This window comes from Pseudorasbora parva, chromosome 21, assembly GCF_024679245.1.
Source record: "Pseudorasbora parva isolate DD20220531a chromosome 21, ASM2467924v1, whole genome shotgun sequence".
Lineage (NCBI taxonomy): Eukaryota > Metazoa > Chordata > Actinopteri > Cypriniformes > Gobionidae > Pseudorasbora > Pseudorasbora parva.
In genome coordinates this window covers 32,454,263-32,598,441 of record NC_090192.1, presented here as the reverse complement: position 1 = coordinate 32,598,441, position 144,179 = coordinate 32,454,263, and the positions used below count along the sequence as shown (strand labels likewise).

At 38.3% G+C, this 144,179-nt stretch overlaps 5 protein-coding genes across 9 annotated transcripts; 1 reads left to right on the top strand and 4 right to left on the bottom strand.

The window, feature by feature from the left end:
- Nucleotides 1–39,525: 39,525 nt before the first annotated feature.
- Nucleotides 39,526–51,056, bottom strand: fbxw10 (F-box and WD repeat domain containing 10). 2 transcript variants are annotated; one of them, XM_067429693.1, is made up of 14 exons: nt 50,028–51,056; nt 49,420–49,575; nt 48,770–48,997; nt 47,803–47,930; nt 47,401–47,517; nt 46,793–46,905; nt 46,437–46,640; nt 46,224–46,345; nt 43,857–44,011; nt 43,182–43,324; nt 42,911–43,069; nt 42,582–42,796; nt 41,452–41,649; nt 39,526–41,266 (listed from the first exon to the last, which is right to left on the bottom strand). In XM_067429693.1, exons 1-14 carry the CDS (start codon nt 50,566–50,568, stop codon nt 40,578–40,580), a joined length of 3,168 nt encoding a protein of 1,055 aa, XP_067285794.1. In that variant the 5' UTR covers nt 50,569–51,056; the 3' UTR covers nt 39,526–40,577. The 2 variants fall into 2 exon arrangements, with proteins under 2 accessions (XP_067285794.1, XP_067285795.1); XM_067429694.1 differs by having other exon boundaries at nt 41,094–41,261.
- Nucleotides 51,057–52,733: 1,677 nt separating this feature from the next.
- unc13d (unc-13 homolog D (C. elegans)) lies at nt 52,734–72,555 on the top strand. 2 transcript variants are annotated; one of them, XM_067429146.1, is made up of 35 exons: nt 52,734–52,845; nt 53,808–53,990; nt 55,577–55,621; nt 55,702–55,749; nt 55,880–55,936; nt 56,017–56,124; nt 56,522–56,581; nt 56,832–56,898; nt 57,062–57,239; nt 57,333–57,377; nt 57,759–57,830; nt 57,965–58,034; nt 58,384–58,488; nt 59,560–59,652; nt 59,832–59,932; nt 60,127–60,244; nt 61,503–61,624; nt 61,737–61,827; nt 62,058–62,114; nt 62,219–62,316; nt 62,704–62,755; nt 62,863–62,993; nt 63,311–63,431; nt 63,837–63,989; nt 64,098–64,193; nt 64,713–64,919; nt 66,033–66,107; nt 66,205–66,284; nt 66,376–66,481; nt 66,676–66,747; nt 67,843–67,926; nt 68,003–68,123; nt 68,580–68,703; nt 72,042–72,238; nt 72,375–72,555. In XM_067429146.1, the coding sequence occupies exons 2-35, from the start codon at nt 53,928–53,930 to the stop codon at nt 72,476–72,478; spliced, it is 3,321 nt and encodes a 1,106-aa protein (XP_067285247.1). In that variant the 5' UTR covers nt 52,734–52,845; nt 53,808–53,927; the 3' UTR covers nt 72,479–72,555. The 2 variants fall into 2 exon arrangements, with proteins under 2 accessions (XP_067285247.1, XP_067285248.1); XM_067429147.1 differs by lacking the exon at nt 52,734–52,845 and adding an exon at nt 53,457–53,684.
- A 44-nt stretch (nt 72,556–72,599) lies between these two features.
- On the bottom strand, nt 72,600–88,198 carry unk (unk zinc finger). Its single transcript, XM_067429148.1, has 15 exons — nt 87,571–88,198; nt 85,936–86,145; nt 85,679–85,855; nt 85,394–85,524; nt 85,138–85,273; nt 83,355–83,472; nt 80,406–80,490; nt 80,036–80,259; nt 78,250–78,315; nt 77,991–78,159; nt 76,404–76,502; nt 76,104–76,289; nt 75,809–75,993; nt 74,673–74,933; nt 72,600–74,108 (listed from the first exon to the last, which is right to left on the bottom strand). The coding sequence occupies exons 1-15, from the start codon at nt 87,720–87,722 to the stop codon at nt 73,971–73,973; spliced, it is 2,337 nt and encodes a 778-aa protein (XP_067285249.1). The 5' UTR covers nt 87,723–88,198; the 3' UTR covers nt 72,600–73,970.
- Nucleotides 88,199–88,513: 315 nt separating this feature from the next.
- On the bottom strand, nt 88,514–102,622 carry si:ch211-250n8.1 (uncharacterized). Of its 3 annotated transcripts, none has more exons than XM_067429609.1 (16): nt 102,404–102,622; nt 98,486–98,590; nt 97,942–98,017; nt 96,800–96,956; nt 96,678–96,723; nt 96,533–96,591; nt 96,391–96,426; nt 96,244–96,296; nt 95,935–96,067; nt 94,615–94,832; nt 94,481–94,526; nt 94,275–94,340; nt 92,161–92,220; nt 91,998–92,086; nt 88,852–88,946; nt 88,514–88,773 (listed from the first exon to the last, which is right to left on the bottom strand). In XM_067429609.1, the coding sequence occupies exons 1-16, from the start codon at nt 102,438–102,440 to the stop codon at nt 88,697–88,699; spliced, it is 1,353 nt and encodes a 450-aa protein (XP_067285710.1). In that variant the 5' UTR covers nt 102,441–102,622; the 3' UTR covers nt 88,514–88,696. The 3 variants fall into 3 exon arrangements, with proteins under 3 accessions (XP_067285710.1, XP_067285711.1, XP_067285712.1); XM_067429610.1 differs by having other exon boundaries at nt 88,514–88,747; XM_067429611.1 differs by lacking the exons at nt 88,514–88,773; nt 88,852–88,946 and having other exon boundaries at nt 94,255–94,340.
- Nucleotides 102,623–109,167: 6,545 nt separating this feature from the next.
- LOC137055550 (galanin receptor 2a) lies at nt 109,168–112,639 on the bottom strand. Its single transcript, XM_067429376.1, has 2 exons — nt 112,293–112,639; nt 109,168–110,389 (listed from the first exon to the last, which is right to left on the bottom strand). The coding sequence occupies exons 1-2, from the start codon at nt 112,637–112,639 to the stop codon at nt 109,648–109,650; spliced, it is 1,089 nt and encodes a 362-aa protein (XP_067285477.1). The 3' UTR covers nt 109,168–109,647.
- Nucleotides 112,640–144,179: the final 31,540 nt, after the last annotated feature.

Here is a 144,179-nt window from a genome sequence, read left to right as displayed (position 1 = left end):
TGAGGGCGGTCCGCCTTGCTCTGACGTCATGCTGACGTATGTCAAAAATCTCTTGCGAGCGAAAGGCGGATGTGTCGGATTCTGCAGTCGAACGCAGCTGCTCTTCACCGACTGCGCTGACCAAAAGCATGATGGGAAACGACTTGCTGACGACACAGCTCAATGCTTTTTGATTTAAACAACTGTGATGTAAGGTCGTTTTTTAAAATATTTGATTTTAAAACTCTGATATCATGTTTTTATGTGTATAAATTATGTGTGCATATTCTCAAACTCTCGGACAGTGCGATCTTTCTGTGGGTTATGTGATTGTTGTCATATTAATAAAATAATATAAAAACATGTATGTAATTAAAGTAAAAATGATTGATAAACAGGCCTTTAGAAAAAAAAATAACAAAAACTTTGGGTGTCTTGTTCATAATATTTATTTTCATATAAAAGCAACAGAACTTAAATTACATCCAGTTTATCAGCAACAGAGCGCACGAGTGTGAATCCCGCGATATCCGCAGCTGATCTCGCAGGTGTCTGATCCACTACGAGAGGAGAGAACGGTCCGGCTTGCCTCAACTTTTTTTACTCCTCCCCTCACTGCAGCCGCCTAGTCTCGCCTTTATTTCAGGCGAGGAAAGGCGCATCTCAAACAAGGCTAAGATCTTCCCCTCTGGGGAATCCCCGCCGCCATTTTGAAATGCATTCCACTTCTTGAAGTGGACAAGGGAATTTTATATGGATAGACATTTTTTTTTACGGTCTATGGGACAGACCCTTGCTCCCTTGATTTTGAATGAGGGAGCGAGTCTACTTCATATGTACACTTCCGGCAGCTTCATATACCACAATGCAACACGATTGTGACGTCACATATGCGGTTTAATTTACCCCACCACAAACAACTCTGTGATATATATACATATAGAATGCTGCATTATACAATTTTGTAAATGAAAAAAATATATAATAAATCAACTCCATAGTGGATTCCCAGTGATTAGGGCGTTCCAGTTCAGTCCTTTGCAAAGATTCTGCCAGTAATGGGCACTCATAGCCTAGAAATCTAGACGCACCCTAGCGGCAGCAAATTTAATCTGCCCGCAAGTGTCGTCTAGGAACTCTCAATACCCTTCTGAGCTGTATTCCTCAAAATCTGGACGGGCCAATCACATCGTGTATAGAGTCGGCGTGCAGGGCCATAATGACGACGGCCGAGTTGCGTTTGCGTGCTTCTAGTAAACACAGAAACAGCTTTGACTGCGATTCTGGAAGACTTAGAGTTAAGCTTTTCTCTGAGAAAAGAACAAAGAACGGCACTGAAGTCATTCTTAAAAAGGGAAGATGTGTTCGGAGTTTAGCCGACCGGATACGGTGAATGTTTAATCTATCAACAAGCTCTGCTTCACCTTCGTTGCTCTGGTTGGTGTAGCGCTATCCTATCGCGTGCAGAGGGAGTTTGAAAGACAACCGTTTATCCCGCCCCTCGGATTGAGCCCTGTCAATGGTGAGTTTCCAGACCAAACATCTTGATGTGGGTCTGGCTTGTCAGGCTAGGGCACTCATGCAGCATAAGCAATGACGCACATCCGAGTAAAGAGGGAAAGACGAACTGCAAAAACAAACTGCAACGCAGAACAGGTACTCACCATTATATATTTGATCTAAAACGCAACTGCTGTCATGTTTTGCCACAGAACAGCAATTGCATGTCATCTTTGCAGGACTGATATGAAGAGTGTGCAAAGTAACATATTTTCTACATAGCATATCACAGGCACAATAAAATAGAGGCACATAATAAAATATAAACATGAATACCTATTGGTACAATATGCGTCACATGACTAAAAATGCGTCATTGTTTTCAATCACCTCCGTTTTCACAGTCAACACTATACGTAAAGACGCCGTTTTCAAATGTATCCCTTTGGAAAGCGTTTTCAAAAAGCTACATTTTTGTTGTGTTGGGTGTAACTACTTACAAGTAACAGTAATTAGTTAGTAATTAGTGTAATTTAATACTTTTCCCATGAAAAAGTAAAGTAATGGATTACTCATTTTTTTCTGTAATTTAAGTACAGTTACTTCTGATGTAATTGAACTAAATACTGTAATACACTATAATAGAATAGTGGAATTCACATAAATATGTAAAGTCTAACTTTAAAATGCATGCTTTATGTATCATTTGCATCCTGTAGCATTTGTAATACTTTGGTCAGTTAATAAGTATAATTTATGCAGTTTTTATATTATTTATTTGAATGAATTAAAAGAGGTATTTCATGTCTAACCTTGAATCACTTAACTAGTCGAGGTTGATGTAGGATTTGGAAAGTAATTAGTCATAGGTAATGAATTACTTTTTGGAGAGGGTAATTTGTACAGTAATCTAATTATACTATTGAAGATGTAATTAGTAACTAGTAATTCATTACTTTTTTAGAGTAACTTACCCAACACTGTTAAAATGGCATCTCAGTGGCCAAAACAGAGTAAAAAAAAATACTTTTTCAAACGAAAACATATAAGTGTGGACATACCCTTATACTACTAATACTGATATACTTTTAAGTGTATCATATATTATGCAAAAAAATAAAAAAAAATTTATGTGCATATTAAGTCATCATTTATTATATGCTTGACAGATAATTAACATCATTTAAATAAAAATAATTTCACACACACATATACACAGTAACTTTGTTGACTGCTTTAAGATTGAATTTTGAGATGTTGTCCCAGATTTTTATGGAATCATTGCTTTCAAACCTAAAATAAAATCTGGTTCATTTGAGGTACAGTTGAGAGCTGAAATGACCATTCATAAGTCACTTGTGGTTTGATAATGTTTGGTTTTCAAATTGATTTTTGATGGATGTACATTTAAATACCCTTAAGAGACCTTCTTATTACATTCACCACGCAAGCCCACCACCAAAAGGCCAAGACATACAACAGGCCTTTAAGGTTGGAAGCCTACATAGTAATTTACACCTTTATTAAAAACATGCCTTCACTTTACTACCAGCGATCCCCTCTCCATCCCTCTTTCGGCGTATCGAAGATATCAACACAGCAATCTCCAACACTTTTCCTATCTATTGCTCTCTATGCATTAGGCAATGTGAAGTGTATTCCTTATAACTCACTGTTTGGCTCTTCTGTGCTCATCAAAACTGTTATCCGTCCTCACTCTCTGTCTCCGTTCACCCTGTGATCACAGCACGTCTTTTCTGGATTGCAGCCAAACAGGCCAGCCTTAAAAGGTTTCCTGCTTACCGACATGGATGCTGAAAAAAGGGGTGAAGTTTGAAATGCTCATCTTGTTATCTCTTTTAAGCCAGCAACAGTCTGGTGGCTTCAACACTATTATCACTTGTCTGACCATGTATGAGTAGGCTGCATGGGGAAATATTGTGCTTGGCAGTGCACCAGGTATTTTACTGTGGCCAGGAAAAGCGCCTCATGCGGCCATGCCTGTTTTCTTTCTTTTTCAAAGGCTGTGTGAGTGTGTGTGAGAGAGAGAGAGAGAGAGAGAGAGAGAGAGAGAGAGAGAGAGAGAGAGAGAGAGAGAGAGAGAGAGAGAGAGAGAGAAAGATGAAGAAGAGTCAGTCAAGTCAGATAGTGTTTATCGTAAACTTCCATCATCTAACAATCTCTACCATTGAAAAGCTGGAGCTCTGCAAAAAATGTTATGTTTATATATATATATATATATATATATATATATATATATATATATATATATATATATATATATATATATATATATATATATATATATATATATATATATATATGCACAACCATTTCTAGGGTTTACAAAGAATGGTGTGAAAAGGGAAAAACATCCATTATGCGGCCGTCCTGTGGGCGAAAATGCCTTGTTGATGCTAGAGGTCAGAGGAGAATGGGCCGACTGATTCAAGCTGATAGAAGAGCAACTTTTTTTTTTTGGGGGGGGGGGGGGGGGGGGGAGATTTTTGGCTTGTTTTGCAACCGCTTGACATGACCTGACCAATATGGGTCATGCAACAGGACAATGATCCCTAGCAGTAAGCTTTGAAAAGTGAAAGTTATTATAAACGAGTCAATAAATCATTAATTCGATTTGCTCAAAAACAGTGATTTACTCAGAAATAAAACACAAAACAAGTGACTGTCCTCGAGTGACTCTTTGAATCATTCACTTAGACAATTATTTCAAAAGCACAGTCTCATTTGAAAACAAGTGACTGTCCTATAAGTCATTGAGTCATTCATTTAAATGATTTTTTCAACAACAGTGATTCATTCACGAATGGAACAAATTAGTGACTCACTGAGACACTCTCTCAACTGATTTGTTCAGAATCATTCATTCATTTAGGATCATGACTGCTGTCAGTTGCTCGGTGATGCAGTATATGTATATTTCATATACACTGTGTGCCGAATTATTAGGCACGTTGTTTTTCTAATCATATTTTGTTTCATGCACATTTTGCTAATTGCAAACCAAAGTAATCTTGATAACTACCATTCATTTTGTATTTAATTATTTATAAGTAATATATAATTGTTCATGAAGGCTGAAAATGAAAAACGACTTCTATTCAGGTGTACAGATTTATTAGGTATGTTTTCTTTTACAGATAAAGTGAGCCAAAAAGAGATTTAACTCAAAATTATTAAATGCCCATGAGAAGGAATTAACAATTAACATTGCAGTTAAGGCATTACCATTGGACTGTGAAATGCTCATTGTGTCAGCAGCAAGGTCAGATAAAAGCAGGTACTGAAAAAAAGACATGTTAACTGCAAAAGAATTAAGAATTAAGGTGAAGAATTAAGTGGGAAACCTTCAGGAACCCTTTAGTCTCCAGCGCCACCATTTTCTAGAACTGCAACCTACCTGGAGTCTCCAGAAGTGCAAGTGTATTTTACAACACTTCTGTTTGTGATTCTTATTAAAGGGATAGTTCACCAAAAATGAAAATTCCATCATCATTTACTCACCCTCATGTTGTTATGGTTGCTCTATCTGCTTGGTTACAAACATTCTTCCAAATATCTTCTTTTGTGTTCAGCAGAACAAAGAAACTCATACAGGTTTAAAGGGTCATGAAACCCCAAAACACTTTTTTTGAGATGTAAACAGATATGTATAGGCTGCACATCATTGAAAACACTAAGGGTACTCATTAATGGTATGCATATGTGAAAATAGTTATTTTTGCATTTTTCAGAGCGATTTCTGTCTTCCGGTTTGAAAAGTTTAGTCGGAGCAACGTCACAAATGCTGACGTCGGCACGGCCTTTTCGGCCCAAGTATGGGCAGCTGGGCACATGCTGACGTCGACCGCTCTGAGCAATTCTCGATATATATTCATGACATAAAGCTCATTCAGTCCAATCCCTGCGCTGTAGTATGCATACAAGATAATTTAGTTAATATGCATGAGACAGTCACTTCTGTCAGGCTCGTCTTACATCATTATTGTAGAGATATGGTGGGGAAGTTTTGGAAGCAGCGTGCGGAAAAGTCACGGAGGAAAGCTAGGCGTTGTGCTGATACGAAGTAACGTAAAGGGCGCCGAGCGAGCTGTAACCGGCGCCGTCTGTGGAAGCCTTTGCTACAAAGGCTCGGTAAAGTAAAATTCACCTGAGGAATCGCACGCCGAACCTGCAAGCGTTGACTATCTATGTCAGGAGTGCAAAATAACCAATCTGTAATCTGTAGGCTAATGAACAAAAGCCACGTCCTCTCCGTTTTATTTGTCGTCACAGCCATGCACTAAACCGCATGTGTTCGGGCTCTTAGTGAAACAGTGTGATGCATATTTGGACAAATATAGATTTAGCTGCCGAGTGATAGACAGCGCGGATAGTCACGGCAATGCGCGGTCGAGACTAGCCTCAAACCTCTTCGCTTTTACCCCGATCTAGAATTACACATCTCTTATCACATCGCATGTTGGGTGGTTCACGTTCTCTTATCAAGTCGGCGCGTTGTTCATCTTGCCAAACAGCGTGCATATTTGGACAAATATAGTTTTATCACGTTTGCAAAATATTTCGTCATGCAGAATAACATTTATTTTCATTTCTCACTGAATTATGCTGGTTTGAACTTTGAAGAGCTGAATGATTTGCGATCTCTGCTGCACGCCACTCATAGCTCTCTCATTCGCTGTACTCATCCCTCATTTAATCTCTCTGTGGTAAACAATGCCAACGTGAACCAAGAACATGTCTCAGAACCGCTCAGCACCTACTGACAGACACTCCCCTATTTATGCAAACATTCCCTCTTTCCACACAATACCATCCCACCTTTTCACAGTCGACCACTCCCCTTTTAACAAGCTTTTTCAAATCGAAGGTGTGAAAAAACACCGCTGCAGCAGGGGGGTTTCATGACCCTTTAAAACAACATGAAGGTGAGTAAATGATGACAGAATTTTCATTTTTGGGTGAACTATCCCTTTAAGCAGGGGTCATTTTATAGGATTCTTTACCATGGCTCTGAGATCCTGACACCTCTTGGATTTCTAGAGACCTACCTGAAGTCATGTGTCAGGATCTCAGAGACTAAAGTTAGCAAAAGATTCCTAAAAAAATTATAAAAAATTAATTCTTCACCTTAATTCATTTCCAGCCTTCATGAACAATTATGTGTCACTTATTAATGAGTTATTAAGATTGTAATTGGTAAAATGTGCCTGTAATCCATCTGAGAAGGGTTATACGGCCATTTCCAAACTATTTTAAATGTCTATTAATCTACACAGTGAGGGAGATTATTCACATGTGAAGAACATTCAAGTCACCTTCCAGCCTTCCAAGGAGTGGACCAAGGTCAGACCATGCAATGCTCAGAGAAATCGCAAAACACCCAAGAACTACACCTCAGACTGGCTTCAGTTAACATGTTAAATGTTAAAGTTCATGGCAATACTATTAGAAATTGTAAGGGGACATGTATGGCTTGTTTGGAAGACTTCTCTCTAAAACGTGCATGGCAGCATGGCTTAGGTTTGCAAAGTTGCATCTGAACAAACCACAAAACTTCTGGAACAATGTCCTATAGATAGACAAGACCAAAGTGGAGATGTTTGGCGATAATGCACAGCACCAAGTTAGGTGAAAACTAAACACAGGATATCAGCACAAACTCCTCATACCAACTGAAGGGATGATGATTTTTGGCTTGTTTTGCAACCGCTTGACATGACCTGACCAATATGGGTCATGCAACAGTACAATGATCCCAAGTACACCAGCAAATCTACAACAGAATGGCTGAAAAAGTAAGGACTGGCCCAATCAAAGTCCAGACCTCAACCCGACTGAAATGTTCCAGTGGGACCTTAAAGGGTTAGTTCACCAAAAATGAAATGTATGTCATTAATGACTAATGTCGTTCCATACCCGACAAACCTCCGTTCATCTTCGGAACACAGTTTAAGATATTTATATTTAGTCCGAGAGCTTTTCTGTTCCTTCAATGCAAGTGAATGCACACTTTACTGTCCATGTCCAGAAAGTTAATAAAAACATCATCAAAGTAGTCCATATGTGACAACAGTTAGTTCATTAGAATCTCTTGAAGCATCGGAAAAAAAACATTTGTCCAAAAATAACTATGCTTTATTTAGCATTGTCTTCTCTTCGGGGTTTGTTGTCATTCCTCAAATAAGGATACAAACGGTTATGAATCGGCGTATTGATTCAAAATTCAGATCGCGTGTCAAATTCAAACTGCTGAAATCACGGGACATTATCTGAATTCTGAATCAATACTCTGATTTATAACCGTTTGCAGCTTTATTTGAGGATTGAAAACAAACGCGGAAGAGAAGACAATGCTGAATAAAGTCGTAGTTTTTGTTATTTTTGGATTAAAAGGTATTTTCGATGCTTCAAGAGATATTAAATAACCAACTGATGTCACATATGGACTATTGGGTGATGTTTTTATTACCTTTTTGGACATGGACAGTATAGTGTGCATACACTTGCATTGAAGGAACAGAAAAGCTCTCTGACTAAATATAAATATCTTAAACTGGGTCTGAAGAAGAACAGAGGTCTTACGGGTGTGGAACGACATTAGGGCGAGTCATTAATGGACATCAATTTCATTTTTGGGTGAACTAACCCTTTAAGAGACCTTTGCATAAACAAATGCCCACAAACCTCATTGAAATAAAGCAATGTTGTAAAGAAGAGCAGCTAGGAAACGATTCCTTCAATTTATTACTAAAAGTAAAAAGTGCTAAAAGTGTCTCTACAAGCAATTGAATCATAAGGTGTACTTACTTTTTCACTCATTGCTTTTTATTTTGTTGACCATTCGATTCTAAAGGGTGTCCTTTCTTTTTCATATGACTATATGTTAAATAGGCACAGACCTAAAACTACAGTACAACACCACACCCCTTCAGCAAATAGCTGTGTAAGAGGCTGTACAGGTTCATGAAAGCCACACATATGAAAATACCTTAATTAGCTTTCCTTTTCTTTTCAAATGTCCTTTTACCTCCTCAGGGACTCACAAAGGTACCCAGCATCACCTGAATAATGGGCTGCTCACTGAGAAGAATGGAACAGAACAAAAGACTTTTGGATATTAATGATATCATCAGCCCTCTAAAGCAGAACCAAAAAACAGACACCCTGAAATTTCCATGTTGGCAGGAGGATGTGGATAAGTGTGTGATATTTCACACTCTCCCACTAATCGCATCGCAAACTAATACGAAGGACTCCTCCATGGTCATATGAGAGTGCTGCAACTGATAGAAAGAGGATGGCACGCTACTTTGAACCACATCTGCACAGGATTCAGCAATATCTAGATGGGACAGCGCACCAGAAATCCCTTTGGAAATCTGTCGGTAATTAGCCATTTCAGACAGACCTAAGGTGGGTTTAAGTTAAGCCTATAAGGTTTATGGGTTATACCTGTTATTCATAATTCCTCCAAATCTGCCAGAATTCTCTCCTCATTATTTAGGATAGGCATTATTCCCTTTGCAAAGATTCCCAGATGCTGCAGATGCACAGCTGGAAAAATGAGCTCATGGTTCTGTCTGGGAGAGACTCATCCACCGGAAAATGTCTCACTCTATGAATGAATGAATTATTGCGCTGTCATTCAGCTCAAATACAAGGCAAATTCACCCTCACATCATTTAAACAGTAGTTTAGATCAGGGGTTTTCAAACTTTTGACACTATATGGACCCCTGAATATGAAGAGTCCCTTGTAAAAGTAAAATACAGGCAGCTACATTATAACGTTCAAAAGTTTGGTGTCAGCAAGACATTAATACTTTTATTCAGCAAGGACGCATTACATTTATCAAAAATATATTTATAAAGATCTCTGTTTCAAAATTGAATTTATATTCATCCAAGAATCCTGAAAAAAATTATTTATCATGATTTCCACCAAAATAACTGTTTTCAACATTGATAATAATATTAATTGAGCAGCAAATCAGCATATTAGAATTTTTTCTGAAGGATCATGACACTGAAGATTGGAGTAATTATGCTGAAAATTCAGCTTTGCCATCAAAGGAATACAAATAAAAGGCATTTAAAAATAAAATTATATTTCATAGTATTACTGTTTTTAGTGTATTTTTAATCGAAAAAATGCAATCTTAGCGAGACTTCAAAAATCTACACAAATCTTACCAACCTCAAAAGTTTGAACAGTAGAATTATGGCCTGGTTTCAATTGTAAAATTTTACTTTTTTTTTTTTTTTTAAGTAACTTTTCAAAAAAATCTGTCTGGGGAATCTGGGGAAGGGGAAGGGGAAGGGGAAGGGGAAGGGGAAGGGGAAGGGGAAGGGGAAGGGGAAGGGGAAGGGGAAGGGGAAGGGGAAGGGGAAGGGGGCTTGGCTTGGCTTGGCTTGGCTTCAGGAGCAGGGAAACATGAGGCAAGTTTGACGACGATCCAGCACAGGACTGCAAACACAAGGAGATTAACTGGGGAGCAAACAAACGAGGGTAATGGGAGAAGACAGGTGGGGCAAATGAACCAATAATCAGGAAACAAGGTGGGTGGGGTTAGACAATTGACATGAGAGCACATGGGACAAAGAAACACATGAACATGTGCTCACACCAAACGTGACATGAATATGCAGTTAATGAAAACTCATAAACTGCATGTTCACACAAAACATGACAACAAGAAAGCATGCAGCAAGTAAAACACCAGCTGCATGCTACACAACACAAAACACACAGACAGGACAGCGCACACACACAACGCAGAGTGCACAAGAATGAGCGAATGCTCATCCTGTGCACTCATAACAGAAGACAAAACACAAGGAGCATGAATGTCCGAATCCCAACGCAAAACCGAAACCCAACTAGACAGAAGTGCTGGGAGAAAATGACAGGGACAGAAGAGCACACAGCTCGAGCATGCTCAAAGCTGCGTGCTCAGACAAGACAAAATACAGGAGTGTTAGGACTCTGTCACCAAACCAAGAGAAAGCTAGACCGAAGTGACAGAACCCTCACAGTCATAACCTGGTGTCCATAACCTGGATTTTTTATTTTTTTTATACTGCTGTCAGAGCTCAACTAATGACGTTTGTGTGTTTTTTACATTCAAAAACATGATAACTAATAAGTAATAGGCTATTTTCTACACTGGTTTTGAGGCTCTCTCCTGGACACTGGGTTCTGATGGGCGTTACACACTGGAGACTTGGAAGTAAACGCCCATGGCTAGGATTGGATAAGATTTGCATATTTAATGAGCTTCAGCTCCCCTGTCAGTTCACATGAGGGAGGGATTGTTTTGAAAGCGGCAAACGGAATGATTCTCTCGATCACAGGACTCGTAAACCTCTTTATCAAACAAACACAATGATTTATTTCTTATCCACCTGCGATTGATTGGAATATTACTTGGCCCGCCGGTGGTTTTATCGGTGGATATAAGTGTGAACCGTACACACACACGTGCTCGCACGCACCCAGATAAAGAAAGGAATTTTATTTCACTATTTGGGATTCACTGGCCAGTCGACGGGCTTTCGTTTTGGTAGCCCGTCTGGAAAACACATAGCCCCGCGACTGCTATTACATATAAAAAAGACATTTTACTTACGTAAGTGTGTTGGACCATTCCTGTAGGATCCAATATAGAAGGCACAGCATTGTGTTGTAATCTCAAATGTTAAATTCAGCATTGACCTGAGACTTGTTTCCAAACAATTCCGCAGTGAAATGAAGCGAACAAGCGTACAATGTTTTCCCCACGTGAGCTGGAACTTCATTAAAAATAAATGAAGTATCACACATTCCTAATATTAGGATCCGAAGGAAGCTTATGCAGCGACTGTGTTCTTCCACAACCAGGAATAGAGCAATATCTTGCTATCTTCTTCTGCGTTTTATTGCTGCTGGCTAGTTTGATCCGATTAGTCAGTGGGTGGGGCTACGGAACTACATGTGCTTATTATAATGTAGAGGCGTATTTCGCAACACGATGATGTCAAGATGTGAACACGATCGTTTTTTGGGCCTGGTGTCTATAAAAACTTTTCTTTGACTAACAAGGAAGTTGGCTCTGAAACTTACAGGATATTCTTATATTACCATGACCTTTTATATATCAAAAGCTCAAGGGAAAGTTGATTTCTCAATTCATCACCCCTTTAAGTTGTAAATTCTAGTGTATATTCAAGTCAATCTGATCTTATTGCACATCACTGCACACAAAACAACGCATTTATTTAATCGGAGCTTACAGTATACACAGGCTTTTGCAAGAGCATAGGAACAAGTAGAGTTAAATTAATTAATTATAAAAACACGATGAAAGAAAACTATAGACAGACCCAATTTCAAGACCCCCCACCTCTGGAAGAAAGATAAATCACCTGAACCTGTCCTAACCCTTATCACTGTATGAACTGAAAGAGAATCACTTCATTAAGATTCCTAGCTCGTCTATCCAACTCTTCTCCTGCTGTTTATTAAGTCTAGCTCTATCGGCATGGCACTTATCTCTGTTTTCTTGTCTGCAGAATGTTTATTGTCATTTCAAGCTTGTTTTCTGTGACTACAGGGAGATTGTATTCCTTTTGCTGTCATTATTAATCATGAGAAGAGGAATGCCTGTGGAATTAGATCCACCAACACAATCACGGCAGCCATCCGTTCACAGGTCTTTCCAAGTGTATTTTAGAGTGTACTTTTGCTTTTGTAATCAGACTTGACTCATGAAACGCTTGACTTGCATGTGATTATTAACATGCTGTTCAGAAAACTATGATGTAGCACCTTTGATAGAAGTTTCACACATGAGTGAAACTGGCTCCAAACAATCTCATTTTTCGACCTCTCTCACTGTTTATCCGTGTCTGGTTTATTTTCCAGATCCATACACTGTGTGAAACCAATAATGAACTGACAAAACTGATGTCAACAGTTACACTATGCTGAACGCCTCACCTGTAGCTTACACTATGAGTACGAGACCTCATGCTAAACCCAAATATTAGGGTTGAATATTTCTCCCCCTTTCCCATGATATTATAGCCAGTGCTAACACCCTTTCCATCATTCTAGGCATGTTTGCATGTGCTATCGCAACAAGATCATCCAAAATCAGCTTGTGCATGTCAAAAATGAAAGCTTAAATCTCATTTTCTTTAAATCTTGTTTAAAGCAAAAAACATTATTTTTCTCCATAAGGTTTTTATGTTTAAATGTATAAATGTTTTAGAAAGACGTATCGGATTAAGTGGTGATAAAGTACATACGTCAGAAGAACACAAGTGAGTGTTAAACATCCCTCTATTTAGCAAATCGAGGTAACTAAATAGTCAATCGTTCGCATGATTTAGAAATGGATGGAAAATGATTTAGTATAGTGCGCACAATTTACTTGTTTTTCTGGCGTCATGCGCAAGGCTCCGTACTTTCTCAACTGTTTACATTCACTGATTGTGTTTACGTGAAGAGTCGCCAGGACCGTCCTTTTGACATTATTTTGTGTGTATTTGAATGTTTAAGCGCAATAAGAAATGAAAAAGAACTCAATTTAGTACTGAGAGGTGGCTTTATGTGTGCACACCTTGGTTGTGAGCACAACATCTGTGGGAATGAGTGAAATTATGCACAATACATGCAATCCAAAGCCAAAATTCAAGCCCTGTAACATCAACAATATTCATCTGGATAGAAAGCGCACATGGTATCATATTGGAAGCATTTCAGATATTTCAGTATAGATATGTATTGAAAAAAAAATATTTTTGACTTTCTAAATTATCACATTTTTAAAAAGACTACAATTGAAAACTGTCAATATGACATATAAAATTCAAGCTGGTAAAGTGGCTAATAAGAGTGACTGCGTTACAAGCCACTGCTGAAATACACCTGCATTTGGTCAAGCCATATATACCGTTTATATATATATATATATATACCGATCTGGCATAACATTATGACAGGTGAAGTGAATAGCTGATTATATCTTCACCACGGCACCTGTTAGTGGGTGGGATACATCAGGTAGGAAGTGAACATTTTGTCCTCAAAGTTGATGTGTCAGAAGCAAGAAAAATAGATAAGAGTAAGTTGGACAAGGGCCAAACTGTGATGGCTAGAAGACTGGATACAAAGACTGCTACAAAATGAATGAATCACATTTTCTTTTACATCACGTGGCTGGCCGGGTGCGTGTGTGTCGTTTACCTGGTGAACATATGGCACTGGGATTCACTAAGGAAAGAAGGCAACCTATGGGAACCTTGCAACTTATAGGACTTAAAGGATCTGCTGCTAATATTTGGGTGCCAGATACCACAGCACACCTTCAGGGGTCTAGTGAAGTCCATGCCTCAATGGGCCAGGGCTGTTTAAGACACAGTATTAGGAAGGTGGTCATAATGTTATGCCTGATCAGTGTCATCGTAAAATCCTAAATGAAATTATGTTTAAGCAAACGAATTGAGAAGAGAATTTGGGTAATAAACAATGGGATCTTTCCACTGCGCAACTTTGTTCTGTCCATGAAACATTTTGATAAAACTGTAATCACCAGTGTGTCGATATGGCGCTCTGCAGGTGAATGTCTATAAAATGTCTGCTATGTTGATCGTGGAATGAATAGAGGATATTGGCAGACACTACAATTCCTTCCCAAAAGCTGTACAAATAAATGCAGACCTCTAGCTAATGTCAGCAGATATGAGAGGAAGTAGACCTGGCAGGACATTCTGACACTTGTGGGGCATAAACAGAGAAAGAGCCTGAAAGGGGACTTCAGACATGCTAACCGCTAGCCCGTGGTATGTTATTGTTGCCGTGGGAGAAAAGGGCGTTAAAAAAGGTATGCAGAGTTATTTCACTTTCCAGACCAAGAAAAACAAGCATGGTTAGACCTTTACAGCTCCTGAGCGTTGGGGTATTGTTATACTTTAACAGTACTGCAGTGGGTCAGATACGTTAAAGCTACACTTGCCAAGAAACATGGATTTTGATAGATATTCTCCAGCCTGGGCTCATTTACCCAACCGTAACCATTGAAATATGAATATGAAGCATTAAAGGAAAGACAAGCGGATAGAGGAACAGCCCTTGTGAGTTCAGTTCAACTGTATCAGCTCAAATCTCTCTGGCAATGCCAGATGAGCCAGTCATGTGGAAATATGTCTTTTTGAAAGGCTCTGGATTCATTCAAACAGCATTTGCAGCTCTCTTACTGGAAAAGACCATTATTTAGAGCCCACTGACACGGCTCAATATCATCTGAGAAGGATCGGGTGAGAGTTTCCTTTTAAAGCTCACCGCTTGCCCTTGATGATGACAGATTTAATACGGCCCGAGGTAGATCTGATATCAAACGCATCTCGTTATTTTATTTGTCTCCTTTGGTGTTATTTTCAGCCGCCGATTGCAGTCACACAGGTCGCAAAATATCATTTAAATAGGCAGAAGGCAGACCTTGAAAGGCCTGGACGGGCAAAACTGCATTGTTTTTAAGTTTTTGCTACCAGAGGAGACCTGAATTGGGATGGCGAGTTGGAGCTGATTAGCCATGGAGATTATTCCCAGTTGGTTTTCATTTTCCCACCTTGTTTATAAAACATTACATTCCCCTAGAGTCCCAAAACAGCAGCTGAGGTTTCAGTAAGATTACACAGTACACTCACTGTACACGGAGGGCCGGGGTATTTGTTACTTTAGACGAGGCTTTAGAGTACAATTGGGTAAGTCAAACATCCAATTAGTTTTACTGAAACATTTGCGGCCAGCCCGTGCTGCAATGTTTTAATTGCACAGTCTGTTGCCGACTGTTTTATTCCCAAGCAGGAGTCGGCCCTCTCTGTACTTTAACTTGCTGACAATGGCCAACCAGAGAAGGTGATAAATTATAATGTAAACATGTCAGCATAAAAAAGGCTCCTCTCTCTCTTGTCTGTGTTCTAATGTTTTCCAATTTGATCATGATGTACTGATTTCATTAGCACGCTTGGTCTAAACTATAAGCACAGCTTGAAAGGTTAGTTTTGGCCCCTGGTGATGTCATTACGCACATAAGGTCTGTATTGGAAGATCTCTCTGTTATATTCTGTCTGCTAAAGGTTATGTTAACATTTCCTTAATGAGCTAAATCAAATTCATTTAACATATAACATTTTTTGAGGGTGACACATTTCTGGGAAACACATGGTGATCAGAAAAATGGTGAGATATACAATTTCATTCTTATACATCTAGTGCTATGGTGTTGTGGGTAACACATTACAAGTAATGTGAGTTAAGTAATCAGATTACTTTTTCAAGTAACTAGTGAAGTAAATTTTCTTTTAAGTTTAAAACAAAATATCTGAGTTACATATTCAAATAAGTAATGCAAGTTACTTTGTTTTCCCATTTATGGACTGAAACCTCTCCCGTTGAGAGAAATAACTTGATGGTGTGGTTTTCCTGAACAATTTCTGGGTTTGTCCATTTTTAACCTAAATTGGGTTGTTTTTAACCCAGCATTTTTTAGAGGGTGAAGGTTTGCTCCCGGCAAAAACATTCTCATAAAACAAGAGATGATATGTTAAATGATGTTGAAATATATGAATTAATTATATTAAGCAATATCTTTGCTACTGAGCTTCGATCATCCTGTTCAATTTCGGCAGTAGCTATTTGCACAAAGTGCATTTTCTTGGCAATACACCATTTACACCATGTGAAAATAATTTTATTTACACTATATAGTACACTAAAAGTAGTATTTCTTAGCAATAAGTGCAAATAAATGTTATGCTATTGATGTTCTCTTTGGGAGTGACGAGGATGGATAGGATCAGGAATGAGTACATCAGAGGAACAGCACATGTGAGATGTTTTGGAGACAAAGTTAGAGAGGCCAGGTTGAGATGGTTTGGACATGTTCAGAGAACGGAGAGTGAATATATCTGTAAAAGGATGCTGAGGTTAGAGCTGCCAGGCAGGAGGTCGAGAGGAAGACTAAAGAGGAGGTTTATGGATGTAGTGAAGGAGGACATGAAGGTAGTCGGTCTGAGAGAAGAGGATACAGAGGATAGTACAAGATGGAGGCAGATGAATCGCTGTGGCGACCCCTGAAGGGAACAGCCGAAAGAAGAATAAGAAGAAGACATTTTATGCTATTGATAATGAGGCAGATATTATGTGCACCCCACTATTGTTGTACATTAACAGGATGCAATAATAACAGAATGTAAATCATTATATGTATTAAAATTATTAAATGGATGACAACTCATCGGGACAATCTGCTCTCCCTACACCTACCCCAACTCTAATCCTACCCATAAATTGTTCACTTGTTTGGCACTTTATTTCTACTTTTCAAATATTTTCTAAATTTTTATTGAGAATAAATGCTGATATGTAATGGGAAAAGAGAGAAGATCAAGTTTGGCAAAAGGTGGAATCTAACTTGGGTCGATGGCGTTCAAAAGCTACTTTCACGTGCTATACTCCTTACAGCCTAGCCTACAACACTGCAGATGCTGAATAGTGCACATCTTTTTTAGTCTTGTGTAGCAAAACCAGATATTGGCAGGCGGAGTTGGTATAAATAGTAGGGCTGTCAATTGATTAAAAAAAAAAATCTAATTAATTAAATACTCTGTGATTAATTAATCTAAATGAAATAATGCGTTATTTATTTTGACAGCCCTAGTAAATAGACTTTGCCAACAAGAAAGCCTATTTACGCTTAGTGTAGACACTCCGTTCCTGCATCTAGAATAGCAGCACAGCTGAAAGTTTTACATGAGCTGCGCCCTGTACTGTTCAGGTATGCATTTCCTTCAGCCTGAGGCGTATTCATTTCACATTTGGTATGAAGGAGCCTTTAAGTTGGCAAAAAATATAACTTTTGCTCCTTTTTTTATTAAAAAATAAACAAGCAAGCACAACCCAGATGTGATGAAGTAATGCAAAAGTAACATAATGTAACACATTACTAAAAGTAAATAAGTAACAAAATATTGTAATGCATTACTTTTAAAAGTAATTATCCCCAACACCGAGTATTACATTACTACAGTAATATATATAGAGTGATCCCCAGTATTCCTTGATGGCATAAAAAGCTAAAATATCAAGGTGCAATCTTACAGACTAAGTTACAGAGCATTGGCACAGGATCTAAGGCACCTCAACAGGATGTGTTTTTATGATGCATCTTTAAATGTCTAACCAACTGGAGCTGTGGGTGATGGCCAGCAGTGTGCGTCACACTGTAGCCACTAGCGGTTGGACGCTTTGCACTTTCAATTGCAAGAACCCATAGCCCATTTGCTAACACTGTCCCCTTATACTTCTCTCTCATTCTGATTTCCATTTTTACTACTTGAAGAACTTGATGGTGTGGTAAAGGTTTGCTCCCGGCAAACATTCTCATAAAACAAGAGATGATACCATTATGGCTTGACACATTTATGTAGTGTAGAGGCAAAGATATTGCCTGTTTGTGATGCCATTAATATCCAAAACAAAATTGAAAAGAAGAATACAGACAGGTTATATACAATGCAAGTTGTATAATTCAAGTTTTCAAGTTGTAAAAATGCAAAACAGTATTGAGATACAAGATAGTAGCCTAGAAATCTAGACGCACCCTAGCAGCAGCAAATCTAATCTGCCGCGAGTATCCAGCAACTCTCAATACATGTCTGAGCTGTTAAAGCCAAACTCTAGTCAGGCCAATCACATTGGCCCTCATTTATCAAAAGTGCGTACACCAAATTTCCAGCGTACACCTTGCGTACACCCAAACCCACGGTGACTTTGAGATTTATCAATATGGACGTTGGCGTACGGCACGCTCAAATCCTACGCCAGCTCAGGAGGTGGTGTACGCACGTTTGAGTTAGTGGGAAAATGCGCAGAAAAACAATTCCTAACACCACAAAACGCACTGACAAGATATGCTATATGACCCACTGTTAAAAACCACAACAACAACATTCAGTGTTTATTTTTGTGCAACATGAACGTCAATGTTCAATTTTTGTGACTTTACCAAAGCGTTTGATTTTTAGGCATATGTATTCCTCCAGTCGCGAGCCTGTGCGCTTTATCTGACGTTTCAGGCCCGCCTGGCCCGGCAGCTGTGCACGAACTGGGACTAAAATAATTCAGACTGACAAAATAATAAAAATGACCTTCTTCTTTTAAATAATAATAAAATCAATAAAAACGACATTCTTCTTCTAAATAACAAGCGTCATTAAGAATAAAAATCATAATAATAAGAAAAAGAATCTTACAAATTGTCATGTAATTATTAATGTGAATGAATCTTACTCCACATCACATCATCATCACTATTGTACACCCCAATACATGTGCTGTGATACGAAATTAAATGCTAATTTTTTAAAAACGTGCTGTAAAATAATGCAGTGATGGTAATTTATCATCCAAACAGCTTTAAACAGCTGGAGTGCGCTTCTCAATCTCCACACTATTAACAGTACTCGTTATTTGTGTCCATATTTTGTTTTTGTAGGTGCCTTTAATTCCACTCTTTAAACTCCCAAATAAAACAATTTCGGGGTTTTTTTCCACTTCCCTGGTGATCTCGATGGGCGCGTCTCAATCATCTCACTAGTTCAGTAGTCAGAGCACTGATCAGGGAGTCAGCCCATTGACTGATGTCCTAATCAGTGCCCTGACTAGTGGACTAGTGAGATGACTGAGACGTGCCCGATCTCCACGTCGGAGAAGTTTCGCTTCTTTGCCGTCTTCTGTTTGTCCATGGCGTAAAATGAGGGCGTGGGGGAGGCGGAGACTTGAATATATAGGGGCGTGTTATTCTAATGACGATCGTTTTCAGCCGCCGCATTTATCAAGGGCAGGTATTGCGTACACCTGGATTGCAGAGGTACGCACAGCTTCATAAATCAGGCGGTGAGAGGAGTGTAAGCATAATCTTACGGCAACATATACACTAGTTTCTACGCAAGATTGATAAATGAGGGCCAGTGTGTATAGAGGTGGTGGGCGGGGCTTAACATAATGACAGGCCGAGTTGCGCTTGCGTGTTACTAATAAACACAGAGGCTGGCCAACGGCGGTCGAATTAGCTTTGACTGACTCTAGAAAACTTGGAGTTAAGCTTTTCTCAGAGAAAAGAACAAAGAATGGCACTGAAGTCATTCTTAAAAAGGGAAGATGTGATCAGAGTTTTGCAGACCGGATACAGCGAATGTTTAATCTATCAACGAGCTCCGCTTCACGTTGCTCTGGTTGGTTGTAGCGCTATCCAATCGCATGCAGAGGGAGTTTGAAAGACAGCCGTTTATCCCGCCTCTCGGATTGAGCCCTGTCTATGGTGAGTTTCCAGATCATCTTGATGTGAGTCTGGCTTGTCAGGCTAGCAAGATAGCATATCTACATACAATGCATCTTATTTAGATTTTAAAAAAAGCATGTTTTAAACTGCCCTTACACAATAATAATAATAATTTAAAATAATAATAATAATATTATATATATATATATATATATATATATATATATATATATATATATATATATATATATATATATATATATATATATATATATATATATATATATATATATATATATGATTAATGAATTCAAAATACAGATCTGAAATGTCATTCATAGAGAAAATATACAACTGAGAATATTCTGACCATGCAGAATTGGTCAGAAAATGTGGTTACTTTACTGAGACTGTCATTACTTGCATAGTTCAATGAATTCAAATGGAAAAAATACATATAATATGTAGGTATATTTTCCAAGATAAAGATGCAAAACCCATATATTTCATTTCACAGGTCTGGTTGGAAATCAAAAGCTTTTAACTGGTTTAAGTTGTCATCTTAATACCCCCACTCCTTCAAAAACACTTGCCATTCAAAGCCAACCAGACCAATCAGACCATCAAACCACTCTTTAAAAAAATAAGATGTAATCTTCCTTCGATATGCACAAGTCCCAAGATATCCACTCACTTGGATGAATTCTCCTGATATGGAATATTGTCTTGGGCAAAAAAATGAATTTCCAGAGATCCTTTCTGACTTCACATCACATATGCCAGCACACAAACCCCGACACATGTGGAAGCCTGACATATCTGACTTATCAAATCAGATCAGGTTACCGCTTTGGGGCACATTTTCTGAGGCTTCAACCGCACTGGGCTCTTAGCAGAATTGTCAAGATCGAGGACCCGAGCCCCCCATTACCAGCCCACTCAGCAGTTTGCAACTGATATTATTCAGCCGCTGTCGCTTTGCCCTCTATAATGTTCCACTGGCAGAACTCCGCTATTTGCACTAGTTAACTTGTAGATAGTCTCCTCTATGTCTGGCAGTAAGTACTTAGACTAACGCCAAAAAGAGTTTGGTTAACACTCCAGCTACCCATTTACATGCCGGCCCGAACACGGTCAAAATGCTGAGGGATCAATTACTTTCCAATCTTGTGCAATTATGGCTGCATAAACACTCCAAACAAAGCTGTTTATATGAGCGCAAGGTGGCCAACAATATTGTTTTATTATCTAGTTTTTTAACTCACTTCAGCCTCTTAATTAATTTCTGTGCAGCTGTTAACAGATGTTGCAAGGTGAAACTCTGAAATACGTTTCATTAGAATCGTTATAGGCGACCGGGGAGAGTCCAATAAAACAGGCACGTCAGTGCAAACTGACAGCCAAATGGATGCAGCCGCGAAAACATTTGCTCAGAGCGAGAAAATTGAGGAAAAAGTCACCAGTGACTTGTGGGTCTTGCCCACTTCATCGCTTCAAAACCAAAATAAACAATGTTAAAAGAGATATGAATCTGTGAACAAGCTTTTAAATGCACCAAGGGAGAAATTAGTGGTTTTTGTGTAAAAAAAACAAATAGTTTAAATTAGCAAAAATACTGTATATCACTTCAGGTCAAAATTGTCACTGAAATAATGTGCTATTAAATACACTAAATTGTCAAAAGTATTGGGACACCCCTCCAAATCATTGAATTCAGGGGTTTCAATCACTTCTACAGCCACACATATAAAATCAAGCACCTAAGCATACAGGCACATTGTTCTAGAAACATTGGGAACAACAGCAACTCAGCCACAAAGTGGTAGGCCACATAAAATCACAGAGCGGGGTCAGCGCATGCTGAGGTACACAGAGCGCCAAAGTCGTCAACTTTCTCAACTTTGAGTCAATTGCTACAGACCTAGAAACTTTGTGTGACCTTTAGATTAGCTCAAGAACAGTGCGTACAGAGCTTCATGTAATAGGTTCCCATGGCCAAGCAGCTGCATCCAAGCCTTACATCACCAAGCGCAATGCAAAGCGTCTTGTCCAACATCTCGCTTCTAGAAGAATGGTCAAAAATTCCCATAAACCCACTCCTAAACCTTGTAGAAAGCCTTTGCAGAAGAGTTGAAGCTGTTATAGGTGCAAAGGTTGGGCCAACTCCATATTTAAACCCTACGGATTAAGAATGGGATGTCATTAAATGTCATGTTCATGTAAAGGCAGACGTCCCAAAACTTTTAGCAATATAGTGCATGTACAATTTTAGACACATGTTGAAGCTGTTTATTAGGCAAATCCATTGCATCTGGGATAAAATATGAATACAATACATACAAATATTTTTGTATTATAATAATATTATTATTTATGTTATATAAGTGTGTCAACTTTGATTGGATTTGCTGCATTCAGAGTCAGAACTACCTAGGTTTGGTTTGAAAGCCAGATGTTCTGAACTCCTTTGAGTATATACAGCTGCTTGAGTCTTCAGCTGCAACTTTCAAAGATGTCTGAGCTTTTCCTTCATCCATGTTTTTTGAATATATTAACTGCTAATGCCTTCATACAGAGCTAGTCCATATCAATACAGAAGGCAAGCACATAACAGAGACTAGAATATGAGTTTGTCTCTGTACACACAGCAGGGGACGAGGCAGTGGAGAGTAAGAGGATTTGAGTAAAGAGAGTTCACTGATGCAAAGTATGTCCAATACACCAGCACAAACTCTCTATGAATCAGCACTCTAACTGCATCACATTAGTCTAATTCAGCCACCTTGTACAAACACAACAAAAGTTATTGGAGAAATGTCACAGAACGAAGTGTCACACTCCCAGTCTCCACCAGAACATTGCAAAATAGTGATGAAACATTTTTAAAGGCTTAGCTCACTCAAAAATGAAAATTACACCATGATTTATTCACCCTCAAATCATCCTAGGTGTATATGACATTTTTCTTTCAGATGAATAAAATTTAATTTAAAAATTCCAAGCTTTATAATGGCAGTGAATTGTTATTATAAAGAAGTCCATAAAGGTGCATCTATCCATCATATAACTGCTCCACATGGCTTCGATGGGGGGATAAAGGACTTCTGAAGTGAAGTGATGTGTTAGAAAAATATCCATATTTAAAACTTTATAGACTAAAATAACTAACTTCCAGTGGACCTCCATATGCATCAATTAACCCTTGAACCCTTGACGCATACGTACTGACCGAACACAGAAGGGCACACTTGAAAGGGTATTTCGCTCAAAATTGGATTATTATTTACTCAGCCTCATGTCAATTTAAACCTGACTTTCCTTCTTCTTTGGAAAACAAAAAGAGAAATTGTTAATAATATACTGGATATGCTCTACCATGCAATTAATATGAATGATGACAGGAGCTAGCAAGCTTCAAAAAGGATGCAAAACACCACGAAAGTACAATAAAAGTACATTTTTTACATCAATTTTGAACATCAAACTGAAAACTTGAATGCACAAAATGAACCCCCTCTTTCTCGTAGCTATAAACTAATGCCTTTTTTGCTGTTCCAGAATACAAAACGTCCTTTGACGGACCATATTTATATCTAAGAGGAGCCAACATAGAAACTGACCTCCATTTTCTTTTCCAAACTATTTGGTTAGCACTAAGAAAATCAAAGCAACCTACATTCCATGTTTACCTTCCCACAGACTCCATTAAAAGTGCATGACAAACACCCAAACACACTGACATGGGTAACGCGCACAAACTTCAGAATGAAGTGGATCTGGATGTTACCACATCAAAGACAGCTGGTTAAAAAGACTCCTCAGATGGTCAGAGATGAGTGGACTAAAGCACATTTTACAGGAAGTCAAAAGAATAAAATGGCTAAATGTGTGTGTTTGCAGCTGTGCAGAGTTGCATTGAAAGTCTTGTTGGGCTCTGTTGTATGGACAACATGACAAATGCTAGTTGTTGTGTGTGGGAACATCATTCTGGTTTCGGCTAGCTCTTAGTACAGTTTATGATTTTTTTTTTTACGACAATGGAGACCAGTTTTCTGGATCAGGAGAATGGAATGCTTGAGACCATCCAACAATCTCTTTGAATGATCATTCAAACCAAATCCCACCTGTAAGGCTCAGCCGTAAAACTTTAAGTAGTCAATGTTTAATATTAATTTCAAGTATCTAATTGAGAAGCAAAAAATAAATAAATAAATAAATGGATGAGCATCAGGGTTTATTCTTGTTATATACAGTGAGGAAAATAAGTATTTAAACACCCTGCTATTTTGCAAGTTCTCCCACTTGGAAATCATGGAGCGGTATGAAATTGTCATCGTAGGTGCATGTCCACTGTGAGAGACATACTCTAAAAAAATTCCAGAAATCAATATATGATTTTTTAACTATTTAATTGTATGATACGGCTGCAAATAAGTATTTGAACACCTTTTGAAGCATTTGAAACTAGAATTCTGACCCTCAAAGACCTGTTAGTCTGCCTTGTCCACCTCCACTCCATTTATTATCCTAAATTAGATGCACCTGTTTAAGGTCATTATCTGCATAAAGACACCTGTCCACCCCATACAATCAGTAAGAATCCAACTACTAACATGGCCAAGACCAAAGAGCTGTCCAAAGACACTAGAGACAAAATTGTAAACCTCCACAAGGCTGGAAAGGGCTAACAGGAAATTGTCAAGTAGTTTGGTGAAAAAAGGTCCACTGTTGGAGCAATCATTAGAAAATGGAAGAAGCTAAACATGACTGTCAATCTCCCTCAGACTGGGGCTCCATGCAAGATCTCACCACGTGAGGTCTCAATGATCCTAAGAAATGTGAGAAATCAGCCCAGAACTACACGGGAGGAGCTTGTCAATGACCTGAAAAGAGCTGGGACCACCGCTTCCAAAGTTACTGTTGGTAATACACTAAGACGTCATGGTTTGAAATCATGCATGGCACGGACGGTTCCCCTGCTTAAACCAGCACATGTCCAAGCCCACCTTAAAGGGTTAGTTCACCCAAAAATGAAATTGATGTCATTAATGACTCACCCTAATGTGGTTCCACACCCGTAAGACCTCCGTTCATCTTCGGAACACAGTTTAAGATATTTTATATTTAGTCCGAGAGCATATGCAAGTGTATGCACACTTTACTGTCCATGTCCAGAAAGGGAACAAAAACATAATCAAAGTAGTCCATATGTGACATCAGTTGGTTAATTAGACTCTTTTGAAGCATCTCAAATACATTTTGGTCCAAAAATAACAAAAACTACGACTTTATTCAGCATTGTCTTCTCTTCCGCGTTTGTTTTCAATCCTCAAATAAAGATTCAAACGGTCATGAATCAGTGAACCGATCAATGATTCAGATCGCCAGTGTCACGTGATTTCAGCAGTTTGGCACACGATCCGAATCATTGATCGGATATATATATATATTTTCAATAGTAAAAAATGCTTTACTCAGAACTCATTTTCAACAAAAACGAGATAACGCTTACTTTGGTGACATTTACATAAGTTAACTAATGAATGTATATGACAGACATAAAAACACATGATCACATTTTAGCAATTCTACATAGCATGGTGGCAACAAGGCAAAGGCCATGGGTTTGATTTTCAGAAAAAGTTGCTCTTTGAATAAAAAAGTCCTCACTGAGCCCTGCTTTATTCTTTCCTATACTGCTCATCAAGCCCACATTCTTGAACAAAATGGAAGGTTTATTCAATACCTATTCTGTCATCCACAAATCTCTACTTCGTTAAGTTTTTATAAGACAGAGTGTTTACATTTTTCACACAGCTGCCACAAACTGTTTCAATGTGTTTCATGTAGTCACTATTGAAGAATTTTCCAGAATTTCAGTAGACGCATCTCACAGCCCCAGCACCTAACTGAGCTATTTTCACCCTCCCCAGTAGAGGTGTCCATTACACATCACTGAGGATGAATTAAAAACACCTGATGAACAGCAAGGATTATTACAGTGAAGGTTGTGAATACCGCAGCAGAGAGGAATGTCAGTAGTCGAAGAAATCCATGCCATTTACCGCAGCTCCCTAACAGGCCTGACTCATTCCGCTTGGCACCTTTAGACCACCAGCTCCACACGGAAACAATCATCGCTGTAATTTCGAGTGTTTTAACAGCTGACATTTTGAGTGCATCTGTATGTGTGCGCTTTAAAGGGTGTTTGTGACTGGGAAGATGACAAGCACAATACCCATCATGCCACATGTCGGTCGGTGCACAGCTTTCTGAGCTGTCGACTTAGGGTCATTGCTCAGCGAACAGTGCTGGGGTTCATTTTCTCACACTTTAGCCCTAATAGTGGGTTCAGCATAACTGTGTGTGTGTCCAGCAGGGAAAATAAAACCTTTCGCAAACCGCATGTTTCTATCCACAATGTGGATGCCAATGACTGTGTAAAACTTGAAAACCTACTGCATTAAATATATTCATAAATGTGTAGTAATGAAAAAAAAAATATTTATATGGTCCTGTATCTTAAGCCACATAACTAATGGACCTAATAGTGAGTTAGTAAAGCAGGAAAACCTTAGATGGCATCTTAAAGGGATAGTTCACTTTGAAATTAAATTTTGATACGTTTTAGCTTACCTCATGGGCATCCGAGATGTAGGAGTATTTGTTTCCTGAGTAATCGTTTTTACCTCTTGTACACCACAGGAAACACGCAGGCGCGCCCTCTGATCAGTCGGACGTAGTGGTGTACAAGAGGTAAAAACGATATAAATACTGTTCGTTTTCTCACACAAACCGCTCGTTTCGTGTCTTAGGCCATCAGTGTGTACTTACGATGGGGGATTGTTTAATTTGGACTTCTCTGTGTATGCTCTTTGAGGTGGTGACCATAGACCTGCATTATGTGAGGCACAGACAAGAACGGTTTGACCTAAAATGATCAAAATTGAAACTACTGGGGAAACAAATACTCCTACATCTCGGATGCCCATGAGGTAAGCTAAAACATATCAAAATTTAATTTCAAAGCGAACTATTCCTTTAAAGACAAGGCAACAGAAACAACAATCACTCAAATCGGGTGTTCAATAGTGATGAGAAGTCAGATTATTTCCACAAACTGGACAGTTCGTTCCAAAGAACCGTTTAAAAAAAATGATTCACCTGTTTAAGTAATCACGCAATGACGTCATGTATTGATGTCACAAAGCAACCAATAAATGATGTGAAATACAGATGTTTTACATGCCTAAAGAATATAAAGTGAATACACTAGTCTTAATCAACTGACCTTTTTACAAGAACCATGAGAAATACATAAAAAACCCTTTCATTTCGCTCCCTTATTTAAGTCAACTCGGTTTACGCCTGCTTGCATCATCAGCTCATCGGTTCTCCAACTGCTATCAGTGTACTGCTGTTGAACCAAAAACTACTTCCATCGGATCACTGTTATATTTCCAACACGTTTGATTTGTTACGTAATGATTTTCAGCAAAAGACATCAGAATCATATATTGTGCCCCCTTTATGAAACCCTCGGCAGACAGTCCTCAGCATGTCAGACATGTCTGTACTGTTCTACTTTGACAATCTGGAGTGGTAAATGTGCTGCAAAAACCAGCATCACAGGATCATATACTCCAGAATATCGGATATTAAGTTGAGTTTTGATTAGGTAACTTGTAGAACTTGAAGGCTCATCTTGTGGTCTGTGTGGGTCCTAACAACCCAGTATAGTGATGGGGACACTATACTGTCAATAAGCACTGTCCTTCGGAGGAGCCATTAAACCGAGGTCCTGACTCTCTATGGTCATTAAAAATCCCAGGATGTCCTTTGGAAAACAGTAGTGGTGTAACCCCGGCATCCTTGCCAAATTTGCCCATTGGCCTCTGTCTATCATGCCTTCTAATACTGATTGGCTTCATCATTCATTGAAAACCCAGAAAAGTGCTATATAAATGTAACAAGTAACAAAATATTATTAGATCTTGAGCCACAAAGTGTTTCAGACGGTTTAATTTTAGAAAGAACCATTTAAAAAGAAAGATTTGTTTAAGAACTGGACATCACTATGTGTAACAGGGACCATCCCATTGGCACTCGAGCCCACTTAAATATATCAAGTAGTTTTTTTGTTTTGTTTTTTCTCAAAATGTGTATCAAGCATTCCCAAATGTTGAACATTTATAAGAGCACCATTGCTGTTTAAAAGTCTGGGGTCTGTAAGAATTGTCTGTAAGAATTAATGCTCTGCCATGACGCTTTAAGCTTGACGTCGACTAGTCGCTGGCCTATAGAGGGCGCGACAGGATAAGCTGTATATGATAATACAAAAGCTGTTATGTAGGAACAATAACCTTATGGGCAGTGCTTTATATGTCCTGCGCACAAGAAAATCTGCGTTTGCGTCTCAGCTCAAGGTTCAGGCTTATTTGTTAAAGGGGTACTTCCGCGCTGGAAAGATTAATCTGTATTTAAACTGGGTCATTAATGTAGTAGAAATGTGAAATTATTTTTGAATTTGGTGCCTTCTAGACTGAGAAAAGACAGAAAATGTATTTTTGTCTCATGGGGATGAAAGACTACAATTCCCAGAATGCTTTGCTGCCCTGTGAGGCCACTCCCAAAGCCACCGCTACTGGACTGCGACTGAGTTGGAGAACAGACACTACGGCTGCGTCCGAAAACCTAGGCTGCTGACTCATTCCCTCGCTGCCTCATCAGACTATGACTTGTAAGGCAGCGTTTTGTGCATGAAGGCATCTCATGAAACTAATTTCGGACAGACTTCTAAGGCAGTGTAACAGTTTAATGATCTACAGCAAAATAGAGAGCTTTGGTGAGAACTAAACATATTTAATTACTACAGTAGTGATTTCTCGTTAGAAATTACATCAGAAGTGTAATATGTTGGTAAAAATCGCAGGTTGGACGCAGCTTGATGCCTTCCTGCCTTGCCCCTCGAAGGCAGTATTTTCCAGGTTTCGGACGCAGCCTACAATTAAATACTGAACGTGTCTGTTCAATACAATGACTGAGTCACCGTGTGAGTCTCACAGCACAACGCTGCAGGAGTCAAATTACATTTAACGTCATAAATGAGCTGATGAACTCTTGTGATGAGAGCTGAGGTAATTGCGACCACATTCACGGCATACATTTACAACGCGTGTTCAAGTCTGGCCCGTTTTCAGTTCATGCCTTTGGAAGCATAACTTTCATATATTAATTTGAGAAGTTAAAACACTTACATTGCTCAGCCCCCGATCCATTTAAATGAATGTCTGCAGCTGCAAGCTGAGTTCTGTGAGTGCGATCTCCCATCCCCCATGTGCGAGTTGAAAACATGTGGAAATAGCTCCCTCTGCTGTCTGTAGTCTTTAGCATTTGGCCAAACATTCCAAAGATGGGAGTAGTTTTTCCAGAAATAAAATGCATAAATCTCTTGTCTCAGGGGGATATGGGGGGGGGGGGGGGGGGGGGGGAACTAGTCCTCAGCAGCGACTAGTCGACTTTGACTCGACTTTTATCTCATGTCGACTTTAGAAAAATCCGAAGTCGTTCAACCCCTACAACAAACGGCTGGTAGGGACTACACAAGCTTCCTCCTGGGTTAGTGACATCACTAACCCTGAAATTGACATAAACCCTGCCCCCAGGAACACACAACAAAGGGGGTGAGATGACATTACCATGACAGAATATTGTCTGCCTCTGGTTTAAACAGAAAAAGCTGAACAGTTTCACTGCCTGTCTGCATGAGGTTATCATAGCAGATAATTACAGTTCTTGAAGCTCCGCCCCATGAGCAGCAGCTCATTTGCATTTAAAGAATGACTTTGAGCTAAAACTTCACAAACACTCTGGGGACAGAAACTTATTTTTACATTTTGTACAAAGGCATTTTGTACAAATTTAGTTTGGCTCTACAATTTCTATGTATTGGATTCCTTGAATGCATTCTCAACAGAAGCAACATCACCCTCTTCTTGAACTGAAACACCTTCAAGTCTTCACTCTGATTGGTGGAGGTGATCACAAAACAGGCATTCGAACATCTGGTCCTAATGTATAAATTGTATTCTACATTGCAACAATCGACAATAGAGCTCTTGTAATAACTTAATTCAAAACACAAATCATTCTCATGGTCCATTTTTGATGTGGCACTTGAGTTTATGAGAAAAGGATCACTGGTGAACAGTGAAGTCAGTCAAAGAGAACAATGGGCCACTGTGTGGAGAGGCCATTGAAGTTGTGACTTTAACATTAAACAGTGTCACTCTGTCACATCAGGGGAGGGCGTCACAGACAGGGTAACCGGTTCTGAAAAATGAACAAGTTAACTGACATTTAGATTAAACGATGAAATCATTCATCAATGACTTCCTAGATCCAGCCAGAACATTAATAACCTCAACATAATTGATCTTCTGAACCATGAAACATTTGAGTAATGGAAAGAAATGTAATTGATATCGCCATTACAGTGTTGAAGTTTGACTCAATGTTTATATGAAACTAAAATTATATATCTATCCATTTTAAGTTTGTTCTTAAAGCTGATATTAATGATTTTAATGGGGTTAAGTTGCAGATTTTATCACTTCATATATTTTAACATTGTCTAAAGTTTTACTGAATTCAAGCCAAATCTTACAGCCTGCAATCCCTCTTGTACCAGGTTAAATCCAGTTTAAACTCACAGCTTGAATTTAAATCTGATAGTCCCTAGACAATAGTTAAGCAATGTAACTTGCCCTCCTGATAACAATCATTAGAAGTAGCTCAAATGTTCATACTTCAGTGCATTGATGTGTGTGTGCATGTCAATGTATTTGTGTGCCTTCCTAAACTAGTTTGTGCATCTTTCTAAATGACATATCACATGTTGTTCTGCTTCCTGTGCCTTTAAGGACCAAGGAAGAGTAACAGTGCAGTAATGGCAAATTGCTTGTTAAAGCAAGACGAAGTTCTGGAGTCGGGCCCTTAGGACGTCTCTAATAGCACTCTTCATTAACTGTTCTGCTCAGTGACCGCTTTGTCTGTGTTAGTGGACTAATCCGACCGATTACCACGACTTACAAAAACAGCCCTGATAGAGTAACGGTGCAGAAAGTATTGAGGGCAACCTCTTGATCTTAAAGGGATAGTTCACCCTGGAATGAAAATAAAGCCATCTTTTTCTCACCCTGCTGTTGTTCCAATGGTGCTTCTATCTTTTTCAGACCTTTTTTTTTACCTCAAATTTTTACCTCAAAAGTCCTGCAAGCACTCCATGTAATGGCAGTGAATGCCGACCAGGCTAAAACTGCACAAAAAGGACACAAATGTACCACGCAATGATAAAGGGAGATGCGCGCCATATATGCAAAGTGTTCAGGCGGCATTCTATAAGGTTTTGCGAGAAAGAAACATTATTATTTAGTCAAAATACTGAGCTCAGCCGTTATGTGTGCGTGCGAGCCGTAAGCAGCTGCTCTGTTGTCATGGCACCCAGGATAAGCACATATGTGCCATTTTGAGAAATCAGGCTCAACAGAAGCAAACATGATTTTCATAGCAGTTCGGGAAGACATTCGTTGTAGTCCCTACCAGCCATTTGTTGTAGTCCTTAAAGGGATACTTCACCACTTTTTCATATATGTTCTTCTCTTAACTAAAACGAGTTGATACATACCTCTCTCGTCTCACACTTAATCTCACTGATGCGCGGTGACAATCTGATAGCATTTAGCTTAGCCCACTAAGCCCAGTTTATTTACTGTGGTACCAAACAGAGATCAAGTTAGAAGCGACCAAACACCTCCACGTTTTCCCTATTTAAATACAGTTACACGAATAGTTGAACGATCAAGTTTGGTGACATAAAATACAACGTGGCGCTTTTCTGAGTGGATTAAAAAGGAGAACTATAATGTATGGCGGAATAGCACTTCTGAGAGTACTTCGACTCGGCGCAGTAAAAAGTCCCGGCTGAAAAATCCTCCCTCACATCTCCCCCTCCCCCCATTGACAGAAATGAGAGAGTGAGGTATGTATCAACTCGTTTTAGTTATAACATTTAGAAATAACATAGGTTAATATGAAAAAGTGGTGAAGTATCCCTTTAAAAAACGATTTCCGTAAAAGAAAATATTTTCCTTTGCATTGAACTTTGAGCGCTGTAACTTTGCAGATTTTGTTTATGCTCAAACAGCAACATCACACACTAACTAAAGTTAAAAAAAGTGAAATCATAATCAAGGACCCTGTTGAATCTGAAATTTCACACGTGTCTCCTCTATAGTTACAGGAAAGATCTAAATGTCTGAAACCGTGCTCAGATTTGCCAAGTCATATTTCATAATGATCTCAGCAAATTCAATTATTATTTTTTTAAACAGTTGGACCTGTTTGTTCTGGATCTGTTTCTAATTGGTCATACAGGAATGTAGAGAAACTTCTGAGATAACGTTGATAGTAAAATCAAATACAGTCAAGAATTCATCGCTGAGGACACACCAAAATCAACTGCACTCAACAATAAACAATATCAAATAAATTAAATGAACAGAGCAAAATTGTATAAACAGACAAAGCAATCCTGCACTATGATTTCACAAAAATCCTCTGTGATCATGCCTTTAGCAGCTATACCTAAATTCATGAAAGTAGTACATTAAACTCTGTAGCACTATTTGACTAAACATGTGGTAAATAACTAGAAATGAATACACAAATTCCAGAACACTCATCAACTAACCTGTAGCTTAGACTGACAGACAGAGCCTACTCAAATTAGACTGCCATTCATTTCAGCTCACCGTTAAAAGTCAGAAAAAATAGTAAAGCTTGCTTATGGAAATCTTTCCTGTGTGAATTGGCTACTTGTTTGAGGCTGTCTCCCTCCATTGCACCCCTCTGATCAGGAAGTTTTATGCAGTTCACCTTTGACTTTCGCGTCTCCGTATTTATGCCTTTGAAAACAGGCAAATTATAACAATCATCACTTTCGGGCTGTACACGTCTGGGTTTCTATGGTCCACCAGAACTGAGAGCCCTTTAAAACACCAAAGTCTCCTTTGAGAATAAGACCAATAATATTATCTTCTTGAATAGGGTGCTTGTCTTAAACACATGGGTTGCTACAACACTGTTTCAATATCTGCAGCTGCCATGAAATCTATTGCCTAAAACTAAGCATTTTTAAGATTTATTTAATACAATTAATCTGTGTAACCCAAACAATTACCACAACAACCAAAGAATCACAGATTTAAACACAAAAAAATTAAAATAAACAGCTCACGAAAGACAAATGTCTGCCATGCCCCTGTTTAAGAGGAAATCTGGATTCAGATGGTAGAATAAATGGCAGGCTCTATGGTGGAGGTACTAAAGTGACAGGGAGCTGACAAAGTAAAACGCCGTAGCCTATTTATGTGGAAATAATGACATGCTGTTGCATGAGACTGGTAAAGTATTTCTAAGCGGCAGCAGAGAAGAAACATTTTCATTGGGTATGTGTGGATCAAGGGCGCCACCTACAGCCAATTCCTTGTTTCCGCATAACCACCAAACTCTGTTCTGTCATAAGTTGGTAACCTAAGCCCTTCAGGGAGACATCACCGAAAACAAAGAATGACACTTGAAAATAACAATCTGTCGAGTAGAAATAAATCAGCACTCCATACTTTGATCCACACTTTTCTTTCCACCAGACTGACCTAATCAAGTGCTCTTTGAACAAGTTAAAGTTACCAAAACCGCACAATGTCTGCCATTGATAAGAACAAATCAATGAGCAATCAAGTTAACTATATGAATGAAATGGGAGGTAATTCCAATAGTACAGCTCTGAAATTAGAGATAATTACCCGCCCAAGTTCAGCTTACGTTTTCAGTCCTTATCAGCAAGGCTAATTGATCCATCTTCCATCTGCTTCTTCTAGAAACATGACCTTATAGTGAGAGTTCCTAGTTAGGTTACTTCAGATAATCCACAGATATCATTGTTGATACTACAGTTTTCTCAGCTACATTAAGACACAAAGCTGTGCAAGCAGCATTCAAGGCATCAGAAGGTCTATGCATATAATTAGGCAGCTTTTAAGATACCTTTTTGGCCAAGCTCTTGCATTGCATATCTTTTTTGAAAGGCAATTTTAATGCACTGCACACTTTACACCTGAATTTGGCAAAACTCAAAAAATTCAAAACTCAAAAAAGTTATCAGTTAGAAGAAATTCAAAGTTTAAGTAAGAAGAACTGACAGAACTCACACATTTTAATTGCTCCTAACTCATACATTCAACTTAAAATTATAATGCAATCTCAATTTAAATATTTTTAGTAGTGAAAACTTAGCTTTAACTAGTTACTAATTCAGTAAATGCTAACTTGCTAATTATTAACAATGCTTTTTGCTTTGATAACATTAGCAGTTGCAGAATGAATATGACGATATAATATTCAACATATCTGTTCTCAAGCTCATGCTCCAGTCGTCACCATGATGGTAACCCCCCTAACCCCAAATAACAGAAAATCATCTAAATTAATATAGCAAAACATTAAATCTTCCATTTAACATTAATCTTGCACAAAAATAAAAATATATAACACTTAATTTTAGCATTTACTCTCCCTTTAGAGTGCCATGGCAAAGCATGCTGGAAAATAGAAATCCCAACCCAATGTAAGTTAAAATTAGTTTGTCTAAATGAAAATAAACAAATTCATAAAACTCAAAATAATAAGGACGTTTTGTGAAGTCCAAAGTAAAAGAAAGTTATAAATACTAAACTAAAAAGTTAGTTTGGTTTAACTAATTTGTTTAAGTTTACCTACTTACACAATTAATTATTTAAGAACATGAGTTGCAGTGCAAATGTTAAAATGCATTTAAGAGTGCTGCAGGGACAATTTATTTTTGTAGGCCAACTCAGGTTAGCATCACCCTGGTTTCCTCAACAAATAATTATTGGCTTTTGCGTTATTGCAGAAAAGTTCAGTGACAGCTATTTTAGTATTATTTATTAGTAGTATTTTGTTTTATAAACTAGTAAGTTTTTGTCATTTCAGTGCTTCAACAAATTGTTATGTTATTTAAAAATGTTAAGCTTTTCAACAAATATTGATATTATTTCAGCTTTATAATGAAAATGGCTAAGTGCTTGTTTTAGTTAAATTTAAAACACTGCTTAAAGTTTTGATTGAACATTTTTTTGTTGTTGTTTTTTCATTAAGAAGAGGATCTTTGTAACAAAGACTAAATACAATCGCTAGAAGTAAAAAGCAAAAGTTAGGCTAAACTTGTCAGCAACCACCTTCTTTTAGACCTATAAAAGCGTATTAAAATATAGTGAGGTATTACTGATATATTTTATATATTGTAGTATAAAATTTGTGATATAAAATTTGTGATATATAAATATCAGGTCTGTGATATTTAAATTCGAAACATAATGGGAAAATGGAACTGGAATTGCAAAAATGCTAATCTATTCTGGGGGTTAGAACTCATTCCTGCAGCCCTTTTGCAATATAATTAGAAATCAATTTTGTGCTCATATAAGTGTCCCAAATCAGCCACTTCATAGACGGCAGCTGTATGATATAGCGGCAGTAGAAAGCAAGGCAGTTCGCTAGGTTTTGCAGTCTTGGAGAAGAAAAGCTGTGGCTTCTACAGCCCACTGTTTTTGTATTTAAGTGATGTCATTAGGATTAGATAGAGTTACACATCATACTCCTCGGGATATTTAGTCAATGACTGAAGTATTTACTTCAGCCACTGGATATTTAGCTTCAGATTTCTATCCATAGAAAATATTATTAGAAAATAAAGAGAAACATGGTATTGACAAAGAAAACCCAAACCATCTGTTTCTACTGTGATCCCTTTCACATCATATCCTGGTTGAGAATTACACACACTCTCGCCATAATGGTGATTCCTTTGTTGTGACAATGTGGCACAATGACACAAGCAGTTCTGGATGGAGAACTAACACTGGACTGCAGTATGAATCATTTCAAACTTTTCAAATAAATCTTATGTCAATCTTCTTGGTAGAAATGTTATTACCAAAGAGACTTACCAAAAAAAGCATTTTGAGAAGCTAGCAGGACATATAAGCAGGCTCACACAGACTCTGCGGTAACAGAACCTTCTACGTTTCGACAGAAGTGAAACCCCATCATGCACTACACTTCCGATGACCTTTTCATATTTGTTTATTCAATATTTGTCCTAATGACAACACTTTCATCTGCTACCAGTTTCTGAAGTGTAAACAGTGCTAACAACACCATCATGGACTTGGTTGAAAAAACTTTGGTTGTGTTGGATCACAGCATTTCAGTCATGACAACTCTCAGGTATAGTTTTAGCATGTTATTGATTGTGTCAATGTATTTGGTATGGGCGGACTAGATCTGCTATGCTGCTGCTGTTTGATAATTGCTTCTGCTCCAGAGCAAGTATAGACTTGCTTCTGCTAACAGATACACAAACACGCTTGTAAGCATGTAAGATGTGCTGCTGCTGCATAAATTAACATGCATAAATCCCATAGCAGATGTAGGCAGGTGGAGCTGGGGGAGGTGGAGGATTTCAGAGCAACTCTGATAGCGTATTGCAGGACTAACCTACAGCGAACAATGATCCAGACTATTTAAATGCTAAAAATACAGTAAAAGGCTAATCAGCTTGCGACGTTTAGTAATGATGTGACTGCTTGCAGGTTTCATGAAAAAGGACCTAGTAGTCTGTGTCCTCATGACTACACTAGATATACAGTCAAACCAAAAATTATTTAAACACCAGATATCATGTTTTACTAAAGGGTGCAGGACACTATAATTTGTTTATGAGTGAGGATAGCAAAATAAAGTACACTGTGACATATTATACCTACAAATTCTTCATACCTTGGCCTACCAGTAAAATTGATAAACATTTGGGACCAAAATAATTCAGACACTTTGACCTGACCATGTTTTGCTGAAGTGTTTTTTCTTTAATTGCTAATGTGACCTTTTACACCACCGATTCAACCAAATTAAACATTGACTGGTAATTGGTTGACATAAATTGGTATTATCTAATTGTGTACTGAAATTTAACAGCAAAGTTATCTGACATTCTCAATATGACATTGTTCTGACACAGTTTAACTCTGAGTTCTTGCCATATTTTATTATAATTTTCTAAAACATCGTGAATAAACTGTGATAATGTGAGAAAATGTTAAAGGTGTCTGAACACATTTTGGTTTGACTGTACATACACTAATGTCGAAAAGTCTGAGATCAGATTAAATAATAACAATAATAATACTTTTATTCAGCAAGAACATTAAATTGATCGAAGTGACAGTATACTACTGTATAGTATTACAAAATAGTTATATTTCAAATAAATGCTGTTCTTTTAAAACATAAAAATCATCACATTAAACATGCAGAAATGACAGGTTACTAATAAGAAATGTTTCTTGAGGACCAAATCAGCATCATTAGACTGAATTCTAAATGATCATGTCAGACTGAAGATTGAAGTAACGCCTGTTGAAGTTAAATTGCATTTAAAATTATATTAAAGAAAAGTTATTAAAAGTTATTTATACATTGTAATTTTTCATGAAATTAAACACACAAATAAATGTATAAATCTATACAGTATAGATGGGTTTTGATTTGCTCAAAATCTAAGCATAAACTAGTCACTCCTTTTCCCCCAAAAAAATTAAACCCAATGAATGCAGTTACACTGACTGCATACCCCCATTCTGTCATGTCTATCCAGCCCGTGGACAGTTCTAAGTCAAATGGCAGCATGCCATGCAAATAAACTGTGGTTTCGGAGTTAAATATGAACCACCAGGACCTCTGAGCAACAGCCTGCCATGTGCTTCCAACTGCCACCTTCATCTATGCAGCACATCTGCAACAATGTGATTTGACAGACCATCATGACTAAATCCCTCTGCTCTCAGTCAAATGGAGATCTAAAGCCCTTCTGGTCATTCATATGCACCGATTCCGCCTTATTGTTCAGCTTTTCAACTAACATCTGAGCAGTTTTATGGAAAGCAGAGGCTTTTTTTTCCCCAGGAGCCTTCTTTCCTGCGTGCATCCACCCCCTCCCCCAACGAACAGCCTCAATACGTCCTACCCCAGGTCTCAGAGAGGAACAGGAGGCTTGTGCGCACTCCTGCATGAAGCCTGTCTGTTGTTCACCTTTGCTTTGATTTCATGCTCGTTATCTCACCATGGAGCCGGTGACCCTGGACAACAAGGGCGCTACCTGAGGGAACAATGCTGGGTTTTCAGGATTTCGGTCTCCACTGAGAAGCTTTTAGGAGTGCGTTCTCCTCCCCCGATTTCAGACACAGTTACTGGATGGAGAGAAAAGAAGGATACGGTGCAGCCTAATTTTCTGCAGATTAAATCAAATTAGCACAAGAGAGCTCCTGAGAGAGGGGACTTCAGGGGTGAGGGGTGATTGCTCTTACTTACAGCCCACCCCTCACTCTTGACTGCTTTCACTCGGCGTTTGCTTCCTCCGCTGCACTGCTGCACAGCTGTTGAATGCGCAAACGAATCTTCTCTGGGACGGAACCTCATCCACACCCTTTAGTAATGCCCTGAAGGCAACGGTAGAAACCAGGTGGCAAGTAGAAAGAACTGGTCAGGATGGCCATCGACAGCTGCTGGACACAAAACCACTGGCATCAAAGGTCCAACTTTAAAAAGTATCATATAACTAGTTTCTGCTCCAAATCTCTTTGTAGCCAGACATTAGTCTAACACATTTGCTTTGAATGAGTGAATCAAAGAAAAAAACACTTACCAGGAAGTATTGTGCCCCAAAAGTATCCAAAACTTACGTTCCATGCTTGATTGATGAAGGCTTACCAGAGAACTCACTGCGTTGTGGTGGTGGCTAAACATATTTTATAGGCAGTATTCATGTGAAATTCGTACACTACAGAACTTCCAGATAAATAGAAGTTGTAATCTCCATGTTGGAGATGTTCTAAATTCATTTTCAATAGGGAAAAGATGGCTAAACAGAGATGACAGTACAGAGGCAGCACTGAAAGCAGCAATTGTATGACTGCTAATAACACATATTGTGCAAAATAAAACTTCATGGCTGCTGGGTTTCATTGACAAATCAGAAGCGATTTTATTCATATTCAATTGCATTGGCATTTGATTTTTACATTAAAGTGGCAAAGAAATGGATGTAGCAATGGATATTTTCTTCCATATTGTAACCCACCCAAAAAAATGAAGAGTGGGAACTTAGTTATATATGTCAGTTGTTGTGAGGAAGCAGCTTAAGAAAAGTAAATTATTGGAGGAGTCGAGCATATAGTACGTCACCAAATAGTCTTCGCAATAAGATTCATTTAGAAAATAGCAAAAAAATGATTTGATGTTGACCTTAAAACATGCTTCTTTATTTGACTGGATTGTCAATTTGCATTGTTACAAAAATAAAGATAACTGGATGCAACTCGCACAAATCTCACCTCTAAAATACTATGTACTTATCTTTAGAGTTAGAGAACCTCAACAGATGATGTTCCTTTGATGAACATCGTTTGCTTAAAGCAGGCAGCTTCACATTGCCTGCCACATCAACTCTACTTTCAACAATGGACCCCATCTCACAATTATTCTGTTTCTTATTACTTCTGTTTCAATCTTTAAATTAAAACAGCTCTAATAGGAGTCAGCTAAAGACAAAGATACATAAAACAACAGAGTTCTGATGGAGATATAAACAGGTTTTTTTTCCCAAAGATCTCTTTACTCATAGTGTGTGGGTGGCAAATCTAATTTATTTTGTGTCTCTAACTTTAGCAAAAAATATGTTTACACTTCTTGTTAGCATCTCTCATTAATAAGGTAAAATCAGAGTGTTTGTATATGCATGCAGAACTGTGAAGAACAGCCTGAAATAACACTCTTAAACAGCCACTTTATATTAATATACATACTGTATAAAGATTATAATGTAATGTATAAAGATCCTATACAAAATTTAAGATTCATACCTATTTAAAAAATGTCAACATTCTGCCCTGAGAGGATCACTGATTTATGATTTCCGTGGGACAGTTTAGCTTGCACTTTGCTGCCCTCTAGCATCAAAACGTGTTTGAGTATACGAAATAAAGCCACAAAAGGAAGACATGTATTAAAAATCTCAAACTGCATTGATATAATGCAACATCTATCCATCAAATTATATGCAAGGTCAAAGAATACAACATAAAAGTATAAGTATAAAACACAGATGGGACTGAAATCTCCTTATAAACTCTAGAATCCAGTTGGAAAATCCAGATTAGGCTGGTATCTGTTTTAGAACATGGTTTGGAACATATATATCTATATGTTTTAAAAAATGGTTTCTATACCTGGTTATAAATTAGTTGAACAGCCACCATGTTTCAAAAACCAGCTTGACCATCTAGTAGCTGGTCCAAGATGGTATAGCGAATGACCAGCAACTTGGACCGGCTGTGATGTATTAAACAACTGTATTTTACCCTAGGAAATGCCAATTTATAAAATTCAAAATAACATTTAAAATATTGTATCATGCTATTATATTATGTTTCTTATATAAAGTTCAAAATATTAAACTGTGAATTCTGTTGTGTCTGGTTAGTTATAACAAAAGTGTGCATGCCTTTAGATCTCAGTACCTTCTCATAGGTCAGGTGATCACACCTAGTTTCCTTTACTGATGACAAAGGTTGTGCTTCCAAACAGTTTTACTTTGGTCACTCTTGACATGTTTGTGACTCTGCTGCTGTCTGGTACACTCCTGAATGAAAGCCTCCAGTTGTGTGTCCGTCCTCAGCTGAAAGACTCCATGCTCTCTGAAGGGGTCTAGCGGGATTTGATATGAACTGGACTCATTGGTCATTTCAAAATCTTCATGGTGATGCGTGGGCTTGGAAGTTGGTCTCATAAACAATCGCTGTGGAGCCTTGCCATCTTCCGGGGAAGTCATATTCAGCGGGTCAATCTTGTTTGTGCCGGACCGAATTACTTTGAAGGATCTCTGGGATTGTTTGGGAGGAGAGTGAGGTGTCAAGCAGGTCTGCCTGGACTGTAAGGAGCTCTGAGGTTTGAGGTCAACGCTGTGGGTAGTGATTGGGGCATGGATTTCAGACGTTCTTTTGTTAGGGGTTTGAAATGATGGCTCTCTGGATGAATTAGGTCCCCAGGCATCTCGTACCCTGGCATTCAGCTCCATGTTGGATCTGGCTAGGCCACTATACCAGCTCTGCTGGGAGCTGCTGGCCCTTAGTAGAATTCGGTCAGGGGTCACGGGGTGGTGAGGACCTCGCTTTCTCGCCCTTTCTCGTGCTGCCTTCTCACTCTGGCTGAGTACTGAGTGTTTGGTGCCATAAGTCTTCTTATCTTTAAATAAAGAACTCATTATCATATTTAATGCATGAAATTTAATCTAAAACTATAATGTTCTAATTCTAGAAAAGACTTGCATATTGAATCATTTATGCTAATCTGTACTCCTCTGTAATCTGTACTCCTCAGTTGGATAAAAGCGTCTGCTAAATGCATAAATGCTAAATGTAATCTCGTACCTAAGTTGATGTTGGAAGTGCTCGGTGTGTGGCTGACTCGGTTTTGAAAGCCCTTGTGTCCACTGACAGGTCTGCCTGCTGAGAGAACAGATCGTGGCCTGTTGTGGCACTCAGACTGCAGGTTGATGGAGGCCCTGCTGTGACGATAAGCCAGGAGGTGACTCCATGTTGCCGCCCTTGTGGACTCCTGCTGAGCATCTATAGGTACAAAACACAGCATTATTAAAGTCATCATGAAATGAAAATTCACCCTATCTAATCTATAAATGCATGTTATTGGTCTTATTGTAATTGATTCATCCATGTGTTTCTTTTTTAAAATGTTGACCTCATAACATTTAATCAAATTCTTCAAAACTGAACCGCAGCAGGGCCTATGGTGCAATTATGTATAAGTATTCATCGATGTCTTGCTCTGGAGGCAGTCATATGCAAAAGCTTTGCCCATGTGATGTCATAAGTTCCCCAATGTCCAAACGAGCTGTTGTTGAAGCGTGATTAAATAAATGCTTTGTTTATAATGAGGAGGATTTTTTTAGGTTCTGAAACTTTCAGAATGTTTTAATTGTACAAATACCTCTTATATGTCAAAAGATCAAAGCCATTTAATGACCCCTTTAATATGGCGGCTATAGGAAGGGTCCCGTTCAATCTTTCAGTTAAATGAAAGAGTCAGATGGCTTTTTGATCGAGGCATCAGCTGTTTTTGTGTACAAATATTTTTTTATGTTAAATATATTATATCATAATAAATATAAATGTAATCTTGAAAAAGAGTTAAGTCCTTTCCCCTTTTAGTATATAGGAGCAGCCAGGGTGTTACCAATATGGCTGACAAGTGAACCGACAAATGTTTGGGAAACAGTCATTATTTTTGTCGTTGATTCTTGTTGGTGATTCTAGTACAGCCGAAATGGAAAACTCTCCTTTTATGCATGTTGGAGGTCAGCCTCATTAGCTAAATCTTTGGCAAGATATGGCAAAACTATTTAATATACAATGCATCTGTTCAAATACTTATTTAAACTAGTATTTACTTGTTGTAATTCAAAATCCACTATGAGTCAAGATTACAAAATACATTCTGTATATAAATTTGACTAGTCTATAGGGCATTTGAAAGGTGGTACCTCGTTCATGCTGCATACTGGAGGTTGAGAGGCTCTTGAAATGATGGAAACGACTTTTTGGGCTTGGTGAAGCCCCTCGAGTCTTCCGTTCAGTTCTCTGAGGCACATTCTCAAGGGCGATCTGGGACCGCGCAAAAAAAGCACTGACGGAGTAGTCCCAGTGAACCTCAGCGAACTGGAGCATCAGAATACTGCCTTTGGTGTTTACAACCACACTGACAGCATAACAGAAATCTTTTTTTAGATAATATAACATTACAAGAAAGAACAGCATCATTGAATTGTGCTTATAAAATTGAGTAATATGTCCGGACACAGGGTAAACTCACGTGTTGTGGTGTGTGTGTAGAGAAAGGACAGGGCATTGCTTCATGTTTGTCCTTATAACTCTCAGGCAGTCTCCATTTAAGAAGTTGAAGATCCGGATCTTTCCGTCCATGCAGCCGGTAATGATTCGGAGGAATAGGAAAGACATGGATAACACCTCTCTAAAGATTATAATAGAGAATAGGCAAGAGATCAGATAAGTTATGAAAGTCATGCTGTTAAAAGTTACTGATTAGAATGAACAGCTGTACAGTCACTGATTGGTTTTGTTACTTTGGATGCTGGAAGGTCCTCAGGCATTTTTTGACGCTAGAGTTTGTACTCCATGCCTTGACCTCCCCATCTGAACCCCCAGAGAGGATATGCCACTGATCGAAGCACAAACACAGCACTGCCCCCTGGTGACCACTGATTTGCTGTAACAAGGAGAGAGTATTCAGTATATTTTTTCTACAATTGCTAGGACACATTTCTCAATATTAAGGTCACATTTTCAAAACTCTTCACACAAGGAGCACAGCAGCAGCATGTGGAGGTAAACTGGGGATCCTTTATTGTTTAGTTCATTTTGAATATGAGAATAATGGCTGTGCCAAGTTGAAAGTTGGGGTAAGACTTTATTTTACAGTGTCCTAGTTACACGTTACATGTAGTTACTGTAGTGATAACTATAAATTATGCATAATTACATACAACTAACCCTAAACCAAACCCCAATCCTAACCCTGCCTGTAATAAGTAAATGTCATTAATTATTACACAGTACTTAAAAGTATAATTACACTGTAACATGTACACCTTAAAATAAAGTGTAAACAAAGTTGGTCATGAGAACTGTGAATAGTGACCAAAAGTGATCCAAGTATTGAGAAATGTGTCCTAGCGATTGCAAAAACACTGTTAACACATGCTTGTGTTCTGGACTAGATCACTAAGCATCTCTCTCACCCTTGTCAATGATGCAGTCTCCATGCTCCATATCCTGATCTGACCTCCAGCACAGCTACTGATCACCAGAGTTTCATTAATCTTCACACACAAGACTGGTTTAAGGTGTTTAAACTTCAGATTCTCAACACACTTCCCCGTCAGCAGGTTCCACACTGTGATCAATTCACACATAGAAAAAAACTTTTACAAGATTTTAGCTTAGGTCTGTTGGTGTATTACACCCTATTTATTCACAATATGCTAATAACTGCAGATGTGTCTGTTTGATCCTGCTAGAGTGGCAATTGTGCATCATTTTGGGCCAGGACAACACACATTCACGAATGGGAGTGTAGGGATGTACCAGCATGTTTTTTGTGGGGGAAAAAATTGGTAAAAAAGGTGAGTGAAAATCCATTAAGTTTGTCTTGATCAATCAAACAATCCAGAAAATGTATCACAAAAATGTTAAGCAGCAAAAACATTTTACATTTTGATAATAATAAGTACCGGTAATGATTTTTTTTTAGCAGCATATCACCATATTTTAAAAGGGGGGTGAAACACTCAGTTTCAGTCAATCTCATGTCAATTTTGAGTACCTATAGAGTAGTATTGCATCCTTAGTCTTTAGTCTTTAGTTTTATTATATTTATAAAAGAAATATGGGCTGTACCGAGTCTTTCCGGAAAAAAACGAGCGCCTGGAGGCGTATCGTGTGGGCGGAGCTAAAGAATGACGAATGAATGCGCAAAGCGGTGACGTCCTCAAGCGTGGAGAAATCCATGGCTATCGATCTCAGCTAATAGATATATGATCCAGAATCAAATTCGGAGGCTGAAATAAATTGAACAGGAGAAACAGCAACAGCAGGACGTCCGTCTCTGTGGTATGTACTGTATTTAGTGGCCTGTCAACATTTGTGTGTCTTTACTCGCAGTTTATGAGTTCATGATTCGGTTTATGGACTATTGTATGCGACTAAACCTTAGCAGTAGCAAGCAAAACGGTTTTGCACGTCCGACTAGTGTAACGTTATACATAGAACAACAATGGAGTAACCGTTAGTGCATTTGAATGACGAAGCACGCGATCGTGTCGTTTACTGATGTTTACTCACGCGACGATAGCCAACAGCACAGACATTTGAAGCAGTTTTACTCACCGGCTGCTTCCAAAGCAGGACCGAACCTTTATCGCTGGGACCGCTCCGTCAAAAACACACTTCTTTGGTATGATTTGGTGAAGTCCTGTGACAGCAGTGACCGTGAAAATCCACTTTGCGACGCGACTGAATCGATGTTGTGAAGCTTCCCATCATTTCTGCGTTCAAATCTGTTCAAATGCAGCGCTGCCTTCCCGGAATGCTGTGCTGAAGCGTTTAAGTCGCTTAATGTCACCCACAGGAATAAAGTGGAGTGCGGCGCGGACTATAACGACAGAAGTGTTCACAGACGAGTGGATCTGCAAATGAGCGAGTGTTTATGGGCGTGCATTTCCTCTCTTGCTCTAGTCACACGCGCGCGCACCCTACTGGGAGAAGAGCCCGTACGGCCCATACAAGGACCTTCCGCTCTATCGACGTCAAGCCGACCCATACTCGAAAAAACTCTCCGAAACTTTTGAGAAACCGGAAGGAGTATTTTTGACACAGAAATACTCCATCAAACGTCCAACATTAGTTTTTGAAACTTTGTCTATGTTTAGGATGGGAATCCAAGTCTTTAACAGTGTAAAAGCTCAGTATGCATGAAACCGCATTTCACCCCCCCCTTAATGATTTCTGAAGGATCATGTGACTGAAGACACAGGAATAAATTTGATTTAAAAATATAATTATTTGAATTTGTAAAAATATTTCACAGTATTATTGTTAATTGTATTTTGATCACAGAAATACGGCATAAGAGACTTCTTTCAAAAACATTTTTACAAATCTTACCAACCCCAAAACTTCAATGGTAGTTTGAGTGGTAGTCTAGATGGCACATAGAATGGTAGTCTAGATGGCACATATTTTCCAGAAGTTTTTTTTCTTTTTTTCAGTCCATAAATAAGTAATTGTCTATTTCCCTTCTTCAAAATCTCTTTTCAAAAAAGGCCACAGAAATAAATATAAATTAGCTTTAGTTTTAGTTAAAATTGTAGATTCAAGATTGAAATGTATAGATCCAGACCCTTATAAAAGCCTGTTCACACCTATAGCAATGATTATAAAGATAACTATAGCTGTGACTAGTCATTACAGTTGTATCCTCTGTGAGATTGTTATAGTTGTGGTGTGGACTTCCCTATTCTCATTATAACAATTATTAAAGATTTTTTATACATTTATAGCTATCGTTATCGTCCTTAGCGTGAATGTGCCTTGTTACAACCTCTTACCTCGAACTCTACAATCTTTTGCTCCAGACACCAGTCTATTTCCATGCAAATCCAGGCAGTTTATAGTGCCAAAATGTCCATGAAAAATCATTGTACATACGCCTGTCTTCAGATTCCAGCACCTTTGAAAGGAGTACAGAAATAAAGCTCAACATTCTTTACTGCAGTCTATGATTTTAGTTTGATAACCGACCCTAGAAATGTCTGACTAACCTGATACTGAGGTCATAGCTAGCGCTGATAACCAAGTCTCTCTCTTCACAAACCAGAACTGCTCTTACACTACCTGCATGTCCTTGGATCACTAAAGGAACCTCTTTGGGTGACGCGACATGCAGTAACCTGATTGTACGGTCCCTGGAGCCAACCGCCACAAACTGCCCCCCAGCATAATGTATCACTCTACTGGGGTCTTCTCTATATGAAGAAAATGACAGAAAGTTCTTAAACCATGATATAATATATAAGAATTATATTTATTATATTTACTACATCCATATATTTAATACATTTATTGTAGAGTATATCCTAACATGTTTTTTTTTTGTTTTTTTTTACAGAAAATCTACCTTTCCAACAGGACCAAGATGTTATACACTCCACAGTACACGTTGCGTTCTTCCATTTGGACAGTCTTAGTTTTAAAGCCTTTGTAGACAGAATCTAAATCCTGTTTTTGTGTCTAAAAACATAGACATAGTCAAATCTATGAAAAGTTTATAATGGAGATTAAAAATATATATTTCTGTCATGAAAACTCTCAGTGTTTGGCATAGTAATGGGTATGACAACATTAATATGTTTGGTTTTGGCAGAATAGATCTGAAACACTGCTGTTGCTGTAATGTGCTACTGCTAATAACATTCATGCATGACATGCTGCTGCGAGTAAGTAAGACATGCTGCTGCTATACAATATATAGTATACATTAATTAACAGTAGCAGATCTATACAGCTGGGGAAAGTGGAGGGTTTCTAAAAATTGTTCTACAAACTGCTACAGCAAATGCTGACCAAGTATTTGAAAGCAGTAAGCTCATTGGCTGCTGATACAGCAGGAACCAATAAGCTGCGCCCTATAGAAAATTATTTGATTGCAAGCAGATTGACCTACGCCCCTTTCAGCCTGCGTCATTTAGAGTTTCATGACAGAACTTTGTATATGTCTTTTTGTACCAGTTTATATTTGTGGAAGGATTCTCCATGCTGAAAGTGCTTGTGTCCTTCACTGATGGGCACTAGAACCTCACAGATCTTAGCATAAACAGGGTTGACTTTAGATGTTGAGTTACCCTGAAAATGCATGCAAATGATCACTGTAACATTTAGAAGTTATATCAACTACTTCCATGTGATAAAAGCACAGACAGATTTAAATGAACACACTAACAATGTAAGTATGTTTTATCCTAAGCAATTTACAGTGCATTGAAGGTATAGAAATGATCAGGATATATAAATATATATATATATATATATATATATATATATATATATATATATATATATATATATATATATATATATATATATATATATTTTTTTTTTTTTTTTTTTATATATATATGATGTATTTACTTGCAGAATCATGGCATGTTTCTCAACATTCTTCTTTACTTCCATTTCAGTTAAGATCTCATCAGTTAGCCATTGCCAGTGCTTGGACACACACCTGCAGCTGTACAGTGAGACCTTATCCAAAAGCCCTAGAAGTGTAAATGACAAAAAAATATGCAAAATAGGTAAAACAATACTAAACCAAATATATATGAACTGTTGCTATTTTTAGGTTATCTTTATAATTAAAATGCATACTTGTGTCAAGATCATTTTTATCAAGATACATTTAATACAAGCATTTAATACAAGCACTTCTGATAAAAGTAATTTTCCCTAAAAAATTCTAAATTAGTTATAGATACTCTCTAAAAAACTGGTTGCCATGAGCGTTGTTTAGGTTCTGGTGTTAGGTCTTGTACATTCTAGATAAAGTATCTTTTGAGTCAACCTAACCCTCTAGTCCACAGGCAATAAAGTTGTTTCCATAGCAGCACAAGTCTAGATTAATTCACAGGTCTGAAATAAACAACTCAGTGATGCTTATGAAAATGACATGAACTAAGCATGCACTCATATAAAAAGTGAATCAAAGCATCTGAATTCATAAGAATCAAGCTTAACTTGTAGTAGATATTTATTTTATTTTTCATTGCTGGGAACTGTGAAAGAAATTCAATCCAAAATTAATCTGTTTATCCTTACATTAATGGAATAGTTCACCACACAATGACGATTCTGTCATCATTTACTCACCCTCATGTTGTTCCAAACCTGTATTAGTTTCTTTCTTCTGCTGAACTCAAGAGAAGATATTTTGAAGTAGTTAACCAGATTCACAGTAGCCATTGACTTCCATACAATTTTTTCCCCTACAATAGAAGTCAATGGCTACTGTCAACTCTGGTTACAAACATTCTTCAAAATTGTTTTCAGCAGTGGAATGAAATTCAAACTCTTCATAGACATGTGGAAAAATTAGACTTACCCAAAATTATCTTTGCAATGTCCACTGGCAGGCTTCGAATGAAATCTTTATGACGGCTGACCCCTGACAGAGATTTTGACGACCTGGGAACGACGGTGAGGGCAGGATCAGGATCATCAGAAGTGTCGGAGTCTGAATCTCTGCCTTTTCTTTTGTTCCAAGGATCTAAATTCTGCATGTCCAGCTCAACCTCATGACAGATAGTCTTGAGAGATATGGCATCCTTTACTGTATAATTAATAGGTAGATCCATATATAGAATAGATCCATCCACTTACAAATATAAATGTATTTACTTTTTTTTTTAATAAATATAAAATATCCAATAAATTATGCAAAAAGTAAAGGATCATGTGACACTGAAGAATGGAGTAATGATGCTGAAAATTCAGCTTTGACATCATAGGAATAAGTTACGTTTTACAAAAACATTCAAATAGAATTAAATTGTAATAATATTTTACAATATTCCTGTTTTTACTGTATTTTTTATCAAATATGTGCAGCCTTGGTGAGCACTGAGACTTTTTTTTTTTTTCCTTTCACTGACCTTAAACTTTTGAATGGTAGTTAGTTACTTCAATAATAAATATAAATGTACTTTTTAACATAAAATATCTAATCACTTATGCAAAGAGTTCACTACTTACTCCGTTCTGAGCACTTCTGTCTTAAGACATCTGTTTGACTGGCCTGGTGAGCTTCTCGATCAGGTGGCTCACATAAAGTACATGCTTTGATGAGAAGATCCAGATCGGGGTGGTCATCTGAATGGTAGGAGAAGCGTGAATCTGTTACTGAGAGATCTGCAAAAATATCAGGCAAGATATCATATTTCATTAATAAGATATGTTTAATGGGATAGTTCACGCAAAAATGTTAATTATGTCATCATTTACTCACTGAATCTCTTTCTTCTGCTGAACACAAAAGAAGATATTTGGACGAATGTCAGTAACCAAAAAATGTATGAACTCCATTGACAGTGTAATCAAATTCCAGCACATTCTTCTAAATATATGTTGTGTGTTCAGCAGCAGAAAGAAATGCATACTGGTTTTGAACAACTTGAGGGTGAGTATTTTTGAGTTTTCATTTTTTTTTTTAAAGCTTTTTACTGTATCTGATAAGAACAAAACTGTTTACAGAACAAAAACATTTATGAAATATGTAAGTGCCATTTACTAAAATGCTTGTTTAAATGTGATGTATTTTATTATGATTATCGTACAGCTGGTGATTTTATGTGCATTCTTACCAGCATTGTTGAACTGTAGAAATTTTTGTTTCTCCCAAACAATAAGGATACGCACCAAGTTTGCTAGCATGTGCAAAAGAGGGGTGTCACATAAAGACAAGAGCCCCAGAACATACTTGGATTTAGTCCAGTCTGGGCTCTTCCTAAACCATTCCCAGGTATCCAACATGTCCATCCCATGCAGATTTGTGTCCAGAGCTCTATTGTGTCCATTGTGTCCAGAGCTCCATATGATGTCCTCGGGTTTGCTGGGAAGGGCTCTAGACCTGGCATAGGTGAAATCTTTCCCTGACGTCACTTGCAAAACACTCTGAATATCCTCCAGGATTTGAAGATTGCGGCACCGCACAAGGATGCCAGTGAGGAACCTCCTCTGAGATGCTCCACCAGCCTTATTCATCCACTGGGTGTAGTGATGCAATTTCCCAGAGAGGACACACGATTGGCAGTGTCCACAAATGTTGAACTCCGCGTCCTTTTTACAAGTCCATTCGAGTGCTGAATCGCCAGCTTCTCTCCTTAAACATTTGACTTCAGTCATCTTAATAGTCTAGAAATGTGCAGATAAATTCTAATGTGTGGGTTTTAAGACACAAAATAGTTAAGGAATTATAAATAATATAAATTATTCGATCCACTAAACTGCCTCAAACTTCAGTTACACCCTGAGAGACACTTCAAGCAAACTTACGACGCTTGTTGCTGAGCAACAACAACAGAAGCACTTCAGTTCACAAAATGACACCCCACGTGCTACCTTCGTTTACAGCTTATTTTTGAGACGTTTATCCACACATATTAAATGTATCCCAAGAAGACGGTAACGTTAGCCAAAATGCTGCAATGTAACGCTCTGAAGTAGTAGCAGTTTCAACAGTCCACTGAGCCCAGTAAAACTAAGTGTTTACTTTAGTTTCCGTGGAGAAAATGATTTGTCGACGATAGTGTTCGCGCAAGAGTGTGTCTGAATATGAAAGATCATGTTAAATGTGGTTTTACATTTATTAACAATAGATAACGTATATTTGGTGCCTACCATCCCAGTTGCGAATATTCTGAATCCATTCGCTAAGATTCATTCGTCATTAAGAGGAACAATTCACTCAACCGATTTGTTTCAAAACAGAGTTTTAGCTTTTATTAAAATTCTGCTAAGAGCTCCCATAAATAGCCTTTCAGCACCATAAACTTTTTACTAAAATAAGTGTTAAATTAAATGTTAACTTAACTTGTATCTGGTCATCGGTCATTTTACACTTTTCCAATCCTTTTCTTGACATCGACAAATTTAATTGACATGCACCAGTTGCATCCTGATTGGGGGGGTTGGGGGGGATAGGATAAGATGAATTGTATTTATTTATTTAAAATATTTTGCGTTCCCAGTGCTTCCCACGAATTCACAATAACGTAGGCTACTTCATTGGCAAGCACCCGGATGACCTAAGGTTATTTCTTCTGGAGAGATTTTGAAATGCATCGATAGACGCTACTATGGAAGAACAGTAACGACAGTTGTCATCATTTTCATACCATATAACCTACAATAATACGCACCAAAGTCCTTCAGTCGGAGAGGATTTGTAAGTGGCAGTGAGACGCAACTGATGAGGTCACATGATAATGACAACATGGCGAATATAACGTCAGTCGAGATTACATTCATAGGCCTACATGTACTTTTTAGTCGTTCAATTACTTATTCAAAATGCAAGTACCTACTCAGGAGGAGATCTCGTTTCATTCAGTAGGCTAACAATACCACTCCTAATCTCAGAATCGTTCAAATATCGACCATAGACTGCAAAAAATCGACTCGTTAAAAAACGGTGCAGCTCCTCCAGTCAGGTAAGCTCACTCACTCGAAAAGGTGGCAGTCACTCTCACATTTCTGACCGGAAAAGTTTCTGTTTTGAAATTTTAAAAATCATTGCTTCATTGGAAGGATATGAAACGTGGTGACTTTTTAGCATTAGGTAAATAACAAAAAACAAAAATTAGCATGCTAATTGGTCGTAAAAAACACACACAAAAACAAAAAACAGCGTGACCGACCATATTATGGAGGACCAAACCTGCACAAATTAAAAATAAATAAATGAATGAATGAATAAGTAAATAAATGAATACATAAATAAACATACACATTATGTAAATGAATAAACACATAAATAGATAAATAAATGTGAAAATAGGAACATAAATAATAGAATATACGACTTGATAAAATAAATATGATTAATTTGTAATCAAACACAATTTTTTATTATCTTTCCCTTAATTTATTATTTTCTGCTTTTATACAAATATTTTTAAATTTTATTTATTTGTTAATTAATTTTTACATTTATTTTTACATTTGTGCGTTAATTTATTTTTTACATTTATTTTTCCCACATGTATTTATTTTTACATTGATTGATTGATTAATTTATTTTTCTGTGTTCAACACAATGACTGTTGTTACTTACAACAGTCATTGTGTTTTTTCTTTTCACAATAACATTTGAGTTCATGATTTTAATGTAGTGTTTATGGTGACAGACTAAAGACTAACAGACTGTTGATCTTTGAATAAAAATTTGTTTGGTTTAGGTTTGAAATTCATTATCTTTATAGCCTAGTAAGGTCTTATATAGAAGCCCCCTTTCCCTTCACTCCAGACCACAGAGAATCCCATGAACTGTGTGTTTTGTGTTGTGCAGGGGAAACAAATTCTCATATTTCTCAACACCAGAAGTTCTTCATAATGGCCACTTGATGTCGCTAAACTCTTCGCAACGCAGTACAATCTGCAACTGTGGAAGTGAGATGTGAGGTGAATATTGTATTATATACTATAATATTGGACATTTACAACTGTACATAAAGGAGCGGGACAATGTGTTTTATTGGGATATTCAATAAAATGTTATGTTGGTACAATCTATATATTAACTAATAGTTTCTAAACACTAACATCACAATTTGTCCTGCAGATAATAAACCCTAACTGAAATAGCATGCTGTGATGTCTGTATGCAAAATTATGCTTAACACAACACATTTATGCAATTATGCCTCTGGACATAATCGAGCATTTGTTCCCCTTAGTGTAGATGATGCATAATGCTGATGGTTTTTGTTTTAAACTATTTCTTTTTGTTTCAAGTTATTTATTTCAGTAGAAACTACATCTAGTCTAATAATGATATGTTCAGATTAATGAGCATCGTCTTTATTTTGAGAAACAGTTTCACATTGATTTTTCCCATGTACATGTTGCATGTTAGATTCGGCACCATTGTTGCTTTGTGGTCTGAAGTTTTTTCCTCTCCTAATGCAAATCAGTGGTGCTCTCCATTACTACTGAATGTTATCTGTTGATATTCACCAGAACAGATCACACACTGCAAGGACCATTCATGTCAAATGATGTGAAGTTAGTCTGCTGCAGACGGGTGACATACAGCAAGCCGAAACAATGAGAGCATATCATCCTGTTTGGAAAGAATCTAAGATTGCACTGTGGGGGTTTAAATAGAGAATAAATATAAAGATGAAGAGTGAGTGGCATAGGATTGTGCATGGTGAGAGAGGAAGGAAGATGAAGTGACAGAACAAGAGGAGACGACGTGGTAGCAGTTTCTGCTGTATGAAGAAACAGTTCAGTTGCAGGTCCGACCTTTAACAGGAAACGGCGACTTCCGCACCCTAAATGAAACACTGCGTTCCTAAACATGAGACGTTTGTGAAAACTCAACACTTGTGTCCATTTTGGCTGTTTACTTTTTGATATAGTTCAAAAGAAAACCTGTGAGCATCCTTCACCTAGTCGCATTTCTTGTGTCTGGGAGAGCTGAATAATCGGGTGAGGAGTATCTCGTGTAAAGGAGTGTAGGCCAGAAACAGCTGTAAACGATGGTACCAGTCCAAGATGGGGCATCCACACCGGGGGAAAATCTACTTCTTCCTCCTAAAGAGGTTAGTAAAATGCATGGCTATTTAAAAATATTTTTTGGTGTGTCAAAATGGTCTTCATAACTTATTTTGAGTGTAAAGCCTGATATGTTGCATTATCACGTCTTCAGTAGTGGTACTAGTTGACTTCAAACAATGACAGCAGTGTCTCATAGTGCTATATTTTAAAACAAATGTAAACTTTTTTATAATACTTTTATAATTAGCATTCGGTTTTAGTGACATAAGTGACAATATTTGTACTTCTGCAAAATAATTTATCACAATACAGGACTATTTTGAGCTATTATTAAATAGCTGATTAAAAAATGGTAGACAAAATTAAATGGCGATAGACCAAAAACATTTTAACCCAAACTCTTGATGTTGAAACCCACCCACACACGATCTCCATGATTTATGGGGACATTTCGTAGACGTAATGATTTTTATACTGTACAAGCTGTATATTTTATTGCCTAACCCTACTCATCACAGAAAACTTTGCATTTTTACGCTTTCAAAGAACCATACACACAGTTAAAGGCCACAGTGTTTTTTTTCCAGGGTCACACATTGGTTCCTTTATTTATTTTTTAGTACGGTTAAGATGTCTAACTCTCTAAATGTGGAATGTGCTCTGTTATAGAAACCCATGATTGTGGGTCATTATCATGAGGTTTCCTTATTAATAATAAGGAAGTACAGAGCACAACAGTGAAGACAGGCCAACATTGGATATTTGCATAGGGATGTTCCATGTAGAGCCTGGCACTTGATCATTTATTACATAGGGTTTATGGGATATTATATGTGATTTTGATATATTGGAATAATTAGTAACAGACAATCATATGATGTAATAATTATGCCATTATACATCATTTATAAAATGTTGCATAGAAACCGTTGTCATGAGAAATCAAGGGTCTCCTTTATGACCCAGGCAGTAATGCCTGATCAAAAGTTTTGTCTTGACTAATTATAATTTCACTAGGATGTTTATTACATGTGAAATCTATGAATCACAAATGATCTTCAAATTGTCCTCAGCTGAATGGTTTCAGATCTCTGCATTGTAAACTGCCTAATTAATGTCATTTTAACTCAACACAGTCAATTGAATGTAAATTAAGTTGAATTTACTTAAGTTGATTGTACTTAAAAATTTAAGGAAACTTAACGCAACTTGTATAGTGTATGAGAGTTGGCGTGGATTTTAGCATAGCCTACACACACTCTAAGATCACATCTGTGCATACGCACGTTTTATAAATGAGGCCCCAGGTCTTTCCCCATCCCTACCCGTTACATGGCTTAAGACTCATGCATTCACACCTACGGACAATTTAGCATTTCTAATTCACTTATACTGTACTGCATGTGTTTGGATTGTGGGGGAAACCCATGCAGACACTGGGAAACATGCAAATTCCACACAGAAAGGTCTTCTAGGTCAGCCAGGATTTGACCTTATTGCCCACTGAGCCTCTGTGCCATAGTACTGTAAGAAGAACACAGAAGTACTGTTTTTTGTTTCTATATTATTGTTAACAATGCTTTTGCACATTTATTATCAATTACATTTGTTTATTTGTTTCAATTTGAAGTCCCACAATGAAAGTGCAGGGTCCACAAGGATCCGATCGAGACAGGTACAGTATGCTTTCTTCCTTACTTTCTTACTTACTTACTTGCTTGTTGAATTTAATTAAAACTCTTGTTCCCCTTTCAGTCCTCTCCAGCACGGAGAATTGGCATGACTAGAAAATTAAACAGAAAGGTAAGAAATTATTCCGTCTGTAATGTGTCAAAATGTTTTGTTTTTAAAAGGGATTTTGAGGCCACTTACATTTTCAAAAGTAGGACATTATATTATTTAAACCAATTATTATATTTGCTATATCTCCAAGGATTTCAAAGACTCTGAGAACCCAGAGGAGAGTGAAAAGAAACATAAAGAGAAGGAGGTAATGATTCATCAGAATTGGGTAACTTCATGTATTTTCCTGTGAGCATTGTGGAATAATGACTGTTATTGTCCCTGTAGCTCAAACCGCTGTACAAAGAGCTTCTGTACACAATCACTCATAGTTTAGGAAGACCACACACAAAAGAGCGATACAATGCCAAGCAGTTTCAAGACTATATCAGAGAGGTAAGACAACACACACTTCTGTATTTGTAGCTTGTGTGTGTGTGTGTGTATCCTTGTTTATATTACATTGTGGGGACCAAATGTCCCCATGAGGATAGTAAAACCTGAGATCACCTACATTGTGGGAACCAGCCAGTGGTGCCCACTTTTCAAAATGCTTATAAATCATACAGGATGAGTTTTTTTGAGAAAGTAAAAATGCAAAATGTTTCCTGTGATGGGTAGGTTTAGGGGCAGGGGCAGTGTAGGGGGATATAATGTACAGTTTGTACGGTATAAAAACCCTTACGTCTATGAAAAGTCACCACAAAGATAGTGAACCAGACGTATGTGTGTGTTATAGTATTGTGTTTATAATTTTTTTTTTAAATTGTCTTAAATATTCATTCTCTGACAGGCGTTCTCCATGACAGAGGCAGAGCATAAAACCTTGAGTGAGAAAGTCCAGAGCTCGTTGGTAAGAATAATTAGTAAAAAGTAAAATTGTACATAAAATTATTGTATAATCTCTTGTATGGCATATGTGATCTATAGGCATAATGTACAGTCAGCTAGTCATTACTGCAAAATAAACCCATTCAGGGTGATCAAGAACACCCCCCCCCCCCCCCCCCAAGTGGCAAGAACGCAAAAAAAAGCTGTGATGTTATTTTAGCTTTATTTCTTATGTTGTTATGTTTGAATTATGTAAATTTCTCCATGACTAGGTCCCGATCTACTGCCTCATGGTTACAGTGAAACAAGCTAAGGGAATTCTTGGGAAGGACATTAGTGGTATGATTTTATCTGCTTTGTATTTAATACCGGTTGTTCATTTTTCAGTATAGTATAATAAACATACAAAAACATATTTTCAGTCATGGCATTTTTTAAATACCGGTAACTAATATCCAGAGAACCTCTTACATGAATCTGACCTCTGCATTTTTGATAACAGGATTCAGTGACCCCTACTGCCTGCTGTCGATCCTATATGAAGACAAGGATTCTCATAGTACTGGATCATCCAATAAACCTCAGAAAGCAGTAGTGCGGGATTCAGCTAAAGGGCAGGTGTTGCAGACAACCATAAAGAAACAGACTCTCAACCCCATCTGGGACGAGACCTTCAAACTGTGAGCATGCAAAACGTTTATAGAAACTATTTGACCAGTTGTTCTTACAACTTGTTAAAGGATCGTTTTGTGGCATTTGCTTCTCTTTCACAGAGAGTTTGAAGACATCTCAAATGCCAACTTCCACATTGAGATGTGGTGAGTGAAGAGATTTTTTTTGTGAAAAATAAGAAATACTGAAAATAAGTCCTCACAAAGGCTACTGTACCAAATATTAACATTGATTTTCGCAGGTGTTTAAATACTTATTTGCAGCTGCATCCTACAAATACATAGTTAAAAAAGCATACATTGTGATTTCTGGGATTTTTTTTTAATTTTTTGATTATGTCTCACAGTGGACATACACCTATGATGACAATTTAAGACCCCTCCATGATTTCTAAGTGGGAGCGCTTGCAAAATAGCAGGATGTTCAAATACTTATTTTCCCCACTGTGTGTGTATATGTGTGTGCGTAACTGTGTATATATATTTGTATATTTTAAATACTAAGGACCTAAATGTTTTTTTTTAAAGGGACAAAGATGAGGAGGTGTCACTAGTGCAGAAATTTGATGAGTTTCGCACAAACATCCATGGACTTAAAAGGTTTGAAACATAAAACATTTAAACCGTTAAAATAAGCTTGGAAAGCTTTTACACATTTTTTTCCCCAAATGGTGTTGGCATTAATTATGCTGTTATATATCATTAACGCGGAGTGTTCAACTGTCACTTCACAGGATGTTAAAAGATGCAAAAAAAGAGAAAGGCCAGGATGATTTTTTGGGATATATTGCTCTAAAACTAAAGGTATTATGCTTCACACTAGTTCATGACTGCATTATTATGCTTTTCAACCCTGTATCAAACCTCATTTAAGACCTGTCCTACCTCAGACACAAAACATTGTTATGCACTGTTTAAATAAATATAATAATATAAGTTATATTATTATATTTATTTAAACGGTGCATACAAAGTTTGTGTCTGAGGTAGGACAGGTCTTGATAATAATATTATAATAATAATATTATTAATAATAATCTATTATATTATATAATAGATTATTTTTATAATATAAAGTACACAGAAATCTCAATCTCTTATATTTCTGTTGCATGGCATGTGCTTTACTGTACGTATGTTTTTCTGTGGGCAGGACCTGTATTGCACAGAGGACACATGGTACAACCTGGAGCCCCGAACAGAGACATACCCGGACAGAGGAAAGTGTCATCTTCAGCTTAAATTCATTCATAAAGAGGTGAAGACTTTTATCATGTGTGAATCAGCAGGCCATAAAGTTGTCTAATACATACAAATGTTTTTCTTTTTATTTGGTGTGGTAAGTGGTAAATATCCTAAAAAGATCTTCTACTCTGTTGCAAGAAGTGTCATTTTAATATGTCTTTAAAAAGTGAAATGCTGTGTGGAAACTGTGTGATTGACCACAGTATGTGGCCTTATTTTCAGTTCATCTTATTTGAGAACTGAACCTAAATATCAATGCATGATTACTGCAATGCAATAACTCAAATTAAACTAAAAACTATAAAAAAATATTGTTAATAAAAAAATATATAAAATCAAATATAAATATGTGAGGAAACCTTAAATTAGAAATGTTACAGTAATAATAATAATAATAATTAATTAATTAATCATTTGTTACATTTAAATAGCACTTTTCTGTGTCCTCAACCATCATTGATGTGCAGCATCCACCTGAATGATGCGACGGCAGCCATATTATTGCGCCAGAACGCCCACCACACACCAGCTGATTGGTGGAGAATAGACATGATGAAGCCAATCAGTATATGGGGATGATTAGGAGGCCATGATAGACAGAGGCCAATGGGCAAATTTTACACCACTACTCTTTTTCTTTCTTTCTGAAAGACATCTTGGGATTTTTAATGGCCACAGATTCAGGACCTCGGTTTAACTTCTCATCTGAAAGAAATGTTGCCTTGGTAAATAAGTCGAACCTAAAATGACTTGCTAGAAATAAATACGTATTAACTAAAACTGAAATAAAAATGAATTAAATATAAATATAGCAATATTTAGGAATAAATTATGAAAGCACACATCAATTTACTAAAAATTAAAGATTAAAATGAATAATATAAATAGAAAATAAATACAAATAAGAATTACAAAAATGATATAATATTATATAAATATCACTGAAATGAAAGTGATATGTGGTAGTGATATTTCTTTTAAGAAAGACTAATTATTGTAAACTGGTCTTGATTCCTTTGAAATCGAATTTGTTTCTATAGTATTGACTTGTTGTTTAATCTGATGGTTGAATTATGATTGGCAGAGAGATGAGAACCTGAGTGCTGGACGGAGTCCTTATGTGAACTACTGTGGCATCTTGCAGCAATTTGTTCAAGCTCATATGTCTAAACAACAGGTATGTCTTTAACTTCTCTAAAAATTATGACATATCTTGCTAAAATGAAGAGTTGGTTGTGTAAGCTTCAACAACACTTCCTGCTGCACTATACTGTAAAGTTAAACTCACTTATTCTTTTCACAACATTTTCTGCATCTCTCTTTCACTTTCATTCCTACTCTACTCTCACCCCTCAGGACAGTAACCCGTGGAAGGGAGAGTTGTGTGGGGAGGGGACGGCCCTGCTCGAGTATTATGCCAACCAGAATAACATTTCACCTTTCCTCCAAGACTTGGCGTAAGACCATGTCATTTATTGCGCTCTACATATCTGAAATCAAGTGTTGATTTGTGTTTTTTATTGACAAATTTAAACTATATTACCCAGTAAGTTGAACTCAACAGTGTTAGTGTGTTTAAATGTAGTGAATGGAGTACATGCTGTCTGATTTAAATCTCTTTTGCATTTTTGTGGGTTGTGGGGTTATACAGGAAGTGGGTGGCATACAGCAAACTCTACCAAAGCCTGGAGGTGGACTCAACCGTGCTTTTCCAGCAGTTAACCAGTATAGAATATCACTGGGACCAACAGGAACTCCCCCACCAGCAGGTTGGTGATTCTTATGCAGTTGCAAAAAAGCCCTTGTGATATGAAAGTTGATACACAGCTTTCAGAGTGGGTGTCGATGAACAGAATTAGAAAGTACTTTCTACAATGCATCACAAGTAGGAATTGTGCAACAGTGTCACATGATTTGAGTTTATCACATAAATCATCAGTGTGTAGAGTTGAGCTATCTTTGCTGTCACAAGAAAGCAGCAAATGTTACATGACAAACATTTATGTGCTTGTCTTCTAGGTCTGTTACTGTACATACATACATACATACATACATATATAATACTGTTAACATTTTATATTAAGCAAAAATGCATTACATTAATCAGTGACAATAAACACATTTATAATGAATTTATTTTTATTTATTTTTTCAAATTCAGTATTTCTAATACTGTCCTTTTTAATGTTGTATTCATCAAAGAATCCTGAAAAGGTTTGTGCTAAAGTATTAAGCAGTACAACTTTTTTCAACATTGATAATAATAAAAATGCTTCTTGAGCAGCAACTCAGAATATTAGACTGATCAGAATAGAGAATGACTCTAAAGACTGGAGTAAAATTGTGTGTGTGAGAGAGAGCCTGTTTATGTGGTTTATGAGGACACAAATTTGTAAAACTATATGGGTATTACACTGGTATTACACTATAAATGTGGTGTACTCATTTTTTTGATAAAGTAAAAATGCAGAATGTTTCCTGTGATGTGTAGGTTTAGGGGCAGGGGCAGTGTAGGGGGATAGAAAATATGGTTTGTACAGTATAAAAACCATTACGCCTATGGAGAGTCCCTGTAAACCACACAGACCAACATGTGTGTGCGCGCGCATGCGTGCGTGTGTGTGTGTTTGTTCATGTGTGATCGCTTTATTCAAATGATTATTATTATTTTTTTAATATTTAGTTGTTTTATTTGTTATAACTCAATGAAACATGCCCAATTGTGCAGACATCATTTTTGGCCATACAAGAAATTAACACACAAAATGAGAACCAACAAAATATTAATAACTTATCATGTTGTCAATCTGTCTTTTCCTGTGAGGTTTTTTTAAATATGTGTCTTGCATAAAATAAACTTGAATAAAAATTGTGACTTTTGAATAAAAACATAAAAAAAGTTAAATTACCATTTTTAGGTTACCATTTTTATTTCTTCCAGTGAAGTCTTTCTTTTTTTGCCAGATCATTTTGTCAGATAAATAGTAATACCTTTACCAAGTTGAGTGTTTTGTATGTATGTAACAGAAACAAGAGCTAGGTGACTCTCTGCATGGGTTCCTGCAGTACGGGCTCTGCTTAGTGTCCAAATACAGGGACATCTATCCTCCAACCCCTAAAACAACTCCACGGCTACATACGCTGCTCAGGTAAAAAACACAGACTTACATAACATAAGTTAGCCATGAATCATTTGTTTCTATCTATGTTGTTTTTATGCAAAACTCCCAAAAAGTATATTTATGTTTTGTGTTTATATAGAGTTCTTGTCCAGATTTGTAAGACCCGAGCATTTCAGAAGCTCAATCCTGCTCAGTTTGACTTGCACGTTGAAGTCACAGATGCGGTTGTTGTGAGTTTATTTTATATATTCAATATATTTTGCATGTTACATCAAAACAAAATACTTTTTGCACACCTGTCCAAAATAATGTTTTTCTTTGTACATGAGAACAAACATGCCAGCTTTGGGACTGTACATGCATAACTAAATATTTTAATTGGTATATTTTTAAATGATGGTTGTTTAACTAAAACCTTTTAAATGTCTTAGTCACCTAAAGCATGCTCCTTTTCTCCCAGAATGGCACAGAAGAGTGGTTTAACATTAAAAAAGGTTTACATCAGCCCATGACCAAGGTGAGAAACCATGCAGATTATTGACATACATTCATATGTATATAGAACATATATTATTCCAATAATTTAGTGTGAGTTTAGGTTTATTTTGTGCTCTTTAACAGGATCTCCTAGAGAGTGTCAGCGCCCTCTCACGGTTGATTGAAGAAGTGAAAGAAGACATTCGACTCAGTAAAGATGTCTGGAATAAGGTGTTTGTCAGGTAAGGATAATGAACTGGTTGATTTCTGTTGTAATTTAGTTAGCTCATTAACTTCTAACCATTGCATTTCTTTAGGATGTCGGTGCTAAATATATCTGTTGCTTGTTTTATATATATATATATATATATATATATATATATATATATATATATATATATATATATATATATATATATATATATATATATATATATAAAAACAGGAGCTATATATATATATATATTTATATAGAAGTTAATATATATATATATAGAGGAAAGCTTAATCCTAACCATCCTTGAAAATGTTTTTGGCCCTTATTGTTTCACTAAAATGATGGCCAGTTAATTTAATAGCCATTCTTGTCCATCATGTTTGTAATAAAATATCTCTTTTTCTGTTTTAAGTGCTGTGCAGTTGGATGTTTTCACTGTGGTTTACCAAAAACTGGACTCTCTGGTGAGAATCAGGAAATATACATCATCATTTTTTCTGCATTTCTGACATTGAATGTCAGTAGATTATTGGTTGTCCCTTAACTGTTGTGTGTGTGTGTGTCTGAACAGCTTGCTGAGGAGTTACGGGCTACACTCTCTCAGCTGGAGAATCAAATGGATCAGCCGCTGGCAAACAGCCTGTTTCCTGTGTATCTCACCTTGCAAACCATCCATAAAGACAAAGCCTTCTTACAAAAAAGGTCAGATGTTTGCCAGTGTTAATATTTAATCTATATGCATTTATCAGCAGCCTAAGCCCTACAATCGGCTGTGACCTCTGGATTGTAACATTATTTTGTGATCAAAATCTCTTTAAATCTTAACTATCTAACAAAATATGTTCCAAGAACATTTTACTAACATTTCCAGTATGTTGTAAAACTTACTGGAATGTTTGTTCATAACCTTTAAAAAAAAGAATCTTGCCTCAACATTAGCTTAAGTTCTAAAAATGGCTGGGGAATTTTCTGGCTTCCTTAACATCATCACAAAAATAAAGTTCTGATTTTTCTTTTAGAGGGAAGTTACTGCAGCTCACAAGTTTCCATGAGGACTTCAGAGATGCTCTTCCATATTGGTTAAACAAAGCCTTTAGTACCACAATGGAGAGGGTGGAAAAGGCTGTGCAAGTGGATCAGGTAATAGATAGTAAAGTGCTTTTTTTAGCTGCATCTTTTTATCGTTGTTCTTATTACAGTAATTCACATTAACGGCACAATATGTACGAGCTGTGTCATGGTTGTCTCTCATTAGCAGTCACTCCAGCAGCCTTCAGCCCCACCCTGCTTCATACTACAGTAACTTTAATAAATCTTTAATACATTAGCTCATCCATGAATATGATTTCTGCCCGAGTCCTGTCTGATTCTTTTCCACCAGCTCTAACTCTCATGAACCCAAAAAATCAAGGCATCATCAAGCTACGACTTGCAACCGCTAACTGCGAAAATTGCATATTGTGCAATTAAGCAAAAATGTAATGGATTTGAAGCTGAAAGGGAAGTACACATACTCACATTGTCTCTCTCTCTTCTGTCTTGTAGTTGCAGCCACTGCAGACTGGAGCAGTTCCCATCAAGCACAGCTCTTCTGCAGTGGACATCGCAGCATGTTTGCACCCTGTTGCGCAGCTCTGGGAACAGTTGAGTTGGCCTGACCCGGAGGAGGCCTTCATGCTTATGGTCAAACTCACAGAGGTACACACATGCACACTAAAATTGTAGCAATTACTTAAACTGTGGGATGTATAAAATATACAGTAGATGTGCATTTTATAGTGTGTATGTTATGTGTGTATGTTACAGGATGTGTGTAAGATTGCATCAACATACTGTCAGATGCTGAAGGTTCGAGTGAAGGAGCTCTCTGTGAATTCGGATCGAGACAGTGCTATAAAAATGGTGAGATGATGATGATGTCACTCATATTCAATATATTTGCTGCTCAAAATCCTATTCTAAATGTTTCTCTTTATGGATACTGATTAGAAACAATGAGCCCTATTCCGAGCCCTATGTTTCGAATCAAAGACGTCTTTGTTTTTTACTTGCTAATCCAGTATGGAATTTTGTGATGGATGATACTTGCTATTAGCAAGTGCCATGCAAATATTGATATCTTTATTTTTTTATTTAAATGATGGTTGGTTTATGCTCTGCTTAAAAAATTACATAATACATACTTCCACATGATGTCATGTCATTATCTTTCATTTTTAGATGTGCATGGAAAATTACTTATTCGTATTATATCTTATCATCTGATATGTAGCATCTTTGTAATTTGTATTAACATCAACATTTTTTAATAGAGTCTCTCATGTGGTGTGTAGTCAATTTGCATGGCGTTTTAGCTTGATTTCTATGACCATTTCCATTTAGTTATAATTGTAACTCCTCATGGTTTATATGTTTATTTAGCTGTGCGTGGTCGTGAACGATCTAGAGCATCTACACACCGTTCTGACACGTCTGCCACAGCAACTAAACTGGGCGGGGCTCCGGGAACGAACACGACACGTTATTGGAGAAACTCAGTTCCAGAATACACTTCCGTCACAGCTGCAACACACACAGTCCCTCCTGAACCGAGAGATCCGTTCTGCAGTTGACACAGTCGGGAAGAAGGTATCATAACTGATTACATTGTCAATGGCAGTGGAGATTATTTCATTTGTCATTATTGTTTTGATGGTTTTCCTACTGACAGTACAATATGTGTCTCCAAACTGGCATCTATACTCAGTGTTGGGGGTAAGGCATTAAAAGAGGCACGAGTTAAAAAGTAATCTGATTACTTTTAACTAACGCTACTTGTAATGCAGTATGTAATCAGTAAAGTAACGTATAAGTAACAAACAAAGTATCAGAGTTACATATTCAAATAATAATCTCACTTTATGAGCTTACTTTATGTCTTTGCTGCTGGCCTTTGATGATCCAATTCAAAACTAATAAGCTAAAATTACTTTGTTTTTATTGCCGAAGTAAGTTTTGAACTTTCTTCTGCATCGTATTCTTCTGCGATCCAGAATAGCAGCACAGCTGAAAGGTTTGTTTGAGCTCCGCCCTCTACTGTACAGGCATGAATTCACAGTTCCTTCAGCCTGAGGCTTTTACATTTCACTTTTGGTGTGAAATGGCCTTTATATTTGCCAAAAAAAAAAAAAAAACACTTAGAGAATAGATACATTTTTATTATTAAAAAAAAGACCTGCCAGAGTGAGAGAAATTCATGCAAAAGTAACTAAATAACACTATTAGTTACTTTTAGGGAGTAAAGTATTATTGTAATGGGTTACTTTTAAAAGCAACTTTCCCTAACAATGTCTATACTTGTCAAAGTATATGATACTAACAGTCTGCTCTAAATCCTAAAAATCAGCCTGATTAGAAAAGTTCCCAGCTTGCAGAATTTTTTTAAATATACATAAATATTGTTTAAAGCAACATTTAGTGTTATAACCTGAAAAAAAATATTTAAAATGTCCCATAAACGATGTATAAATAATGTAATTGTGCTGATTTTTTCAACAAGTGTTTTATCAATGTTACTGTAAGAATATTTGTTCATATCTTTGAGAGAACTGTGCCACAACGTGAGCTAGAATTTTTCCTCTTAGCTAAGCCACTTTCCTCAGAGTAAGACTAGCATGCCAGTTTTTCTGTAAGAATGAGAAAGTTCTTTCTTGTGATGCTTTCACAAAACAACCAGAACATGTTTGTTGTCACTCTTTTTAGTTGAAGACAGACATTGAAACACATGTTCGCAACATGGCTTCGCGTCAAAGGCTTCCCTCCAGAGATACAGAGGAAGTAAGTCATATGTTTTTGAGTTTTATCAGCTCTTGAGGTTTAAAATGACATTTTTCTAAACCACTGCAATACTAAGTATTTAAATCTATATCTCCAGGCTGTGGTTCCTTTAATGAAATATCTGGAAAAAGAACTGCAGTATATGAATGAGAATTTGGTTCAGGAGAATTTTAACAGGTATCTTAACTTTTCTTTTTTCAGTGTAACTACATCTGTATGTTTGAGTCGTCACTTTAGGTAATCTGCCTTCTTGATGTGTCTATTTCAGTCTTCTTACTCCATTGTGGATGAACTCAGTTAAGATTCTGCATCAGATGTCTCAGCAGGAGGACAGTAACCTGGTTTATTTTCAGAGATTACTGTACACACTGCAGGTAAGTTCAGCCTTTTAGCCTTACCCTAAATATTACACTTTATCATGTAAATCGTTCTGCACGAATGCAACATTAGAATTTGTTTCTTAACCATCAGACTTAAAATATTCTACCCAGAACCACATATCAATACATTAAATCATGGTGGAAAGTTTAGCATAAACAAAAATCTAGTTTTGTGTTTGTTTTGTCAGTGTTTAGAACAGTGTTTTTATGCTGAAGGGAATGGACTACCTAATGAAACACTACATACTGAGGAATATAAGGTCAGTGTTATTGTTTTATGCTCTTGTTTTTCTTTCTTTTTGTTCCTATTCAAATATGTATACTACTGCTCTAAAGTAGTAGTATAGTAATAATGAAGACTCAAATTTGCCATTACAGGAAATTTGCCATAACATCACCCCTTTAAATTACATTTTAAAGGGGTGATGAATTGAGAAATCAACTTTCCTTTGAGCTTTTGATATATAAAAGTTAATTGTAATATAAGAATATCCTGTACGTTTCAGAGCTGAAAACTATGAAACCAGAGCTAAAACTACCGCCTTAAATAAAGAAGCCGAACGCCTCATTTTGTTGTCCCGCCTACCGAATCGTGCCTGGTATGTTTGATAAATAACATCGGCCTATGTGGAGCTAAACCAGATCAAACTTCCAAGCAATAAAGCTTATATTTCACACAAGCTTCCTCCAAAAAAGGATTCCAAAATTCATGGTTGAACTTTATTTTTAATGAAGATCCAGCTCACGTGGGTAAAGACATTGCATTTGTTCGCTTCATTTCACCGGATTCGTTTGCAAACAAGAGACTGGATTTTCAGACTAGATGAGATTAAAAAACAATGCTCTGATTTCTGGATCTGACAGTAATGATGCAACACAATTATGCAAGTAAAAAATGATTTTTTTCCATATGTGATAGTATTGCATTTGTTACATTACATTAATATCTGCTGATTATGTACATATCTAACTAAACATAAACCAAACACACACACACATATATATATATATATATATATATATATATATATATATATATATAAATTATATATATATATATATATATATATATATATATATATATATATATATATATATATATATATATATATATAATAAATTATATATATATATATATATAAATTATATATATAATTTTAAAAAAGCCAGTTCATAACCCCTTTAAAATATATTCAAATAGAAAACACTTTTTAAATTGAAAGAATATTTCACTATAGTACTGATTTTACTGTATTTTTGATCAAATAAATGCAGCTTTGGTGAGCATTAGAGACTTCTTTAAAAATAAAAATAATAATTTTAATGATAGTGTATCCATGACTTTTTTCCCTTAGACGCTGCGGGTAAACCTGACGCAAAACTCTTTAAGCTCTAAGCAGCTGATAGAGAAGTTTTTTGACAGAAAAGTGTGGGAACAGGTGAGATGAAGAGCATGAAATTTCCCATAAAACCAGCGAAGTGTTGCTGACATGGATTTGTTTACATTTCCTACAGAAAGTGTTTAATGGAGAGAAATACGGAGCCGTCACTCTCATCACTCGGTACAAACGCTCAGAGGAGAAACTGCATGTAGAGGTTCTCAACGCTGTCAATCTAATTCCTCTCGACTCAAATGGTGAGAAGACTAATGCTTTCCTTTCATATTATGCTGGCTAATCTATCTAATGAATCAAATCTCTGACAAAAACACAAAAATTCCAAAAAGTTGTTCTGAAACTGTATGAATTTCTTTCTTCTGCTAAACACAACAGAAGATGTTTTGAAGAATGTCTGTAACCAAACATTGGAAAGACCCCACTGACTTCCATAGTATTTTTTCCTCCATACATTCTTCAGAATATCTTCTGTTGTGTTTAGCAGAAGAAAGAAATTCATACAGGTTTGGGACAACTTGAGGGTGATTAGATGCCAAAATGTAAAAAATTTGGTGAACTATCCTTTCAAAAATATCTGAATGTGTTTGCATTGGATGCATTTCAGACATAGATGATGGTGCAGCTTTTCACAGAAGTCATTTTGTGCCCCTGATCCCTGTTGATTTTATGAAACTGGATTATTTTGTTCATTACAGGTTCCAGTGACCCTTTTGTTCAGCTGTCTCTAGAACCAAGACACGTGTTCTCTGAAGTAGAGCCCCGATCCACCAAAATCAAGAACTGCGATCTCAACCCATTGTTTGAAGAGTCTTTTGAATTGTATGTAAACAAAGCACTCACTCTAATGGCAACACACACCCTAAAGGTTTCAGTTCACTTTCAGAATCTGAAGTCATATAAAACTTCTCATTGGCTAGGTATTAAGATAAATAGATATAGTAGATTAAAATTAATTAGAAAATAATTATACTCTATTATAATAAACAGCCAATGTTACTTATTGAGATTAATTTGTGATGGAATAATTATCTCAATTTTATTGGAGCCATATACCAGAGGTATAGATAGATAGATAGATAGATAGATAGATAGATAGATAGATAGATAGATAGATAGATAGATAGATAGATAGATAGATAGATAGATAGATAGATAGATAGATAGATAGATAGATAGATAGATAGATAGATAGATAGATAGATAGATAATACACGTGATGTTCTTCTGTGCCGTTTTAATAAACTAAGCTAATGGTCTAAAGCACATGCCGCAAGTGCACTAGGGGCACGTCAAATTCCTTTTGCTAGTTTAACGACGGGACAAATGGCCAGCTACAAGTCTAAAAGGTTTGTACCTAGTCTCTTGAGTGATGGGTGTGTTTTAGGCATAACGTGCAATAAACCAATCAGTCTCACATCTCCCTTTCCCTTTAAAAGCCAGTAGCGCTTGCACCATGGTGAATTCGCTAATTACATGGCAGAATGTGTGAGCAGAAAGACTGAGCGCTTCTCCAGAGAGGACCCCTTTAATTGTTCAGATTTTCACATTTTCAGTCACATCAAAATTGCAACGTGCCTGAACACATCTCATTTCCTGACCAGCATGCCCATGAGTGAAAATTATAACTTCATCAGGCTGAAACTAGCAAAAAAACACTTGCATCGCATTGTGCCGGGTGTATGATAGGCCCCTAATATTTATGTAATTCATTACGTTGCTGTCTTGCTGTCAGGCAGTCGCTGCGTTGCTGATCATGGTTTTGAGTATCAATTTATCTGCCCCTTCTCATAAACACAAGGATGCGTAGTAGTCTGACAACTTGATCCAGATATTTTAATCAAATCTGCAAATTTGAACTATATTAGCCAGAGGACTAAATTAAGAACAAAATACAAAGTAATGTAATGGATAGAAACACTTCTATTTTAAAATGTCGGCTACTAGATTCTTAAAGGATTAAAAAGGAAGACTAAAAGGGTATAGTTTTCTTCCTCTTTTCTACTGGTTTTCATACAAACCACACACTCAATACTCAGTTATTCCTTTTACATTACATACCACCCACAAACTTTCACTTTCAAGCTCTTTTTTAGTTGAATTCCCCAAACTTAGGGTGCGTTTACACAACTATAATGTACTAAAAACGTGTTTTCCTTTGCATTGTTTGCATTCAGACAAACAACGCTGTCAAAACGATCCCCATTCACACGGATCCATAAAAAAGACTAAAAACTCTATAATTGGCGAGGTCACTTAGTAAAGTGAAACTACACACCTATAGACATGCACAGGACATCACCGTTTTCCCAAATTTGCATTTTTGTAGTTTACATGGAGACAATAATGGTATAATTTTCAAAAACTATCACTTTAAAATCCATTTTTAAAATGAGTAGTTCACTTTAAAATGAAAATTACCCCATCATTTCCTAATCCTCAAGTCATCCTAGGTGTATATGACTTATTGTGTATATGAGTTGTATTTATAAATATCCTGACACTTCCCAGCTTTATAAAGGAAGTGATGGGGTCCATTGAGTTTGAAGCTCAAAACATATCCATCTATAATATAAGTATTCCACACTGCTCCAGTAAAATACTAAAGTAAAAGATCTAGAATAATATCAACTAGACCGTCTTCTATATTCAACTTGCCCAGAAAGTGTAACACCTTTCACAGTTGACGGCAAAACGCTTGCGCTATGTTCTAGGGATACGTTGTACCAGTTATGCTTTTTCCGTAAGCTGAATATGGAAGACGATCTGACAGTAGCTAGATATTTTACTTTATAAAGTTTCAAATATGGATATTTTTCTTACAAAACCCCATCGATTCTCTTCAAAAGGCCTAGTTTTTAAAGGGTGAAAATGAAACCCAAAAATGAAAATTCTGTCATTAATTACTTACCCTCATGCCGTTCGACACCCGTAAGACCGCCGTTCATCATCAGAACGCAAATGAAGACATTTGTGTTGAAATCCGATGCTTCAGACAGGCCTCCATTGACACCAATGTCATTTCCTCTCGCTTCCTCTCCAAGACGTCGTTACAAAGCCCATCTTACTACAGTGGTTCTACAATCATTTTATGAAGCGACGAGAATAGTTTTTGTGCACAAAAAAATAACTAAACTTATATAGTGATGGGCCGGTTTCAAAACAAAGCTTCGAACCGTTATGAATCAGCGTCTCATTTCATGATTAAGATCGCGTGTCAAACCCATAAGACCTTTTTAATGTAAAAAGTCGTTTCGGGTTTTTTTTTGCCCCCAAAAAAACTAATTCTTAAATAGTTTAAATACATTTTTATGAATAAAATGATTGTAGAGCCACTGTAGTGGGATGGGTTTTTAACGACGTCTTTAGTGCTCTTATGGGTCTTGAGAGGGAAAATGACATCAGTGTCAATGAAGGCCTTTCTGAAGCATTGGATTTCAACATAAATAGCTTAATTTGTGTTCTGAAGATGAACGGAGGTCTTACGGGTGTCGAACGGCATTAGGGTAAGTAATTAATGACAGAATTTTCACTTTTCGGTAAACTTTAACCCTTTAACCCCCCGGAGACGTGTGGAATATGTTTATTATGGATAGATGTGTTTTGAGCTCAATGGACCCTGTCATTGCCATTATAAAGCTAAGCATCAGGATGTTTATAATATAACTTTTTGATTGTGTTTATCAGAAGGAAGTAAGTCATATACACCTAGGATGGATTTAGAGTAAGTAAATCATGGGGTAATTTTTCTTTAATGTGAACTACTTTATGTTTGTGTTTTCAGGGACAAAAATGTTATAGTTGTATAAATAAATGGCCAAAACGCAGAAAATATTTTCAGTTTTTAGCTGAAAATCCCCCTTAGGGTCTTTAAAGCCTTTCAGTAACCTGTATCACCACTGTCACTCATTATCCCAATCCACATCATTTAGCTCATTAGTTTGTTGTACATCCCAACAACATGGTAAATTGAATAGAGATGTGGCTGTCTTTAGAGCAGGGGTTCTCAACTCTAGTCAACCTTCAGGATTGCTAGAACTACATCATCAGGGTCTGAGCTAAATTCTGCAGGAAATTAGAGTTGAGAACCCCTGCTTTAGAGGATCCAAATATCACTTGTATTGGTTGTAATGTGGTCTCTGTCCTCTGGGGGGGAACAGTTCCGTTACATTAGAAAAGTGCCAGTCTCCAGGAGCATGTCTGCTGGTGACAGTTCTGGACCACGACACTTTGAGGAGCGATGACTTCGAAGGAGAGGCGTTTCTGTCTCTTAAGGCAGTGCCAGGAGTTGGAGGCGGACCCAATAATCCAGAGCCCGCACAGATACGCCTACCTTTGATGCACCCCAAACCCAACAGTATGTCACTTCCTGTTATATGCACACCATTTAAAATAGAAAGAAATTGGACCGACAGGGGAGATTAAATGAAGACAAACTGTACTTTTTCCCCTTTAAGCATGTAATGATGCTCTTGTCATCTGTGTTTTTGTAGGTGATAATACTTTGCGGTTACTTGAAGCCAGGAAGGGTGAAAAAGAAGCTCAGGCCTTCGTTAAATTACGCAGGCAGAAAGAAAAGAAGTCTCAGGAAGCCTGAGAGGACAAAAACATCAATCAATATCATTTGTTATTTGTTATATATATAAAAAACATTATTTAATGCCCAAGTTTTTTTTAATTCTTGTAATGATATTCTATGAAAGTTAAAAAAATAAACATTTTCATCCAAAAATATACATTTATTGTCCTTTACAAAATCAGACTGATACACTGTATATGAACAAAACTGAGCATGTGATTTCTGAATTCACAGTGAAGTTCTGTTTCAAAGGAAGTCATCTGTTGAGCATCCCATATAACCGTGCCTTCAAACTGAATTCAACTAAATCATCCAAATAAATCGAAAGTCAAGCCCTCTTCTGACAGCCGTAGCTTATGACAGCTCTTTTGTTTGGTAATCAGTGCACATGATTTACACTCTCCACGTGTTCTACATGAACAGAAAGCTGCAGTTGGGAACGCGCTGCGCTGTTGGTTTAGTAAACAGGCAAATTATTTGTTCAAACAATGCATTAAATAAAATATGCACATTCTAGAAATTATGTGAAGTGTTCGCCGCCTTGCTTTTGCACTCCAGTTTACCATGACTCAAAAAAAAATCCTGAGAATGAAAAGCTACAAAACCGTCATTTTACCTATGTTTTTGTGTAGCCGTCTCCAGGAATTTCTCCTTTAAAAAATCCTACAAAAGTAATTGTAAATTTCCTATATAGCTACCTACTATGCTAATCTGTATTATTTACGAAATCTTCCAGTCTGGTAAAAGTCATTTAAGCTGCACTGAAGATACACAAACTGCATTTCTTCTGTAAACATTTCAGAATGTTCTGGAAGGACATTCCACATTTTGACTTAAAAAAAAAAAAATACAGGATTGTCTTACTATATATGTGTTATGCTCCTACATAAAGCATAAAGGAAATATCAGAATTTGGTATCATGATCTTAACTTAAATAGTTCCTAAAACTCTCTAAATGTGTTCCATGTGAGCACTTACTCAATTATTAGTGCCTTACAAAACCTAGACAAGGTCCGAATACTAATACAGGTTATGTTTGTGTTGTTCTCATTTAAAATACATGGGAAATTATGATTACAATGAGACATAAGCATATTATTATATATGTGATGTTTCGTCCCTACAATAAACATGAAAATATCACAAACTGATCATTTATGTCAATTTCTCTAGTCCTTTTCTTTTCTTTTTTTTAGGAAGAAAATGGTCCCACTGAGGTTTAGAACTGATTGCATGCTAGTGTAAATGATTACAGCATGGCATGTCTTATTGATATGGTCCATACGCATCTAACAAGATCACATTTCTCAATTAGGTCTCAGCTTTTAGCCAAGATAAGGCTGAGGTGGTTTCGTTTCTTTTAGATTTGGGCTTTGAAGGACACGTTTAGCCCTAGTTTTAAACTGAAAACTTGAGATCCGTTGAGGGGTCACGGTTTTATGTCTCGTGTCTGAATTCTAGCTCTAGGATTACGTCTGAGTTTATGACCGCGGGATACTCATGCTCACTCTACTGGTGTTCGGTACACAGCGGGCATTCTGTCGAGGATGCACATCGCTCGCAGTGTAGGCCATGTTGGCATGGCAATGTCACTGATCCCATCTCTTCGCAAGATAGACAATATAATCTCTGCTTCCTGAACACCGCCTGAAAGAAGGAACGAGGCAGAGAGAGAGAGATATTTTAAATATACTGTTATACTTATTTATATAATTTATATTAGTATTTTAAATATAATAATTATATACATGTATAAACATAATTCCCAAAAATAGGGGCGCAGTTTAAGAGGTTAACACTTGGTTAAACACTTTAAAATATGGTTTAATTAGACATAATAAATGATACTTCTACACCATTTAATCTTAATCAATGAACAAGTTAATGTTAATCTCTTAACTGCACTGTGAACTAACATAAAGATTTTTAATTAACTAATATTATGAATGGTTAATAAATGCTGCTATAACAATATTTCTAAACTGTTAAACGTATTTAACAAAGTTGTTTATATATATATATAAATAATTCACACACACACACACACAATATAATAATGATATGATAATAATAATATTTAAATAATACAGTATAAAAGCTTCAATTTCTTAATGCAAAATATTATTTGTCTTCATTCAATTTTTGGATTAAACATGACAGTTTTCAGGAGATTCATCAGTTTGTCAGGTAGCAGGTGTGTGAAGGACTGACCTGTTCTACGGTGCGTAAGCAGGAGCAGATCTGTGCCTGCAGGCTGCAGATGGAGCTGAGTGGAAGTCTGTGCAGTAACTGTAGCTGGTGAAGCTGTAGATGTGGGTTTTCTGAATGCCGTAGGCTCTCTAGCGCCTCCTCCAGGAGAGCTGCTTGCTGCTGCGCCTCCGCTTCAGCCTGCCGCGCTCGTTCCGCCTCCATACCCAGCTGCCCCACCAAGTGACGAGCTTCCTCTGCATCTGATTTCAATACGGCCAATGACTGTGGCAGTTAACAGAAAACGTTATTCAGAAATTGTGTCATTACAATCATGAGTGACTTTACATACTACAGCTCAGGACTTCATTTGTATTCTGAAACTTAGCCTATCATGATAAAAAATAAGACTGAAAATGTTGGTCATTTTTACATGCCAACAGGATAGCAAATCATAACTTCCATGTCTTAAAGCTACAGTACCAACATCATCCTGATTATTTCTCAGAATCAGAAAAAAAGGCTGGAAAAAGAGGTCACAGTGAAAAAAATAAAAGTGTCTCCCATTCCTTTCACATAAACACACACACACACACACACACACACACACACACACACACACACACACACACACACACACACACACACACACACGTGTTGTGTTTTCATGTTTATGGAGACTTTGCATAGACATGATTTTTATACTGTACAAATTATATATTCTATTAACTAACCTTAAATCTACACATCACAGAAAACTTTCTGCATTTTTATATTTAAAAAAAAAAATCACTTAGTATGATTTATAAGTGTCCCCAGAAGGACAAGGGACAAGGATTTCCGATACAGCCATCTTTGTGTGGCCACACACACACACACACACACCTGGTTTACTATCTTTGTGGAGACCCTCCATAAACTCCATAGATGTTTTTTATACTGTACAAACTGTATATCCCCTTACAAAAAACTCTCTCCATTTTTATATGTTCCAAAAAACAACAACTCATTCAGTATGATTTATAAGGTTTTTTTCCCAATGGGGACCTCAATTTAGGTCCCCACTGGTCAGTATGCATTCAGGTTAAAGTCCCCACAGGGATAGAAAAACACGCACGCACGCACGCACGCACGCACGCACACATAGACACACATCTGACCTGAGCCATCTGTCTCCAGCTGTGGTCCCAGTGTTTCAGCACTCTGTGTGCCTCCTCCACTTCCTGCTTGAGACGTGACGTCTCGGCATACATGCTCCCCGTGGAGAGCAGGGCAGGGGGGGTACCTGGCGAGCTTTGGCCTGTCGGAAAATGTTCCCAAATACTGCTGTTCATGCCATTTAAACCTACAAAAACAAAACAATATTATATTTGACTGGCTCCACTGCATTGTCTATCCATTTCATTATTATTAACCTGGACAGCAGCCATTTAAACCAATATAAATATCTCAAACCTAAAGAACCATGGGAGGTCCCCAAAAAGCTGCTCTCTGATTGGCTGGGTTGGGGCAACTGCGCAGAGAGGAATGGAGAATGGTGAGCTCTGATTGGTGGAGACGGTGAGGGTGATCTGAAAGGGGAGGGGCTACTTAAGGAGCCAGGAATGTTGACAGGTGCTGAACTCTGTAACTGACTGCCTCCTGTGGGGGGAAAAAATTAAATATGGGTGCCATAGTTTATTTTCTGAAGTTATGACAGTACAGTTTACGTTATCCTTTCATCTTTTTTGGAAAGACTGTAAAGTTGTCACCAACCCAACATGAGGCCCATGCTGGGTAGAGCCGAACTCTCCAGACTTTTCTCAAGAGCTGAGACTCCAAAGTCATTCAGGTCCAGATCATCCAGGGCAGATTCTAGTTAAGAGGAGAAATATATGCGGTTCTAAACACACTGAACATCCTTAAGTCAATCATTCTAATCAATAGTAAAGCTCAAGGTATACGTTTGTACTGTACATATCTACAACCAAAAACGTATCCAACATGTTCTTACAATGACAATTTTGTTACATAGAAAAAAAATGAAACATGGGGTTGAATAAATAATATTTAAAAGGTACACTATGTAACTTTTTATTCAAAATGAACTAAATTTGAATAATGAGTCAACACATCAATCATTTTTATCTTCACTATGGTAAGCCTGTTTGTTTTAGATCTGTCTGGATGGTTTTCAAAGGAAATTGCATACACAAGTCACTCGTTCCATGCGCGTCTCATCATTTCTGTAAATAGAGAAAAGTTACTCTGGCTACTTTGACGTGTGCATGGTGTGGAGTGGCATAGGTTAGTAGTCATGACGAGTGGGAAATGTTTACATGGAGCAGCTAAATCACATTTTAAAGCTACACTGTGTGATATTTTCCCCCATCTAGTGTAAAGGTATATGACCATCCAGTGAACATAAGTTTCTTTTCCTCTCAATTCTGATTTCGTTTTAACTCCTACGGTGGCCGATTTAGTCCAAGATTAACATGGCAATCCCCCTCTTCACATTCGACACGGTGCCATCGAGTGTTAAAACGCGAAAGGCAAAGCTTGAATTTACGGGTATGTCTAATGTACTTTCAAGATGGAGGGCCAACATGGCGACGGGCATTCGACCCCCTCACCCGTATGTATTTTCAATGGCATATTATAAACTTACGAGAATACTTTATTACTTGAAAGAAGTACATATACATTAATGAGCACATATATTTTTGAAAGAACTAAGTGTTTTTAGCTAAGAATAAACTAAAAAAGTTACACAGTGTAGCTTTAAACAAATGCAGACCAGAGAGTCTGCTGGCAAAAAGAATACACAACAGAGCTCGCAATAAAACAAGAATCAACATTGGCATGGCTTTTTGGAGATGGCAAGATTTGAATTGTTGTTAAAGCGATGCAGTGATGATGTTTTTATTACTCATTAGGGGAGTAAGGGATTTTTATAAACAGATAAATTGTCATATGTAGCTCTCTGACAGAGTTCAGTGTAAAGCATCATCTGTTGTGAAGGGTCATTTCATTATGGTTATTGTATTTTCAAGGAAGAACTGCGCCTTTTAACAGGTATAGCTACTGTAATGTCTTCAGCTAGTCAGCTTGAGATCTGTTCGATCTAAACTGGTTATATCTCTAAGCCTATTAATGAATGTTTTAGCAGTAGGATAGTCTCTCTCTTTTTTCAGTTATGAGAAAGACCTATATCCAGCCGTACAGTAACGCAGAGCCAAATGCATGCAGTTTGAAGCTTACATAAGTTTAAAGGTGAAAATGTTACATAATGTACCTTAAATATTTTAATAACATATGTTTATTTAATTTTTGGGTGTGCTGTCTCCCTGACCACTCACTCACCCACTACAGACTCTACTGTGTCACTTGTAGGGTAGAAAGGAAGAGCGTTGGCATTCATCCCTGAAGAGGGGCCGGGGGGTGCAGGGCTTGGTGGGGTGGCTGCCAGGCTGGAAGGTACGCTGGAGGACATACTGAGAGGACTGCCGACAGGCAGAAACACCAACAAATCCTGAAAACACACCACACAGAATAATACAAAAGGTGCTTAGCCTATTTGTAATTTTCATTCATGTCTGTTTGGTATCCATGTTTCCATTACCTGTTTGCTGTGCATGGAGGACATGTCTCTGCTGCGATGTTCCATTGAAAAACTTCTATATTTGGCCTGTATTAAAGATATGAAAATCATGTTCTAATGAAACCAAACAAAAAATTGTTTTGAGATTTCTGGGGGTTATTTCCATGTGTATGTGAAGTACCAATCCTTGGAATTCACTCAAACATCACCAAAATGACAAAAAGACATACGGGAGGAAGGAGGGACACGCTGTCGAAGAGCCCTCGCAGCTGAGGGGGATCGCGGTGCTGAGGAGTTGAGGCGGTGGTGCTGGAGCAAGTGAAGACCAGTGGGACGGAGAGCTCGCTACCGTGCCCCTGGGTCGAGGTGGGGTGGCGGCCGTCCTGGAGGGAGCGAAGGAGTCACCGGTGTTTGCCGTGGGCCGGAGCCTGCTGCCGTCCGCCATGATGGGGAGGAGCAGGGAGCAAGGGGCTCGCTGCTGACTGCCCTCAATTTGAAGAGCCACCGCCGGCCTCCAGGGGGCAGAGGAGGATCGGGCTGTCCACCGGGCGTCCAGCACCATCGCATAGCACCACAAGGAAGAGCCTCTCGGCTGGTGAGGACCGAGCGGCAGTGTGTCGGGGAACCGAACCAGATTTTTTTTTTTTTCCTCTCTCCACTCTATCTGTCTCGGTCTCCAGCTTCTCTCGTCTCGTCCGCCCATACCCCAGACGCGTGAGACGCAGAGATTGGGGGGGTGGGGGTTAGGCACAGTCTCGGGTGTACCCCCCGGCCTGCGAGGGGCGATGGGGGTATGTGGTGAGGTGAACAAGCGAGGGACATGGGAGGAGCAAGTGAGACCAGGGACGTGATTGCAAAGGAGCGTCACCTGCGAGTAACACTGGTCTCGAGTCCTCTCATGAGGGAGCTCGGAGGCATTTAAGGACGAGCGACACCAGTCAAGGACGAGAGAGGACCAGGCCTGGACTTAACGTTGAGTTTTGGTTATGTGTGTGCGGGCAGTCGTCCGTGAGGGGCTGCCCGCGGTTTACTTTCATTTTGTTTGTTAAATAAAAGTTGTTGACTGTTCGCCGGTTCCCGCCTCCTTCCTTCCCATCTACGAACTTTATTACAAATACTTTTCAAAAATATAATTTAAATAGATTTTATACACCAATATCAATATCGTATTGCATATCAAATATCGCATTATTTAAGAAGATATCACATATCGTGTTTTTCTTCAATATCGCACAGCCCTAGAGACTTGTTTCAAAAATCGAAACAATTTTACAAACCTGAAAAGTAGCACAATTCTAGACAATTAATGAATGAGGCATTTATATCGGGCTTTACACTCATGACGGGTCTCTCCTCAACGACCACCAGTGTGCAGCATCCACTTGGATGACGTGACAACAGCCACAGTACAACGGTGCCAGTGCGCTTACCACACACCAGCGATAGGTGGAGAGGAGAGAGGGTGATAGAGCCAATTCAGTGTATGGGGAGTATTAGGAGGCCATGATTGGTAACGGCCAATCAAGGGAATTTGGCCAGGACACCGGGGTTATACCCCTACTCCTTACGAGAAGTGCCATGGGATTTTTATTGACCAGAGATTCAGGACCTCGGTTTAACGTCTCATCCGAAGGATGGAATAATGTATATTAAATAATGTAGAGCAAAAAAATAACTATTTGTATTACGTTTTTATGATTTTTTTTTAAGTTTGTGAGCTTAGTGAACTGAACATTTTGTGTGTTGTCTCAGGAATACAAACTGAAGCTTTCAAATAAAAGAGAAGAAAGTGTTATTGCAGCTTTACCTGGTCTTCCCTCTCAAACCCAGGGGCTTTCCCATAACCCCCCTCTCCTCCTAGACAGGCATCAAGACTGGAGGAGTCCTCAAAGAGAACCCTTCCCAGCAGCCCTTCCTCTGCGGTGACACCTGGACCACACTGGCTGAAGTCGTCTAAGGTATTGGGGCAGGAAGTTGCAAGAGGAGGTGAACTGCATTGTGCAGCCAGCTGCTCATCACTGACACTTACTTCTGAGAGGCAAACAGAAATAACACAATATACAACAAAAAATAAAAATATATTTCACACCATTATCAAACACTCACATTAGATATAAAACATCTAATACAACGTATAATGTGTGATAACATGGTAACTTTCCAAAACATAACCTTACTTTCTAAATGAGCAAAAGCACAGAACGGCCCTCTGGGACAGTTTCCACTCTGCTGGATGTCGTTGCATTTGGTGGATTTGTAGATCTGTGAAGGATAACACTAATTATTAGGAAAATAAGAAAATGCTAGTGGTTCTTGCTTATTAAAAAGCACCAAAAAATATCAGGGTGTTCTGAGTGGGTTCTTCTCTACAAGAGGGTGCCTCAGCAACATCCAAAGAGGCCTCAAGTTCACTTAAAATGACTTAAAATAAGAAAAATTAAGTTAAAACAACTAAAAACTAGAATATTTCAAATTTAACCTAACCCCCTAACAACTATTTAAAACAGCGTAGGCACTTTCACACACACACACACACACATTTTGTATATGCATATAAAATCCTTAAAACTCAAAAATACGTATAAAAAAATCCAACAACTCACAAATGACAGGAACAATCATGTAAAATATATATAATAACAACAAAAAGATCATGAACCCCAGAAGAACTTCTAAAACGTCTAGAATCCTGGCATTTTACTATTTTAAAGTTAATTATTACAGAGTGCTGTACATGACATGTGGAGAAACAATATTCATTGTGACTACAAATAAAAAACTCTGTCTCTTATTCATAGACTGTAAAAAAATATGGACGTAGTATCCGTGACGTCACCCAGAGGATTCCGATAAGCCGTTCTGAAGCTTAAAGTATGGGCGAGCTGGGCGTTGCCATCTTGCGAGCGAATCATCGCGTGTCACTACCGGATAACAGAAGATTGGCAAAAAGGCGGGATGTGCGCGGAGCTTAGGTGACGCAATGACTACAGACGGCAGATAAATGGCTATCCACCTGTAACCACGCCCTTAATTATGCAGAACTTTAAGGCTTTAAATAACGGAAACGAATGAGTTATAAAAACATTCACCCCCCTCACAGTTGTCATGAAGATCAAAATAAGCTTTATAGGCCAAAACCAAAATTTGTACCAGGCTGTAAACATGTTTTTTTCTGCTGTAAAGTTGAGAATTTTAAAGGGGGGGTGAAATGCTGTTTCATGCATACTGAGCTTTTTACACTGTTAAAGACGTGGATTCCCATCCTAAACATAGACAAAGTTTCAAAAACTAATGTTGGACGTTTGATGGAGTATTTCTGTGTTAAAAATACTCCTTCCGGTTTCTCACAAGTTTCGGCGAGTTTTTTTCGAGTATGGGTCGACTTGACGTTAATAGATCGGAAGGTCCTTGTATGGGCCGTACGGGCTCTTCTCCCGGTAGGGTGTGCACACGTGTGACTAGAGCGAGAGAGAGGAAATGCACGCCGTAAACAGTCTCTCAGGTGCAGATCCAGTCGTCCGTGAACACTTATGTGGCGCGTCGTGCTCCACGTCGAGCGACTTCAACGCTTCAGCACAGCATTCCGGGACGGCAGCGCTGCATTTGAACCGATTTGAACGCAGAAATGACGGGAAGCTTCACAACATCACGTCTCAAAGTGGATTTACACGCCACTGCTGTCACAGGACTTCACCAAATCATACCAAAGAAGTGTGTTTTTGACGGAGCGGTCCCAGCGATAAAGGTTCGGCCCTGCTTTGGAAGCAGCTGGTGAGTAAAACTGCTTCAAATGTCTCTGCTGTTGGCTACCGTCGCGTGAGTAAACATCAGTAAACGACACGAACGCGTGCTTCGTCATTCAAATGCGCTAACGGACTCCATTGCTGTTCTATGTATAACGTTACACTAGTCTGACGTGCAAAACCGTTTTGCTTGCTTTAAGGTCTAGTCGCATACAAAAGTCCATAAACCGAATCATGTCCTCATAAACTGTGGAGAGGCCACTAAATACAGTACATACCACAGAGACGGACGTCCTGATGTTGCTGTTTCTCCTGTTCAATTTATTTCTGCCTCAGATTTGTTTCTGGATCATATCTGTATTAGCTGAGATCGATAGCCATGGGTTTCTCCACGCTTGAGGACGTCACCGCTTTGGGCGCTTGTCATTCTTTAGCTCAGCCCACACGATACGCCTACAGCCGCTCGGTTTTTTCCGGAAAGACTCGGTACAGCCAATATTTCTTTTATAAATATGATAAAACTAAAGACTTTTCGGAGATATGTAGGATGCAATACTACTCTATAGGTACTCAAGATTGACATGAGATTGACTGAAACTGAGTGTTTCACCCCCCCCTTTAATATGGGGCTCAATGAGATTCTGCTCTCTTCTGGAGCCTGTCCCTAGAGGCCAGTTGAGGAATTGCAGTTTACATTCCTTCCGTATTGGCTTCAAGAGAGATTGCGGGAGGTTGCCGCTTGCTCTTATTTCAATAAGTCATGGCCATGATTTAATAATTTGTTCCCTTGTTTTAGTAAATCGTGGCCACATTGTACTAATTTGTTTGCTTGTTTTGACTGAACTAAAAAAAGGGAACTTTTCTGAACATTTATTATAAATTGGCCACGATTAGTAAAACGTGCTGGTGTATTTGTAAGTTGTGGGAACGAATTCCTAATTGGTGGCCACAATATATATTTTTTCTGGCATGTCATGTGTGTTTCGCCGTAAACTATAATTATTTTTTACAGAAACTAGGATTTAGAGCTGCACGATTAATCTTTAAAATATTGCAATCTCAATTCAAACGGATGGCTCAGCTTTGTTTTTTTCTGCCTGTTTTATTATACGCCAGGGTCTAAAATCATATTTAGAAAAGGAAGAGCACAAATATGAGCTATAGTAAAACAACTAATCAATAACCTTAAAAAAATAGGCCACTTAAGCCAGAAAGGGCCAAACAAAATAGCAACCTTAACAGGCATCCCAAGCACAGCGTAATCAAATAGGCATAGTTTTATTAGATCATTATTTCATTATCATTTATTATTCATGATTGCACGAACATAAATGTCCTTTCTGTAAATGTTGATGTTAAACAGAGACCAGGTCCATTATATACCTCCGGGTGGAACTGCTGTTCTGTCCGCGTGTGGCAGTACTGGCAGCTTTCTCCGCTTTCACATTTACTGGGGTCCCCCCACTCATCACTGTGCTTCACTGAGGGACACGGCAGGGCTCTTCAAGAACAAACATGCATATAACACCATAAATTATTATTTGCATGGAAGATGTCTTCCACCATCCTACAGATCAGAAAATGTCATTAATTCAAATGGAATCGCATGCAGAGCAATTTTTCTTGTCATTCATTTTTAAAGGAATAGTTCAGGGTTTCAAAACTGCAAGGGACTGATATGTAGATGAGAAGCTAATACAAATAATGATAAAAATCATTTTAATTTAAAATAAAAATGCTTACATTTTGCAGACATCTATTTTAAAAATGTAATCAAATACACAACAAAAAAAATTGTCAGATAAGATGCTGTACAACAAAACATGTTAATTAAAAAAATGAAAGAAAAAAAAACTTGGATGAATGATATTTCTTTAATAAATATAATAATTCATAATAATAATTATTATTGTTTGAGAGGTACATTTCATTACAAAATAGTAACACATTTACGTCAAAATTTCTTCAAGGTAAACCAAAACTTTTTTAAAAACTTTTTTAAACCAAAACGTCAACTCATATTACGCGATGGCAAACACCACGAGCGTCACGCGTCATTCAGTTTGTGCAGTAGATGAAACCACAACACTCATTCGCATAGAAACACGCAGAGCATGCTGACTTTTTTAACGACGCGCATCATTGATGAGAAGCGCTGTTAAAAGCAAGGGGGTAATCTAGCATTCGGAAAGCGTTCCACCCATAGGGGCGGCCATTGCTAACCAAGCCATCACCTGCTGTTAGCATCCCATTGACTCCCATTCATTTTTGAGTCACTTTGACAGTGAATAACTTTACATCGGAGGCGTTTAAAGACTCCATTTGTCCATTGTTTATTTATAAAGAAACACGACAATGCATAAAAGGCTCCTTTACCTTGTATCTTACACTATCGCCACGTAGAAGCTGTTTTTGTAAAAAAAATAGGCTAACGATTGCGTCATAACCAACGCAACTGTCGCACAGTTGAGAAATTACCGTATAGACCTGAGGAGACGCTCAGAAGCAATCTTTTACTGTCTATGAGACAGTCGGGGGGACGTGGAGACAAAGTCTGATAAAGTCAAGGGAGAAGAATGGGGAGAAGCCGACAGTGAGCCAAAAGCAACGGGACAAAACATTTAAACAACGTGATTCAGATTTCTCTTTCCAGTTTCCACATCTACTAGAAGACCTACAGCTGTCAGACAGGTTGCTCACGTCACATCTACGTCGTCAAGCTCAGTCTGAGCCTGCGCAGTTCACTCAGCCATCAGGAAGTGAGTGCTTCTAATTGACCTCACTTTCCGCCGTTGAAGTCTATGGGAACGCTCTGTCCATTTCTTTTACTGTCTATGGTTAAAAGTTACTATTTGGGTCAAAGGTCTCAGCCCGCCAAAACTTTTTTCAAAATGGTATGATCACTTTCCATGAAACACAAATGGAGAACCACAGCTTTAAAGATCAAGTTCCATTTGTTTGAAAGCAAATGAGAGTTTTGGCAAAGAGCAAGATAACGGCTTAAATTTAGTTTTTTTCCTCACCAAAAAGCTATCACTTTAGACTACCTGGAATAACGCATAAAGTATAGCATTCTTGTATTTTTCATCACCATGTACTGTTGTTGAAAGGAAATGATCTGATTTGATGCCCTGAAAAAATAACACAAAATATGTAATGTTCAGACCTGTATTTGTGCTTATGAGGGCTCCGTCTGCGGTCTTTGCTGTTGTGATAGTAGGGACATGCATAGCCCTGACGACACAGCCGAGGAGGTTTTTTGCAAAGCTCAGTCTTGTAGTGGGAGAGCACAAAACTGTTGTCTGCATGAAGAGAAATGAGCAAAGAACGACATGAAGAGTGACACATAAATTAAAAGTGACGTTCTAGTTCACGTTCAAGTCGAGTGCGGGTTTGTATGCATGTATAGAGGCCGAATTCACCTTGCCATCGTGGATCTTCACTCAGGATCTTTTCTATGAGTGCAGTGCTAGCCACAACTCCTGACTGCCCTTCTCCAGATGCTCCCTCAACCAATCCAGTAGCAGCTTGGGCTTCTAACACCTGAACCTCTCTGAACAAGAAATTTAAAATGATGCTATACAGAATTGATGAATTCAATTAAAAATAACTTTTTTGTGTTTCACAAAAGAGAACGGATATATAGTTTTTGAAATGATATGGTAAATATATGTTGACAGTTTTCATATTTAGAGTCAACTCCCTACCTGATGTCATAGACAGGGCTACGGAGGTCATGGGAGCCATGAGCAAAGGCACAGTGAGGGCCGTTCTTACTGCAGTGGCCCTTCCCATCAGTCTCGTGAATGCAGGAACCAGTCTTATAGTAGCGCAGGTGATACCGCCTTTCTGTGTCTCCGGCTGTTCGGTGCAAAAACGGACACCTGGAAATAAAAGTTAGTTAAAGACACATCTCAACAAATTCAGGCAGCTTAAAAAAAACAGAATATCTGCCAGTTCTTACTCATCTCCATCGGGACAATTCCCTGCACCCTCGTCGTACTTAACGCAGTACACATCAGGGCTGTAATTAAAAGTTCCATCTCGTCTGCGAATCGGCCTCCGTCGTCTCTGGTTCAGGAAGTGCCAGTGGAAGCAGGTGAAGGGCCGGTGCTGAGTGCACTTGTGCTGCACGAATAGGGGACACTGCTCCGTCCTAAACTCCTTCAGATACCTTAAACACAGAAAGAGAGGACGTATAATATAAAAATTAAGGAAGATAAAGAGCAAGGACGGATTACCATCTTCAAGAGTAACATTTTTTTTGACTGTGACAAGGATCCCACAATCATAGAAATGTATGTAATTGTGATGTAGGCCTAGATATTTATACACACACACACACACACACACACACACACACACACACACACACACACACACACAAACTACTGTAGACTAATGTATGTACAGTCAAACCAACATTTATTCAGACATTTTCTCACATTTAGTTTAGAAAATGGTAATAAAATATGAAAAGAACTCATCAATTCATCTTAAATTCATATTGAGAATGTCAGATAACTTTGATAGAAAGGTATGTAACGTTAATGGAATACAATCAACCAATCAGCTGTTAAATTTAAGTACACAATTAGATAATACCAATTCATGTCAACCAATTACCAAGCAATGCTTCGTTTTGTTCAATCTGTGGTGTAAAAGGTCGCATTATTAAAAAAACACTTCAGCAAAACATGGTCAGGTCAAAGTGTCTGAATAATTCTGGTCCCACATTTGTATGAATTGTACTGGTAGCCCACTGTATGAAGAATTTTTGGGTATAATATGTCAGTTTAATTTATTTTGCTATCCTCACTTAAATAAATAAACTATAGTGTCCTGCACCCACTAGTAAAAAATGATATCTGGTGTCTCAATCATTTTTTGGCTTGACTGTATCTATGCGTATAGCATGTGTCAAGTTATGCTAAGCTGCAAACTTATCTCCAGAATTTAAAAACTACTACTATAAATCATACTCAATAATCAATCATGAAAAACTGGAACAGTTAAAGACAATGTCATGAACTGCTATAGTGATTGTATAATATATTTCTGGTTATGCTACATTTCAATGCTGGTTATAGCCCTGATGTAAGTGAATAAACTCTTAAAATGTCCTTGAAAAAGTCTATAGTAAGTATAAATGCTGTGGATTAGCTCTAAAAACCTTAACCAATCACATTTTCCTCTTTGCTCAATTATCTTTAATGACTAGACATTACGACAAAATCAGACAAATGCATTGCTTACAAAATGTGAGAAACCATTGCATGGTGCTTCATAAGTGATATGAAGCTGAGATTAATAGAGTGCATGCAACTTTCACCTCAATTTCACTATCAATAACATATAACTAAGCATTGATTTCTTTGTTGTTTACAAATCACCAGACCTCTTGCTATGATGCTCAAGAGCATCATTCAAAACGTAAAGCATGCATACTATCAGACTACTAGGCCTCCACAAAACACAGCTCTTGTTCCAGCTCATCAGATCCCACACAAAAGCATCAGAGGCGTGTAAAATTAGTGATGCATGAAATATGTGATTTGCATGTGTAATCAGGTGGGTGTAAAGGTGTTTCGTTACGTACGTGTAGTGCTGGGGTTTCTCGGGCTGTGCGTGCAGCACGTTAGCTGGGGACGTCGTGCCACCTGCCGAGGGTGAGGAGCAAGAGGAGGACGATGAAGGTCCCAGGTTGGCAGCGGCACCCGAAGAACCGGGTTGAGCTGGTGTTTTCGACATGATTTATCGAATTATGGCCATCAAACAGTTTAATATTGGGAGAGCTGCGAAGTCCGCATTCTTTTTTTGATGTGCGCATGCGCCAGATCTGGCGAAGAGGAAATTCCGGGCCATTGTGATGACGTTTTAGTAGCGCGAGAATCGATTCTTATGAACAGTTTAATTCGAGCGCCATTGGGGATATTCAGTTCGATGCGTACACGAATTGTTCAGACCTGTTGCGTGAACCGACTCAACTGATTCATTGAAAAGAATCAAGTTAAAAGAATGATTCGTTCGTCGTCATTGGAGAGTGAAGTCAGAGATAATGAACAGAGTTAATCCTCAAACTAAGAACGAGATGTGCTTCAAATTCAAAGTCTCAAAAAAAGGCACCAAACGTGATATTGATTTCTTAATAATAAATACTGCATAGCAAATTAATGACGTGTATCCAACATCATCATCCAAAAATATCTCGTTGAGTTTACATGTTGTAAAATACATTTACTTATTTGAGTGAAGAATATTAAATGTCTTATTCATTGTATGACACATTTAATTTGTATTTGATGTAATAAAAATTAAAATAAAGTAAAATATAAAAAAAAATATAAAATAAAAATAATTTATTTCCAAGTTTAAATGCATAAATAAATACATAAATTATATTTTCAATATTTTTGGACCTCCTGTGTGCATTTTAACTTAGTGGCAATTTAAATACAAGTGGCAATTTCTTGCTGTTTTAAAAGTGTTAAAATATGTGTGTAGGCCTATTATAACCGTGACAAAGTAATAAAGTCATAAAATCTGACTGAATACTTTCATGTATTTCTATAAAAAAGCATAGCACAAATACAGTGTATTACAATAAGGTTTTGTCTGTCATATATACTAATACAAGCAATAAACTATATTGTTATAATACATTAGAATATATGATATATATACATATAGTGTTTAAAAAAAAACATGATGCAGAAGATGTCCACTTAAGTTCTGGGTTTTTCATACAAACCATTCTGTGTGTTTGAACCCAGCGGCTGTGGGGGAAAAAAAAAATGAATTACTACTAAACTGATTGAAGCTTGACATATGAATCCTCCTATTACATTAATACTGTGAATTAAGGTGGTTTCACACTCACCTATACGGTTAACAATCTCTTCACACTCACTGCTTGTGGCAGCCTGCAGGACCACACAACAGAAGCCTGTTGGTTTGCCTGCCTGCGGTGAATCTCTGAAAACCAATTTAATGTTTAGTACTGAATGTCCAAAAATGTTCAAAAACACAAAGCAAGGAAGGAAATGTCACTGATAAGAAAATGGAATGCAGATAAACCAGTCTCATAATCCACTTGCTAATTATTCAAATTCCAATATGTGAGCATAATATCCAGTATCAATATATAAATAAATATATATATATAAAAAGATCTTTCAAGAAAGAAAGCTTAGCATAAAACAGCATGCCATTCATTTAATTTGAATTACTAACATATGAATAGACATCTATTATACAACATAGTACAGGTCCTTCTCAAAAAATTAGCATATGTGATAAAAGTTCATTATTTTCCATAATGTAATGATAAAAATGAAACTTTCATATATTAGATTCATTGCACACCAACTGAAATATTTCAGGTCTTTTATTGTTTTAATACTGATGATTTTGGCATACAGCTCATGAAAACCCAAAATTCCAAAATATTAGCATATTTCATCCGACCAATAAAAGAAAAGTGTTTTTAATACAAAAAAAAGTCAACCTTCAAATAATTATGTTCAGTTATGCACTCAATACTTGGTCGGGAATCCTTTTGCAGAAATGTCTGCTTCAGTGCGGCGTGGCATGGAGGCGATCAGCCTGTGGCACTGCTGAGGTGTTCTGGAGGCCCAGGATGCTTCGATAGCGGCCTTAAGCTCATCCAGAGTGTTGGGTCTTGCGTCTCTCAACTTTTTCTTCACAATATCCCACAGATTCTCTATGGGGTTCAGGTCAGGAGAGTTGGCAGGCCAATTGAGCACAGTAATATGGTCAGTAAACCATTTACCAGTGGTTTTGGCACTGTGAGCAGGTGCCAGGTCGTGCTGAAAAACGAAATCTTCATCTCCATAAAGCTTTTCGGCAGATGGAAGCATGAAGTGCTCCAAAATCTCCTGATAGCTAGCTGCATTGACCCTGCCCTTGATAAAACACAGTGGACCAACACCAGCAGCTGACATGGCACCCCAGACCATCACTAAATGTGGGTACTTGACACTGGACTTCAGGAATTTTGGCATTTCCTTCTCCCCAGTCTTCCTCCAGACTGGCACCTTGATTTCCGAATGGCATGCAAAATTTGCTTTCATCCGAAAAAAGTACTTTGGACCACTGAGCAACAGTCCAGTGCTGCTTCTCTGTAGCCCAAAAGTGTCTTGACCTGGGGAATGCGGCACCTCTAGCCCATTTCCTGCACACGCCTGTGCACGGTGGCGCTGGATGTTTCTACTCCAGACTCAGTCCACTGCTTCCGCAGGTCCCCCAAGGTCTGGAATCGGTCCTTCTCCACAATCTTCCTCAGGGTCCGCTCACCTCTTCTCGTTGTGCAGCATTTTTTGCCACACTTTTCCCTTCCCACAGACTTCCCACTCAGGTGCCTTGATACAGCACTCTGGGAACAGCCTATTCGTTCAGAAATTTCTTTCTGTGTCTTACCCTCTCGCTTGAGGGTGTCAATGATATTGATTCTGGGATTGTTTTCTCGAAATATTGACTTAGCATCTTGAAATATTGAGAAAGTTTCTCATTATTTCGAGATGCTAAGTCAATATTTCGAGAAAGTTTCTCATTATTTCGAGATGTTTTCTTGAAATATTGACTTAGTTTCTAATTATTTCGAGATGTTAAGTCAATATTTCGAGAAAACCACTCGATATAATGAGAAACTATCTCGAAATAATTAGAAACTAAGTCAATATTTCAAGAAAACATCTCGAAATAATGAGAAACTTTCTCGAAATATTGACTTAGCATCTTGAAAAAATTAGAAACTTTCTCAAAATATTGACTTAATATCTCGAAATAATGAGAAACTTTCTTGAAATATTGACTTAACATCTCGAAATAATGAGAAATTATTACGACGTATTATGCGCTTGGGTCACGCTATATAGGACACCGGTGTTGCTGATGCCGATTCATGTAAACTAAATTAAGATTTACACCAAGTCAAATTATAACATGCTGCTCAATGATCTGCCGCAACCCGACAAAGGGTGAATTGTAGTATTTTAACTGTGGTTTTAGCTACTAATGATTCAATTATTGCCTTATTATCTTATCTGATTTGCACTGAATAGCCTATCTCTGAGCAAACGCGCTCTTGAGAGGATTTTAAACAAGAACGAGCTTTGGTACTGAAAGAACAGAACAGAGGTGGCTGCGAGATGGCAACATCCATTGAACAACTTCAAACCTCTGGAGACACACACACACACACTGTTTTTCGCGTGCATATGATAGGCTACGCACTTTATGGCGTATTATACGGACAAACCACCCACCCCATCACCCTAGTCCTACCCAAGAGCGCGTCATATACACGCCATAAAAGTGCGGATCATATGCATGCAAAAAACTGCGAATAGCATATGCACGCCAAAATGAGTTTGGTGTATACATTCCACGACATTGCACACTCGTAGCCTACTATTTACGTATTTACATGTGATCGGGTTGGTAAACGACAGGGACAGAGTTCTGCTGCCGAAAAGTTGCAAAAGAAATATGAGGTTGTGATCGGGCAGCAGTTTTCATCCAACAGTAAGCTAATAGAACAAACAAAAATAAATTAATAAGATAGCACAGCGTATGCTGCCCGCCTCGCTTGATGTGAGTTGCTGCACCAAACTGTGCCAATGTGCAAATTACGAGAAGTAGTCATAATTACGAGAAAATATGTCATTATTATGAGAAAGGTTCTCAATATTTCGAGATGATAAGTCAATATTTCGAGAAAAATATCTCAAAATAATGAGAATTTTTCTCGCAATATTGACTTATCATCTCGAAATAATGAGAAGTCAATATTTCGAGAAAGTTTCTCATTATTTCGAGATGTTTTCTTGAAATATTGACTTAGTTTCTCATTATTTCGAGATGCTAAGTCAATATTTCGAGAGTTTCTCATTATTTTGACTTGCCTCAACTATGGCGGAAACGGGCTTCTATGGGAAAATAATGAACTTTTATCACATATGCTCATTTTTTAAGAAGGACCTGTATACTCCAAAGTATACTTACAATAAACAAAAGGCAAAAATGGTTAAATCAGGTTGGCTTCCAAACCTCCCAACACATGATATCTCAGGGAAGTGGTGTTGAAACAGCTCCTAAACAAAAGGAGAGACTTTGGCTTAAAATTATACACCCAAGTTACACATATATAACATTGAATAATACAAACCTGCTTATTGGACTTCTCGATGCAGGTAAGATGAGTCTCCTTTACATCCAGCAGTACTTCCTGTATAATAAAATCAAAAAGCATGCGTGAAAAATTATACAAATGTCACAACTAGCTTATATACACTGCCCAGCAAAAAAAAGTCACTGTTTGGATTTAAATAGGCAAATGCTTAAGAGTCTATGATTGGATCATTATCTCAGTGATTATGTTTCTAACATGTTACATTTTTGTCGACAGACAGCTTTTCGTTCCTTAAAGGTGGGGTAAGTGCTATCTGGTAACCGTTGTTGATAGTTCTAATCACCAAAACAAACACCCCCCTACCCCCAAAAAGGGTCTCGGCTCTATTTTGATAGCTCCGCCCCACACATACGTAACCCAGGCAACGACTATGGCAGAATCTGTGTGTAACTAATCCAGGTCGAATATTCAATAAAAACGTCACCCCTTCTATCACAAAAACACAAACCGTTCTCATGAACAACTCGATAGAACACGAGCACAACAATCCAACTAACGAACAATTATGACCAGAATAGAGTTATAGCGATCACAAACACAAACAGTTCTCATGAACAACTCAATAGTTAGTAGGCTATACAAGCTTGATAGTCCAGCTAACGACATATATTACAATTATGACTGGATGGGTTATATAGATGAAAAGAGGAAACAAACATATATTAGGAGTATAGTATCTTACATGTCTGACACATTTTGTGAGCTGACGCTTGAAACCTTGAAACACACTGAGGAGATTTAGATGCTCCATGCGGTGTGGAAATGAACGGGTCATTATCATCGCCACAAGTGAGCCACAATACGATCGCAAATGGACAAACAAGTGAACGTGACACACGAGTATATTCAAGCAAAAGCCAGCATATGTTAGTTCTTTCTTGGCTAATGTCCGTCCTGTGTGACTCGTGTGTTTTGAATAATGTTGTGCACTGAGCCTCTCTTCTCACCATAGACACGCCCCTTACCTGCTGATTGGCTAAAAGGTTGTTATTCCACTCGGCCCGAGTCCTTTTTCTAAAACGGTTTTGAAATAACACTTACCCCACCTTTAAACAACCATGTAGAAAGACACCTCATGGCCATATTCCAGGGTGATAATGTCAAGATTCATTAGGCTCAAATCGTAAGAGAATGCTTGGACATCTCGAGTCCAGACCCTAAATACATTAAAAGTTTTGGACTCTTGACCAAAAATTGACGCACACATATTTCCACAAATTTTCCAAGATCTTGTAATGACAATGCAAGAGTCAAGCACTCTGTAACGTCTACTCCAGCACATCCCAAAGGCTTTCAATGCATTTAGGGTCTGGACTCAGGTGACGATTCATGTGTGAAAATTATTCCTACACAGTTGTTGACTGTTAAGCATTTAAATGTCCCGTTCTTCGCGATTCCATCTTTCAAACTTTAGTTAGTGTGTAATGTTGCTGTTAGAGCATAAATAATACCTGTAAAATTATACAGCTCAAAGTTCAATGCCAAGCGAGATATTTTATTTAACAGAAGTTCCCTTTCAAAGCCTACAGCAAATGGCCGGTTTGGACTACAGCAGGAAGTGCAGGGATGTAATGACGTCACTAGGACAGTTTGTTGACTAACCCTCGGCCCACAAGAACACGCAAAATAGGGGGCGTGGTCTTGTTGCTTGCGGTCTTGTGGTCTTGTGGAGAAGAGCGCGCATTCAGCGCTTGCATCTCCCCGTTATGGTAAGAGGCGGGACCTTTCCGGGCAAAGTGCGCTAAACTACCGTCCAATCACAACACGAGAAGCGCTGGCCCAATCAGAACTCGTTACGTATTTCTGAAGGAGGGACTTCATAGAACAAGGAAATCATCAGGCCGTTTTTAGGACAGAGGAAACAGCGCTGTACAGATAAGTAAATTATGTGAAAAATACTGTGTTTTTTTACACACGAAACATGAACTCATGTTATATTGCACACTGTAAACATAATCAGAGCTTCGAAAACACGCAAAGAACGGGACCTTTAAATCCAAACAGCAACTTTTTTGTTTGTTTGTTTATTTTTATGGCCAGACAGTGTATATTTCCCTGTATAAAACTCACTTGATTAATTGTAGATGTACCTTTCTTGCCTGTCTGCTCTTTAGAACCAATGGGATGGCATGTTGCAGACTCTCCTTACCTCCATACTTAAGATTAAACAAAAATAACATAGATATATTAATTAATTACTCTATTTTTATCACACATTGCCTCAAAAAATACACATTACATGGATTAAAGCGATGCAAGTGCACCATGAAGAGAGATGTTTACACAACTACTGTACCATTCCTATGTTTGCTTTTCCTAAGAGGTGCACAGCGTACAGGATCCTGTAAATGAAACACGATCAAACAGACTGTTTATGGTATTTGAGACTAATACAATTGCAAACAAACGTGAAGTCTTTATTGAGAGTACCTGCCGTCTTTCACACACTGTGTCTGCCCTGACTTCTGAACTGCAGTTCTGTCCCGCTGAGAGGCTGGTTTTGGGCCAAACTGAAGCAAGGGTTTTTCCTGTTTGAGTTGCCGTAAGTGTTTGACCAGCGGCTGATAGATGGACCCATCTTCTCCTCTCCAACGTATAAAGTGAATGGAAAGTGGCTGACCCTTGAGCTTGGACAGAACCACACCTGCCTTTGGAGGGAAAAAAGTGTGTGGCCTGTCAGTCAGATAGTGATCTTTACACTACCTTAGTTGACTTTTTTTTTCACATTCACAATGACATTTTAAAATCGCAATGTAATGGAAGTAGTGACAAATCTTTTCTTTTGTATTGTGATGTACGTCTGAGTGAACCAGATTATTGGATTATCAAATATTGACTTGGTTTTGTGCATCGGTTGTTGATTGGAGGAGGGAGGCAAATGGTTGAATGCAAGCTTGCAGTCGACTGTAAGAAAGGGGCGGGATTATGCAGACAAAATGATTGGTGAAGTTCGGCATAAGTTACCAGAGACAAGTCAGTCATATCACTAGACTGGTTAAACCCAGCCTGATCTGCCTGCGATTTGATTTCGTCATGCAGCTCAGCCTGGAAACCTGTACATTAATTTCTCCTGCTTCTGTTACACTTTTCACTGGAATATCGAGAAAAAAAATGGTAAATGTAGTTTTTTTTGCAAATTAACCATATACATGGATGAATAAGATAAGACCAAAAACAAGTATTTTAAAAAAAAATCATGTCAACTTTAAAATTAGAAATCTCATAGATTTCCTTAAAAATATTTTAATTTGTTTTCGAAGATTAACAAAAGTCTTGTGGGTTTGGAACGACACGCGGGTGAGTAAATGATGACAGAATTTTCTTCTTCTTTTTTTGTGAACTATTGTATGGATTCAGAAGTCTTGGAATATAGCGTATAAATAGTATGAATCATTTGAATAACTTTAATGGTAGTTTAATGATGTGCAGTTTATAATATCATTTACATTTAGTCATTAACATCCACATCATGCAAACCAGCAGCTTGAACATTGTACCTAACATATCTTTTAGTGTTTCCCAGAAGAGAAAATAAGTGGTTGGAACATTTTTTTCTGACAGGAGTGTTGAACGAGTATTAGAATAAGCAAACACAATGGAAACACAGAAGCTTATCATGATTATATAATCAATTCGGGTAAAGCAGATAACAGAGTACCCAAATATCAGGCTGTCTTTAGAAGCAATAAAATTGTATGTTGGTATGTTGGGTTATGCAGGATATATTTTAAGGGTAAAATGTATTCTGACCTGCCCATTGCTAGCATTCCTCAGTGATATCCCATTGATTTCATCAATAATGTCACCAGGCTCAGCAAACATTTCCACCTGAGCTTGACTACCCTGAAGAAGTTCCAGCACAAACACACGTCCATCTAAGTACCTTTAGAAAGAAAGATGAATAGAATATGATATATGAATAGTAATAATCTAGAAAATCAAAAACAACACAGACAGCAAAAGGGGGATCAGAATGTGAACAAAAATGATTTTTAGAATAACTACAATACACAAACAAATGCAGCATTCAGAATTGAAAAGACATGCCGACATGCTAACCTGAGCACCATTCCCAGCTCCCGACAGGGAACAGCTTCAAAGATTTGACACACCTAAAACACAAGCAAGGTTTGCAACATGCAGTTCAACATTGCCTCGTCATGCACACACAGGTAAATGAAGCATGTCAGAAAATTAAGACTGTACCGGAAGCAGCCAGCTTTCATCCAGGAAGCTGCAGTTCTGAGATTAAAGTCACAGAGAGGAAGATTCCAGCAAAAAATTACAACACTTTACTGTGACAAATCTGAAATACACTGATGCGTATAGCAAATACAGCGGTTCATACCTCAATACTGATCTTAAAGTTCATTTCTGACAACACCATAGTCAGCGAAAGGAACGGTTCTGTTTGGAAACAGTTGAGATACTATTTACAGCAAAAAAACAATCCAATGACCAAGTTAGATGGTTTGAGAAACCAAAACATTTACCTACAAACTCCTCATTTCGGAGAATAGAAATGTTAGGGCAATACCACTGCAAAGAGAAGAAACAAATGTTGATTATCTGTAAAAGACAAGATTCAGTCATCACTCTGTGAGTGTCCACTAACCTCGATTACTCTGTTTGTGTGCAGCAGGTGTTTTACTACATTTCCCAGGGTTCTCCTCATCAGCATGAGCCGTAAGAAGAAGCGTCCTCGGCCTTGAGAGGTAATGAGTTTGCTGCAGGCCGTGGTCTGTTGCACTGCCAAAGAGACTGAACTCAACCTTCACGGGCAGACAGAACATTCTGATTATTCAAATATCTTTTCAGACATGTTGTGGTTGTGATTAATCATAAGCTGTTATTTTTAAAATGGAGAAGGGTATTAAACTGAGTGTTATGATGTAATATAGTACATGGATATTGTTATTGCAATTATTAGAATAACAATTTAGGAATGACAAAAACAGCAATTTCAGATTTTAAAATACCTCTTTTATTTATATTACTAAATGTTTCAAAATCCCACATTACTGTTTATGTCCTGGATTTAAAGGCAGGCATCTCCAAAGCCACACCTCCTCCAAAACACAAAAGCGTCACGAGAGACGCCATTAAAATACCTCATGTCTCAAAACACATAGCAATGGTGACTTCAATATTATTCAACAGAACAGTACAATGACAAGCTCGCTTAAATAGGTGCTTTTACATTTCACTTTGAAAATCTTTCACGGTCATCAAATCTTCACTCTCATGACAAATGATATCTGACTCCTGCTGCTGGTCTGTGCTGCGGCTCTCATTCAGCTGTATAAGCAGATAAGTTCAGTCTGTTCTCTAACAGTTACTGAACTAAATTATTTTTATTACTATAAAAAAATCGAAATGATGGTGGGAAACTGATGTAACTGGTGTTGCATCTGTTTCGTTGCGGTGCTCGGTTGACTGACGTCTCTCTAAATCGGCATAGCATGAGGACGTGTGATATCTGTGTTGTAGGTGTGCGGTGCGGAGTAGGACCTTGTATCATTGCATTGGTCCTACACGTTGCACAGTACAGTCAATATATATATACACACATTTAGACCACTTAATTTAGTGATTGCTATCAGGATGTGAAGAGACATTAAACCTGCAGCATAACAAAAAATGTTTCTTGGACAAATTGCCACACCGTCCTTAATTAGACTTCGAATCCTAGATTTTATTTTCACCCTAAGGTAAATTATACCAAAAAATTGAAGAAATGAGTGCATAAAGACTCACCTGCCACATGTGTCGTGGTGTAGAAGCTGTTCAAAACAATTCCAGTAGTCTCTATGTGCCAAGCTGAGAACAGGCTCTACAAAAATGAATGACATGCAGCATTCATAATAAATATAGTGTCCTTTACATGCACTTTTATTTGCTTGTATTTTTGTTTGTTTTTTAATCTAAGAAACATACTTCTGCCACTAATAATTATATTGATAAGACTGCAAGGACTTGTTTTCTGCTTTTCCTTTAACTATCTTTGTTCTATGTTTTGCATTGAAATTAATACTTATACAGACAGTTTGTTATGTACAACTACTTTGAAGCATTTAAGCAAAAACATTCAGGTCAAAAGGTTATACATTGGAAAAATAAATCGAGTGTCAAAATTATTAAAATATTGTCAATACATATCCTTATTATGTAATGTGTATGTATTTTCTCACAATGTGTGCCAGGTGTAATAATCACTCAATATTTGAGTGCGCATCCTGTTTGCTGACAGATGACGATATGCAGGTGTACAGGAGAGTGTGTGTTGGTGTGTGGAGCTCACGCTGTAGTCCCTTTTGCAGGATAAGTTCCAGGAGCTCACAGCAGGATGCCAGGTGTGGGTTGGAGTCAGTCACAGTGCCCTCCGATTTCAAATTCAGAATGCACACTTGGAATTAACAGGGAGGATGATGGTTAATGATTAGTGTTTTTAAACACAAGATGTAATGTAGGTGGAATAACACTTGCATCATTAAACCAGACCAAAACAGCACACACTGGCGAACTCGGTTGCCAGGAATATAAAACAAGATGGATCTGCAGCGGAGTGATATTAGAACACTCTGAGCGGAGAGGGGAAATTTCTGGCGCTCACTTCTCCAGATCAGCTTTTGGTTGTATTTTTACTGGCAGAGAAAAATTGACAAAATTCCCCATTTTGACGAGTAGGGTTGGGCATCGTTTTGATTTGAACGATTCTGATTCCGATTCCGATTCTTACTTTCGATTCCGGTTCTTTTCGATTCTCGATTCCGATTCTTTGAGGGGTGGAGTCAAAACATGTCACATCGATATTCAATGCTATTTTCAATACAACGGGGGGAAAACGCTGCATATACCGTCAATTAGATATTTTTTATATAATTTTTTTTTTGTCTGTCTTTTGAAAGTCTAGGCAATCAAAAATTTCTTCTGAAGAGATCACTTTATATGATAAAGCTTTTAAGCTTTTTCTCATATATAAACATTGATCAATTACTATTAAAATTATCTCACAAATATTTGTTAACTCAATGTATTTTTACAACGGGGTAATTGTGTTGCAATAGTTTACACACAGCACAAGTAAGCTTGATTTTGAATGTTAAATTGAATAAACAAAGATACATATTACACAAAATAGCACAAATAAATACAATAGAATAAAAGATATAAATGAAATAGACAGCTTTATTTTTTCAGGTAGGTCTAACATTCAGGTAAGAAACTGAATAAAAAAACGCAAAGTGGCTAAATAAATTTAAAATAACATTGGATAATGTTTTTTGCAAAAAATTAAATAGTTTCATATAAAACCATTAAAGTTACACAAGTTGATCAGTCAAGAGCAGTGTGATCGTTTGTCTTTTTGTAGTTTGACTTTGAATAACAAATGACTGCGGTCCCTTTAAGAACTGGCGCACTCATTGATCCTGAACACTGTTCCTGTTACTCATTCATTTCTTCCTGAATTGTTTAAGACTGTGTTTACATACTGTTCAAAATGTGCACTGAGAATTTGTTTGAGTGTATTTGACCAATAATAAGCAGGAAAAAGAAGCACATATTTGCACTTGTATGTCAGGGGCGGCTTTATTACGGTGTGTGTGTGTGCGCGCTTCAGATGTGAGCCTGAAATCTGCAGGGATTCGTAGAATTATGTGCAATCCCGCGCGGAATTCAGACCGATCACACACACTAACACTAACACGCTGTCGTAAGGAAAAGTCCAGCAGAACGCGCGTCCGTCGTGTTCAGAGGTTAACCGGCTAAATGAGAATATATGCGGCTGCGCGTCAACTCGCTGTCGGTCAGAGAGGAGAGGAGAGGAGAGCAGCTGGGATGGATTGTGTAGGCTGAGCAGGCTATCGTATCTTTATAGATATTTCAGTATCGATATTTTTGACAACACTAGTTGCACTGTGCCGACCCAGGCTTTTAAAAGTGAAATAAATCCACACTTCAGAGCCGCTTACCGGGCTTCCATGACTAAAAGAACAAGCGGGCGCGCAAGCTCCGGAAATCACGTGGCCATGGAAACCAAAACTTGCGCGCTTGGAACCGAAGATCAGAACCGAAAATAAATTTTCTAAACGATTCCAATGGAATCGTTATTTTTTAAACGGTTCCAAGTTAGAACCGGTTCTCGATGCCCAACCCTATTGACGAGTTAAAGGTGCACTATGCAACTTTCCGTCCACTGGAGGGCACTTATTCAAAACAAATGCCTAGTTTGATGACGCAAAGTTTGAGTGCAGCATCTTGGGACATGTGGTCTTCACCTCACAGCCGGTGGAAAATAGGGCAGAAATCATGTTTATGCATGTGGTTATTGACGTTACTGTAGTATGAGGCAGAGCAGGACCGAGTGTTGTGGAGCTGAGTACGGCCGCTGGAGCGATTGTCATACAAATACCCGCCTCGCGAACACCGGGACTTTTATTAAGACGGGACAGGACACAGTCGCCGAGCGCCTGCACTATTTCCGCTCTTCCGGTTATGATCAAGCCTGCAGTCTCCCTCTCATTTACTGAAGCTTTCGCGCCTCGATTGCCCCCCGGTGACCAGTCCCAGTATAGCCGCCCCACTGTGTTTTCTAATGCAGGCAAGCTAAATAATAAAATTACACTTCAAATATTTTTCCCCCAAAGTTAGTTTATGTCACTGAAGGCAGTTATCATCACGATGATTTCATTTCAAGTGTTCGTTTTTCAAATAAGTTTAGTTTGAGTTAGTTATTTGATGCTATAAAAACGGGGGGTGTGACGTCATGATTGACAGCTGAAACTGACGGCTTCTCTGAGTGAAGTTGTCACTTAGGTACTAACTGACTTTTTTCGAAACTTTGGGAGCAGATTGGAGCTTTAGCTTTAATTTCTACATTTCCATAACTGTTTATTTCACACCAACATAATTAATTGTTCTGCATCTGCGAGAGTGTGGGCGGGCTTTTGATATTGCAGCTGTACTTCCTGCTCTACTTCCTGCGCTCTACTGCGCAACTCCGGTCCCGAAATCGCTACTGCGCAGACTCGGTCCCAAGATGTCCGCGCCGTGCAGGCCGCCTAAAAGCTTCAAATCTGCCAAGTGGAAACGGATGATGTCGAGTCGTCCATATTTTTTTTACGGTCTATGGTTATGATTATGAGGTAATGCAGCTATGTTTATCATATTAGATACATTTAAGTGTGTTGAAAATGATGTTATGACGTTACTCCGTGCATTCACTTGTTCACACTGCTAGGAGTAAAGCGCTTCTGCCAAATAAAACACGACACCGAGGGTAACGCAGATATGACGCAATTGAGAGGCGACTTCCTCATTCGCTATGCTGAAACGTCACGGTCCTTAGTTAAAATAGCGATTTTCTCACAATTTACAAATAGTTGGAAACATTTGGGATATTGTAGGTAGGCCTACTCAACTGAACAAAATATATAGCACGGGCCTAGTGGTTTTTGGATATTTTACTGCAAAAATACTACATAGTTCACCTTTAAACAGATTATCGAACAAGAAAAAAATGGAGGGACTTTGATGTTGTTGATCGTAATTGATTGTTGTCCCGCCCTTGCTCCAGTAAATACATCATCAGAGAAGAGATGTTGAGGGATGGGAAGTATATTTACACCCCTGTGGAAACTGCTTTATTTATTGTAAATTATGTTTTGGTTTTTTATACTGTTTCTTGATGTTATTGTTTTAATAATAAACTTTAAAAAAAAGAATTTCATTAAAGATTACCAGGCCAAAAATAATATTACGGATAGGCTACATCATTATAATACCGCAATAATTCACAAAAAAAAAAAAAAAAAAAAAAATAGAATGGTCAATTGTGATTTCATGGTGACTTTCTCACCTATTAGAAACAGGCTAACGTTACTCACTGTGAATACTTGAAACTCGTTTTAGTCTAGCCGTGTATTGCTTCCTGATATTTACACCAAAAAAAACAGATATTGCTATCTACAGCAATCAAAACATCCCCTTCAGTGCCACTTCAATCCATATTACTAATTCAAAACGGGGTTTCTCAGTGCGCAAAACAAGTATGCTAGTCTATTTATCTACCAACAACAGCGCTGCTAACAGAAGCTCTCAGACAGCCTAGCTGTCACCTTCACTCTGAACAACTGATCAATAACCATACAACAGCACATCGAAGATGTCAGATACAACCCTTAGTATGCGTAATGATGATATGGGATATGAAACCTACCTTTAAGTGTTTCGATAAGCGGGTCTTTTGCTGGCATTATTGTCAACGCGCATATTCCGCCACATCTATCATGCAAATAACCTCATCAGAGGTTTGTTTCCTCAAGGTTGCTTCATGAGTGACATGTGAAATGGTGCCACCCGTCATTAATGTACATCTACCGCCCCATATGATGGTGGTGATGAAGATGATGATGGCGCCCTCTCTATTAATTCAGTGAATCTACAGGTCGTTTCCAAACATTACGCAAACCGTGGAAGAGCTTGTTTTAAAATTTCACCACAAATTAATAACATGAAAAATTATAGCATAGCCAATTAAAATCATTTTCACACTCTCACTTGTGTATTTAATTTGTCTAACAACATGCACAAGTGTAGATTGCATTTTTTTCTGAAGTCATGAACATGGCCAATCCATCGCATTCAAATTATCTATTGTGCTTGGGAATTTTATTTTATATTTATTTTTATTAAATGACCAGATCTGTTGTCTTGCCTAAATACACAAAATTAAATATTCTTTCTGCATAATTAATAACAACTGCAGTTTGGTTGGAATTTATTTATTGATTTATTTAGTGGTGTAGGCTAATTATCTTTCTTTCAAATTAGTACAATATGCATTGACAGTTCCTTTAGTACAACGTTGGGCCTTTGTTTGACAGCAGTTAACATTTACTTTTCTTGTTGTTGAGAAAGTCTTAGATCCTAATTGGATCTACTTCACTGGAGGCACAAATCTGCTGTGAGGCAACATCTCTGTTAAATTCACCAAGCATGCTTTTACTTACAGGTTCTTCCATTAGGACTGATTTGAAGCATACGGTAAAGGACGGCAACTACCGGTTACGTCCCAGTGTGGTGCCTGAAAGGATGGAGCTTATGAAGGCTGCAGCAGGATCTAGACGTAAGCAGTGTTTAACGTTAAGGAAACTGCATGGTGGTTAGGCAGGCTTACTGAATGTTGATTTGTAACCTTTTCAGCCATGATGATACTACACTGTAATGCAATATACTGCACATGGAAGCAAATTCTGATTGTATTAATTGAAGAGGTTAAATCAAGCCATCCTAGTCGTATGACATCTTTCTTTCAGATGAATAAAATCGGAGTTATATATAAATGTCCTGGCTAATCTAAGCATTATAATGCAGTGAATGGGAGCCAAAGAATGTGCATCTATCCATTATAAAAGTAATCCACACGGCTCCTGGGGGTTAATAAAGACCTTCTGAAGCAAAGAAATGTTTGTGTACGAAGAATTTCCATATTTAACACAAAAATATCTCCTGCCAGACCGCCTTCCATATTCATCATACTGAAAAAGTTTAACTGACACAAAGTATGACTGGGACTGCGAGAGGCGTTAACTACGTTACACTTTCTTCGTAAGTTAAATAAGGAAGGTGGTTTGGCAGAAGCTAGATTTAAATATGTGTTAAATATGAATAGTTTTCTTACAAAAACATATCACTTCTCTTCAGAAGGCCTTTTTTAATGCCCAGAGCATGTGGATTACTTTTATATTGGATGCTCTTTATTTTGGGCTCCCATTCATGCCATTATAAAGCTTGGATAAGCCAGGACAATTTTAATATAATATCTGAAAGAAGAATGTCATATACACCTAGGATGGCTTGTGGGTGAGTAAACCATGGGGCAATTTTTTATTTTTGGGTGAACTATCCCATTAGAGGCACCATGAAATAACAATGTACCTGTCAGACACAGACGAGGACACAGATGGATTAGTGCACGTGCAAAGTTTATTATCAGAGGTTACGGACACAGGTGATACTTAGGTGGATGGTGACACTCAGACGAAGGACGGTGATGGTGAAGACGACGATGAAGGTGAGGACGAAGATGACGATGAAGATGGTTACAGATGAGGGCTTCTTGGAAGGACAGGTAGTCAATGGTGGGATCGGTGCAAGACCAGACATTGAGTGTGAAGGTGAGGAGTGTTTAAGTAGTGTTGCTGGTGATGGTGCACAGGTGATCAGAATGCCGGTGATGGGAACGAGTGGGTGTGGCAGTGTCTGATGGCTGTGAGGGCGTGACAGTACCCTTATTTTATGATGTGCCCTTATAATATTTAATGGAATATAAGGATTCTGAAGTGTGCATACGATGGACGATTTACTATCCCATGAGGCCACGGGAGAGGATTTGTGAGCGGCAGTGAAGTGACATAACTGACATGGTCAAGTGATAATGACGAATGTAGTGCGTACAGATTACATACACACTCATATAGAACATACTTTTTTTTAGCAGAAGTGAAGTAATTACTTGCTCAAAATAAGTACCTATACTCAAGAGAGTATGTGACTGGATGCAGCCACACTGCCACAGACTAATTGTGATAATCTGTACACACTGAGATGTGTGGTGGGCAAAGGTGTCATCGTTAGAGAGACACCAAGTACCTGCAGTGAATTCAGATTGATAGGGACACTTAAGTCACCTCAATGGAAAAATGTGTCCCAATCACCCTGAATTCAAGTCATTCCCCTGAGAGGTGAGGCAGAAGAGTGGATATTAATTGGTAAACTTTGACTTGACTGTAACACGATCACATTGCATTTTCAGGAGAAAGCAATTAAAATGTGTGGGGGTTGGTAGAGTGAACTTCACAAGCAAAAACAAACATGGTTAACTCTGTCAGAAAAAAACACTGAGCAGGTAAAAAATTATTCTATTATTATAAGAGATTCATCCTAATTACTTACATGCTGGTTTTATTTTAGGAATGTTTTAATGTATAATTACCTTTACTAAAAAAAAAAAGTTATAAAACAAAGATTTTTTCTTTCTATTTTAAATATTCACATTTAAAAGGTTGACAATTCTGTCATTAATTACTCCCTCTTTTCAATCCAAACTCATAAGACTTAAGATTTATTTTTTATGTTTTGTTAACTGAAATAAATCAATAAAATATACAGTGGGGTAAAATAGTATTTAGTCAGCCATCAATTGTGCAAGTTCTCCCACTTAAAAATGTGAGAGAGGCCTGTAATTTTCATCATATGTACACTTCAATTATGAGAGACAGAATCAGTTTTTTTTTTTAAAGAATTTATTTGCAAATTATGGTGGAAAATAAGTATTTGGTCACCTTCAAAAAAGCAAGATTTCTCACTCTCACAGACCCGCAACTTCTTCTCTAAGAGGCTCCTCTGTCCTGCACTCGTATTAACGTAAAAACCTCCTTACATCAGCAAGGGCATTGAAGATGAAACGTGGCTGGGTCTTTCAGAATGACAATGATACCAAAAACACCGCTCGGGCAACAAAGGAGAGGCTTCGTAAGAAGCATTTAAAGGTCCTGGAGTGGCCTAGCCATGCAGTCTCCAGATCTTAACCCCATAGAAAATCTATGGAGGCAGTTGAAAATCTGTGTTCTAAATCATCACTGCTTTAGAAAAGATCTGCATGGAGGAATGGGCCAAACTACCAGCAATAGTGTGAAAAAACCTTGTGGCGACTTACAGAAAACATTTGACCTCTGTCATTGCCAACAAAGGCTATATAACAAAGTATTGAGATAAACTTTTGTTATTGACCAAATACTTACTTTCCACCATAATTTGCAAATAAAATCTTAAAAAATCCGACAATGGGATTTTCCGGATTTTTTTCTCATTCTGTCTCTCATAGTTGAAGTGTACCTATGATGAAAATGACAGGCCTCTCTCATCTTATTAAGTGGGAGAACTTGCACAATTTGTGGCTGACTAAATACTTTTTTGCCCCACTGTAAATATTAGATGATAAAAATTGTTTTAATGAAAATTAGAAATTAGTAATAATTTAAATTAAATGTATAAAAGGGTAATACTGAGTGCTGTGTTTTTCCATCGACAAACCTGATGCACTACATACAAAATGTAATTTTTAGTTGAACAGACTGTAGGTGCAAATGAAGAGTTCTGGCAAATGGGAAGAGTTTGGTCTGTTCCTCAGAGAAAGCTATCATAGATCATACAGATCCAAACCCTGTTCCTAGAGGCATACCAACAGTGCAAATTTTAAATGTCTCCCTTAATCGACCCATCTATTTCTGGTCTTGGAGTCTCTATTAAAGGGGGGGTGAAACACTCAGTTTCAGTCAATCTCATGTCAATCTTGAGTACCTATAGAGTAGTATTGCATCCTTCATATCTCCGAAAAAGTCTTTAGTTTTATCATATTTATAAAAGAAATATGGGCTGTACCGAGTCTTTCCGGAAAAAACCGAGCGCCTGGAGGCGTATCGTGTGGGCGGAGCTAAAGAATCACAAGCGCGCAAAGCGGTGACGTCCTCAAGCGTGGAGAAACCCATCTATCTCAGCTAATACAGATAATGATCCACAATCAAATCTGAGGCTGAAATAAACTGAACAGGAGAAACGGCAACATCAGGACGTCCGTCTCTGTGGTATGTAAGTTACTGTATTTAATGGCCTCTCCACATTTCTGTGTCTTTACTCGCAGTGTATGAGGACATGATTCGGTTTATGGACTATTGTATGCGACTAGACCTTAGAAGTAGCAAGCAGAACGGTTTTGCACGTCAGACTAGTGTAACGTTATACAGAGAACAACAATGGAGTAACCGTTAGTGCATTTGAATGACGAAGCACGCGATCGTATCGTTTACTGATGTTTACTCATGCGACGGTAGCCAATAGCAGAGACATTTGAAGTTGATTTACTCACCGGCATCTTCCAAAGCAGGACCGCTCTGTCAAAAACACACTTCTTTGGTATGATTTGGTGAAGTCCTGTGACAGCAGTGACCGTGGAAATCCACTTTGCGACGCGACTGAAGCGATGCCTTGAAGCTTCCCGTCATTTCTGCGTTCAAATCGGTTCAAATGCAGCGCTGCCTTCCCGGGGCGCGACATAAGTGTTCACGGAGGACTGGATCTGCACCTGAGAGACTGTTTACAGCGTGCATTTCCTCTCTCTCCCTCTAGTTACGCGCGCGCGCACCCTTCCGGGAGAAGAGCCCGTACAGCCCATACAAGGACCTTCCGCTCTATTTAACGTCAATTAGACCCATACTCGAAAAAAAACTCGCCGAAACTTGTGAGAAACCGGAAGGAGTATTTTTAACACAGAAATACTCCATCAAACGTCCAACATTAGTTTTTGAAACTTTGTCTATGTTTAGGATGGGAATCCAAGTCTTTAAAGGTGTAAAAAGCTCAGTATGCATGAAACAGCATTTCACCCCCCCTTTAAGGAGCTGATGAGTTGAGTCAGGAGTGCTTGATTAGGAAGAGTAAATGTGTAGTGTTGGTGTGCCTCTAGTGAACAGGGTTGTGAAACACTAGCCTAACCATGATCTAAAGATCAAGATTTCTTTTGGGGTACGTTTCTTTACTGACTACTTAACTGTCCATGACGCTCATGTCTGCTCTCTGTCAAAAAGGCAGATCAATGTTAGGTTCCTGGTGAAGAGCTAAACTGGTGACTGCCTGAAATAGGACACATGGGAAGGATAATCATGGAGAGCAGAGGAGCATAATCACCATCAGTAGAGAGTCAGAATTGCTTTTGAAACTCCACAGCTGTCCCCTGTGGATATGCCAATCTGTTCGACTGCAGAGTGGCTCTTCAAGAAGAACCGTCAGTATGAGAGAGATTGTCACCAAAGTCTCCCGCACAATTATGTAGTCCATGAAAAGATTTTTGACATACATGACGTCACTAAAATCAACATTCACACTGCAGTGACCTGTTTCTTGTAGTATTAGTAAAAAATAATATATAAAAAAAAAACTTATTACCAAGATAGCAGCAGCTGATACTTTACAGAGAAGAGGTCTCAGAAAGATTTGCCCTCATTCCCTTTTTAGCGTATAAGCAGCATCATGGGAAGTATAAAATAATCACAAATCTGGTTAAATAAAGTCGTTAAATGAGGCTGCAAAGCTGGGCTTTTTCCACTGATGGAGCAAATCTGAAAGCACATATTACCCACCAACTCACTAAGCAACAGCTGAGCTTGAATCAGCTCCACGTTAGAACCAGCCAACTGGCACATTCCCAGTAAAGCCAGATCCAGGGAGAACCAAGATGAGTGGATATTCTAGTGCAGATCTGTTTTATAACAACTTGAAAGATGATTCAATACACTATGTTGCTTAGGAATCATCACAAAAGACCAACACTTATTTTCACTGCTGTTAAGAATCGTTTATTTATTCAATAATCGGCTTGCTAATTCTTTCTAAGCATTTTGGTTGAGCCTAAGAAGACGCATTCAACACCTTATTTTTTTAAAAACACAACATGCTTGACAAAGCCATAAACCTATAACACACAAAAGAGGTAGTGGTACATATGCTGAGGCATTTTTATAATATTGAAAACAAAGTCAAACTTTTTTTCTTTTAGCTGTTGTCCATTAAAGAATGTAAATGCAAACAGTTTCAAGAAATTTGCTATACGGGACAATAACAATTTGTTTTAACCATATATTAATTTATTCAAATTACTTGTTCAAATATTTGGGGAAGAAATATGCAGCCTTGATGAGCATAAGAGACTTCTTTCAAAAACATTATAAAAACTTACTGACCCCCAATGAATGAATGATAGCGTACTGTTCCAATACAGAGAATGTTGTTAATTTACAAATTTGAATCCTCAAAAATATATTCCTCTCTACCTGACAACCTGTGCCTATATGACAACTTTGATTTTATATATATATATATACTACATGTGCTTTAAACTAGGTTTTAAAAAGATGTTTCCTTTTCTTCATCATAGACACTCATACATCATTGACCCATACAACGGATCCTAGCAATAACCCAAAAGGAGAGGAGAATGGCAGGGGAATATTAAGGTGACAAATTCGAAAAATATGTTCAAATATGATCAAATTGTTATGAATGTTTGAACCAAACAACTTTATGCCCTCTGATAATTGAATCTATTCGTACCTCCGGATAACCCTATATGAGTCACAGTCACAAAACACACAGTCACCACCGCACGGTGACGAAAGCTGCCAACATTGACGAAACACAGGCGCGAGAGATTTTACACTTTAAACATCAGTCACTGTCTTCATCAAGAACACAAAAAGCACTGCTTCCTCTCTACCTGACAACCTGTGCCTATATGACAATATAGCTTATGTAATCTCAGCTCAAATTCTGTTAAAAGCCACCGGAAAAGAAGAGTTTTGTACTTTGGTGAGCACTGATTTGACAGCAGGTGAGAGTGTAAGTGGATTATGTCACATTAAATGTCATGAAGGCACTTGTCATCATCTTCTTGCTACTTTTGCTCCAGAGGCGACCCCTGGTTGACCCGTCGCTATGATTGGATCCTTCACACGTGGCAGCTTCCATCAGGCTTAACGTCTGCGCTGGCTGCATGTTGTGGATCCGGTTTACGACCCGGTTAGGCAAAGCACAGCCAAACACCTTCTTGAAGCCCTTGCGGAAGTGCTTAGACACCAGGGCGTACACGATGGGGTTCAGGCAGGAGTTGGTATATGCCACCAGGTGAGAGAGAATACGGATGACATAGGTTGTGTGGTTGAGCGGGAAGTGGCCGAACCACATACACAAGATAACCAGATGATGCGGCAACCAACATATACAGAAGAGCACAGCCACGATGATTATCATCTTGGTCACCTTGCGCTTGGCCTTGCGGGATTCCGACATGTCCTGCATGGGGTCCACGGAGGTCCACAGGTAGCGGATGGTGCGGGCGTAGGTGATGCCGAGAATGAGGACTGGGATGAGGTAGCCGAATACGAAGGTGCAGACGTCCATGGCTCGACGATGATATATGTTCCACGCCGGGATGCAAAGGGTGGTTCCGTTTAGATCCATCTGCTGGAAGTAGCTGAGATAAGGACTTGAGAAGAACAGCGATAGTGCCCACACCAGGCTAATGGAGGTCAGAGCATTACGAGGTGTTCTCGTCTCTCTCGAGCGCAAGGGGTACCGAATGGCGAGATATCTGTTGAGAAAAAGCAATTATAATACATCAATAAATGTGTTTTTTTAAATTATTATTATTGCTAAATTAATTAATTACTAGTAAGTCACAATGGACTCTTATTTTTATGGAATATTGCAGGGTTTATTATAAATGATTTATCAGTGCACGCTGCATTATTTTTTTAATGTTCCATCATAATCAAAATAACTCCCCTTCCCTCTTCACTGTAAAAAAATTATTTAGAAAAAAAGTTACCTGGTTGCCTTAAAATTTTGAGTTCATTGAAATTAAAATTTTGAGTTAATACAGTGAACATTTTTTGAGATTCGACAGCCTTTATTAAAATATTATTCAAAGATTTTGTAAGCATATTGGGTAATTTGTGTGTTTTATTTCTGATGACGCAGTTAAATATGCCAAATTGTGCTATTTTCATAATTTATCAATTTTTTATGTGGTTCAGATACCATAATATTTTGAGCTTCTATTTATTAAACAAATTTCCTTCATTGTATCAACTCAATTTTTTAATTTCTATATACTCAACATTTTAAGGCAACCAGGTTACTTACTTTTTTAAGTTAAATCAACAAAAAACAAAAAAAAAACATTTTTTACAGTGTTTGTATTGCCAAAAGTTTTGGGATGCCAGTTTTTACATGCCCATGAACTTTAATGACATCCCATTCTTAATCCGTAGGGTTTCATATGGAGTTGGCCCAACCATCTATAACAGCTTCAACTCTTCTGGGAAGGCTTTCTACAAGGTTTAGGAGTGTGTTTATGGGAATTTTTTTATATTCTTCTAGAAGTACATATGTGAGGTCAGGCGCTGATGTTAGCCGATAAGGCCTGGCTAGCAGTCTCCGCTCTAATTCATCCCAAAGGTGTTCTATCGGGTTGAGGTCAGGACTCTGTGCAGGGTCTACAAACCCAGACTCATCCATAGGATAACCAGTAGACAGAGAAGTCTCCACTGCTCTCAAGTCCAGTGGCGGCGTGCTTTACTCCACTGCATCCGACGCTTTGAATTACACTTGGTGATATAAGGCTTGGATGCAGCTGCTCGGCCATGGAAAACCCATTCCATGAAGCTCTGTACGCACTGTTCTTGAGCTAATCTGAAGGCCACAGGAAGAATGTAGCAATTGACTCTGCAGAAAGTTGCAGATTTCTGCACACTGTGCACCTCAGCATGCGCTGACCCCGCTCTGTGAATTTATGTGGCCAACCACTCCGTGGCTGAGTTGCTGTAGTTCCCAATTGCTTCCACTTTGCTATAATAAAACCAACAGTTGACCGTAGAATATTTAGTAGTGAGTACATTTCACAAATAGATTTAATAAACATGGCAACCTATCACGGTGCCACACTTGAATTCACTGAGCTCCTGAGAGCGACCCATTCTTTCATTAACGACCAGTCATTGTAGAAGCATCTGCATGCCTAGGTGCTTGATTTGATACACCTTTGGCCATGGAAGTGATTGGAACATCTGAATTCAATTATTTGCAGGGGTGTCCCAAAACTTTTGTCACAATAGTGAAGAATGTGTTGTTAGTAATAAACAAAAAAGTGCAATTCAGCACAAATTATTCTGCACAAATACTCTTTACAGTAAAATGCTTATTATATTCTCATTATGTTATTTAATGCCTAATTAAACAGTTGCATTGTTTTCAAAACTATGCCAAGAGAATGATTTTTTTATTATTTATTTGCATCACATCGTCAAATTCGTTAGCAATTAAAGTTTCTTTTTGCATTGTTCTGATTAAGTGCCGTGCATGCTAACACTTTTCCTTCGGAAGCCTACAATTACTGCATATTACTGACTATAACATCTCTATCAATTACGCGTTTCACGATTTGCTGAACTGGAAAGAAAAGCGCGCGCTGTTTGTGCGCTACAGGATCGTACCTGTCCAGAGACACAGCTGCCAGAGTAAAGATGCTTGCGTACATGGTCAGGTAGATGATAAAGTGCACAGCTTTGCACACGAATGGTCCAAATATCCACTCGTCCATGGTGTAGATGGTAGCCTGGAGGGGCACGCAGAAGACGATGAAGCAGAGGTCCGCAAGCCCGAGGTTCAGAATGAACAGGTTGGTGCTCTTTTTGTTCATCTGGCCGTTGCGGATGAGAACTGCGAGCACAAGACAGTTCCCCACGGTACCAACCAAAAAAATGATAGAGAATACGACAGAAATGATCACCGACTCAACTTTCCAGTTGGAAGAGAAGTGAATCTGCTGAGATGTGTTCATCTTGCATGCAGTATAACGTCAAAAAAGCTTCAACGCTGTATGCACCATCTGGACACGTGTAAAGAACATCTACATTGTCATTTTTGCGTCCTATAAATCAGGATACCCAAACACAGCGAGAAAAGAAAATCATTTTCTATCTGGACGGTTTTCACGCAGGTACAGATGAGGACGGTGGATGTGATTGAAACATCTGAACATCACTCCCTTCACCAGCCTCCTCCCCCCTTACACTCAACTATTTATCAAGAACTTTCTTTCTTATACACTGCAAAACATTATATAAACGACGATAAATAAAACGTATTTCGAAAAAAATAAAATAAATTATATATATATATATATATATATATATATATATATATATATATATATATATATATATATATATATATATATAAGAGCAGTGCATACGAAAGAAAAAAGGGCTCTGGAGCGCGCGTAAACGTCACATCATTTTGATTTTCCTGGCGAAAACAGTCTATGACAGGGCTATTCAAATCTTACCCTGGAGGGCCATTGCTGTGCTGAGTTTCGCTCCAACCCTGATCAAACACACCCAACCTGTGATTTTCTAATGATCCTGAAAACATTGATTAGCATGTTCAGGTGTGTTTGATTAGGGTTGGAGCTAAACTCTGCACCGCATTGGCCCTCCAGGGTAAGATTTGAATAGCCCTGGTCTATGACGTCAGGGAAGGTCTCGTTTTTTAAGTTTCGTTTCAATTCGTTCACACATTAACTGTATGGATGGCTCCACTGTGACAATAGTGTGACAATATACCCCTCTACTGGAGCATGTTGTCACAAAAGATCAAATGCATCTTTCTTTCTTTTTACAACAAATGTTGAAATGTTCAATAGCAAATGTCTATAAAGAAACTAATAGGGGAAAAAAATTAAACCTTGAAAAATATGTGTGGCAACCCCGCTGTCCCCTTCAGTACAGCTAATTTAAAGGGATAGTTCCCCTAAAGTTGAAGATTACCCTATGATTTACTCAGCCATCATCCTAGGTGTATGATATTCTTCTTTCAGACTAATACAATCAGAGTTATTTAAACATGTTCTGGCTAATCCAAGCATTATACTACAGAAGTAAATGGTATTCAGTTTACGAAAAAAGTGTAACTGCGATGTATGACATTGGACATTGTGGGAGCGTTTTTAACTGTGAGACAAGTTACACTTTCTGCATCGGTTGAACACATTTACATTTAATAATTTATAATATGGAAGGCAGTCTGGCAGAAGCTAGATATTTTACATTATAAAGTTTTAAATTGGTCAAACAAACCCATCACTTCACTTCAAAAGGCCTTTATAACCTCCTAGCGCCGTGGGGATAACTTTTAAAAGGATGGATGGATGGATTTTTTTGGGCTTCAAATTTAGGGCTACCATTCACTGCCATTATAATGCTTGGATTAGCCCGGACATATAACTCTGATTTTAAAAGTCTGAAAGAAAAACCTAGCTTGAAGGTGAGTACATCATGGAGTAATTTTAATTTTTGGGTGCACTATCCCTTTAAGGATGGATGTTTCAATCACAAAAAAAAAAAAAAAAAATCCACCGTTTTTAGAAATACGGCTTAAATTCTTTCCTACATTTAGATATTTGGGCAAAAGCATTTTTGTCTCAGTGCATGCATTGTTTTAGTTTGGCAGGGTAACCGCTAACTTAGCTTAGCATAATGAATAGAATCCTGTGTTGCCAGCTATAGCATGTCCTAAATAAAATGATTAAAAAAAAAGACACCTAATTACTTTTTGTGGCCTGCAAATAGCGATGTAGATAAAGACTAGGCGATTTTCTTGGCAGATGTTGACATGGGATTATATTATGAGGAAGCACAGGCGAAGCACTGCTATTTGGGTGCACTGCAGAGATGCCATGCAACACATTGCGATCGCTCAACAGCCAGAGGACTTGAGAATGAGAGCCGTGATATCTCTCCGCCCAAGTAGTGCTTCATAATATAATAATATAGTCTCATGTTAACATCTGACTATAGGAAAATCGCCTAATCTTAATCTGCATCGCTATTTGTACTCGTTGTGAATACGCAGGCCACAAGAAGTAATTAGGTGTTTTTTTTTTTTTTTTTTTGATCAGTTTTACTCGAAATATGCTAGCTGGCAATATAGGATTCCATTCATTATGCTAAGCTAAACAAGTGCCAAACCTGCCAAACTAAAACAATGCATGCAGTGAGAAAAAAAAGCATTTGCCCACATATCTAAATGTAGGAAAGAATTTAAAGCTACACTGTGTGATATTTTCCCCCATCTGCAGCGGTGTAAAGGTATATGACTATCCAGTGAATAATAGTTTCTGTTCCTCTCAATTCCGATTTCGTTTTAACTCCTACGGTGGCCGATTTAGTCCAAGATTAACATGGCAATCCCCCTCTTCACATTCGACACGGTGCCATCGAGTGTTAAAACGCGAAAGGCGAAACTTGAATTTACGGGTATGTCCCTCTTTGGCTAATGTACTTTCAAGATGGAGGGGCAACATGGCGACCGGCATTCGAACCCCTCACCCGTATGTATTTTCAATGGCATATTATAAACTTACGAGAATACTTTATTACTTGAAAGAAGTAAATATACATTAATGAGCACATATATTTGAAAGAACTAAGTGTTTTTAGCTAAGAATAAACTAAAAAAGTTACACAGTGTAGCTTTAAATGAGCCCTTTTTCTAAAAACATGTGAGTGTTCTTTTAACAAATCAAATGCAGCTTCTGAATAGTTTAATCAGCAACCATAAGAGAAGTAACCACAAGAGACACATGAGCATTCCCAGCAATCAATTTTGCATTTAAAAGATGTCTAATATCCATCTAAACACAGCCATGATGTCAGGCTAAAACAAGGCAAAATTTGGGCTGTCAGTGAAAATGCAATAGACGTTAAATAGCCCAAGAATAGACTAGTCATCTAGAACATGAACATGTCACCCACAGAATGAAACCAAACACCTTGTAATCACTGTTGACATTGCTTACATCATAGCCAGACTATATTGGGTCTTTAGTTAACTGAGACGGTGAAAAGACGTCTATTGCTTGCTGCGTAAGATTGGTCTCCTATTGTTTTTATGATGAGAGTTCACATTCTTAGACATCATTTATCTAGACCTGCATTTGACAGCTAGGGCATCTAACATAATGGCATGGTATATGGAGCATCCTAATTATGGAGGGGGAAAAAACAAAACAAAAAACATGCAAATATTTCACTAATTTCTGGAAATAACCACCACAAAATCAGTCATTTTGATCTCACAAAAATCACAAATTATGTGTGTGTGTGTGTGTGTGTATATATATATATATATATATATATAAATATATAAAATAGAGAGAGAAAGATACTGGTGGAATATTTTTTTTTTACTGCGTGATATAGGTCTTAAATTTCATTCATAATGGTCTTAAAAGGTCTTAAAAAGTCTTAAATTTGACTTGGTGAAACCTGCAGATACCCTGAGCTTGTGTTATCATGGTGGTGCCTACTGCTTTATTAATCCTCATTCCATCTCCATCTTCTCTCTCATGATCCTGCAACAGATCACATTAACGCTGCTGACATATAGCTAATGTAAACTATAGCTGTTAATGTATAGCTATAGCTAATGTTAAATGTGTACCAATCGTAAAAAAAATTGTACAATTGAATCATTGAAGGTGTATAAAATCGCTTTAAAAAGCCTGCACACTCTATCAATAAAGAAAAGGACAAACATTGTGAGATACAACCACTGTTTTAATGGCAATATGTGAGTTTCATACGTGTACCAAATACGTGAGGCTTTACCTTTTGGGGTAAAGGGTGTTTGTAGCATGATGTGCTGACAAATTTGCAGCAATGAACCAGTCCCAGAATAATCACTGTTAGGTTTAATACATAATATCGCTATTGGTTTGTGATATAGCTCTTATGTGTTTTTAGCACAACTGTAAGGCTGAATTTATCATAAGTAGTATAGTAAAAAAAAAAATTATATTATATAACTTGCTAAAGTGTCGAAGATCCACTGTTTTTTTTTTATTTTATTTTATTTTTTAGATCCACTGTTTTTACATTCCGTTCAATGCAATCAGTGATACATCATCTTAAAAATAAAGGTATCAAAAGTGGGTTTTCACATAGAAAAACTATTTGAACATTTCAAGGAAAAATAACCTTTTTTAAATGGTAAATGGACTGCATTTATATAGCGCTTTCAACAGACCCTATGGCCATCCAAAGGGTTTTACATATTGCCTCACATTCACCCAATCATATACCGACGGTGTGTGTGATTTTAGTGTGAGGAACATTTTAATGATCTAAAGAATTGTTTTACACTTTATAGAACCTTTTGTGGGATGGAAGGGGATGTTAAATGTTATTTCTGGAATCACATATGCTTAAAAACTCATATATTTAAGATAAATATACAATATTCAGCATTATATATTAAATAATTAATATTCAGCAATATATTAATGCATTTGAAAGAAACTGTATTAAATGTTCTATTCCATTTTGTCCTCTGATCGCCCTCTAGAGGTAAATAAACAGAGTGACTTTTTACTACAAGAAAGTTCATTGAGTACAATCCCTGGGTGAATGACATCAGACAGGAGTACCTTTGCATATTGAATTATCTACGTATATATTTATGACATCTGCAATTCCGTACCATGACATACAAACAATAATGTGCAGTCATTTCCCTCATATCTGTTTATATACTGTATAGAATCTCAAACCACGATGTCACCAATTAGTCACAAGACTCAGTCATTGCTGGTCATGAGCTCGGATTGTGACAGGCAGAACTAATATCCTACGGTATCCTTTTCATCTGTCATTCATCTCATCCTGGACCCAGAGACTTGACCCAGTTCCCTCAGAAGAACCCCATTCAGCCAGACCTGCCCCTGTCTGAACCCCACCATCCTTACTGCGTGAGTCACGTTTTTCCACTGCTACACATACACATACATGTGTTACTATGTTTAACCACTGCTCTTTATACTGAAGGATATCCAGGAGACAGAGGTGTACCATTTGTTTCCTTCTAGATTCAGTGGCATTATAACAAGAGTTTCAAGCTGATAAAACTGCATAGGAGAAAGTTTCTGAAAATGTAAAATAGATAGGACTTAGGCCTACACTATGTCTTATGTTGCATTGCCAAGTCACAGAAAACACGCTGAATCCAAGCAAACATTTAATTACAAAGTTATGTATGTATAGAGTTACTTTCTTCATATAAAGGTATTTCTTAATTGTAATATCGGTTTTTGACCTTGTGATTTGCAGCAACATGTATGCATGAACATGTAAATGCGCAAGTGTACCACAAGAGGGCAACACTGTCACAAAAGATGATAAAACTGTGGCACTGGATCGACACAAAACTGATGCTTAATATAGTTTTAAGCCATAACAGAACTACCCACCTGTTGGTATGATTCAGCGCTAACATATTTTTATATGTTGGCATAAGCGAATGAGGAAGGTTTCAAACCATAATGTTCCCAAACATCTTTTTTTTTTTTTTTAAATAAATAAATAAAGCAGCACACTACATCAAATAGATTTCAGGAAAATGAACCAAAACAGAAGACTCAACATGCTTATGGATTTTTATGGTATTTAAGGTATTAATTAATATTTTAAGATACTACATTTGCTAAAATATAATAATAAAAATAATAATACTTACTATGTATTCATATTATTAGTTATGGCAGCATTTCTGATGATTTTCATAAAACTTTCACCAGAATATTTTGTTGTAGGCTATGAATATCTAAAGATGCGATATAAAAACATTTGATCCTAGCTTCATGCATTTATTTATTCTTTCATTAAAAAAAGTTTCATAAAATAAAAATCTAAATTTTGAACAAAAAGCATCGAAAATCACATGCATCCTGATCTGATTTTAGAAAGGTGATCAAAGCACAATGTTTGATGGTCACATCATTTTACATGTGCATAAGCTCTGGCAGCACCCAAAATCACATATTCTCTTGAGTAGGTACTTATTTTGACTACTACTTCAAGACTACTAAAAAATTGTTTCTATATAGTATGAGTGTTTGGGTTATATGAGTGTAATCTGGACGAACTATATTCACCATTCTGTCATTAACATGTGACCTACCAGTGTCAGTTGCGTCACTTCACTGCCACTCACAAATCCTCTCCATGGCCTCATGGGATAGTAAAGTGCATCTCGCTTGAAGTAGTAGGTTATCCAGGTACCTTTTGCCTGCTCTTTCATAAGTACTGTGAATTCGGACATACTTATTTTTGTCACATACAGTTTTTTGCCTACTATATACTATGAAAATATGCCATTTTGGATGCAGCCAATAGGCAAATTCCAATGAGAAGTGAGCATGCCTATGCCCTATACTCACTCCAAAGGGCAGAGCCCTTGAAATGAGGACTTTGGAGGGAGCGGGGCACTTGTGTGTAATAGTGAAGCCGCTTGGAACGCAGTTGTCAAAAGGAGCAAAGAACGACCACGTAATTTCCTCATCAGCTTCACGCGGAATGTTAATGTGAAAGTTTTTAAAATATGCTTTATATGTGTTTCCAATCTGCACCCCTACCTTGGAATGCCCCTACAAATGGCATTTTCCTCCCGAAGTGTCCTTCAAGTAGCCTAGAAATCTAGACACACCCTAGCAGCAGCAAATCTAATTTGCAGCCAGAGCGTCTAGCAACTCTCCGTTGGCTTGCGAGCTGGAAAAACCAAACTCTGGTCAGGCCAATCACATCATGTATAGAGGCTTAACATAATGACGGCAGAGTTGTGACGGTTCCACGTGCTATTCGAAAACAAAGAAACTGGTAAATGGCGGTCTTTTGCTTTTGCCGCGACTCTAGAAGGCTTGGAGTTAAGCTTTTCTTTGAGAAAAGAACAAAGAATGGAACTGAAGTTATTTTTAAAAAAGGAAGATGTGTTCTGAGTTTTGCCAACTAGATATGGCAAAAGTTTAATCTATCAACTCCGCTTCACCTTCTTCATTGCTCTGGTTGGTTGTAGCGCTTGCATGCAGAGGGACTTTGAAAGACAATCGTTTATGCCACCTCTCAGATTGAGCCCTGCCAATGGTGTGTTCTCAGACCTAACTTCATCTTGATGTGGGTCTGGCTTGTCAGGCTACCCTTAAAGGGTGCAAAAACGCAATTTGGAATCCGCCCCATTGCCTTTATTGCTTCGTCTTCACCTGTGTTTTGAGTCAGAGATTCTGTACTCTTATAGAAGATGTGTAATAGCACTCCCTACTGTATAACAGTAAAAACATGTATTGTTGGAAAATTACATAAATGGTTGGGAAGCGGTGTGTCATAAATGACAGAAAATTATGTCATTGGCAGAGAAAGTGTTAATTTTCAATGTCCTTTAATACAGTAGTGACAACAGCAAAAAAAGATAAAACGCCTCCCAAAGCCTTATTATGGAAAAAAAGAAGAAAAAAAGAGTAGGTGTCCATTCACGCTGAAGGTCCATTCTCTCCAGACTCTTTGCTGGTTGGTTACTACTTCTGAAAGAAATGCCTGAAATATCTGAGTGTTGAAAGTGGCCTAGGATGCCTCTGTAATGACTTAACCTTCTGTTGGTGGGTCACTGTCAAAATAATGACTACTGCTTTCGAAGTCAACTAAACAGAACTCCATTCATTCGGAGAAAGCAAAGAAAAACAGAGGAAAAGGAAATTTTTCCTTTCCTCTGACCATTTATCACTCTCCTGTACTTTCTTTACGTCACATAGTCTTTTTCTGAATACTCGCTGTCTGTTTTTGGCTATGGTTTTTCTGTGGCCTCCAAGTCCCAGTGATCCTTAAAGAATTGAGGGTTCTATATTTTCCGTTGGTCATAAATTGGTGCCTGCTTACACAACTGTTACTGCCACAAGGCTCTCGTATCAGGTGAGTCTGGCCTGAATGACCCCTTTCCGAGAATTCTCACTAGCGGAAATGACACAATAGGCTGCAAACTTGTTGCTCTGGTGAGCTCGTCGCACTTAAAGCTGCTGGGTGATATTGGGGTAACAAGAGCTGACAGCTTCATGCTGGCCACACATGGGAATATTTTGGGGCCCAAATTTGTGTCGGCTGGGTGGCTAAGAAAAGAGACACTATGGGAAGTGTAAGCTCTGCACATCTAGGGCCAGATTTACTAACCCAGCATATTTATTTGTAGGAGATACGTTTTCAGATGCAAAATTTATGGGAGGAGAGTATTTAACTGAATTAAGCAATGTGATTTACTATGGTTTCCACTAGTCAATTTACTGGCATTTGCACCATTATTTACCGCCCAAAAAAGCATGTCTTAAACCAGACGCTAATTTGTGTTGCTCTTGGTGGAAATGATGGTTCAGGCATGACAAAAGTCCTAGGGTCTTCTTGGACAACTCTGATGAACACTCAGTTTAAAAACAAAGAAAAGGTTTCGAGTCAAAATGACCCGGGGAAAGAATTCATTTGTGCGTTGTAGGGGTGACCCCGAATAGTCGAAGATTCGATGCATCGATATGCGGTGCTGAACTCGACCACCGATCTCACGGGCAAATCTTCGCAGGTGTTAAGCAGGCGCGGTGCGGAGCTTCATCTCCGGTGTGTGACCCTTTTAAGGGCGCTGGGCCGCCCCGCGGCTTTAAAATTCAAACACATTCAATGAGTGTACAGACACACACCGGTGGCGGCATTCGGTGCCTGTCCGAGGCGACTCAGGAAGTTGTTTAAAATCCTGCGGCGCCACGGAGCACCATTTCAAGGTTTTATATTAAAATTATATTTCCCTCAAATCATCAATGTTTACTGATTTTACCCTGTGCTACAAGATCGTGCAGCTCTTCTGTCAGAAGTCGATTCAAAATTGAGCTTGCACGTATATAATGTGCGCGTCTGGTGTGAGATCCTGAGACACGGCACTGATCTTCGTGTGCTGTATGCCTTTAGGCACAATCGTCTTAGGAACATGCATGTAAACGCACTCAAAGTTCTCTTTTCCTCTGTAGGTAGGTATTTTTTTAAGGATTATTAGGTTTAGTTTATTAATAGACTAGTATCGTGCCCCTCACAACCCATTCACACACACATAGATGATTCGACTATCGGTCGACCATAGAAAGATTCGACAATTCTGATTCGAATATGTAAATCCTTTGTCGAGGACACCCCTAGTGCGTTGTCAGTAGATCATGCACAGAACTTTCCTGTCGGGATTGCACTCTTACGCTAATTTGCCCTGTTTTGTAAACCGGACCCTAATCTGCAATAAAACATTCAAGCATATCCTTTTTGGAAAGCTTAAATAAATCTTTTTATAAAGCTTTTGTTGTTGTTGTTACTCAGGAGAATTGCCTTAATGCTACTAAATCTATGTCAAATCTAAAACCCCTAATTTTAATGGTGACTTGAGATTGAATAAGATTGAGATTAAAAAAGGTGTGTATCCTGACATAACAGCAAGAAACATACAATAACATAGAGTTTGACCAGTGTAGTGTGATTTATGAACAAATGACTCCTGTGAACCGGTTGGTTTTAGTGAATCAAAAATCATTCAGCACAAATTACTCTTTTTTTAATAAATCCAAAGCCCTTGTGAAGCCATTGAGCAAATCAGAGACGCTTTTAAATCAAATGCACAATATTTTATTCTGTCTATGAGGTTGTGCTATCGTTCTGCATGCCTTGCATCTTAGGAAGTGCATAACAAGGGCTGCATAACAGTCACTGTCAGACTCTAAGTAATGGTTTGTGTGTGTTGAGGCAGTGCACTCTGTGCAGGAAGTTTTATTTCATCAATGGCTTTTTCATGGAGGCCCGCCAGAGCCGAAGCGGTACGGACATGTACGGACGTGTCCCTAATTGTAACCTCATTTAGATTTACTCGAAACACCTGAGAACCGGCATCTGTGCATCTGCTTTAACTGGATAAAAGTGGCAGACTTCTGCATTAATGTAATATTTAAGAAACCAAGAAAGTTATGCACTTTTTTTTTTCTTTTACAAATCTGGGTTTCGTAAGGCTCGAGTTCTCTTCATCCCCTGAAATGCCTCTTTCCATTCGTGATAGCCTCACATGTTATGAATAGCGTGCGTTTCTAATATGTGTGTGTGTCTAGTGGATAGCGTCACTGCTTTGGGAAGGGGGCTAAAGGAGTGTTTCATTATAAACCTGTGCCATTAAAAAGCTGCTGGCGAGATCTGGCTTTTGGCTCCCACTCAAACTTTCTTCCTTTTATACATATGTAGTGCGTGTGTATGTGTGAGACTTCTTAAGGATCCCTAAGTGAGACCATTACACTACGACCTGATAAGAAATTTATTTATCAGTTTTTAGAGCTCTTGTTAAGCATCGTAAATCAACGTGAACTGTGAAAGCTTGTCGACGAAGTGCATTTGTAATGGAAAACCTTGTATGAATTACCGCAGTAAGATATCAGTTGAGACGCAGATGATCACAGGTCAGAGACTCAGTTTGTGCTTTTATTATTTCAATCTGGAGTTCGTCTGAAATGCGCACTAGAGAGGGTGAAGTAAGAGCTAAACTTAGATGTTTGTCACACTGCTCTGTCTCTCTGTCTTATCCTTGTTCGGACGGTTCTCAGAAGTTCAGGGGTCACGGAGGTCAGGTGGCGGTGCGTGCAGGTGCTTCTGGGAGTTTGGGAGAAGAAAGGGAGAGCGTGTGCAGGCAGCAGAGCCACAATCACGCAAGCTGCGTGTGGTTTGGCACTGGCAGCCAAGACCTCTCACTCTGCGCGTCTCAGACTTTCTCCCAGGGCTATCCAATCTTTTCTCCATCCTTCCACTCGCTCCGCCGGCTGCTGCCCGCCCCTGACTCCCAACCACACACAAATGGTTTGAATAAAAGACCGTCATGACTGGGCCATGTCTTCTGAAGAAATCCCAAAGAGTAATAGTTTACTTAGCCTAAATACCCCCGATTAGACGAATTGAAACATTGTTGTTATGCGGTGGAAACTCAAGGACCCATTGGCCGAGTCTTTTAACCCGATTCCGGAAAGAACCCACAGCAATTTCCTGTCATAGGTGAACCACAGGTTCTGGTGAACTTCAAACATACAAAAAAATTCAATTCCAAAAGGAACAGCAGCATCAACAAAGCACCTCGACGAAACTCTGGCACAAGTTACACAAAACAACAACTGTCCGGTGAGGCCTCACTGAACTGAACATCTCATAATATTTTCCTCCCATATTTACAATGACTTCATAAGTTGCACAAAACAACAACTGTCTGGTCCTGCCTCACTGAGCTGAATATCTCGTAACATTTTCCTCCCCCATTTACAATGCCGTCAGAAGGATTTTAGCATCTCTAATGCTTCCTGAAATTCACGGAATAACCTCTCTGACTGTCACGAACAGCTTCAGTTCTTGGAGGAGGATTAGATAAACCGGAGATCGGCATTTGACTCTAATAACCAAGCATTATACCTGTTTATAAGGAAGTACTTTTCCTTTTCACCTTTATTTACAGGATGTGTGCAGTACAGACTGGAAAATAGAGGTGGGATCGAGACCTGACCCCAGGTCAGACTCAAACTTGGTTCTCTGACAGCTAACAGCTCATGTATATGTTTTGAGACCAATGTATCACAAATATTTTTCCTTTTTATCTATTTTTATTTCCTTTTTTTTTTTGATAACGAGTGTAATTTTGTCATGATCGTGTGAATGGTGTTTTCTTGTTAATGCATATGATTGTTCTGCATCAGCAGCTTTTTAAAAAGCTAAACATCGAACTGCCGTTCAAAAGTATTATTTCATATTTTGAAGAATACTTTTATTCAGCAAGGATTCATTTTATTGATCTAATGATCTGACAAAAAATTCTGTCTTAACCCTTTAAGACCTAAGGGTATTTTTACAATTAATTTTTCGCCTGGTTTAATTTACTAAAAAGCTTGTAAAACATCAACCCTGTTGTGCACAGACAATTGACACACCTCTTTTTTTTCAAGACAAGTTGCACTGTCAGTATATTTGTGTTGCATTGATGTCACCTGAATGTAAAAAAAGTTATGGGACCATAAAGACAAATGAAAACATAAAACGGAAATTGAATCACTCAAATATTTATTGAAAACACACACAAATAAATAAAAGCTAAGCATATTTCCTCTGGAAAACAGTTTGTTCAAGTCTTTGGAGTCCTGGAACTCAGGAATAAACATAAGAACTTATACAGAACAAAAACTATTTACATTTTTCCAAAAAAAGTCCAGGCGTTTTTGGCCTATTTTGGATATTTACAGGTGCCAAGCCTCAAAACAGTTCCTATAAGGAATCAAACAGAGGGCCACATCACAGGCTTTGCATTTCCAGGGGGTGGCCTGTTTGACCTGCCTTGTCTGTTTGCAATTCACACATTGCCTTCTACCATAGGATACCACAATAACAGAGCTGGGGTTCATGCGTAATGACGCACACCAACGTGGCTGACGGATCAGCCTGTCATTGGTCAAAGCCTCACGCAAAGCGTCATGAGATATCCAAAATGGCAGCTAGCATCGAGCTAGCGGCAAAAATGACGGAACATTTATAAATTATGGACATCAAGCGGATAAATCTTGGATGTAAGCGTTTTGATTTATTGCTGAACAACTCCGAAAAGATGCACATGTTCCAGGCTGGATAGAAAACCTTCTGTAAAGGCTACAAAGACACCAAAGACACCCCCGTGATGGCTAGCTCGTTAGCTTTCTGCTGGGAAAAACGGTAAGAAAATCGATAAAACTTTCATTAAATAATATAAATATTTATCGGAGGTCCCGTGTGACGTCGCGGACGATGCCGTCGGGCTCTGAGGGTTAAAGCTACACTGTGTGATATTTTCCCCCATCTAGCGGTGAAAAGGTATATGACCATCCAGTGAATAATAGTTTCTGTTCCTCTCAATTCTGATTTAGTTTTAACTCCTACGGTGGCCGATTTAGTCCAAGATTAACATGGCAATCCCCCTCTTCACATTCGACACGGTGCCATCGAGTGTTAAAACGCGAAAGGCGAAACTTGAGATTTACGGGTATGTCCCTCTTTGGCTAATGTACTTTCAAGATGGAGGGGCAACATGGCGACCGGCATTCGAACCCCTCACCCGTATGTATTTTCAATGGCATATTATAAACTTACGAGAATACTTTAGTACTTGAAAGAAGTAAATATACATTAATGAGCACATATATTTTTGAAAGAACTAAGTGTTTTTAGCTAAGAATAAACTAAAAAAGTTACACAGTGTAGCTTTAAATAAATGCTGTTTATTTGAAGTTTCGGCATCTCCCAATTTTTTTTTTAGCCGTAAACTTTTTTTTAACATTCATAATATATCTTAAGCACCAAATCAGCATATTAGAATGATTTTTGACGCATTATGTGACAATGATGACTGAAGTAATGATGCTGAAAAAGCAGCTTTATAAGCACAGGAATACATTATAATTTAAAAATGTATTAAAATAAAAAAGTTATAAGAAGTTTTAACTGTATTTTGACCAAATAAATTAAGCACTGGTAAGGATAAGAATCTTCTTCCAAAAACATTAGAAAGTCTTACCAACCCCAAAATTCTAAATAGTAGTGTATCTTATGAATTAAACCTCATCTGACTACATTGGATAAAAGCCAGTATAAAGAAGACTGACCACCAGTAGAAAATCATAATGCTCAAAATAGGAATATAGTTTGTTTACTGTAGAATGTGCATGTGCATGTGCATTAAATGAAACGCAGCAGTGTTGAATTACTCAATGTGCTAATACATGTTAGCCTAGAGATCTAGACGCACCCTAGCGGCAGCAAATTTAATTTGCCCGCAAGTGTCGTCTAGGAACTCTCAATACCCATCTGAGCTGTGTTCCTCACAATCTGGACGGGCCAATCACGTCGTGTATAGAGTCGGCGGGCGGGGCCATAATGACGACGGCCGAGTTGCGTTTGCGTGCTTCTAGTAAACACAAACTGGCGAACGGCGGCGATCTTTCGAATCAGCTTTGACCGCGACTCTGGAAGACTTGGAGTTAAGCTTTTCTCAGAGAAAAGAACAAAGAACGGCACTGAAGTCATTCTTAAAAAGGGAAGATGTGTTCAGAGTTTAGCCGACCGGATACGGTGAATGTTTAATCTGTCAGCGAGCTCTGCTTCACCTTCGTTGCTCTGGTTGGTGGAGTTTGAAAGACAACCGTTTATCCCGCCCCTCGGATTGAGCCCTGTCTATGGCGAGTTTCCAGACCAAACATCTTGATGTGGGTCAGGCTTGTCAAGCTAAATACATGTACAAAAAAACCCAAAAAAACACACTCAACTATGAAGCATTTAAGATTATATTGTTTGATTTATCTAGCGCTATTTGTCTGCAACTGTCACACATTACCAAGAAATGTATGGAATGACCAGGTTAATACATCCAGCCATCCTGGAATTCACTTTTCAAGAATACCCATCTCCCATCGGCACAGCTGCAGATGCTGCAGACAAGAGGTCATTTTCTCCCCAATCAGAGTGATTGAGGTTCTATTTCCAGACAGCAGTGCTTTGAACTCTGGATGCCATGGCTTGAGGGCACGCTTTGCCGCTGCGCTCAGCCAGCTAAACACTCTCGTTTAGGTGCGTTTGGCTGCCAAGGCTGAAGCTGGAAAAATGCTACAATGCATCTCAACATATTTAGAGGGAGAGCGGTTGGAAAGCGCACCTGGATACAGCACATGTCGTCAACACCTGGCGAAGCTCACATGCATATTGGGCCCTTCTGTGTCGTTAACGGGTGGTTAGTGGTCTGCATCTCCAGAGACATGAAGGCATTTGAATTCCTTTTTTGTATGAAGGTCAACAGGCTGTCTGTGAAAAAATTACATCACCTGGGAAATACTTGGTTCACTTCACATTGTTGTCGCTATGCTGGCCATTACCAGAGAATATAAAGAATGCAGAGCATTTTATACTGATGTACCAAGTCTGTTACAATGGACCTAATATATCATATATTCATTCATTCAATCTACAGTATATATATTCAAAAATAATACACTGATAATGGTGCAAATAAAAAAACAAAAACAAAACAAATGTATGGAAGTTAGTTTGTTGTTGCTAGTAAAGATATAACTTTCACTGCACACATTTGTTGTGTCCTGTTAATACTGTTAATGAACACTGAGGGCGCTAGAGTGCGTAGTGTTGGATGTGGAGAGGAGACGGAGAAGAATAAAGTGAGGAAAAACTGATACATGTCTCTCGGGTCGTTCCTGATATATCTTTACAAGATACCACAACATTTAAGGTAAAAATTTTATAGTTTCAATCAGGGGTGGTTTTTCATTACCACTATAACTGTGTAAATAAATAGTGCTTGCATATCCTTAGCAGTATGTTTACAGTCAAACTGATCTGAAGCAAAACTGCCACGTGTTTCTGTATCTTACATTACATTCAAGTGCTGTGTTCACTAAACTAGAAATGCAGACGCACCCTAGTGGCAGAAAACCTCATTTGCCACAAGTGTCGTCTAGCAACTCTCAATACCTTCTGAGCTAGAAAAACCAGACTCTGCCCAGGCCAATCACATTGTGTATAGAGTCGGTGGGCGGGCTTAACATAATCACAGCAGAGATGCGTGCTACTTGTAAACAAAGAAGTTGGCGAATGGCGGTCTTTCTAATCGGCTTTTTGAAGCAACTCTGGAAGATTGGGAGTTAAGCTTTTCTTTGAGAAAAGAACAAAAACGGCACTAAAATCATTCTTAAGAAGGGAAGATGTGTTCGGAGTTTCCCGACTGGATACAGTGAAAGTTTAATCTATCAACTAGCTCCGCTTCACGTTGATCTGATTGGCTGTAGCGCTATCTAATTGCGTGCAGAGGGAGTTTGAAAGACAACCGTTTATCCCGCCCCTCGGATTGAGCCCTGTCAATGGTGAGTTCCCAGAACCAACATCTCGATGTGGGTCTGGATTGTCAGACTAGGTGTACACACTAGAGCAAAGAGAAGAAGCTTACTGTTCCACCGAAACAATCTGTCTGTCAGTGGTATCACCTATAAGGCTTTTCCTGATCCTGATCCTCTTTATCAACCTTGAAGCTTGGTTCAACTCTGACCCATCAAGATTGTCACTTCACCTGAGCCAGCCTAAAATTAATCTATTAACCACATTCTAAGAGCTCTCCGGAGCCTCTTATATAGATTGAAAAAGCCCTTTGCATGCCTTAAAGGGGGGGTGAAATGCTGTTTCATGCATACTGATCTTTTTACACTGTTAAAGACTTGGAATCCCATACTAAACATGGACAAAGTTTCAAAAGTTAAGGTGGACGTTTGATGGGAGTATTTCTTTGTCAAAAATACTACTTCCGGTTAGTCATAAGTTTCGGCAAGTTTTTTGAGATCATGCGTCCCCATTGACGTTAGTGGGGGCGGAATTTCCTTGTATGGGCCTTACGGACAATTCTACCGGAAGCGCGTGAGAGAGAGCGAGGGAGAGAGCGAAAGCAACAGGCTATGCCCATCAAAACGCTGGTTTGTAGGATGCTGGACAGGTGACAATTACACATAGCACATAACAATGTCACCAAAAAAGTGGGTTTTTGGTTGCCAGACCAAGACAGTCCTGCACAGATTCGCCAAAAACCCCGCGTTAAGGCAACAGTGGATGTAATTTGCTTTTCCGGATCAGCAACTGAGTTGCGCGAATGTTTATATCTGTTCGCTGCATTTCGGTGCCGACTGTTTCATAAACAAGGCCCAGCTTGACGCCGGCTTTTCCAATCGCCTAATGCTGAAGGGTGGAGCAGTCCCAACGATAAAGGTCCTAACGTTAGAACCGCAGGCTGTGAGTAAGAGTGCTTCAAATGTCTGTGTCTTTGCCTATGCTCATCAAGTAGCCCAAACATGATCACGTATAGTTAATTGATCAATGGAGCATGCGATGTGTAGTGCGTGTACATTTGTTTAGCTGGCCACTATATGTGTAACTTTATGTTTGTGTATTGTAAAAGCACTCCAAACAACAATACACAAAGGGGGGAAATATGTTGAACTAAATAAGCGCGCTTCTTCATTCAAATGCGCTACTATTCCGTGTCTATCTATGTAAACACTAGCCTGCGGTGCAAAACCAGTCCGCTTACTAACGTTACAATTGTCTACACAAACCACGCGTAAACACACAAACACACGTGCACAACTGCACTTCCCACATGTACACCTTCAAAGACAAAAATACGACGATATAATTCAAGTATAAATATGTAAATAACACAAGCCGCTAAGCATATTATATAGTTAGTGTATAACTTGTAACTTACCACATACAGACGTCCTGCTCTAGTCGTTTTTGCTGCTGCTCCTGTTCAACTGCAGCCTCTGGGTCTGATTCCGGATCATAGATGTATGGCTGTATCTGATTAAAAGCCATATTTTTTTTTTGAATAAAGTTTTTTTACCGCTGTTAGGGATGACGCTCGACTCAACACAATAGCAGCGGCGCGCACACGTCATTATTTAGCTCCGCTCACACGACACGCCCCCACCCGCTCGGCTTTTTTCGGAAAGACTCGGAACAGCGCATCTTTCTTATATAATTATTAAAAAAATAAAGACTTTTCGGAGATATGCAGGATGCAATGCTACTCTATAGGTACTCAAGATTGACATGACACTGACTGAAACTGAGTGTTTCACCCCCCCTTTAATTTCCTCGAGGGGAAGCGGGGCTTAAAGTCCCGGCAGACACAGGCTGATTTTCCACTGTTTTAATGAGAATGACAGAGAGAGGGGAGACCACGAAAGGGGTATTTATAGAAACAGCTGGAATGTGAAGGGCTAATTGTGCTTAGTCTATTCCTCCCTTCATAGTCTGTTCACCATTACAGTGTTTTTCAACAGTAAATGCCGAGAGGAGCGATACCTAGAAGAAAGGTATCTGAGTAGCATGATCTATTTTCACCCAAAAAAAAAAACTTTTTCTGGTCTAGAGGTAGGCTATATTTCTTGCTTTAAATGCGAGATGTTACAGGTACAGAACTCACTCGTCCGATAAATTTAGGCCTGTGTCAATATATTGACTTTTCTATTTCATGATTTTCATTTTGAACAATTTTGATATTGAGATCCCATCAATCTTACTTTATTGAAGGACATCCTGGGATTTTTAACGACCACAGAGAGTTGGGACCTCTGTTTAACGTCTCATCTGAAGGACGGTGCCCATTGACAGTTTGGTGTCCCCATCACTATACTGGGGCATAAGGACCCACACAGACCACAGGGTGAGCACCCCCTGCCAGCCTCAACACCTCTACCAGCAGCAACCTGGTTTTCCCATTTGGTCTCCCATCCAGGTATTGACCAGGCTCAGCCCTGCTTAGCTTCAGTGGGAAACCAGTCTTGGGCTACAGGGTGATATGGCTGCTGGCGATATTGTTTATTGTTGTTATTAATGTTATGTATTAAAAGGTGCATAGAAGCAGAAATGCCATAGTATCATCTCTGGGCATATCATTATTGGTTTTTCGAATAATGCTTTAATTGAAATAATGAATTAATTAAATACTTCAAATAAATAATTTACATAGAAGGTCACAAATAGACCCTGTTAGCTCTTCTTAAATGTAGGGAACCATGCACTAATTAAACACACTCCTAGAAATCACAAAATCAGATTGCAGTGCACAGTGTCATGTTTTCTGTTTGTTGTCACTAAACACAATCTTATTTCAGTTGTTGGGGCTATTTGGTGTGTGCATATTAGGGGCTTATGAGTTTAAACTCTAAACTCTCTAGTAGGAGAACCTGGGAAGGGCATCCAAAGAAGAAGAAAAAAACATCTCTGCATGATTGCACTTTAAAACAAGGACATAATCCTTTGCAATAAGAACCAGACACATGCAATCAGTTAATCTCTGGTGTATACATTACAGCAAAAAATTCCTAATGGGGAAAATTTGATCCCATGGAGCATGCGCACGCGCAGCCCCGTGTCACTTAGCATACGACAGAGCGCTCGCTCACAGCCCACATCTGTGCAGCACTCGACTCCGCTCTGCACAGGGCCAAACACCAAGCGGTCTTTTGTTTGCATTTCTCGATGTTGACAGTACTCTGACCTGATGTGTGGGAAGGCCAGACTTTAAATAGCACATCCGCACATTAGGCTACCATGTGCAGCGAACTGGCGCAAAAAGGTGCCGTTACCCCTCCTCCAAGCCCTGTGAAGATGTTTACAGTCAACAGATTATTTATTTCAAAGGCTGTTTCTATCCAAACAGATTGGGCTCCAAAAAGTGAATGAACTGTTTAGCAAACAATATGCAGACAAGCACCTGTTAACGTCCCACTTAAACTGTGCCATTTTCTTTTAGTCCCACGATAACTCAGCTCATTAGAACTCTCTAACGGTGATTAAAAAACAATGTTTTGGATGCAATGCGAGTTACTTTCAATAATTTGAGAAAGAAAATTCAATAATTTGAGAAATTCTGGATTTTTTGGATTAAGGCTCAAGTATGTTTCATACTTAAGTCAATAACCCACCTGAGATAATGACATTATTATATTATTAATTATATTATATTATATTATTAATTATATTATTATGACAAATAATAATAATAATAATAATATTATTATTATTATTAGACTAACAATATATATTTCTTGAATTATATAAAATAATTTTTTAAAACTAATTAAATTGATTAAATATATATATACAACAATCTGGCATAACATTATGACCACCTATCTAAAATCATGTTTGTCCCCCTTTTACTGCCAAAACAGCCCTGACCCATCGAGGCATGGACTCTGCTAGACCCCTGAAGGTGTGCTGTGGTATCTGGCACCAATATATCATCAAATAATTTAAGTCCTGTAAATTACGAGGTGGGACCTCTATGGATCGGACTTGTTTGTTCAGCACATCCACAGATGCTCGATTGGATTGAGATCTGGGGAATTTGGATGCCAAATCAACACCTGGCCAACTCCTGAACCATTTTTGCTTTGTGGCAGGGCGCATTATCCTGCTGAAAGAGGCCACAGCCCCCAGGGAATACCGGTTCCATGAAAGGGTGTACATGGTCTGCAACAATGCTTAAAATGGTAGTATGTGTCAAAGTACCATCCACATGGATGGCAGGAACCAAGGCTTCCCAGCAGAATATTGCCCAAAGCATCACACTGACTCCCTCGGCTTGCCTTATTCCCATAGTGCATCCTGGTGCCATGTGTTTCCATGCCTTCTTTTGACTTGTGGTCGAGTTCTGATGCTTACGTGCCCATTGTTGCTGCTTTCAGCTGTGCACAGGGGTCAGAATGGGCACCCTGACTGGTCTGCTGCTATGCAGCCCCATACACAACAAACTGTGTGATGCACTGTGTTATTCTGACACCTTTCTATCAGAACAAACATTAACTTCTTGACCAATTTGAGCTATAGTAGCTTGTCTGTTTGATTGGACCACACAGGCCAGCCTTCACTCCCAACGTGCATCAATGAGCCTTGGCTGCCTATGACCCTGTTCTTCCTTGATATATACTGACCAATGCAGACCGGGAAAACCCCACAAGAGCTGTAGTTTTGGAGATGCTCTGAAGTCTTCCAGCTTTCACAGTTTGGCCCTTTTTCAAACTCACTGAAATCCTTACTATTGCCCATTTTTCCTGCTTTTAACACATCAACTTTGAGGACAAAATGTTCACTTGCAGCCTAATATATACCACTCACTAACAGGTGCCATGATGAAGTCATAGTCAGTGTTATTCACTTCACACAGACTCTCTCTCTCTCTCTCTCTCTCTCTCTCTCTCTCTCTCTCTCTCTCTCTATATATATATATATATAGGTCCTTCTCAAAAAATTAGCATATGTGATAAAAGTTCATTATTTTCCATAATGTAATGATAAAAATTAAACTTTCATATAATTTAGATTCATTGCACACCAACTGAAATATTGCAGGTCTTTTATTGTTTTAATACGGATGATTTTGGCATACAGCTCATAAAAATCTCAAAAAATTAGCATATCATGAAAAGGTTCTCTAAACGAGCTATTAACCTATTCATCTGAATCAACTAATTAACTCTAAACACCTGCAATAGATTCCTGAGGCTTTTAAAAACTCTCAGCCTGGTTCATTACTCAAAACCACAAACATGGGTAAGACTGCCGACCCGACCCTGTCCAGAAGGCCATCACTGACACCCTTAAGTGAGAGGGTAAGACACAGAAAGAAATTTCTGAACGAATAGGCTGTTCCCAGAGTTCTGTATCAAGGCACCTCAGTGGGAAGTCTGTGGGAAGGAAAAAGTGTGGCAAAAAACGCTGCACAACGAGAAGAGGTGAGCGGACCCTGAGGAAGATTGTGGAGAAAGACCGATTCCAGACCTTGGGGGACCTGCGGAAGCAGTGGACTGAGTCTGGAGTAGAAACATCCAGAGCCACCGTGCACAGGCGTGTGCAGGAAATGGGCTACAGGTGCCGCATTCCCCAGGTCAAGCCACTTTGGGCTACAGAGAAGCAGCACTGGACTGTTTCTCAGTGGTCCAAAGTAATTTTTTTCGGATGAAAGCAAATTTTGCATGTCATTCGGAAATCAAAGTGCCAGAGTCTGGAGGAAGACTGGGGAGAAGGAAATGCCAAAATGCCTGAAGTCCAGTGTCAAGTACCCACATTTAGTGATGGTCTGGGGTGCCATGTCAGCTGCTGGTGTTGGTCAACTGTGTTTTATCAAGGGCAGGGTCAATGCAGCTAGCTATCAGGAGATTTTGGAGCACTTTATGCTTCCATCTGCCGAAAAGCTTTATGGAGATTAAGATTTTGTTTTTCAGCACGACCTGGCACCTGCTCACAGTGCCAAAATCACTGGTAAATGGTTTACTGACCATGGTATTACTGTGCTCAATTGGCCTGCCAACTCTCCTGACCTGAACCCCATAGAGAATCTGTGGGATATTGAGAAGAGAAAGTTGAGAGACGCAAGACCCAACACTCTGGATGAGCTTAAGGCCGCTATCGAAGCATCCTTGGCCTCCATAACACCTCAGCAGTGCCCAAGGCTGATCGCCTCCATGCCACGCCGCATTGAAGCAGTCATTTCTGCAAAAGGATTCCTGACCAAGTATTGAGTGCATAACTGAACATAATTATTTGAAGGTTGACTTTTTTTGTATTAAAAACACTTTTCTTTTATTGGTCAGATGAAATCTGCTAATTTTGCACACTTTTCCCTTTTCTCACCATTCTTTGTAAACCCTAGTTGTGTGTGAAAATCCCAGTAACTGAGCAGATTGTGAAATACTCAGACTGGCCCATCTGGCATCAACAATCATGCCATGCTCAAAATTGCTTAAATCGCCTTTCTTTCCCATTCTGACATTCAGTTTGGAGTTCAGAAGATTGTCTTGACCAGGACCACACCCCTACATGCATTGAAGAAACTGCCATGTGATTGGTTGATTTGATAATTGCATTAATGAGAAATTGAACAGGTGTTCCTAATAATCCTTTAGGTGAGTGTATATACAGGAAGTGGTACTCAAGCTCTTCCTGTTCACCTCAACACACACTTTCTCATGGGTTCTCATGACATCCTTAAAATAAAATGGAACGTATTGTACTTTTTTTTAAGGCTTCTCATATAATTTCTAATGAGAATAATCAAAAACAAATGCAGGCTATATTTTTATAGTATGAAATGATTGCATAGTAATTTTTAATGACTTCTTTCTTTTTCCTCTCTCGCTCCACTAGTGTTCCTATTGTGCATTTCAACACGCAGGGCCAAGAAAAACAGGGACAGAACGGGTTAAGAGCTCATCTGAATGTCTGGCAGACGGCAGCAGTATTCTGAATGGTAGGGGGTCAAATCCTGGTAAAATGCTTGAAAAATAACTGAAAAGTCAGTTATAACACACACTCTTTCACTGAGCATCGACACTTTGTGATCAGCAAGTCATTGCTTGCAACAATTGAACATCCAGATTGCATGCTGGATTGATTAGAACACATTTTACAGGCTAATCATATCATAAAACAACAGTGATTCTCTGGCCACTGAGCAGGAAACAGATATTGTTGTGATTATTAATATAATTTGTTTTGTTGTGCTGCTCCTTTTAGATCAGTATTTATTCGCAGTATAATTGAGCGAATCAGGTCAACCGTTGCAAAGAGATGCACTGCCCAAAAAGATCTCAGAGGGGTTCAGTGAGTTCTTTTTCACTTGCAAAGAAACATGAACTTCACAGACTACATTAGAATTACTGTAGACTGTTATTCAGTGAGAACTAGAAGCAAACATGACAGAGAGTTAGAAAAAAGATTTCTGCAGTTCATCAATTCTGTTTAATGAAGTGCAGAAGGGTAGCTGACAAATAGACATGCATGTCCATGGACATTTTTTCTCAACATAAAGATTGTAGGGTGTGTGTGTGTGTGTGTGTGTGTGTGTGTAAATATAAATATAAGGGGAATTTATGCATAATGGAAAGCATACTTTTTTCTCAAGCAGATCTCGGCAGCCATTGACTGTATGGCATACATTCCAGTATGGTAGTCAATGGCTGCCGAGATCGGCTTGGTTACAAACTGCAGAACAAAGAAATTTACACAGGTTTGGAATAACTTGAGGGTGACTTAACGATGACAGAATTTTCATTATTAGTTGAACTATCCCTTAACACTTTGTCTAGAGCAAACACAAACATGCTTATTATAAAACCATCCAAAGTGGACATGCATTTTTGGTGATGCCACACAGTATACCTGTGTAAAAAAGTCTCCCTTTTTTTTCCTCTCTCACTCACACACACACACACACACACACACGCAATGTGCACAAGCTATCTATATTGTAGAGTTAACATATAAACACATACACAGAAACTAGCACAATTAGACTTTCTTGCAAATAGGTGTGTCAGAGTTCAGATAATTACATTTCATTTTTCTTCTCTCCACTTGCATGGTTTCTGCTGTCAAAAAGGGACAACAGTGAGACAAGGTGACCACCAAAACTCAAAACACACGGCTAACTCATCGAAACACTGACTAAAACGTCAGTGTCATGCCCCAGGGCTCCCTGACAAGCCAAAAGAAACACACAGAGAATGACGTCATCAAAACGAAGGAATTGCTGCGGTGAAGCTGAGAAAGGCAACAGAACTGGCCTGTGCTGCCCGTGTTATTCAATCCACTTCCTCCTCTGTTCAGATGCATAGGCCATTAACAGAGCTATGCATGGGAACTAGGGGCCTGTCAGACGAGTGCTCCTAGCGTCAGGCTACATTTCCTGGGCTCTGACAGGCAGACAGCCCTACAGAATGTGAGGGTGATTTGATAGAAACATTAATAATAATAATAAATTGTATTTGAATTGCACTTTACATTTGAAACAAATCTCAAAGTGCTAAACAAACTCTCCATATGACTTGAGAAAGATGCACTTGAATGCAAAGTTCTGCTGAACATTTGTGGGCAATGTTACTTTTAAAAGTAATACATAAAAGTTTGTAAGAATAGGGCCTGATGTACTGTGTAAATATGAAGGAATTTTCCGTATTTATATTTATCGGGTGTTTTGTGTTTTAGGGTTAAAGGAAATTTCCATAATGGATAATATCCTGGCAGTAAATTTCTGTTATTTTACAGAGCCAGTAAATATCATATCATCCTGTAGTGTAGCCCAAGAAGCTAAGCATGGCTGAGGCTGGTCAGTACGTTGATAGGAGACTTCCTGGGAAAACTAGGTAGCTGCTGGTAGACGTGTTAGTGAGGCCACCAGAGGGTGCTCATCCTGTGGTCTGTGTGGGTCCTAATGCCCCAGTATAGTGATGGGGACACTAAACTGTAACAAGCATCGTCCTTCAAAAGAGCTGTTAAACAGAGGTCATGACTCTCTGTGGTCATTAAAAATCCCAGGATGTCCTTTGGAAAAAGAGTAGGGGTGTAACCCCAGCATCCTGGCCAAATTTGCCCATTGGCCTCTGTCCAATCATCCCAATACCTTCTGTATGTAAAGTGCATTAAGTACCAGGAAAAGCGTTATATAAATGTAAAAAGATTATTTATATAACAGACATTCTTACAGTATATGTTACAAATTTACAGTATTGAATCATTATAAAAAGGTAATTGCTGCATGTCTATATGTAATGGAATGTTCTTTTACATTAGTTTCTCACACATACTTTTTCTCTCTTCTCCAGAATGACTAGACTAACAGGATTTTTTTTTAACACTGAAAGTGCTGAGGGGAAAACATAGTTTGCATGCAACGACAAAAAGGCTATATCACGCAATGGTGTAAAGCTAGTCATAATAAAGGTAAAATTTGTGGGGGGAAATATCTGTGAGCTTCAGGGCAGAGCAAATCCACCACTGCTCTGAGTCTCAGGTTTAATAGCAAACTATTAAAGGGAGAATTCCCCCCAAAAAAGTTATTCTGTCACATGTCATTCCAAACCTGTATGACTTTCTTTTTTCTCTGAAATTCAAAGATACTTGAACAGTTTTGGTAACCATTGACGTCCTTCTCAAAAAATCCTTCTCATGTGTTCCATAGAAGAAAGTCATGCATATTTTCAAATGACTTGAGGCAAAGTAAATGCAGAATTTTATCCGTTTATGTTTATGTAACACTTCCGGTCCTACTCCCCCTGCCCTGAGCAGGACTCAAACAAGCACACCGAAGAACGCTAAAGAAGAACGCTAAAGACCACAGTCTCCAGCGTCAGTCACTAATGCACCTCTTGAGATCAGGGAAGTGAGATTTACCTGCACAGCTCTCACTAGCTGCCTTCGTTACACTCACTCCCCGAAACCTCACTCTCATCCGGGTCACGGCACCAATTTAACACCCTCCGGTCCTACTCACCCAGTCCGAGTGGGACTCACATCGGCATCTCAAAAGCAAGGGTCTCAAAAACAAGGATGCCAAAGACCACAGTCAGTCACTAGTGTGCCTCTTGAGATCAGAAGAGTGAGATTTTCATGCATAGCTTTCACTAGCTGGCCTTTGTTAAATTTTGATCTTCTAGAAATAAAAGATTAATGTATCAAATTAAATGCATATGTGAGGGTAACAATCACATTTTGGTTTGTGAAACACCAAGTTCTCGAATAAGAATGACAGAAAGTCAGATCAAACTAGCAACTAAAACTCATTTCAAAGGCGGGACACATGATATCTTTACCATTCTCTAATAGACAGCTCTCAGACATTCCCAGTCCACTATTAACATGGTCTATCCAGCCAACACAATCAAACCTGGGTCCAAACACAGTTTTTCTTCTGACTCAAACCATAGTCGTGGCTTCAAGACAAGCACACTAGATGATCGTGGTATTCCGTCATGAAAGAACATCTCAGCATCAAAAAATAAAGCTGATAACCGCAAAAACATAGTAAAAATGCATAACCAATTTGAGGCATGTATCAGCGGTTGAAGAATTCAAGAATGCCCTACATGACGACTCGTTTTCCTCACTCTCGCTCCGCAGACCACCACCATTCCTGAGCCTGCCCCCTATGGCCTGCGGTTATTCAACGTCCGCTGTTTTTCTCTGTTTACTGAATATGCACAGCTAGCTCCTTCGCCTGGTCAGAAGGGTCTAGGTGAAAGAGACCACCACGAGCCCCACATTGTGTTGACTCAGTTGCCTTGCCTCAGGCGCGACAACATCCCCTGAGGAGAGTGACAGTTCTGGAGACATCAGACCCTCTTCCCTGATCCCTCACTCCTGTCAGGGGTCACCGCTTTCCAAGCCCAAAGCTTAGTCTGTTCCCCTCCCTTACTTGTAAACCAGTTTAATCTACCTCATTGTTTGTCTGAAGACCTTCTCGCCTTCCTCAGAGTTCACCCATCAAAACATTGTCAGACTGCCACATGTCGCTTCTTGGCAAATTTATGAACGTTCCTTTGATCGTTGAGAAGTCGAAATGTCTTGATAGAAAATTAAATCTGAAATCAGAAAAAAAACAAAAAACAGTTAAGAATAACTTCTAAGACTGTTTTTTGAATCCAGACCCAGTTCTGACAGGGATATTTCAGCAGCTCTTTTACTCTGTTAGTTTATTCAAGTCTAGATATCGTGACTCAGGCTAGGTGGAGTGTGGTCTGAAGCGTGCCACCGAATCTCAGGACCGACATCTGCGGTTTAGGAAGCGTCAGGTTAATGCCGAGCGCCTCCTACGTCTTCCCGCTCTCACAGAGCAATATTCCAAAAGTTGAGACAGATCCCATAACACTCTCCAGACAGGCAATTGAAGGAACCCAAATGGGAACAGTCAAAGGCTACTGGCTGGCCATTGTGTTGACGCACCCTCATCTGCATGGATTCCAAGCAAAACTGTTTACTGGCCTAGATGGATTGGATAAGTGCCGATTTTTTGTCCAGTTTAAGCCACTGAATTTGTCATCCTCAAGCCTCAAGTCTTTTATTGTGCCTAAAATTGGCGGTGTGTCACAATCAACATTTTATTGTGTATTATCACGTTTTATTGTGTTTATATAATTTCATTTAGTATAGCATTGACTTTTAAAATATATCTTTTGTAAGGCAGAGCATTCCTGGTGTGTCAGTGTTGACGTCTATCATGTCTAAAATGTGATTACATCACATGACTTTGGTTACTGAATGGTATGCTGGTCACGTTCCACATCAGTTGTAATGTTTTATTTACAATGTGTCTGAGTTAAGATTAAACCTTGCCAAAGATTTGATGCCATATCTGCATCTCCAGTAAAGGTAAATGGATGTGGTCGCGGGCGTGGACCAGAATTCAGTCTTTCAGTCACGGCATTTGAACATTTTCCACATCAGCTAATTTCCTCCAATCCTGTACTCCTCTTCACCACAACCATTAGTCTTTCCGCTCTCAATCTCTCCGTCCACAATCACTAACTCACCCTCTTTTCTCCCCCTAACTCATTTTCGTTCTTTCTGAAGCATGGCGTCTCTGCAGCCACAGTGAGCTGCAGGCCAGTGACGCACCATGACAACCTGCTGGTGTTCACAACCATATCTGACTCACCATTTAACTTCCCTCTACGTCAAAATGTGCTTATTCATTCTTTACACAAAAAGAATTTGTTCCAGAATAGGAGTCCAATTAAGTAATTGCATGTGTCTTTAGCAAAACTAACTCATTGCCACTGGAGAAATAATCATAATATTAGGCTTGTACAGTGATCCCAAAACATATTTGGACATTTATGGATAATTGACAATTTGTACAAAAAAAAACAACACAATACCATACCATACCATACCATACCATACCATACAATAATTGTTCTAAGGCCCTGTTCACACGAGCACGGGTATTTTCAAAACCGCAGCTTTTTCTACGCGGTTTGGCTGTTCGTCCACAAGCAAACGCTGTATCCGGTTACTAAAACCGGACTTTTTTGAACACTCCGGCCAGGGTGAAGATTTTTAGAAACTCCGGTTACAGCGTTGTCGTGTAGATGGTGAAACCGGAGATTTTGGCTTTTTAAATTGAAGTGCGCGCCGTTCTTTCCTTTGTTTGATATCAGATTTTCCACATCTCCTTTTGATTTACGTGAGTCGATTCTATGCGGTGGACTCCACTAACAGCGCGTATCAAACGTATATCCTACAGATAGATGTTCAGTTATTTCATTGTATTGCAGAACAAAGGCGCCAGAATGCAATAATACAAAATAGTAAAGCAAGTGTGTGAAGCTATTACAGTCCACTTCGGCCCTGCACCTGTGTATACAGTTACCTGTCACTGAGTCCAAAGCAAAGGAACTTGTAGGAAGTGTTTCACTTGAGCCCATGGCATCCCTCAGTCAGTGCAATGTGCAAAGGTGCAGTGAATGGGACCTATATGGAAACCAGGCAGCCAATCATAGCGTAGTTTTGCATTCTCATGTGGACAGATTTTTTTTTTAAACCGTGCTTGTGTGGACGCGACTGTTTTTTAAAACGGAGGAGGAAAAACTCCGGTAATAAAAATACCCGTGTAGGTGTGGACTAGGCCTAAGGCTCCACAGGTTACATCATTACACCAGTATGTTTATAATAATAATAATAATAAATAAAAAATAATAATGCATCAAAGACTTTGCCCAGAAGATGCAAAAATAGACAAAGGAATTGATATTTGGAAGAGCAGCATTAAATCACCTTAGTAATTAAAGGTACAGTATGTAATAATGACAGCTAGTGGTTAAAATGTGTACTGCAGTCCAAATTCAAAATATTGTTTGCCCTTTCCCATTCCCCTCTCCCTTGCATTCATTGCTATAGAAACATGTATACGCCTCCATTCTGTTTTCTTTCCAAATTATCACTGGAGTGTAGAAAATCAAAAATGTAGGTATTTTATATATATATATATATATATGTGTGTGTGTGTGTGTGTGTGTGTGTGTGTGTGTGTGTGTGTGTGTGTGTGTGTGTGTGTGTGTGTGTGTGTGTGTTGCGGCTAAAAACGCGACACGTTCTGGAGACGCATATTTAAAAGTTATTTAAGAATAATAAGAAGAATATTTATCCATCTAGTGTATAGCCAGACAATGCTGTCGCCTTGATGAAGGTTTATCTTATTTCTACCATAAATACCTGGTAATACACTGTGCCATCAATAACCATAAGCACAACCCTTTCTTTGTTTCTAAGCTGTTCTGAACTCATCCTCTGTTGTTTTTCTTTTTTCCCAATCCAATAACTACTTAAAGGTCATTAATTAATTTCCTGTTGTCTTAATGGAAAACGAGGGCAGCTTTTTCCACTGGGCTGCTGCTTTGTGGATGTGTGTGTGTGTGTAAGGTTGTTCATTTTGCTTCTGGACACCATGAATCATGCTTTTCATAAGGCTGATTCAATGCAGTAAAATCTGTTCCTGAGAACAATATTAGAAACAGCTTCTTGAGAGAGTGAAAAATATATTTGTTATATAGTTTCTGTTGTTTTTATACAGGCAGTTTTCCTATTGCCAAATATGCTCATACTCTTTCTATGCAGATAGCATTATCTGATTCATCTGTTATTTTATTTTTTTGACCATCTAATTGCATGTTCAAAAGGTTAGTAACCATTGCCGCAAAATGTTCAAGGGTATAAACAATATTTTTGTCAATACGTACAGTCACTCGTGCAGATGGAACATAAACTATTACTACATTCCCGCCCCCAAACCAGATTTAAACGATTAAAATCCAGACTGAAGTATTCAATTACAACTAGAGAGTTTTAGAGGGTAGATCTGCATAACCTTTTAAACTTTGTTTCATAATTTGTTTTATTTTATTTGAGGCTATAGCTTTAAACCTAGCAAAGTGCATTATTTTATAGCATACTATGTTACAAATCTTCAGATTTCCCTTCTATAAATAGCAGAAGTGATCAATATGAACGATGGGCACAAGTGCACATGACAAAAGCATGAGGAAACGGAAATGCCAAATGGACCGTCACAAAAGTGCATCCAATCGATGGCCCAGAGCCTTTGGGTCAGATGGAAAATATATTGAGTATAGGATCAGACAAACACACACATTCAATTTCAAACATTTGATCATCAAAACATCAGCTGTGTTTACATCCCACACCTTGCTGGAAAATCTCTAGAAATCTGATTCATGTTCACTTTCCTGTTACGTGCTTAGTTCACTGAGCTGAGAATAAAGCAGGTCAGTGAGGTCACTTTACAGGCTGTGGCCTGTAGAAAGGAAGTATAAAAGAGCTGTAATGCATGGTTCAGCTATCACAGGCTAAGTAGAGTGGATCCATTATTAATAGTATCAGAAAAATATCAAAGATTTTACACCAGGGTTATTACTAAAAAAAAAAAAAAAAAAAAAATATATATATATATATATATATTGAAATAATTGAAATAAAGCTGAAGTAAAATATACTAGCTGAATAACTTAAACACAATTTATATCAGTTAGTTGCCAAGGTTACATTTCTAATTTCCTATGTTGAAGCGCTAAAATTACTAAACAAATTAATAAAAACTCAAATGGAACCAAAACAAAGAACTGGTTGTAATTGGAATTTGAAATTATATATAAAAGAAGTATGTCTAAATTCACAGTACTCATAAAAGAGTGGCAAGATTTCTGGCAAGATTCTGAAGTGTGCATATGATGGACGCTTTACTATCCCACAAGGCCAAGGGAGAGATTTATGAATGGCAGTGAAGCGACGCAACTGACGCTGGTAGATTACGATAACGACATAGCGAATGTAGTACATCCAGATTACATGCATACTACACACATTCAAAACATACTGGAATTCAAAAGCATTCTCAATTTTATTCTGAACGGCACACAAACCTGGATTGCGTGCGCACACACAATTTCAAAATACATCACAATTTTAAAATCACCAGATTTTCCATGAGCTCACTAGTTGTTGGATGAGCAGCTAATGAGACTTGCCATCCAACTTGTAGATCTGAAACAGAACCAAGCTAAGCAGGTTAGTCCCTAAAACTCA

Excerpts from the sequence above, each read along its gene's own strand:
- fbxw10 (XM_067429693.1), bottom strand. The coding sequence starts at position 50,568 with ATGACTGAAGTCAAATGTTTAAGGAGAGAAGCTGGCGATTCAGCACTC. Across the intron at positions 47,931-48,769 it reads CATTGCAAAGATAATTTTGG|GGCTTTTGGATAAGGTCTCA; the intron begins GTAAGTCTAATT and ends TTACACTTCTAG. Across the intron at positions 43,070-43,181 it reads AGGACCTTCCAGCATCCAAA|AGAGGTGTTATCCATGTCTT; the intron begins GTAACAAAACCA and ends TATAATCTTTAG.
- unc13d (XM_067429146.1), top strand. The coding sequence starts at position 53,928 with ATGGTACCAGTCCAAGATGGGGCATCCACACCGGGGGAAAATCTACTT. Across the intron at positions 63,432-63,836 it reads AGGCTGTGCAAGTGGATCAG|TTGCAGCCACTGCAGACTGG; the intron begins GTAATAGATAGT and ends TCTGTCTTGTAG. Across the intron at positions 68,124-68,579 it reads AATTCCTCTCGACTCAAATG|GTTCCAGTGACCCTTTTGTT; the intron begins GTGAGAAGACTA and ends TGTTCATTACAG.
- unk (XM_067429148.1), bottom strand. The coding sequence starts at position 87,722 with ATGTCGAAAACACCAGCTCAACCCGGTTCTTCGGGTGCCGCTGCCAAC. Across the intron at positions 80,491-83,354 it reads AACAGCAGTTCCACCCGGAG|ATCTACAAATCCACCAAATG; the intron begins GTATATAATGGA and ends TATCCTTCACAG. Across the intron at positions 74,934-75,808 it reads GCTGGAGACAGATGGCTCAG|TCATTGGCCGTATTGAAATC; the intron begins GTCAGATGTGTG and ends TAACTGCCACAG.
- si:ch211-250n8.1 (XM_067429609.1), bottom strand. The coding sequence starts at position 102,440 with ATGCCAGCAAAAGACCCGCTTATCGAAACACTTAAAG. Across the intron at positions 96,957-97,941 it reads CACCACGACACATGTGGCAG|GTTGAGTTCAGTCTCTTTGG; the intron begins GTGAGTCTTTAT and ends CTGCCCGTGAAG. Across the intron at positions 88,774-88,851 it reads AGAGATTGTTAACCGTATAG|TAATTCATTTTTTTTTTCCC; the intron begins GTGAGTGTGAAA and ends TCAGTTTAGTAG.
- LOC137055550 (XM_067429376.1), bottom strand. The coding sequence starts at position 112,639 with ATGAACACATCTCAGCAGATTCACTTCTCTTCCAACTGGAAAGTTGAG. Across the intron at positions 110,390-112,292 it reads GCAGCTGTGTCTCTGGACAG|ATATCTCGCCATTCGGTACC; the intron begins GTACGATCCTGT and ends TTTTCTCAACAG.